Source organism: Anomaloglossus baeobatrachus, chromosome 1, assembly GCF_048569485.1.
Source record: "Anomaloglossus baeobatrachus isolate aAnoBae1 chromosome 1, aAnoBae1.hap1, whole genome shotgun sequence".
Taxonomy (NCBI): domain Eukaryota; kingdom Metazoa; phylum Chordata; class Amphibia; order Anura; family Aromobatidae; genus Anomaloglossus; species Anomaloglossus baeobatrachus.
The window spans coordinates 759,379,099-759,523,277 of NC_134353.1; the positions used below are offsets into that span (position 1 = coordinate 759,379,099).

Sequence of the window (144,179 nt, forward strand, 5' to 3'; positions counted from 1 at the left end):
AATGTTGTTTTCATTACTTATCGTCCCCTTCATCAGGACAAATACAGGGAATCCCTGTATTTGTCCTGATGAAGGGGACGATAATGTCCCTGAAACGCGTAGACTCATGTGAATAAAGGGATCCTTTAATATCCTCGTGTGGACCTGTGGTTTTGGCGCGGTATTTAAACCTGTTCTTCTTTCTACTCTGCAAACCAGTAGAGAAAAATCAGCACCCACAAATACAGAGCTATCGAAGGTTAAGTACGCACCATGAATTTTCCAGTTCTAGCAAAGTGGATGGGATTTATTGAAATCTTATGTCCACTGTGCTTATTTTATTTCATACATAAACTGACCTGTCATGTGTATTGTATCTCAAATTCACAACTTGTCCTATATGTAAGAGGATGGACTGGACCATGTCTTCCATGTGGAGCGTCACTGTGTCCGGAGTAAATCCCTTGCTCATTACTACGCCCCATTCCCTCTAAGGCGGGATTTACACACTGCGACATCGATAGCATCGGCTAGCGATGTCTCGTGCGATGGCACTCGCCCCCGTCGGTGGCGCGATATGTGATGATCGCTGCCGTAGCGAACATTATCTCTACGGCAGCATCACACACACATACCTGTGCAGCGACGTCGCTGTGACCGGCGAACCGCCTCCTTTCTAAGGGGATGGTTCGTTCAGCGTCACTGCGACGTCACAGCAGCATCACTGAACCGCCGCCCAATAGAAAAGGAGCGGAGGAGATGACCGGACGGAACATGCCGCCCACTTCCTTCCTTCCTCCTTTTCCGGTGGACGGAGGTAAAGAGATGTTTGTCGTTCCAGCGGCGTCACACACAGCGATGTGTTCTGCCGCATGAACGACAAACAACATCGTACCTGCCGCAGCACCGATATTATGGAAATGAACGACCTGTCAACGAGCAACGATTTTGCACGTTTTTGCGCTGGTTGATTGTCGCTCATTTGTGCTACACGCTGCAATGTCGCTACCGGCGCCGGATGTGCGTCACTAATGACGTGACCCCGACGATATATCGGCAGCGATGTTGCAGCGTGTAAAGTACCTCTTAGGCCTCCATCACACATCCGTGTCTCAGGTACGTGTGACGTTCATTTTCACACGTACAGGAGATGCTTGCACACATAAGGGCACTTTACATGGTGCGATATCGCTAACGATTTATCGTGGGGGTCACGGTGTTTGTGACTCACATCCGGCATCGTTAGCGACATTGCAGCGTGTAACACGTACGAGCGACTTTAAACTATCGCAAAAGAGACAAAAATCGTTGGTTTTGGAGAGGTCGTCCAAAAATCGTCTCGTACGTAGCAATGTTGTTCATCGGTCCTGCGGCATCACACATTGCTATGTGTGACACCGCAGAAGTGACGAACATTTTACCTGCGTCCACCGGCAATGCGGAAGGGAGGAGGTGGGTGTGATGTTACGTCCCGCTCATCTCCGCCCCTTTAGCTTCTATTGGCCGGCCGCTTAGTGACGCCGCAGTGACGTCGCTATGACGCCGAACGCACCTCCCCCTTGAGGGAGGGATTGTTCGGCGGTCACAGCGACGTTGCTGACAAGGTATGTGCGTGTGACGCTGCCGTAACGATAATGTTCGCTGCCGTGTGACCTATGGGTCTTTAAAGTGAACGCATCACTATGAAAATGCGTTGCAATCTGTAGGTATAATGTTATAGAGAAGGGGAGGCTGAGTAGATATAGTTTTGTGGGAAAAGATTCAGCATAATTTCCATTTTTATTTGTCAAAATCTGTCATTACACAGATGTCCTGATTAATTTCAAACTGTTTCTCAAAGTTTTTTGCGAAACGTGACCTCTTTTGGTATTTTTATTCAACCCTGTTAGCTCTGCTATCTTTTCGAACAGTATATGAAGCTTAGAGAGACGTTCTATAGACATTGCAAAACAACATTCTGCATGTTTAATATCGTGTTTATGTGTAAAGACAGTTCTAACATGGAATATTAATGTTATCAATAACCATCAATCAGATCGCAAGTGTCCTTTAATTAGAGCAAGTTTGAAAATGATAGTGTTAATCTGAATAACTGCTATGGAAAATTCTTAGACTTTTCACTATACCAGACTGTATACACAAGGTTCTTTGTCTTCCCGATAATACTGCCACTGACAGAAATCAGAAGAAAAAAATGAGCGCAGAATGTCTCATAACTGCAGCATTTGGCTTTGGGTCTGAATATTCCAGCGGTCACATTTCAGCATAAACCATAGATATTTTGAAAATAGTTTTTACTTAAAGCGAATCTGTCAGCAGGATTTTGCTATGTAATCGAAAAGCAGCGTGATGTAGGACTGAGACCCTTCCATCGATGTATCACTCGGCTGCATGTTGTCATCTTGATACGATCAGTTTTATCTGCTGCAAAAATAGCAGTTCTTTGAATGCCTAGCTCTGTATATGTCCACCCGCACCCCGGATTGGCAGCTTTATGCATAGACTGTCCATAGACAGAAAGCTGCTAATCTATGGTGAGGGCAGGGTTAGTTAGAAAAGGATGACTATATTGAACAAAACTAGAGATTCGCGAACGCAAACAGTAAAGTTCAGTGTTCATACGGAAGAAAGACTTTACAAAAGAATCAGTGTTCCAGTTTGGAGTTCGGGTACTTTAAGTATGCAAACCACTCCAGCGAGCATCGCTGTGCTTGGGTACACTCGGTGCTCGGGTACACTCAGTGCTCAGCCTAGTGTGAGCCGCTTGTAGTGTTTAAATGGCTCACACTGGGGGTAAAAACAGCGTTATCGGATGTAGTGCGGACAAAAAAAGAAAAAATCCTGCCCTCCCTCCTCAGCAGTGCTCTGTTTATGGTTGGCAGTATATGGGCGGAGAGCCGAACTGCCCAATTAGTGAGATCCACTGTGGTTCAGGTCCTGAATTGAATCTATACTCTATCTAAAGTCCGGCTGAAGCTGCCAAACCGAACTTCAATGGGTCCACTCATCTCTACACAAAACACCTAGACCGGCAATGATAATCTCCTGCTGATAAAACACTGAATTTACTGAAACAGAAACACACAGACCAATAAATGACTCGTCTCTGGAATCTGTGTCTGACAAGACAAGAGACAAGTGCACATAGGGTAGTCTTGTATTTTAAAAGTGAAATCAGGGGGTGAGGGGTTTGCTCACCTGATGGGGCTGTGTACATCACAACTCCAATAAACACCCATAGATTATTCATCTGCTGCAGTCACGTCTGCAGATAGAAGATCTTCTGCACATAGATTAGACGTAGGAGATAGACATTCTGGTAGACCGCGCTGCTATGACAGAGGAGTAGTTCCACTGAATTTAATGAAACAGCAACACACAGTTCAATAAGTGACTCGTCTCTGGAATCTGTGTCTCTGCCCCTATATTATGCTGCTCTCATATTACATTATATGAGGAATATTCTCAATGAATGAGCCATAGAGTGGACATGCGGCCAGCATATGTATACTGGTAGCATGTATGCACTACTCATAATCATTGCAAGAGGGAGATGAATAAATGAGTATCTGTGCAAATAATAGAAATTTTTATTGGTGAAAAAACACACATATTACAGTAAGATATCACAAGTTAAAAACAACTACCAATAGATCAAGGGGGGCATAGAGTGTTTAAAATTAATTTGCATCAGTAGCCAATAGCCGTGGGAGAGGTGGAGATTATGCACTAGTAAGTTTAAGAATAACATGGTTGACATAATAAGGCAGTAGAACTCCATATTCATAATCCTAAGTAGCCGTGGGAGAGGTGGAAGATACACACTATGGTCAATAGAGTGGCACCTGGGCATAAAAGGGCAGTATCGGCCACAAGTAGCTGTGGGAGAGGTGTAAGGTGTCCAATATGTTAAAATATTGTGAAGTAAATGGGACACTGAAACACCATCATCTCAATTCCAAATAGCCGTGGGAGAGGTAGACAAAGTACACAATAATATGTTAAATACCGCAGAAGGCACCCTGGGGTGGTCACACACCCTCAGCCCCCTGCTCCCAATGATAATAAATAAGTATATCAAAGGGGGACAACAACCGAGCTGAGTGTACATAAAGATCTCTCTCACTCACTTGGAGGCAGTGTCCCTGTAATATGTAAAATACATTTCAAGGCAAAGCAGGGGGGCACAGATGCCGAGGGGGTCCAACCACAGCCAGAGTGTATAGGGTAAGAATAGTATAACACGAGGAGCACCAACAATGGGGTGAAACACAGTGCAATTACAAAGATTGACCTAAAGTGTGTATCATGATGGCAAGGGGTACCTGAGTTACAGTTATATCATAACAATAAAGTGCAAGTGCATTAAACCAAAAACAGGGTCCCAATGACATAAAAAAATGGAAGAAAAAGTCATACCCACAGATGAAAACTGCTAGATAGTACAGGCTAGTAAGGCTGAAGGATAATTAACACATAATGCACATACCCAAAGGAGGAAGGATCACCACCAACGTGCGTTTCGCGGAGGTATTGTTGCTTTCTCAAGGAGGAAACCCTGAGGGGTTGCACTTGCACTTTATTGTTATGATATAACTGTATCTGTGCCCCCCTGATTTGCCTTGTAATGTGTGTGTTTTTTCACCAATAAAAATTTCTATTATTTGCACAGATACTCGTTTGTTCTCCTCCCTCTCTCATATCACATTGTAAAATTCAGATGAGTTGCAATTCCCACTTCATGAAAGGGCTGGAGTAAAAATTGGTTGAACGGCTCTCAACAGTAGGGTGATACCAAACGATGCCCCACATACGGTATATCAAACAATGTGCGACGCTTTCACTCTAGTAACTCCAGAAAAAATACTGTCCTTACAAATTTAACCATGATAAAGTCCCCCCAAAGTGTGTCCCACTGAGAATAGTAAAATGTTACAAATTCCAAATTGTGGATATACAACCGGCCGCTTCCTTTATTTACAAGGAACAGTAATGTATGGGGAAAGTTCTTTTCAGATGCCCTGTGTACCGGACGAATTGCACTGATTAATTTCATGGTATTTGGCTGCAAGTCTGAATAGTGTCACATTTGGATCACATTTTTCTTCAGTTTCTTGTTACTGATTGACATTATAATGGAAATATTTGCGAGCAAAGAAACAACTTGCCACAGGAATCATATTGTGACGTCTGGAATATTTTCCAATTACCATGTCCTATTCTAGTTTCTTCTCTTTCCAAGTTCTTTCCATAAGTACATAAGATGCCACAATGTTGCCAAGTGCTGACAAGTAAAAGCAAAGGCACGTAGGGACAGATGACATTCAGACTGTCTGCAGAAAGATAGGAAGCCATCCAATTATTCCATGCCGGATCACTTGGGTAACGTGATTAGTCTTATGTTTTGTGTTTTGATCTGAAGCTGAATATTTTTCATCAAATATCAAACACAGAATAGAAGATTCTGCACTCATTATATACCAGGTACCTTTATATCACTGCATTCTGTAATCTTCACTGAAGTTTAGTAATGACTAGTGAGCGGTGACAGCAAAAACTTACTTGCCCTCTGCAGTCGGCTTCTATCCAGGCCGCTGTTGCTGATACTCATTCTGCGACGCTCATCAGGGATTTCAGGTTATAAAATAAAGATATCCTCAATCTTTTCCCACAAACCTTAATGTGAATTTGTTCAGCTCCTACTGCTCTAACATGCCGCTGGCAGATAGCGTAGTATGTCCACCATTACCTCCCAACCTTTACAGAAGAGAGGGATAAATTATGTGTGGCGCAAATCTTAGCCACACCCTCAAATCGTGATAGTCCTGTTGGATGCCGCAACTTGCCACAGGAATCATATTGTGACGTCTGGAATATTTTCCAATTACCATGTCCTATTCTAGTTTCTTCTCTTTCCAAGTTCTTTCCATAAGTACATAAGATTCTGTAATCCCCTCAAATCGTGATAGTCCTGTTGGATGCGGGGCGGTTGGGAGGTGTGTGTTCACTGTGACAGTGTGTTCATACACCAATATACAGATGTTTGTCTGATAAGCACTGACCACCTTAGTTATGCTTAATACATTGCGGCATATAACATGATATTTTGCAACATAAATCCCCATGAGTAGCGTTATCAAGCTAAAAGCATCAAAAAATTGTCTTTGGTGACTTACACCATATTTATTTTTTTAGTGAATTTGAGCTAAAAAACCTGTGCTGGAAAAGGAGCCTTTGTGTAAAGTGCAACACTGATCTTATAATAAAAAAAAATAAAAAAAGAAACCAAAATTAAAGACCAAGTAAGTCAACTAAAAGGTGATATCAACTCAAATCTGGGGCCTGTTTAGACTGTCTAATCTATCAAACAGCATGAACCACTAGAATGTATCTGGAGCATTTGAAAGTTGAAAGTCTAAGAATTAGGCTGTGTGCACACATTGCGTTTTTTACCGCGGAAACGCTGCGTTTAGAACCGCAGCGTTTCAGTGGCAAATTGCATGCGTTCAGCTTTCCCAGCAAAGTGTATGAGAAAGCCGAAAAATCAGTGCACACGCTGCGTTTCTAAACGCAGCATTTTGGATGCCAAAAATCGGTGCGGAAAGAAAAGCAGCATGTCACTTCTTTTGTGCGTTCTGGCTGCGTTCTCTCCCCCATTGAAATCAATGATGCGGGTCAGAACGCAGCTACACCGCAGTTCGCTGCATTTTTGTTGCGGTCCGCGGGCTTTGTCGGCATGCCAGAACACAGGCATTTACCTGGAAGTGAGGTCAAGAGGTTTCCTTTTGACCTCACTTCCTGGCAAAGTTCAGGAAAGCCCCCGGTGTCGCCAAAGTGCCCGCCCCGACCCCCCTCCCGAAAATCCAAGACGGCCACGCGCACAGCAGCGCACTGGCCGCCCTACTCCTCTGTTTCTGTCGCATGTGCAATAAGACATGCGACAGAAAACTGCTCCCCATGCCCTGCCAGGTCACCCCCTATTCCCCCCGGTGTCCTCCGGTAACCCCCGTACCTGTCACAGCGCTGATCCCCCGCGGCCCTCTCCTCCTTCACAGTGCACGCCGGTTACATGTGCCGAGCAGCTGACAGCTTCCTGTGTTCAGTGTGAGCTGCGCTGGCTGCTGCTTGGCACTGTGCAGCTGTGACCCGGGGAGAGTGGGTGCAGATTCTTTGCACCCACTCTCCTCAAATGGAGGGTCTGCACTACTAGAAAATGGGGGACACATTCCCTGAGCGTGCCCCCCATATTCTAGAAGGTCCAGAGGCGACGTGGAACGTCAAAAATGGATACTGCGGACCCAATTTTTTTTCTTTTCAATAAATTGGTGAAAAAGGATATGTGTTTGGGGAGTGTTTTTTCAAATAAATTTTTTTTTGGTTGTCAATTTTTTTTGCTATTACTGTCAATTAGTTATGTCTGGTATCAAATAGACGCCGTGACATCACTAATTGCTGGGCTTGATGCCAGGTGACATTACACATCTGGTATCAACCCCATTTATTACCCCGTTTGCCACCGCACCAGGGAGCGGGATGAGTTTGGGCGAAGCGCCAGGATTGGCGCATCTAATGGATGCGCCACTTCTGGGGCGGCTGTGGCCTGCTATTTTTAGGCTGGGAAGAGTCCAATAACCATGGCTCTTCCCATCCTGAGAATACCAGACCCCAGCTGTCAGCTTCACCTTGGCTGGTGATCTAATTTGGGGGGGACCCCACGTTTTTTTTTTTTTTTAATTATTTATAAATAAAAAAACAGCTTGGGGAGCCCTCCAAATTGATCACCAGACAAGATGAAGCTGTCAGCTGTGGTTTGCAGGCTACAGCTGTCTGCTTTACCCTGACTGGCTATCAAAAATAGGGGGGACCCCACGTCATTTATTTTAATTATTATTTTTTGGGGCTAAATACAAGGCTAGGCACCCTTTAGTGCCACATGAATGGCACTAAAGGGCGCCAGCTTAGAATATGCAGGGGGGTAGGACGTTATATATATGTTTGACATCCATTGACACATTTTAGGCTGTGTGCCCACAATCAGGGTTTGCAGCGTTATGGGCGCAGAGTGTTTTCCCTGCGTCCATAACGCTGGGTTGTGCAGTAGAAGCACAGTGGAAGGATTTTTAGAAATCCCGTGCCCACTGTGCTTCTCTTCTCCGCATCATAAACTGACCTGTGGCGCAGCTTCTCGAGCCTCAGCATGTCAATTTATGCTGCGGAGACAAGAGTGTTCTCTGCAGGTAGCATAGAGCTCCACAGCAGCCTGAACCCAAATCGTGGTCATGGGCAGCTGCATTCTCCCGTGCACAACACTCACATCTCTGCAGGAAGGCTGGCACTGTGTACCGGATGTACTGTGGCACTGTCACTGGATCATGTGGTCAAAAACGCACCTGAAGAAAATGCATGGAAAACGCATGAAAAACGCACGAAAAACGCATGCGTTTTTTATGCGTTGTTTCCCAAAACGCATTGTTTACAATTCTCCCCTCTGCCAGAGGGTGCGTTTTTTCCGCGCTGAAAAAAACACAACTTGTGCACATAGCCTAAAAGGCGTCCACTACTCGGACAACCTCTTATCAATCTGTATTGTAACCCCTTTTAAAGCAGCAACATTTCTATTCACATCCGGTGCCGTTGCCGTTGCAGCAGTATCAGCACTGTCTCCCCATGGCCTATCAGCTCCCCCCTTCACTCTCCCCATCTTTGGATGTATCCGGAAAAAGTGAGAACAGCAGCCCTTACTTACTCCAAATGTAAGTGATTTGTCCGAAAGTGGGGCGAGTGAAATGGGCACTGATTGGCGGCAGGAAGACAGTGCCGATACCGCTGGAATGGTGTCAGTACTGGAGGTGAGTATAAGTGTTATTATTTTAAAAGGGGCAAACATAGGGATTGAGAAGAGGTAGTCCGATTAGACGACAACCCCTTTAACCACTTCCTGAAAGGGGGCAATTTCCATTTTTGAGTTTTCATGTTTCCGCCCCCTTTTTCCCAGAGCCATAACTGTTTTATTTTTCTGTCCACATAGACAGTTGAGCTCTTGTTTTTTGCTGGACGAATTGTACTTTTGAATGACACCATTAATTTTACCATGTAGTGTACTGGAAAACGGGGAAAATATTACAAATTGGGAGAAGTTATAAAAAAATTTAAAAAAAAAACACAATTCTGACATTTTTGGGGGGAATTATTTTACTGTTCTTAATAGTCCCTTAGAGGACTTGAAACTGCAATTGTTGACTTCCACTAACATCACATCAACAGAGCAGCAGCTTCTCTTCCGCTCTGCTCTGTTGACTGGGCTTGACTGCCGACATCATACTGATAACAGTGGCTCCCCACTGCCTAACTGCAGGGAGCTGGCTTTCAATTAGAGCTGCTGAATAGTAGAACAGGAAGGTAGTTAGAAACTAATTGCCTGTTAGTTCTTAAGCTTAAAAAATAAAATTGTCTCGAACAACCTCTTTAAGGGGTACTTCACACACAGCGAGATCGCTACTGAGATCGCTGCTGAGTCACGGTTTTTGTGACCTCATTAGCGATCTCGCTGTGTGTGACACTGAGCAGCGATCTGGCCCCTGCTGTGAGATCGCTGCTCGTTACACACAGCCCTGGTTCGTTTTTTTATTGTTGCTCTCCCGCTGATAAGCACACATCGCTGTGTGTGACAGCGAGAGAGCAACAATCCTGAATGTGCAGGGAGCAGGAGCCGGCATCTGACAGCCTGCGGTAAGCTGTAACCAAGGTAAACATCGGGTAACCAAGGTGGTTACCCGATATTTACCTTCGTTACCAGCCTCCGCAGCTCTCACGCTGCCAGTGCCGGCTCTTGCTCCCTGCACACGCTAAGCTAAGCGGTGTGCGCTGGTAACTAAGGTAAACATCGGGTAACCATACCCGATGTTTACCTTAGTTACCAGTGTCCGCAGCTTCCAGGCGCCGGCTCCGTGCAAGGGGGCTGGTCACTGGTCGCTGGTGAGATCTGCCTGTTTGACAGCTCACCAGCGACCATGTAGCGATGCAGCAGCGATCCTGACCAGGTCAGATCGCTGGTGGGATCGCTGCTGCGTCGCTAAAGTGTGACGGTACCCTAACTTTGTATATTTTTTTATCTTGTAGCGTTAAAATATGTACCTGACACTTTCAATAAAGTCAATGGCAGTCATGTGCAAATGTATATGACGGGGTCACATGTACTCGGTGGTGTTTTTTTTTGCTGTGAAGTCTATAGATACTAAATAATTCTGGACACATTATTGGTTACACCAAAGAATTTATTAGCGATTGTGCATTTGAGAATTTTGGGCTGATTCTGATTCTGATTCTGGTTCTGTGGTTTCATGTAGATCTTTTACATTCCATTCTTTTACATTTACTGCATACATCAGACCACTACTTCTATATTATTATGATATCAATTAATAGACTTTCAGCTAATATAGCTTTAGTGAATGCTTAACATACAATATTCCTTAGAATCATTTTAAGCAAAGACTTGCATAGAAAAACATCATCAAACTTCAAGAAAGAACCCCTACCGTCATACCAAACCGCTCCCCGATACCTGGCTAATCTACATTTAGCCTGACAAAACGAAAATAAATGAAGTGCAAGAGTTCAGATATTGTGTGGAGTATTTTAACGTCTATGTATTTTTGTAGCTATAGGTATATGTGGGAAAAATGCCTGGATTTGGTTATTTGGGTGTTCTTAGTCTGTTATGGCTCATAGAGAAGGACCTGAATTACGGACCCACCCACACATAATTTATGGGGTCCATGTGACATAATAAGGCATAAGGATGGAGGTTTTATCTTCACACGACCAATTAAAATTACTTCACACAAAAACTCATAACTCATGAACTAGTTACAAGTACAGTATATCAAGGGGAAATGCTCCTGAACTTTACAGATAAGTCTTCAATATAAATTTCTGAATTTCTTCTACGATATACAGTATCTATTACATTAAAGTCTAAGACCCCATTATCACCATTAAATAAACTTTTCCATCATGATTTACTCCCTTCCATCACAACGTGGCTACTGTACATCAGCGGCAGGCGATTCAATGGCAGGAAGGTATAGTGTCCATGTTCAGGAATCTGACGTGCATTTTGGTTTCAATATCAATTCCTTCCCAGATCTAGAAGACGAGGAAAGGAGAAATGTAAATCTAGTTATTAATGTCAATACATACAAGGACCAAGTGCTGCATATTAGAGAGGTCTTACAGTTATCCACAGAAAATTCAATGGTACAAGGAGACACTATAAAGAAGAAATACTTGTTTTCCCTATAATATAGCAATTCTGGATCTTCTTAAACATCTGCATTGTGTCATTCATGTTCTTCCTCCCAAAATATACACTACTCAACAATGAAATTGCAACATCAAGAAAGAAAAGCACAGAAATCGATCGAAAGGATTGATAGATATATTAATGATATGCAAATTATTATTATTGGATGGTTTGACCAAACTTAATCAAATGTGAATGGGCGCCTTAAGAGGAAGGAACCCTGGTGGTGGCCACTGATCGCAAAAGACCCATTGCCTATTACAGCATCCACACTAATGTCTCTCTAAAGACCCCAATATATATTATGTTAACTTCCTCCAAACTCGCCAATATTATCAAGATCAGCCGACAATCTAATGTGTATGAAGGCCACCCAACTCTTCCCCAACAGATGATATCGGGGAAGAGAAGAATCAGGCAGTATGTTCGTTGGGAAATAACTTGGTGCCTGAGCCATCAGAGCCAGTTTTCTCCACTGAGCCTAATGTTCATGTGTATGGAGAGGCTGGGAGAGAAGGATGGCCAACAGCTATTGTATTTGTATGGCCAGCTTAACACTCACGCAGTAATTATAATCTAAGAAATTAATTAATTACTTCAGCCTGTTATATGCAAAGTAATGCGCTGTAAAAAAATTGTGTTCAAAGAAGTAGCGGCCTTCATTGTCTACTGTGCCCATTTGCAGTTGCAAGACTGCACACACTATATGTACTGTATACTCCTGGGGTGACTACTTGACTGAAGAAGCAGCTAAGAGTTAAAATAACCATAGGTAAGAAGTTGAAGGAAGGATCCGGCACAAAAAAACTCCTTATAGTAAAAACATCGTAGCCTTTATTTTAAACGTTAAAAACTAACATGTAGTGGAGACCCAAGATTGTATCTATAACGGGGGAGCTTTACTCGTTTCGGACTTGAATAAAAACAAAAAAGTCCTTAGTCATAAGGTCATTTTAAAATAACCATAGCAGCTCTCAGCTATTTTTGGGATACAAATGGCTTACTTACCATGAAAAAGGTACTGCACTTGTGAATTTAGGATCACGGTCAAATTGTAATCTTTGGGAACAACGTCTCTGATCTAGATCAAATTTGTGTGATGTATTATATTTTTTTTTTTTATCAAGGTCCTCTTCTTTAAGACGATTACTTCTCTGCCACTGGGTGTGACAGGATCACTAAGAACAAAGGGGAGCCTAAGCTGGCTCTCAGGCTGGGGAAACCCTAGCTGAGCTTGATTCCAAAGATACGTCTGAAAGTGACGATATTTGTTGGGGCGTCTTCCTTACCCTAGCTCCAGAACAAACCTGGTCAAGTGGTCCCCTTCCCTCCACCCAAGAGAGGGGCGGGACAGGAGTGATCAATCCCACATAAATAAATGACAGGGGAAAATCAAATCTCAAACTCACAGCAATCACCCACAGAGGTATAGACAATATGTGATGAGGAGGAAACTAAAGGAAGGGAGGAAATAATCAGACAAGACACCAAACAGCATACAGACGTTCACCAGTAACTGGATATCAAAGCACAAGGACTGGGATCGCATGAAGCTATCATCGGCATGGGAGACCAGGCTCCACCATCTTAAAAAGAACGGAGGCGAGTGTGATAGGTGTCCTGCATTATGTGACTCAAGCAGTAATCCACAGGCTGGCAGAAATTAATCCTGCAAGCCTGATTACTAATAAGAGCACAGCTAGTCAACACTCGAGCATGTCTGTGCAACTGAGAAGCAGTATCGTGTGGAGTGTCTGACTCTGATGTGTAAACAGTGTCAGAAGAAGTCCTGACTCTCAGTGAGCTTTGAGCCAGACCCCGTGTGACATCCTCTAGATTAGCATTTTGTGTTGCAATATTGTGTGGTTGTTGCAGAGTTGTTTAAGTTGAACCTGACAGCTGAAAATGCTGCCAGATCCACGTGCAGCATGTATCAGACACTGGCTGTATGATCTCAGCCAGGTATTTTTGGCTCTGAATCACTGTGTTTCAAAGAAAAAAAATGATAATGGCATCAGGGACCAAGCTGCATGGGAAACTAGTCAGACAGGCGGGTCGCTGGCAGCTTCTCACCTGCAGCCCTAGCGTGACAGGTCTTCCTCTGTATATGCAATTTAGTGCATGTAGTGGGCCGCTGTATCTGCAATCACCGCCGCGCTCCTAAGCAGTGTGTGCATGCCAGGCACACTAGCTGCAGCAGGAGCAGGAGGCAGCGCTGTGTTGTGCGGCCCTGCTGTGTGCCTGGCATGCACACAGCACACAGACGTAAATTCATTTGAACAGCGTGTCAGGACAGGACGTGAAGCATCGTGATGAGATCAGCACCTTGCTGACGTCATCACAATGCTGCGGGCGCCACACTGGATGCATCAGGAAGCGGTAAGCGCTCCATGCAGGAGCCAAAAATGGCAGGTTTAATTAATGGGGATGAGTGGGGAGGGGCTGAGGACACATAACGGGGGAACATTTGTGAGGGAACACAGCTTTGTGACAGGCAGAGGGGGGCTACTGTATTTGAGGGGGGAAGGCAGGAGTGTGTAGTGATGGGGTAGTGTAATGTGTGTGTGTAGGGGGTGATGGGGGGTGCATTGTATTATGTCTGGGGAAGGGGGTAATGGAGGTTGCATTGTATTGTGTGTGGGGGAGGGATAATGGGGGGTGCATTGTATTGTGTGTGTGGGGAGGGGGTAATGGAGGGGTGCATTGTATTGTGTGTGTATGTGTGTAGAGGGTGATGGGGGGTGTATTGTTTTGTGTGTGTGGGGGAGGGGTAATGGAGCGTGCATTGTATTGTATGTATGTGTGAGTGAGGGTAAAGGGGGTGCATTGTATTGTATGTGGGGAGTGATAATGGGGGTGCATTGTATTGTGTGTGTGTGTGTGTGTGTGTGTGTGTGTGTGTGTGTGAGGGTAATGGGGCTGCATTGTATGTGTGTGTGTGACGTGAGTGGTAATGGGGATGCATTGTATTGTGTGTGTGTGTGTGTGTGTGTGTGTGAGTGTGTGTGAGAGAGACGGTAATGGGGGTGCATTGTATAGTGTGTGTGTGTGTTTGTGTGTGTGCGCGCGGAGGGGTAATGCAGGTGCATTGTATTGTGTGTGTGTGGAGAGGGGTGCGGAGTCATTAATCGAGGACTAATTACTGTGATATTAGTGATATTAGTCCTGGACCTGACCGCACAGGTACAATCCCCTGTAGTGACTGCAGCACTTGTAGAGTGATTAGGACACAGGTATGTGGCAGAACAATCCACAAATCAGGGAAGCAAAGAGCAGAAAATACATCAAGGTCTGCTACACACTGCAAAAATGTGTCACATAGTGCCATATAGTACTCACATAGTGCCATACAGTACTCACATAATGCCATACAGTACTCATAGTGCCATACAGTGTCACATAATACCATACAGTACTCACATAATGCCATACAGTACTCACATAATGCCATACAGTACTCACATAATACCATACAGTACTCACATAATGCCATACAGTGCTCACTTAGTGCCATACAGTACTCACATAATACCATACAGTACTCACATAATGCCATACAGTACTCACATAATGCCATACAGTACTCACATAATGCCATACAGTGCTCACTTAGTGCCATACAGTACTCACATAATGCCATACAGTGTCACATAATACCATACAGTACTCACATAATGCCATACAGTGCTCACTTAGTGCCATACAGTACTCACATAATGCCATACAGTACTCACATAGTGCCATACAGTGTCACATAATGCCATACAATACTCACATAATGCCATACAGTATTCACATGCCATACAGTACTCACATAATGCCATACAGTGTCACATAGTGCTATACAGTGCTCACTTAGTGCCATACAGTGCTCACATAGTGCCATGCAGTACTCACATAGTGCCATGCAGTACTCACATAATGCCATACAGTGCTCACATAATGCCATACAGTGCTCACATAGTGCCATACAGTGTGACAGAGTGATACAGTGTCACATAGCGCCATACAGTGTGACAGAGTGATACAGTGTCACATAGTGCCATACAGTGTCACATAATGCCATACAGTACTCACATATACAAGTGCAGAAATATATTACACATTCACCACGCAAAAAGTGGGCCTGTGTACCCCCAAAAGCCAGGGCTGAATTTTAGTCCCAGTCCGGCCCTGGTCACTGGCATCGGGTGGGAATAAGCTGCCAGGGACCCGCCTATCCAACTAATCTCCCAAGTGGATCGGTTACTGGTGTCTTTTCAGGTATGTTCTTCTCTGAAACGTTGCAGTGCTTCAGAGTGAAACATACATGACTGAGATCACCGAGATCAGACAGTGAGTATCTCATAGATGCTAGCAGTAGATTCAGCCAGCATGTATCAGCTGTCATGTTCAACCCCTGAAAAACAACCCCATAACATTATACCTTATCCATCAAACCTTAAAGTTGAAAATAGCAACAAAAAGAGGAATAAATATCCTCCAAAAATTAAGCATTACTTACAGCAAAGATGGGCTGCAGTTGTACACCGCCCAGGCCAAAAACTAGTACTCTAGCGAGATACAGCTAAACCCCCACTAAAGTGGAAGCATCACAGGTGCAGGAAGAGCAAATCACACACACACTTCCAAAAAATGGAGGGGGGCGATTGCTGGATGATAAAACTGCACACTGATGGCTTGAATAGAGCACTGTTCAAATATGCAGATGCACAGTCACAAGCCCGTAGCCTATTATTAGGTGATGCCCACCATACTATTAGATCAGGCGGGCTGTGATGCCTCCACTTAGTGGGGGTAGGCTGCATCCTGGTAGAGTACTAGATTTTGGCCTGGGCGATGTACAACTGCAGCCCATCTTTGCTGTAAGTAATACTTAATTTTTGGAGGATATTTATTCCTCTTTTTGTTGCTATTTTTATATTTAGTGTAGGGACCTACAAGCATGAGGATCTCATGACGAGGGTTGTATGCTTCCGTATTCTGGCCATAATACCAACTAAAACCTCATTTTTTTTGTATGTTTGTGACTGTGTATCTGCATGTGTGAACAGTGTTCTATGCAAGCCATTAGTGTGCAGTTTTATCATCCAGCAATAGCCCTCTCAATTTTTTGGAAGTGTGTGTGTGTCACGCTCCCCGGGTCCTTGGCTCCCCTCCCCGGGTCCTCTGCTCCGCTCCCCGGGTCCTCAGCCCCGCTCCCCGGCTCACCTGCCACGCTCCCCGCTCTCCAGCCTCCGGTCCTCGTCCTTCCCAGGCCCCCTGGTCCCCGATCGCGGCGCCCGACGGCTTCCCAGGCCCTGGCCGGCTCCCCTGCGTCCTCTTCTCAGCCTCCTTCCCTGGCTTCTGGCACCCGGGCGGCGCGCATGCGCATTAGGGCGCGCGCGCGGTCACTGACCCTTTCTTAAAGGGCCAGCGTCCATTAACAGGTAATGAGGCTAATCAGGTACAGGGTATAAAGGGGTGTATTGTCCAAGGGGGCGGGGCCTGATCTTCGTGTTCCCTAAGCTAGGAGTCAGGTCTCCTGGTGTTTCAGTGCATGTACTCACCTATCTCTCTTTGTAGAGCCGTGCTTGCCTCGCCATCCAGTCTGCCGTATCCTGCAACCCCGAACGCTGTCCATCTGCCATCCTGACAGTCCGCACCATCTCGGATCCCTGCGGTGACCAGTCATCTTGCTCCCAAGGTTCCGGACCCCGCCTGACATCATCTCGGCTTCCGAACCTGAGCTGCGTCACCCGGACTACCACCCGTAACTCCGTGGTCCCAGGGACTTCTCCGCTATTCCCGTGTGCAAGGACTGTTCTGTTGTTTCTAGTGTTCCAGCTGCCGGACTCTTTCCTACCATCTAGGAGTTCGGTCCAGTGGATCCACCTCCTGGGCCTGCCCGTACACCTGGCCGTGACAGTGTGTGATTTGCTTCTCCTGCACCTGTGATGCTTCCACTTAGTGGGGGCTTAGTTGCATCCTGCTAGAGGACTAGTTTTTGGCCTGGGCGATGTACAACTGCAGCCCATTTTTGCTGTAAGTAAACCTTAAAGTTGGCCCAATGCGGTCAAGCAGGTAACATTTTTCTAGAAATGGCCAAACTCATCCATCAGACTGTAAGATATAAAGGCATGATTCACCACTCCAAAGCATAGATTTCCACTGCTCCAGAGCCCAATGGTGATGCGCTTTACACCACTCCATCCAACGCTTGGCATTGAGCTTAGTGATGTAAAGCTGCATGCTGCTGCTCTGCCATGCAAACCCATGACATGAAGCTTCACTCACTATTACTATTTACTCTATTCTTTCACAAATGACTGTAAAGGCAGACTGTATGACTGGGATACACGTGGTAATGAAACTACATGAAGAAAACCTGAACACAATAACTGAGTTGTGTCTCAATACTTTTGCCCATAGAATAAATAATTATATCTATTCCAGTGTAAATACTATGCTGAACCTTTGGTGAGGTGTAATGTCTGAATTAGTATAGGTAGGAGCCCAGCCCTTAATACTAATACCCACACTGTTCCTGAATAGACAGTGGCAACAGCAATCACAGGAGCTTGATAGCAGTATCACAAAGATAAGATAACATTCCATGGTGTGTCATTCCTAAAGGCCCCTTTACACACTGAGACTTTCTAGCGATCCCACCAGCGATCCCAACCTGGCCGGGATCGCTACAAAGTCTCTGGTGAGTCGCTGGTGAGCTGTCAAACAGGCAAACCTGGCCAACGACGCAACAGCGATCCGGACCTGCAAAGCGACCTAGCTAGTCATTGGGGACGTTGTAAAGCAGCTTTTTGAAAGGGAAGTCGCTGTAAAGTCCCCTTTATACACTGAGACGTTCTAGCGATCATGCTGCACAGCGGGAAACAAAGGACCAAAGAATGGTCCTGAACGATTTGTAGCGATCACAACTTCACAGCAGGGGCCAGGTCGCTGATGTGTTTCACACACTGCAATGTCGCTGGGGAGGTCGCTATAACGTCACAAAACCGGTGACGTTACAGTGATGTCGTTTGCGATGTTGCAGTGTGTAAAGCCACCTTTACAGTCCTTGAGTGAAGACTCATAGATTGCAAGCTCTTGGGAGCAGCGCCCTTAATCCTCTTGTTTTAATATTTGATTAGTTTCTTTCTTTGCAATTTGTGATTTTGTTAGTGCATGCCCCATGTGAATGGTCAAGTGCTGCACAATATCTTGGTGTAATTATTATTATTAGTATCATTATTATTACTGTTAAAATTATCTTAGCTCTCAATAATAGTGGATGTTTCATACTTTCAATCCATAATTTCCTATGCTGCAGCCAATTACAACCTGCGGCAAAAAACCAACTATATCTACAGTATATTTACACCTTTGCAAATAGAGTTATCCCAGAGAAAGTAAAGCTGGCCACACACCTTCAATACTTCTCGGCCGAATACTTTTTCAGCCAACCATAATACCCCTTGATGTCTACTATACATGACTACTCACGTTGGTTGAGAATGTATGTATTCTTAATTGGAAAAGGGAACAGACCCCTGGTAGACACATCTAGTGGTGGCTCTTCCCCAAAAATAAAAAAGCAGGTGTGTTGAAATTTACTATGAGTGACGCTTCTATCCCAATAATCTTCTATCTTGGAAGTTGGGAAGTCCCAATAGACACTCATAGTTGGCCAGTTGTGCAAAAATGAATGGACAAATTTGCTGGTATGTGAATGTTTATGGGCACCTCAAAAAAGTCAATGATTCCTACATATGCCAAATACTGGGGGCTGTCATACAGATTTCCTTCCGCTCAGGGGGAATTAGAATTGACATGTTTGATTTTCACAGCTCTTAATGTGTAGACTGATGATTTTATAAGTATAGTATCTACCTGATTATACATACAGTGTGTCCACCCATATCCTGTCCACTGCCATTAACTTGATAACGGCAGCAGCTATAGGAATAGAAGTGGTGGATAGGTATAGTAAAGTAGCCATGCGCTACACAATGAAACCACCTATAGTGCCACCTGGTGGAAAACAACGGAGTTAGCATTTTTATCTCGAAAACGAAACGAGATAGAGAAATAAAGTGAATTAAAAAATTGTAGGGCATCATCAATTCAATACGAATCGACAACTTATCTCCCCACCTTTGCTTACTCACTAGGTTCACAGAACAATGATATCATGAGGCCTGAGAACTTCACTGTATTACGGCCCCTTTACTCACTGAGACTTTCTAGCGATCCCACCAGCGATCCCGAACTGGCCGGGATCGCTGGAAAGTCTCTAAATAGTCGCTGGTGAGCTGTCAAACAGGCAGATCTGGCCAACGACGCAGCAGCGATACGGACCTGCAGACCTCGCTGGTCATTGGGAACGTGTCACGCAGCAGCTATTTGACGACTCACACCTATGTTAGGGGCATGGTGTTTGGCGCTGAAGCCACCTAGGTGTCCTTTTTACATGCCCCCCTCAGCTCCGATTGGTGATTGCTAGTGGGTTCTTATTTGCGGCCCCGAGCTTGGAAAGATTGGCAAAAGTCGTGCTTGTATATCCTTTGTTCCTGAGCTTCTGTTGCTTAGCAGATCTTTGTAGAGTTCTCTGTGCGGCGACTCCACACTGGAGTATCTATACAGCATCAATACCGCTTCAATCAAATGATGCATACCGTATAGGCTTTATAGCATTGCAGACTGGAGAACTCTCTAATGATCCGCAAACCAGCACGCTCAGGAACAAGATAGTTTTGAAACAAAGGACGGAAGCGCTAAAGTTGCCTTCTTTTCAGTGAAAGCCGCCCAATCATAACGCAACAGCGACTACCAATTGGACGTAAGGGGGCAGGAAAGGGAACGCTATAGCACGCCTACGGGCTGGGTTCTAAGTCGCTAACGATGTCGTTGTAATGATGTCAAACACACCGATGCATGCTGCGCAGCGGGAAAAAAAGGACCAAAAAAATGGTCCTGAACGATTTGTAGCAATCAGCGACCTCACAGCGGGGGCCAGGTCGCTGATGCGTATCACACACTGCAAGGTCGCTATTACGTCACAAAACCGGTGACGTTACAGTGATATCGCTAGCGATGTTGCAGTGTGTAAAGAGGCCTTTACTCCATAAAGATCGCCAGTCCTTTATTTTCATATAGACTCCTTAGGTTTTTTTTCCCAAGGCTTGCCTGTTTATTGGTCCTTATCAGTGTAGACAGGTTTTAAACAGCAACAAAACATAACCACTGGGTTTCATGTCTTTTTCCCACTACTGCCACTAATATCAGGTAAAAGACTCTATTTTCTATTAATTTTACCTTCAAAAAATCTTCAAAGGTGATTCCTTCATATATCTGGTCTGGTTCCTGTTGAATGGAGAAAAAAAACATGTCTTAAACCACTGAATAGAAAACCATAGAAGACTGATCTCACAACTCGTCAACTCTGCCCTTACACAGAAGCATCTACACTTGCCTTTCTGTGAATAAAGACTTATTTCTCAAGATACAAGCATAATACATTATTGCAACATGCTAGCAATACTCTCAGGATGTTGCAATTCACATCATTACAGCCCAGGGACCACATACAGATAAATACAAAGTCAGCATCTCCCCACAGTGTATCGTACAATTATGTTTTTTAGACACTGAGCACCTTACACCTCATACAGAGGTGTACTTTGTTACCTTTTCTTTTGGCTTGACACATGCTTGGTTAGGGCATAGAGGACACCTCTGTATTTTTTCTTTTTTGGATAGATATATGTTTAAATTCCAATATTGTAGATTTTCTAATCATATTTGCTGAAATTTTTTTCCAAGAATGTACTTCACGTTAGGTAGAATATGTTCTGACATTACCTGTGAGCTGTTCTCAGATTGTGCCTCTTGTTCTTTTGTTAAGTTTCTCATTAAAATTCCCCTTATGAACCTTATTTTAAACTTATTTTAAATTGTTCAATCATGTTTCCATTTCTTTGCCTTCCTCTAGACTTTTCAGTTCTTAAAGTGTCTTCTGCTAGGATTTAGGCTTGCAACCTTCTGCCATTTCTATGGCTGAGCTATGGATCCATTCTATTCTAAGAACATTTGTGTCTAGGGGAGATCTCCACAGCTGAACAAAATATCCAGACGTGGTGTCACTACTACTGCATACAGTTCAGACTTGGATTGGCCATCTACCTGACAATTCAATTACATAGTGGTTTGTCAGCTCTGTTTTCCTGTCCTCTTTTATCTTTTTGTAGACAAGAGCCCCAATGCTCACACATGCTATGTTCAATGCCGTATGCCACCACAACACGCACAAGGATAGATTAAATATGTAACCAATCTTTTCAGACAATGATAGTTGTAATGTTTCGAACAAATGTAGAGTTATACCTTAGTCATTCTCGTACCAAGGATTTGGTGTCCCGAAAAGCTTCAGGAAAGATTAGCCTAAAACTGGGTTCACAAACCTTTTAGCCACATGTCAGCAGCTCAATTCGAGCTTCCATATGAAGCCCTGAAAAACAGGTTTCATTTATATACACACCAACAGGGCCATTGACTTTACTGAAGAAGACGGAGTCACTTTGCAGTGTGTCTGATCCATCTTTTTGAGGAGGGCACCAAAACGTGGTTTATTGCGTTTTTTTGCTTGCTTAAAAAAGGTGAACACTGACGAAAATTAGATCTAACAGGGCACCAAGTGACCCTGTTGGTGGATATGCCAAAATCGTTTTTCCAGGGCTTTAGATGGAGCCACTGATGTGTGGCCTAAATGTGATGAGAACCCGGACTTATTGGTGTGGTGTATATTTGAAAACCAATTATTTACAGCTGACATAAACAGAACATGGTCTTTTCTTCTCTGCATTAAAATATAGAACACTGGTCAAAACCAAAAAATTGGACTCAATTATAGATACATAATGACATTTATAGGCTAAGTTCACACAACCACACTTCTTGAGCTGCCCATGAAAAACATGCCATCACACGGACAGCACTAGGACCATTGTTATTCGACTCAGCTGTTCAGAGATCCACCCGCGCCTGTTAACTCCTTAGATTGCACTGTCAAATACTGAAAGCGCAATTTAAGGGGTCACAGCAGGGAGTGCGCCGTTTCCCACCGCCATTGGCGACCCCGTGACACGATTATGGAACAGCATGGTGTTGCCACGGTAGCATGGGGTCAGCAAATAACCTCTGACACTTCATGTGAGAGCCAACAGAGCGCCGGCAATCACAGGAACCCAGCAGTTTTCCTGATCCGAGCAATGCTGCAGTCATAAACTCCCCTAGGGGGACCAGTAAAATCAATTAAAAAAAAAAAGTTTGAAAAAATTAAAAAAAAACTGAAAGCTTAAATCACCTCCCTTTTGCCCCATTGAAAATAAAACAATTTAAAAAGTATACACATATTTAGTATCACCACTTTCAGAAATGCCCATCTATCAAAATATAAGATCAATTAATCTGATTGGTACACGGTGTGGTGAGAAAAAAATTCCAAATGCCAAAATTAACTTTTTGGGTAGCCACAACATTTCATTAGAATTCAACAACAGACGATAAAAACAGCGCATCTCTTCTGAGCGCATAACTGAGCCCCAGATCCCGAAAAATGAGAACGCTACGGGTCTGGGAAAATGGTGACAAAAGCGCAGTTCTTTTTTTGGACAAATTTCTGAATTTCATCACTTAGATAAAAGTAAAAGTATACATGAAGGCAATTAGAGGAGGAGTGAGGAGTGTAGCACAAACCATTCGGTATACAGTATTAAAAATCCAATTTATTGGTCTACATTAAAAAGCAGAAGTGAGCATTCGCTGACGCGTTTCTGGCACAGGTGGATCCTGTCTTCTACTATACGACTATTAAACATAACAGTATGCACCGTTCTATTGCGTTTGTTATACAAATTCATGTGGACTATAATTTCTAGCTTTCGGCTCTGGAGAATCGTACCTGGCACACACAGAATCTCTATGATTGTTCACTGGCAATGGCAAGAATAATTGCAAACACAAAATACTGTTTTAATTTACATTATTTCCATAGAATATGCAATTTTTAGGAGTTATTTATATTTTTGTGATGCTGCATTTCTCTGAAAAGTTAGATTTTATTCAAGGGGAAATGTTACGAGGGGGACCCGGGGAAGCGTGCCAAGATGGGAAATGGACTGCTTCCGCCGGTCAAGGTCCACTGTGCGGTGTAAGGGACCGCCGCTATGGTGGGTGAAGAGTGAGCGGGTTGCTGCTAGCGATCGTCTGGAATGTCACAGACGATCTATGTACACCGATCTGCCCTAACCCCTGAGGGTTGTATGGCACAGATCTCACGGCTCGGTGTACCTGTTGCACGGGGAAGCACAGAGGTGCCCACGCACGTGTGCCAGTGGAAGTCACGAGAATATGGCACGAGGGTAGCACAGAGGTGCCCACGCACGTGTGCTTTCAATAACCAGGTGAGTCCAATGGAGACTTGAGGAGCTCACCTGGGACAGGAACACGGCCTGTTGACGGGGGTACTGCCGGAGCAGCAAGGCAGGAACACGGCCTGCAAACGAGGTACTGCCGGAGCAGCAAGGGCCAAGCCCACAAGAGACAGTAATGCCTAAGCAGTGGCGTGGCAGCACGCTGCCAGACATCCAAACATAGAAGGACGGTCGCGCGCCGCCATGATGGCAGGGGGAGCTTTTAAGGAGGTGCAGCTCCACCCGAGGGCGGGCGCGAGGCGGAGATGACGGACTTGACCCAATCAGGGTCCACGACGTCCCAGCCTGGCCAGTCAGGATTCACCACGTCACCAGCCTTGTCATCAAGCCGTGTGACGTCAGTGAGCGAATCAGACCCACCACGCATTGCACATGCTCACCCTCCTGCCTCTGGGAAATAGAGGCGGGATCCTCGGTCTCACAATGTGCAGAGATAACGGGAATCTCACTGCTTCCCTGAGCAGTAAACCTCTGCACATTGCGCAGCCTCGCAGACCTTCGGGGCCGCTGAGCAGGAGAGTCTGCGGCAGGCCAGGAATGGGAGACCGCTTCACTCCTTGTAACAGGAGAACCCCTAGGTGTCACCCTTCTGCTGCCTCTCTGAGAAGGTATCTCCTGCACACTGCGCAGTCTGGCAGACCTTCGGCGCTGCTGAGCAGGAGTGCTCGTGGCAGGCAAGGAATGAGAGACTGCCTCAGTCCTTGCCTCAGGAGAGCCACGAGATGTAACATTACCCCCCTGTCTAGGCCCCCCCCTGTCCGTGCTCGAAGGCCGCTATCAAACCCGGGGCGCGGATATGGTCCTCCAACTCCCAGGATCTATGCTCCGGACCACGGCCGGCCCACTCCACGATGTAGTACCTCTTGCCCTGTATGACTTTTGTCTCCACAAGTTTTGCCACCTCAGGGTCGTCGGACGGGGAGTCGGTTTGAGCCGGCAGGGACCCCGAGAATTTATTAAGTCGTACGGGTTTCAGGAGGGACACGTGAAAGGTGTTGGCTATAGCCCAGCGTGGAGGGAGCTGGAGTCGATATGCCACTGGGTTTACCTGCTGTAGTACTTTAAACGGACCCAGATACCTAGGGGCGAATTTGGCTGCCTGTACCCGTAGGTTAACATTCTTAGAGGACAGCCATACTAGGTCACCAGGGGCGAAGGATGGTGCAGGGCGGCGGCGAACATCAGCCGTTGTCACCATCCGGTCTTTGGCCCTTTTAAGAGCCTCTTGGGTGTCATCCCAGATCTCCCGGGCCTTGGTCGCCCAATCCTCCACTCTAGTATCGGGTGACGTAATGGGCATCGGAACCGGGATTCTGGGATGTTGTCCGTTATTGAGTAGGAACGGAGTCTGGCCAGAGGATTCATGGACCGAATTGTTAATGGCAAATTCGGCCCAAGGAAGGAGGTTAGCCCAGTTGTCGTGGTGCGCGGATATAAAATGGCGGAGGTAAGTTACCAAGGTCTGATTAGTCCTCTCCACTAGTCCATTGGTCTCGGGATGGTATGCGGAGGAGATGTTCAGCTCTATCTGCAGGAGCTTACAGAGCTCTCTCCAGAAGCGAGACGCGAACTGGGGACCCCGGTCGCTCACCACCTTGTCAGGCATGCCATGCAACCTAAATACATGCCGAATGAACAAGGTGGCGAGAGCACGTGACGTCGGGAGTCGTGGGAGAGGCACCAAGTGGACCATTTTAGAGAAGTGGTCCGTGATGACCCATACGACCCTGTGCCCTGCTGACTTGGGCAGATCTCCCAGGAAGTCCATCCCTACCACTTCCCAGGGACGATCCGGCACTGGCAGTGGGTGAAGAAGACCTGCCGGTCTCTGCCGGGACGGCTTATTCCGAGCACACGACATACAGGCTCCCACATATTCCTGTATGTCCTGGGGTAGTCTCGGCCACCAATAATGCCTGGTCACCAGGTCTCTGGTCCTTTTGACCCCGAAGTGACCCCCGACCTTGGAGGCATGGGCCCACGATAGCACCTCGTTCCGTAGTTCAGGGGGAACGAGGGTTTTGCCAGGTGGCACCTGGTCCAAAGAAGTGGGAGTGACCATCCTCAAGCTGTCCGGGGGTAGTATAAGACGAGGGTCCTCCTCGTCCTCCTCCAACACAACCATACAACGTGACAAGGCATCGGCCCGTGCATTCTTCTCACCGGCCAGGTGGCGGATAATAAAGCGGAACCGGGAGAAGAATAAAGACCAACGGGCCTGCCTTGGGTTCAGGCGTTGTGCTGTCTGGAGGTATGTGAGGTTTTTGTGGTCAGAAAAAAACTCAAATGGATGCTTCGCACCCTCCAGGAGATGCCGCCATTGCTGGAATGCTAGTTTCATCGCCAGTAACTCCCTATCCCCTATGGAGTAGTTCCTCTCGGCCGGAGAAAAGGTCTTGGAGAAAAAGAAACACGGATGTTTCCTTCCTCGTTCGTTTTTCTGGTACAGGACTGCACCTGCACCGACCGAAGAGGCGTCTACCTCCAGTAGGAAGGGTTTGGAGATGTCTGGATGATGAAGGATGGGAGCTCTGGAGAAGTGAGTTTTGAGAGTGTGAAATGCCTCTACCGTTTCCTGTGTCCATGCTTTGGGATTAGCGCCCTTGCGGGTAAGGGCAATGATGGGTGCTGCCACCGTCGAGAAGTTGGGAATGAACTGGCGATAATAATTGATAAACCCCAAGAATCTCTGGATCGCCTTCAGCGAGCGGGGCTCAGGCCAGTTCATCACTGTCTCCAACTTCCCCGGATCCATTGCTAACCCCTGACTGGACACTATGTACCCCAGGAACGGCAAGGATTCCTGTTCAAAAACGCACTTTTCCAGCTTAGCATATAACGAATGGGTGCGGAGCCTCTTAAGTACTTGGATGACATCCCTCCGATGGGTGGTAAGATCGGGGGAGAAGATAAGAATGTCATCCAGGTATGCAACCACGGAAAGATACAAATCCCGGAAAATGTCATTCACAAAGTCTTGAAATACGGCGGGGGCATTGCAGAGTCCGAAGGGCATTACTAGATACTCGTAGTGACCGTCCCTGGTGTTAAAGGCGGTCTTCCACTCATCGCCCTTTCGGACTCGCACTAGATTATACGCCCCGCGTAGATCCAGCTTTGTGAAGACCTTTGCCCCGCGGAATCGATCAAATAGCTCAGTAATGAGGGGCAAAGGGTATTTGTTCTTGATTGTGATTGCATTTAATCCCCTGTAATCGATACAGGGGCGCAGATCCCCTTCCTTCTTCTGCACAAAAAAGAACCCTGCACCAGCCGGTGAAATAGACTTGCGAATGAACCCCTTCGCCAGGCTGTCCTGAATATATTTGGACATAGCCTCCGTCTCTGGAGCAGAGAGTGGATACACTCTGCCCCTAGGGGGCTCGGAGCCTGGCTTCAGGTCTATTCGGCAATCATATGGCCGGTGGGGAGGAAGAGTATCTGCGGCCCTTTTGGAAAAGACATCCCTGTAGGCCTCATAAGGTGTCGGTAAACCCGGCCCCTCAGTATTCCCTGAGGACCCAACCGACCTAATGGTAGCGGGTGGTTCGGTAGTCACGAGGTGCTCTCTACAGGATCCTGCCCAGGATGAGATCTCCCCTGTTGCCCAGTTGAGTATAGGAGCATGCTGTCTCAACCAGGGAAGACCCAGTAGGATCTCATCCGTCCCCCCTGGAAGCACCAGGAAGGACACCTGCTCATGGTGTCCCGGTGGTACATCCATCCTGAGAGGGATGGTGATCTGGGTGATAGGATCGAGTAGTATGGACCCGTCGACTACCCGGACCCTGAGTGGCTTGGGCAACAGAACCAGGGGAACTGAGTATCGGGTTGCCAGGGAGGTCGAGATGAAATTGCCTTCAGCGCCTGAGTCCAAGCAAGCCAGGGCAGAGAAGAGAGTAGTGCCGAACTGCAACTGGGCGCTGATAGTCAACCTAGAGGGAGAAGTAGCGTCTAGAGTCCCCCCTCTGATAGAAACTAGACGCTGTCTTTTCCCGACGGTTTGGGACATAGGGTAGCTATGTGTCCCCTCTGCCCACAGGAAAAGCAGATGACACAAGACCGAGAACCTGGGGCAGAGGAGAACACCTTGGACACTTCCATTGACTCCACGGAGTCGCCTACAGGACTGGCTGGGGGACCTGTTTGATGGAAGACGGGAGTCAGACGCTTTTTAGGCCGAGAAGACGTGGGTGCTGAAGAGACCTCGAGCCTTCGCTCCGCCTGGCGGATGTCTATGCGAGAGGCAACCTGAATCAAGGACTCTAAAGTGGCAGGCACCTCACGTGTGGCCAGTGCGTCTTTGACAAACCCTGCCAGGCCCTCCCAAAACACAGGGACAAGGACCTTATCCGGCCAGTCCAGCTCTGCGGCCAGTGTCCTAAAGTGTACAGCAAAGTCCCCGACTGAAGCAGACCCTTGCCGAAGTCGTAGGAGGCGCAGCGCGGAATCGTGGGTGACTTGAGGCCCGAGGAACACCATTCTCATGGCCCCAAGATAAGCTGCTAAGTTATTCACCACACGATCTCCGCGCTCCCACAACGGCGTGGACCACTTCAGCGCTCTCCCTGTGAGCAGGGACTGGACGAAGGCTACCTTCGCCTTCTCGGTAGCGTAAAGAGTCGCGGACAGCTCTAAGTAGGTGGTAACCTGGTTTATAAACCCACGGCACTCAGAGCTGTTGCCGCTAAAGCGCTCTGGAAGCGCAAGGCGAGGAGACCTTCCGCCCAATAGCACAGCCTGGGTAGCCGCCTGGGTGGCGACTGTCGTCAGAGTAGTCTTATCGGAGGAAGACTGCTCCACTGCTGCCAATCGTGACTCCAACTGCTGCACATAACGCAGCAACTGCTGCTGCTCTTCAGCCATAGCCAGACCTTTGGCGCGACTGTAATGTTACGAGGGGGACCCGGGGAAGCGTGCCAAGATGGGAAATGGACTGCTTCCGCCGGTCAAGGTCCACTGTGCGGTGTAAGGGACCGCCGCTATGGTGGGTGAAGAGTGAGCGGGTTGCTGCTAGCGATCGTCTGGAATGTCACAGACGATCTATGTACACCGATCTGCCCTAACCCCTGAGGGTTGTATGGCACAGATCTCACGGCTCGGTGTACCTGTTGCACGGGGAAGCACAGAGGTGCCCACGCACGTGTGCCAGTGGAAGTCACGAGAATATGGCACGAGGGTAGCACAGAGGTGCCCACGCACGTGTGCTTTCAATAACCAGGTGAGTCCAATGGAGACTTGAGGAGCTCACCTGGGACAGGAACACGGCCTGTTGACGGGGGTACTGCCGGAGCAGCAAGGCAGGAACACGGCCTGCAAACGAGGTACTGCCGGAGCAGCAAGGGCCAAGCCCACAGGAGACAGTAATGCCTAAGCAGTGGCGTGGCAGCACGCTGCCAGACATCCAAACATAGAAGGACGGTGGCGCGCCGCCATGATGGCAGGGGGAGCTTTTAAAGAGGTGCAGCTCCACCCGAGGGCGGGCGCGAGGCGGAGATGACAGACTTGACCCAATCAGGCTCCACGACGTCCCAGCCTGGCCAGTCAGGATTCACCACGTCACCAGCCTTGTCATCAAGCCGTGTGACGTCAGTGAGCGAATCAGGACCCACCACGCATTGCACATGCTCACCCTCCTGCCTCTGGGAAATAGAGGCGGGATCCTCGGTCTCACAATGTGCAGAGATAACGGGAATCTCACTGCTTCCCTGAGCAGTAAACCTCTGCACATTGCGCAGCCTCGCAGACCTTCGGGGCCGCTGAGCAGGAGAGTCTGCGGCAGGCCAGGAATGGGAGACCGCTTCACTCCTTGTAACAGGAGAACCCCTAGGTGTCACCCTTCTGCTGCCTCTCTGAGAAGGTATCTCCTGCACACTGCGCAGTCTGGCAGACCTTCGGCGCTGCTGAGCAGGAGTGCTCGTGGCAGGCAAGGAATGGGAGACTGCCTCAGTCCTTGCCTCAGGAGAGCCACGAGATGTAACAGGGAAGGTTCCTCTGAAATCCTGCTTTTCTTTAGATGCAAATTAGGTTGGCACTTGAGGTCTGTGGCTCCTGTTCGCTGCTCTGCTTTATAATGTCACCTCTGTTCTCCACTGTCAATCAAGAATGGCACCATAGTAGGTGTCCTTGACAATGTTTTACACTGCCCTGTCCTGCGCTACCTCTGCCCAAGCAGGGCTAATGTTAAGGCCCTGTCACACACACAGATAAATCTGCGGCAGATCTGTGGTTACAGTGAAATTGTGGACAATCAGTGCCAGGTTTGTGGCAGTGTACAAATGGAACAATATGTCCATGATTTCACTGCAACCACCGATCTGCCAAAGATTTATCTCTGTGTGTGACGGGGCCTTTATTGTCAGGTTCCCTTTAAGTATTCTCGGAAGCTAATAACCTGATATACGTCCAAAGTTGATGGATTGCACAGTGTTTGAATCATTGTATCATTCTTCTGAGATTGTGTTTTCACTATACACATTTATCACACACTAATAAGTAGAGTTGAGCGCGGTTCGAGGTTCGAGGTTCTCCAGTTCTAGGCTCGAGTGATTTTGGGGCCTGTTCTAGATCGAACTAGAACTCGAGCTTTTTGCAAAAGTTCGATAGTTCTAGATACGTTCGAGAACGGTTCTAGCAGCAAAAAAAACAGCTAATTCCTAGCTGGCTTTCCGCTGTAATAGTGTAAGTCACTCTGTGACTCACACTATTATGAAATTTCAGTGTATAGTGTGCGGGAACAGCGCCTTCAGATCACTGCTGTTTGTATAATGGCGATCGCCATTTTTTTTTTTTTTTCCTTGTCTTCCTTCCCTAAGCGCGCGCGTGTAGTGGGGAGGGCCAGCATGTCAGCCAATCCCAGACACACACACAGCTAAGTGGACTTTTAGCCAGAGAAGCAACGGCATGTGTGATAGGATGTCCATGTCACATGTCCCTGCATTATAAAACCGGACATTTTCCTCCAGCACGCCATTATCTGCCTTCTGCGTCCTTGGTGTCAGACATCACTGGCGCAGCTCCGTCCTAAATCCTATCGCCGATACAGCTGTATGCGCTCCATCCACAGTGCTGGACAGCTTAGGGAGAGCACTTTCTATCAGTCCTTTTAAGGGCTCGTACCGGCAGGGTCAGAGCCATAGGTGACAGGTCCTGAAAACAGAGACAGCGTCTGTGTAGCTAAGGTCAGGGATTTCGTCGCTGCATTTCCCCATTAGGAGGGAATAGAAAGGCAGGCTTCCTTTCCTCTACCCAGAGCCCCACAATCCTGGCACTGTACCCTCCTGTCCTCTGCACACTGCAACTCATTATAACTAAGCCATTATACTAGAAAACACTCAGTGTACCTAGTGGCATCCTAAACGTGGCTATTGGACTTTGCTATAGTCCCACTAGTGCAAAGATATTTGCAGCACGTCTGCCTGCATTGCACACTCCAACTCATTATAACTAAGCCATTATACTAGCAAACAGTCAGTGTACCTAGTGGCATCCTAAACGTGGCTATTGGACTTTGCTATAGTCCCACTAGTGCAAAGATATTTGCAGCACCTCTGCCTGCATTGCACACTCCAACTCATTATAACTAAGCCATTATACTAGCAAACACTCAGTGTACCTAGTGGCATCCTAAACGTGGCTATTGGACTTTGCTATAGTCCCACTAGTGCAAAGATATTTGCAGCACGTCTGCCTGCATTGCACACTCAAACTCATTATAACTAAGCCATTATACTAGCAAACACTCAGTGTACCTAGTGGCATCCTAAACGTGGCTATTGGACTTTTGTCTAGTCCCACTAGTGCAAAGATATTTGCAGCACCTCTGCCTGCATTGCACACTCCAACTCATTATAACTAAGCCATTATACTAGCAAACACTCAGTGTACCTAGTGGCATTCTAAACGTGGCTATTGGACTTTTGTCTAGTCCCACTAGTGCAAAGATATTTGCAGCACGTCTGCCTGCATTGCACACTCAAACTCATTATAACTAAGCCATTATACTAGCAAACACTCAGTGTACCTAGTGGCATCCTAAACGTGGCTATTGGACTTTGCTATAGTCCCACTAGTGCAAAGATATTTGCAGCACCTCTGCCTGCATTGCACACTCCAACTCATTATAACTAAGCCATTATACTAGCAAACACTCAGTGTACCTAGTGGCATCCTAAACGTGGCTATTGGACTTTGCTATAGTCCCACTAGTGCAAAGATATTTGCAGCACGTCTGCCTGCATTGCACACTCAAACTCATTGTTACTAAGCCATTATACTAGCAAACACTCAGTGTACCTAGTGGCATTCTAAACGTGGCTATTGGACTTTTGTCTAGTCCCACTAGTGCAAAGATATTTGCAGTACGTCTGCCTGCATTGCACACTCCAACTCATTATAACTAAGCCATTATACTAGCAAACACTCAGTGTACCTAGTGGCATACAAGAAGTGGCTGTTGTACTCCATTAGTGCCCCACTGGTGACAAGCTATTTCTAGCACCTGTGCATGACACCCTCCTGCTCTGTTTTTAATAAGCTATAATGATAGCAAAAAATACTGCCATAAAGTGGCATCATAGAACTGGCTGTTGTATTCCATTAGTGCCCCACCGGTGCCAAGCTATTTCTAGCACCTCTGCATGACACCCTCCTGCTCTGTTTTTAATAAGCTATAATGATAGCAAAAAATACTGCCATTTAGTGGCATCATAGAACTGGCTGTTGTACTCCATTAGTGCCCCACTGGTGCAAATCTATGTGCAGCACCTCTGCATGACACCCTCCTGCTCTGTTTTTAATAAGCTATAATGATAGCAAAAAATACTGCCATTTAGTGGCATCATAGAACTGGCTGTTGTATTCCATTAGTGCCCCACTGGTGCCAAGCTATTTCTAGCACCTCTGCATGACACCCTCCTGCTCTGTTTTTAATAAGCTATAATGATAGCAAAAAATACTGCCATTTAGTGGCATCATAGAACTGGCTGTTGTACTCCATTAGTGCCCCACTGGTGCCAAGCTATTTCTAGCACCTCTGCATGACACCCTCCTGCTCTGTTTTTAATAAGCTATAATGATAGCAAAAAATACTGCCATTTAGTGGCATCATAGAACTGGCTGTTGTATTCCATTAGTGCCCCACTGGTGCCAATCTATGTGCAGCACCTCTGCATGACACCCTCCTGCTCTGTTTTTAATAAGCTATAATGATAGCAAAAAATACTGCCATTTAGTAGCATCATAGAACTGGCTGTTGGACTCATTTATTGTGCCACTTGTGCCAAGCAATCTCAAGCACCTCTGCATTCTACCCTCATGCACATTTAGCTATGCTAATTTTATAGCAAACTCAGGGAATTCCTTGCTGCATTTGATCATTAGGAGGGATAGAAAGTGAGGCTTCTTTTACTGTCCTGGTACCCACAGAACACGGCCACTGTACCCATCTGTCCACTTTTGCCACGCTATTTAATTTGCACAAAGAGCTGACTCTTTTTCTGCCTTCCTAAAATTGTCTGGAATACTAAGTTAGTGTTCCTTTGCTGCCAAGCAAGGTACAACACATGTGCATTCTACACTCCTTTCCATTTCTGGAATGCAATTATTAACTGCAGGTAGTCCAGGCAATCTGTGACGAAGGTGCAGGCGTGGATATAATGTAGCCTGCATCCAATGATGGTTCTCTCGATGTCTGACAGCTCAACAATACGTTCTGTTTCCACTTCCAACACAAGTGATGACCTGCCAATCACACTCCCTGTTGCGGGTTAAGGAGTGGAAGTTCAGTGTGAAAAACCATGTGTGACTGCTGTCCCCACAGTCACAGAGGATGAAGAGCACGCAGATGCACTTGATGGGGCAGGCGGTGGTTGCACAGGCATGCTAGGCCGCATTGTAGCACAGTGAAATTCACATTGCGACTTATGCTTCATTTTAAGTCGTGTACAGGGTGGGCTCCCCAGTATGTAGCAAAACCAGGCAACAGGAAAAGGACTCTAGGCAGTTGGGTTGATAAATGATTGTTTAACTTTACCAAAACAAACAATAAGAACCATGCATACAATTTAAATAATGGAACAATCTATTCTGTTGCCTACTACCTGCTAATCCCTCTGTGTAGCAGTAATTGTGTGTTTGTGCGTGTGTGTGTGTGTGTGTGTGCGAACACGACTTACCAGTGGCGCATCACAAGAGCTTACAAGTTATCTACCTAAACATAGACAAAACACATGACCCCCCCTGAATACCCTTGTTAGCTGAAGCCTCACAGATAATGCAGATGATAACAGTGTGAATGCAAACCACACAGCTCTGCAACACAGTCATGGAAATCTTGAAAAGCAACAGTCAATGCAAACATGTGTTGCTGTCCCTCTATGATTTAAACTGTATGTGACAATTTGACAGTGCAGAGGCAGCAAGTCTTATTGTCTATAAATAGTCGGCCTACCCAGAACAGATATGTGTTTTGCTAATAAAACAAAGTGTTGCATGCCCGCATTATTGTCTGGGCACAGCCTACCGTACCCGGGTACTGTGATGTCCAGTTGCCAGAAATACAGACTTTACGCTCCTCTCACGGTAAACAGTATAGACAGCACCGTAAGAATGTTGGTCTGTGGCACAGGATGCTGCTCACTGACGTTACAGTGCTCATCATCAAAGTACAACACAACTCCCCTCACAATTGAACGAACTGTTTCCGCGGTGGCTCCTTGCTGTAACACACACCTTTAGCTTTTCCTTCTGTTCATAGACAGCATCTCCAAGTCCACACCCGAAGAGCAATTTTATATTGCTATAGTGACCAAAGGCAGATCCAAAAAAACAGCAGCCCCTTGTGTGTAGTCTGCAACAATGCATGCAATGAACGGCAAATAAGCATATTGCGTTGACAGTTGCTAAAGCTGAGCAATACACCTTCACGCTGTCAATTCATATCCATGTGATACTTCATGGAGGAAGTACTCAAAAGTGTGAGTTTTTGCCTTCTACTTACAGATTGTTGACAAATCTTACAGATTACATGACTTTGGTGATCCTTTGCGATGTCCAAAAATTCACAGGCTAGGAAAGGCTTACAGCCCATGCGACCTGCATAGCCAACACGACATCTGCTCAGAGTCAAAGTTGTGGTCCAGGATTCAGTTGTTGACGTGCTTCCAGTACTTCAACGTACGGGGCAAGGGGGCTCAAATCATTGATCAATCATTTGCAAAAAATCTCATTGAATTTTTACAGTAGGAACGAATTTGTGAATATTACACTTTTTATTTCTTCATTGTTGCAAGCCATTCATAAGCAGTGCTGGCTCCCCTCCTTTTTCCAGTACTTTGTCTCTGGCCAGGAAGACGCAACCTAACCTCGTTGTCAGTAGCATCCTCCGCCTCCTCTGCTGACCTCATCGACTGGCTGACTTTGGTTTGACAGTAAGTGTGGTCTCCAACCTCATCAATAACCCTGTGTGTTTTCATTCCCCTCGTCCTGAGTCCTCCGAGACAACCTCTTCCTGCCCTGACCGAATAGTAAAGTTGTCCTTCCAATCAGGTATCTGTGCTCCTCATCATGTTCCCCATTGTCTCCACCAGGAGGATTTAATTTTTGGAAATGAGGGTGTAGATTAGGCACAGCACCGTCTTCATCGGGGCCTGGATCCCAGTCACAAAGCTTCAGGCTATCTGCGCAGATCATTTCCCCTGTCTCATGGAACTCGCTACCTCAACACGTTAGATTATATGCTACACACGCAAGCTTCAAACTGAATCTGAAAACTCATCTGTTCAGAAATGACTATAACCTTCAATGACACCACCACCATACGTACTTGACGCTCAACCTAAACAACTCCTACTGTCTCCTCCCAAAAATCCTTTAGAATGTAATCCCGCAAGGGCAGGGCCCTCTTCCCTCTGTACCAGTCTGTCTATAGTTATTTGTATATGTATTCTGTATGTAACCCCCTTCTCATGTACAACACCATGGAATCAATGGTGCTCTATAAATCAATAATAATAAAAATAATAATAACTTCCTTGTCTGTACTCATTGCAGCTTTGGAGCAGACCTCTGATTCCCAGGCTATAGTGCGACTGAACAGCTATGCAAACTCAACCATCTCTGTCACCCCATACTCAGCAGGGCTGGTGGAAACTTGAGAGCTGTTAGGAAGCAAGTGCGATTGGATTGACACCACAGAGGAATGGAGTATTTGGGATCTTGAAATTGGGGTGGAGGAGAGGCCACTTTATGGAGCAATTCAGATCCATTGAAGCAGCTGCTGATTTGGCCTCATCTACATTTGTTAGCGATGGTCGTGTCCATGAAAAAAGGGATCATATCAGAATATCCATGGGAAGAAGTACACCTGTTCTTTTTGATGTTATTTGTTGTTACAAAACGGTGACGCCTTAAACGCAAGCAGCCTGCTGCGGTTTCAGTTGCGCCCAGGCATCAGCTGCCATTTAGGCCTGTGCCTCGGGTTGTCCAGCTGGCTGCTTTCTCCTCCACGTCTAAGTGTGGAGAGGCAGCTAGTGCGCATGCGTGTGCCGATTTACCCCAGCCGCAGCCTAACTCCAGTGTTTCGCCTAGTGAGTATGCTCAGCCTGACTGTGCCATTCCTGAGGCTAAGTCTTCATTTCGGGCTACAGCGCATGCTCCCACACTTAGTGCGAAAAGCCTCTTTGCACAGGTACTTGCACTCCGTGCCGGGTCTAAGTCCTATGTTGTGCCTAGACACCATGCTAAAGCTGATAGTCTTTTTTCAGAGACTGTATTTCATGCAACTGACCATGGTCAGGCACTTACTGCATCAGAAACTAGGTCCGGTAATGAACTCTTTGGCCCTGCCCCTGATGTGGGGGGCCCATTTAGACCACAGGGCATCAGGTGTCCTGACGATGTGGCCAGGCCACTCCCAAATGGCTTGCAGAGGCCTGCCCCTATGACTTGTCACCGCATTATTGATGGTCAGACGATGACTGGTGAGGTGTTTGGGTCATGACAGCCCTGAGGTCATCATTGAAGTTGCGGTTCCAAATAGGACGCTAGTTATGCCACTCATGACGTATCACTCTGCTTTTGTCTCCAGGAGGTGCATTGTGGTCCACCCTGGTTTGTGGCGGACCCAGGTTATAAAAGGGGCTGGAGACAACAAGGAGGTGCGCAGTCTTCTATTATGCTCCGAAAGAGCACACCTCCATGTGTTGAACCCATTGCGGCTTTAGGCCAGAGGTAGGCAGGGATAGGGCGTCGATGCAGGCCGCCACCACAGTTGGTAAAAAAGAACGGTTAAGACCAGCTCCTGTCCTACAAGTCCTGCTTGTGCAGCCCAGTGGCATTAACAGGCCTGCTGCTGCTGATGCGCCTGCTGTTCACAGGTGTGGCCCCAATGCACACGGTCAGCGTCCTGAATGGCCCCTGTGATGTTAACAGGGAGTTCCTGGGCTGGGTGGGCGTGTGGACCCTGTTACGCTAACAGGGCTCCCAGTCTCAAGATCCGAGTGGCGTCTAACTTGGTTCAGGCTACTATTAGTTTCATAGCCACACAGATCTGTATCCTCCACCAAACCTTCCAGTTGCCAACCTCTCCTTTTCCATCTGGGAGCACGGTGGACACTGCCTGCTGATGGGGATATATACCTTTCTCTTTCTTTTCTTATTAATTTTCGTTATATAGCGGTAACATAGTATATACCACCTTATCCAAATCTGCCAGTCCCACCGTAACAGATGGTGTTTCTTCATCAAATGTTACTTTTGCTTAACCACCAAACCCACGGACCAAAACTTTTTTCCCCTTTCCAACACACCTGTTCCCCTTTTCACCCGCATCTGTCCTTTTTCAACTCATTTTGTATATGACCAAAAGTGCAACTCTGCAGGGACACCGTACTCAATGGCATCTCAGCACAACAGCCAGCCCTCGGTCCCTCAGATGTGGACAAGTAAAAGACCATTTCCTCCTATCCATGACAAACCGTTGAGATTCACTCTGTGCAGCACTGGTGTTTAGTGGAAAAGCAGATCGAAGATTGCGTAACACCTTCTGAAGATACTCCTGTACACGTGCGTCCCTTTATATGGCAGGAATTATTTCGCCAAATTTTGTCTTGTACCGGGGATCTAACAGTGTGGCAACCCAGTAGTTAGCATTACTTTGAATTCCTACAATCCGAGGGTCATGTTGTAGGTAGTGCAGCAAGAAGATGCTCATGTGTCTTGTGCATCCAGGAGGAACAAGTCCTTGGTGTGTTGGTGGCAGAGAGGTGAGAATCGTGCCTCCTTCCTCTGCCCTCTCCCCCCAACCTCGCACAACCGAAATGTGAGCAAGCTCTCACTCATCTGCTTAGTCTTCCATGCCCATCGCAAGTTCGTCCTCCATTTCTTCATGGCTCCTGCACCTTCCTCAACAATTTTTGCTGATACTATGCGCCCTTGTTAATCCCTATCCCCCACCATAACTGCTGCCTAGGTGCCGCTTACCGTATGGACCTTGTAGATCTTATTATCCCTTCTGCATATGACTCCTCCTGTACTTCCTCACCTTCCTCTTGGACCAATACCTGACTCCGAATAATGCTTACAGTGTGCTCCATCATGTAGATGACCAGAATTGTCACGCTGAGAATGGCATTGCCAGTGCTAAACATCTTCGTCGACATTTGTAAACTGTGTAGAAGGGTGCATAGGTCCTTGATCTGACACCACTCCAGCAGCGTGATCTGCACCACCTCTGGATCAAGTTAGCCCAGGGTATACGTCATACCATATTTCAGCAGGGCTCTGCGGTGCTGCCACACACGCTGCAACATGTGCACATTCCAATTCCTGCGTGTCGGAACATCGCATTTCCGGCGTTTAACCGCCAGACCCTAAGACTTCCGGAGCGATGACAGTTGTTGAGCTGCTGGGTGCGAAGGATGAAAGTGAGCACACAGCAGCGTGCCCGCTGCACAAGGCCATGTAGGCCAGGATGGTATTTTAAAAATTGCTGGACAACCAGGTTCAACACGTGAGCCATACAAGGCACGTGTGTCACATTGCCCTGAAGAAGGGTCGCAGACTGGTTTGCATCATTGTCGCACCCGACCTTCCCTGACTGCTGGTTGACTGTAGACAACCATTGATGAAACTCGGTCTCACTCTCCAGAGCTAACCGTCCACAATTCCTCAGCGGTGTCTCACATTTCCCCTACATTTCAAAGTAAACATTTGACCGCCTGATGGCTTTGAGCTCTGCTGCCAGCATAGTAAGGAGGTGTGTGGGATTCCTTGGGCGCAGTTACAAGGAAGGGTGGCCTGACCACACAGGGTTTGGGCCGAGGTGGAGGACCCACACGAGGTTGAGGAGGCAGAAGCAGTGGAGGAACTTGTACATACAGAGGAAGGATTGACACACAAGTCGTGGGGACGGCAAGACTTGTACAGCAAACCCTTCTCCATCTCTCACCATAGTTACCCAGTGCCCAGTCAGCAACATGTAACTCCCCTGTCCATGCTTACTGGTCCAAGTATCTGTGTTGAAATGCACCCTGTCACACACAGAGTTTCTCAAGGAATTGGTGAGGTTGTGTGCGACCTACTGTGGTAGCGCGGGCACGCCTTTCTTGGAGAAGGAGTGACGACTGGCCATCGGCTCTTGGGGCACTGCAATGGGCATAAGGTCTCGAAAATCCTCGGTCTCAAAAGGGTGTAAAGGCAGCCTTTCTGTTGCCAACAAGTTGCAGATGATGAAACTCAACCTCGTAGGCATGTCATGCCCTTCGAAAATCATGTAAAACATAGCGAGGGGACTCCAACCACAGTCTCTCTCGTTGCCACTAATTGGGCCACACACACCCCACTTGACTGGCATCAGTTGACCCCCCTTTTGAAAAAGAAAAAGATGCTTTGCATGAAGCACTCTCAAAAATACGCGTGCCTTTCCCGTCCCCTGGCTGACCCAGGGGAAGAAAAGTCCTCTGAGAGCCATGTCCACATTGTCAGTGGACAGACACGTGTGCTTATCTGCCAGCAGACCCCCAGCAGCACTGAAGACAGGTTCCGAGAGAACGCTGGCTGCAGGACACGACAAGATCCCCAAGGCGTACGTGGCGAGCTCAGGCAATTTATCAAGATTGGAAGCCTAAAATGAGCAGGGCTCAAGTTGCACAATAATGGAATCGATGTTTCCTTGCATATACTCATATATCTGTGTGTCCTCCTCTTTTTCCTTGTCCAGCTGTTTTGTTTTCGCATGAGTATATGTCCTTGTCACTTTCCCATGTGTTTGTGTTGTGTTGTGAGTTGTTTGTCACCTTTTGGACACCTTTGAGGGTGTTTTCTAGGTGTTTTTATGTGTTTGTGAATGCCTGCCATTGTTTCCTATGTGGTTCGAGTTCGGTTCGTCAAACGTTCGACGAACCGAACTCGAACGGGACCTCCGGGACCGGTTCGCTCATCTCTACTAATAAGAAGGATGTTGCAATTGTTAATATCCTGGCTCATGCCTATTACATTAATTATATGTATAAAATTACATATGTACATAATGTACAGACATGTATTTATATGCCAGCACTTATCTTTACACAATATTAGTATAATTACAAATGGTGACTTTGAATTATGGCTTATTCAGATTGGTTCCCACCACTTTGCTGGTGCTGTAATAATTTAGCAGATTTTTTGCATGCAAATCTGTAGCAAAGAATAATAAATCTGTAGTTTTTCTGTCCCATGGGAACATATCGCAACAGGAGCTATTTTACAGTGAATATCTGTAGGTGGGACCGCAGAATTCGTAGTTATTTTTGATTTCTGCAACTCGTACTATGAAATGGTTGCACACAACTGATACCCTGCCATTTAAAAAAATAAATTAATTAAAAAATGCACAACTTGTATGTGGGCTGCTGGGGTTTGTGTGCTAGGGTTGCTTTAATTACCAGTCCGCCCTAATACAATGCAATCACAATCTCTATTTTTTCTGCTATTGGATGCAAGCAAACAAACTACTTTCTTTATCGGTTGTGTGGTCACACTCCTATTGAAGAAAATAGGAGCTGATCTACAGAACCCAATAGCAGGAGGGTCGCCAGTGTGGTCATCAATGTAAAAGTAGTGGACACTTTTATACTATACGGGACGGGCTCAAGGATAAGACAAAGGATCATGCATAGTTTCAGGGGCATCCAGTAGATGGGTGTTGTTGGGCCACCTGATGCGGTGGTCCTAGGTTTCTCCCCAGTGGCTGCATTTTGCCGCTCCTTGGAGTGTGAATTGGCCATTCTCAAACTAACAGCCGGCTCAGAGAAGATGTAGCAATGAGTAAGGGCGATGTCAGCAGTGATCAGCTCATCTGATCACCCTGCTGATGTTGCTCACCAGCGTCGCAGAGATGCAAACAATGTTGGTGGAGCTGAAGACAACAAAGATTTATTGTAATGGGGGGATTTGAGTACTATATGAGGAGCAAGGTGGCTGTATGATAATGGACACAGAATGGGGAGCAAGGCATGGAGGAATTTGAGGATGCCGTATGGGGAAAGAAGGTGGTTGTGGGTACTGACATAGAATGAGGAGTGAGGAAGGGGCAATTTTAGGACACAGTTAAGGCCCCTTTCACACGTCAGTGATTCTGGTACGTAGGTGCTTTTTTTAAAAAGTATCAGAATCACTGACATACGCAGACCCATTATAATCAATGGGTCTGCTCACACATCAGTGATTTTTCACTGAACGTGTCTCCGTGCAGCGTGCACCCTTGGCCGTGATTCTACACGGAGACAAGTCAGTTTTTTTCTGGCATCACTGATGACCCACGGACTACACTATGGTGTGATCCGTGTGTGATCAGTGAAACACGTACAAGAAAATCACGGACATATTAAATATTAAAAATTATCAACTTACCTTGCCTGCGATTCGCTCTGAAGCCTCTGCTTTTGGCAGCTCCTGCCTGGCTCATGAATATTCATGAAAGCAGGAACTGCCGACCAGGAAGTAAGTGCTGATAGCGGTGGGCGGACGCTGCAGAGCTGGAGACTTCAGCACCATGGACAGCAGCAGTGAAGGCAGTTGAGTAATATCCATATGCAATCACTAATCACGGATCACGGATTGCACATGGATGACCCACGTGTGCCGTGAATCACGGAGGGACATGTGCGTGTTTTACACGTCAGTGAAGAACATCAGTGTTTTTCACTGACGTGTGAAACGGGCCTAAGAGAGTGAGGAAGAGATGGGTGTAGACACAGGAGCAAATACAAGGAACAGTCCAGCTCACCTGTTGTAATTCATTGGAGACCAGCAATTTTTGACCATGCACGGACCAGAAGGAGAAAGCCAACTCCAAGCAGATAAGGAGATAAATTTGTAGGATTGTCCAGCAAACAGGTCCAAAGATTAAAAGTAAAAAAGTTTTTTCTTTATTTTATCGTAGATAAAATTCCATCATGTCAAGTACAAAAAATATAGAGCAGGTGGACGCGTTTCGGATATCACATCCTTATTCTGTCTCCATGTACTTGACATGATGGAATTTTATCTAAGATGAAATAAAGAAAAAACTTTTTTACTTTTAATCTCTGGACCTGTTTGCTGGACAATCCTACAATAATGGGTGTAAAACAGTATGGGGAGCAGGGGGGATGTATGAGGAAACAATAGAAGGGGGGTATGAGCGCATTCGTCGAATCGTGAGCGACAGGCGAGAAACTTGAAGACAAAGTATGAGGAATGGGGTGGAATAAGTGCAGACAGTATGGGGAGAGCGCGGATGTGTGAGTAAACAGAATGAAGAGTGGGATGGGGTGGACACAGTATGGGGAGAGAGGGGGGCATATAGGAGGAAACAGTATGGGAATGGGTGTGGAACAGTATCGGGAGCGAGGATGGAATGTATGAGGAAACCGTATGAGAGGGGAGGATGGGTACAGTATGAGGAGCAAGGGGATGGGATGGGTGTGTACACAATATGGTGAGCAGATGGAATGTGTGAGGAGACAGTATGTAGAGCAAGGGAGTGAATATATGTGGCGAAAACAGGGGGAATGTGAAAGAAGACAGTATGATGAAAGGGGGAAATGTGTGAGCAGACTATTGAGTGGAATAGTGTGTAAGGAGGGAGGAAATGGTGAGAGGTCACAGAATAGAGACTGGGTAGTGTGTGTGGGGGAAGCAGGACCAGTATAGAGGAGAGGCTGTAAAAGGAACAGTGTAAGGGCACAGTAAGGAAAGAAAAGGATGCCAGGGAGGGGGAGTGTGATGAGGGGGCTCAGTATAGAGACTGACCCAGTGTAAGAAGATGGTGTGAAGAGGGGCCCCAGTATGGAAAGGACAAGGCAGTGTAGATGGCATGTACCATAAGAGGGCCAGTGTGTGAGACATATTTCGTGCAGGGAATATAGTGAGGCAATTATTTAGGCTGGACACGTCTAGTCGAAATGTGACCATCCACTCTTGTCATCGACAGGAGAGACTCCGAAAAGTGTGAGAGCGTTGTGCGAATTTAAAAGTCTGCAGTCACCTAGAGTGACTGAAGCGTTTCATTACAATTTGGATTAGCACTTTAAATAGAAAATTAAGCACTGTAGCATGCCCGATCCTAACAACATGTAATACACTCACTGTCAGGATTCAGCTCTGCTTGTTGGTTCCAGCAGTCATCATATGGCAACTCCACATTTTCATACTTCTGGTGACATGACAAATAACTTTTCTTCCTGCTTCTGTCCATGAAGCAGGGGCTGTAATTTTCCACTGAACATTGAGAGTGTTAAGAAGAGCAGCTCGTCGGCAAGTAACTGTAAGTGTGCAAATTGCATATGAATGGGCGGTCACATGACTACTCAAACTGCATGAGAGGGCAGGGGTGTGGAGACGCCAAAATAAATTCTTCCACTAGGTGCTGAAAAACCTAGATTTGCCTCTGCACAGATTGATAGCACACTGAGTAATATGGATTCATAGTACTGGCTTGGGCATACTGAATTCTTAAAAAGAGGGATATATATACCTTTGAAATAAAGTGCATGCTACTATTTTCTTTTCTCAACATACGAATCTGACAATGACGGCTGCTTCTTTTACAGCTCACTTGTTATAAAGGTCTCAGCGATATGGTTTTATACTTAGAACATATCATAAGTCTGGTTACTAAGCACAAGAATGGACAGCTGCTTTTCATAAATCCAAAATTTAAGGTTTTCATAAATCCAGAGTCTTTTGGGTTAAACAGTAGGACTGCTCTGAAAACACATGATGGTGTAGACTTAGACATTAAGCTCCATCTGCCCATCTATTCACAAGTATAATTGGCAATAACTGTCATTGCTAATTTGTGTGAGCACTGGTGCTATTCAGTGGGATATGATGGAAGCTGCACATCCATCTCTTTTCAAAATAACCTCAAAATCCCTTTGGCAGTGAACACATTTTACAGAATGTTCCCATATTAAGCACAGTCAGTTCCTCCATGTACTTTGTATATATATATATATATATATATATATATATATATATATATATATATATATATATATATATATATATATATATATATATATATATATATATAATGGTTTAGGAATGTGGAATATGTTATATATTGTGCAAATATAGCTATATACAGTTAAGTCCAGAAATATTTGGACAGTGACACAATTTTCGCGAGTTGGGCTCTGCATGCCACCACATTGGATTTGAAATGAAACCTCTACAACAGAATTCAAGTGCAGATTGTAACGTTTAATTTGAAGGTTTGAACAAAAATATCTGATAGAAATTGTAGGAATTGTACACATTTCTTTACAAACACTCCACATTTTAGGAGGTCAAAAGTAATTAGACAAATAAAGCAAACCCAAACAAAATATTTTTATTTTCAATATTTTGTTGCGAATCCTTTGGAGGCAATCACTGCCTTAAGTCTGGAACCCATGGACATCACCAAACGCTGGGTTTCCTCCTTCTTAATGCTTTGCCAGGCCTTTACAGCCGCAGCCTTCAGGTCTTGCTTGTTTGTGGGTCTTTCCGTCTTAAGTCTGGATTTGAGCAAGTGAAATGCATACTCAATTGGGTTAAGATCTGGTGATTGACTTGGCCATTGCACAATGTTCCACTTTTTTGCACTCATGAACTCCTGGGTAGCTTTGGCTGTATGCTTGGGGTCATTGTCCATCTGTACTATGAAGCGCCGTCCGATCAACTTTGCGGCATTTGGCTGAATCTGGGCTGAAAGTATATCCCGGTACACTTCAGAATTCATCTGGCTACTCTTGTCTGCTGTTATGTCATCAATAAACACAAGTGACCCAGTGCCATTGAAAGCCATGCATGCCCATGCCATCACAATGCCTCCACCATGTTTTACAGAGGATGTGGTGTGCCTTGGATCATGTGCCGTTCCCTTTCTTCTCCAAACTTTTTTCTTCCCATCATTCTGGTACAGGTTGATCTTTGTCTCATCTGTCCATAGAATACTTTTCCAGAACAGAGCTGGCTTCATGAGGTGTTTTTCAGCAAATTTAACTCTGGCCTGTCTATTTTTGGAATTAATGAATGGTTTGCATCTAGATGTGAACCCTTTGTATTTACTTTTATGGAGTCTTCTCTTTACTGTTGACTTAGAGACAGATACACCTACTTCACTGAGAGTGTTCTGGACTTCAGTTGATGTTGTGAACGGGTTCTTCTTCACCAAAGAAAGTATGCGGCGATCATCCACCACTGTTGTCATCCGTGGACGCCCAGGCCTTTTTGAGTTCCCAAGCTCACCAGTCAATTCCTTTTTTCTCAGAATGTACCCGACTGTTGATTTTGCTACTCCAAGCATGTCTGCTATCTCTCTGATGGATTTTTTCTTTTTTTTCAGCCTCAGGATGTTCTGCTTCACCTCAATTGAGAGTTCCTTAGACCGCATGTTGTCTGGTCACAGCAACAGCTTCCAAATGCAAAACCACACACCTGTAATCAACCCCAGACCTTTTAACTACTTCATTGATTACAGGTTAACGAGGGAGACGCCTTCAGAGTTAATTGCAGCCCTTAGAGTCCCTTGTCCAATTACTTTTGGTCCCTTGAAAAAGAGGAGGCTATGCATTACAGAGCTATGATTCCTAAACCCTTTCTCCGATTTGGATGTGAAAACTCTCATATTGCAGCTGGGAGTGTGCACTTTCAGCCCATATTATATATATATAATTGTATTTCTGAACATGTTTTTGTAAACAGCTAAAATAACAAAACTTGTGTCACTGTCCAAATATTTCTGGACCTAACTGTATGTTACAGTTTCAATAAAGAAAGGGACAATATCAGCAATAGACTAACAAATAGATGTTACAGTGCGTTTTCTATTAAATCAGACATTAAAAGGGTCAATAAATGAATAGTATCTAGATAGCTACTGATAGTCAATCAAGATGAGACTTTGAGGCGGGTTTTGAATGATGGTTATCACTACACTGCAAGACAAGGTTGCTCGCTGGGCAGTATGCTCTCTCCTAGTCTGTACATTAAGCACAAGGATAATCAAAGGGAGGATAGGTGCAGACACAGTATGGCGAGCGAGGGGGGAATATATTCAGACACAGGATGGGGAGCAAGGGGAATGGGATGGGTGCGGACACAATTTGGTGAACAGGTGAAATGTGTGAGGAGGTGGTATGGAGAGCAAGGGAGCACAGTACTTTACTGTATAGAATGTAGTGAGTGTCAGCTGCGCTATATTGGGTGTACCATCAGAAAGTTAAAGAGGTGGATAGAGGCGCACCTTAGTAACATTCATAATAAAAATAGTTCATACTCTGGTGCAGTGAAACATTTTATGACACACCATGATGGGAATATCAGTAGGTTCCCATTTTATGAAATTGAAAAGGTTAAATGTCCACCTAGGGGTGATAATTTGCAAAAGCATATGCGCAAGAGCGAAGGATATGTAATACTAACCTTGAATTCTAAAGCTCCACAAGGCATGACCTTTAAAAATGATTTATTTAATATGCATATTAATTTTTACATATGGAAAGGAGGAAAGAAATTCTTTTTTGGATAATAAGTGTAATTTAATGTAAAACTTTTACTAAATTTCCTTTTTTGATATATATAATCTAATCTGTTATGCTCTTCAATTTGATAGGTGACGGTGTTTCATTGGCTGACTGTTTTATCAGTTACAATTGGTTCTTGTGTATTTAAATAGGATTCATTATTTTCAGTTTCTTATGCTATGAAAAGCCAGAAAGCATCAGAAATGGTCATATGTTTTTCTATTGATCCTTTTACCACATGTTTTTTAATGAATTTTGAATAAAGATTCTTTAGATATCTGGATTGACGTGCTGGATGTTTCTTTTCCTCTTCACACTTCTGCATATGTCACATTTACATTGCTGATTTTTGTAAAACTTTATATGTTCCAGCATGTTGTGAACACATGGGCCCAAATTCATCCAATAGGACTTAGGGATATAACACAAGGAGGGTTAGGGATATAAAAAAGGGTTAGGGTGTAAGTAGAGAAAGATAGAATAGTAGGTATTGATACCTATGAGAATCTGAGTCTACTTGTGGTCCAGGACGTGGTTCTGATGGATTCTCTGGGTGTCTGTCCTTGAGCTCCTTAAGTGTTTTGACTTATCTGGGTGACTTGGGCTCCTCTGGTGATCTGAGCTCCCTAGGTATCGTGCCCTGAGTGCTGTCCATCTCCTGAGCTCCCGCCTATCTCTTGAGTATTTTTTAATCTTCGTTTCAGCCATTGACTATAATGTGGCCTGTCTTGATTGGTCTCATCACCTTTTTCTGATATAATGTCTTTGTGTATTTCCAATGAAAGTTGTAATATCCCATCGTGGTTTTCTGGCATTTATGGCTGTCCCCAGGCTGCTACCACATAGGTGATATGGGTACAGAAAAGATCTGATTTTGTGAATGATAATGATCTCCCGGAGTATTCCATCACAACTGCCTGACAGTTTTACCACAGCCCTGGGATGGAAAGATACCTATCTAGCTGTGGATGTAATTATTTGATGGTTGTTTTGTGAGTTGTTGGCATGCTGTCCCTACATATAAACATTTCATTCCATTATTATCTGACCAAACTTCCTCCTGGGGCAAATGTAATTTAATGAGGTGTGGTGGATAAGCAAGAACCAAACTGCCATCTTCCAGGTGGGGTGAAAAGTTGACAGCAAGGATACGAGGACAAACGTATATATCAATATAGATACTGTACATATAAAATCTACAATATATATATATATATATATATATATATATATATATATATATATATATATATATATATATACACACACACACATATTCACACATACATAGAAATATTGTAGATTTTTATACTTCCTTAAGCAGATACATTAATACATAATGTCCCTGGGGTTCTCAATAGAATTCAGGTCTGGTGAGCATAAGGAGGGTCAGTCAGTGGCATCAAACTGTCTACAAACGAGGCCACCTTAAAAGTCGGCTACTGGGAGGAAATGAACATTATTACTCCTGGCAGACAAAGTGGTACAGCTTCAGTACACAGTAAGCAGCGGCTGTAACCATTCACTGGCACTAACTGACAGCCGGCTCAGGAGTGCATCAGTGCACCGCCAACTCTCAGTTAGAGCCAGTGCTCACTATGTACTGAGCGGTGACTGAACCTGCTGCTGTTGCCGCACCTTCATGACTGAAAGCCGGAGAAAAACGTTAATTTCCTCCTGGTAGCTAGGCTTTGCTATTGCTAAAACTGTATTAATCAAAAAAATCCATAATGTTTCTACAGTACAATAAATCTGTAACAACAATACCCCTAAAACAACTGCATAATTGCGTTATGCCTTGTTTGATTTTTTTCTTCCAATTTCAATAAACTTGGAATCTTTTTGCTGTTTTTCAGTACATTGAATAGTTAAATGAATGGTGGCATTTAAAACTACAACTTGTTTCTCAAAAAACAAGTCATATATTACTATGTCGATGGAAAAATAAAAAAAGTTATGGCTTAAGGGTAAGAAAGAACGAAAGAGGAAAAACAGAAATTCCCCTGATTGGAATGAGATGGTTGAATATTTTATTCAAGAAAAGTACAGGCAGCCACATAGAGGACTTTTCAAAATAAATTTCTAATTAAATATAATAAAACAGTCCCTCTACTGTAAACCTATAAAAATTAATGTGACTTCCTGCCCCAAACCATTTATAAGACAGTGTAACTCTTTGGAAGATAAGCCAGTTGAACCCTAGCTCACAATAGAGCAAACGACCTGTAAATCACCAAAGGAGGGTCTCACTAGGGGAATGCAGCGTGAGCTTGAGGAACTGGAAGTGCATCGTCAACCCCAGTGCACTTCCAGACATATACACTGTGTGCAGAATTATTAGGCAAATGAGTATTTTGATCACATGATACTTTTTATACATGTTGTCCTACTCCAAGCGGTATAGGCTTGAGAGCCAACTATCAATTAAGTGAATCAGGTGATGTGCATCTCTGTAATGAGGAGGGGTGTGGTCTAATGGCATCAACACCCTATATAAGGTGTGCTTAATTATTAGGCAACTTCCTTTCTTTTGGCAAAATGGGTCAGAAGAGAGATTTGACGAGCTCTGAAAAGTCCAAAATTTTGAGATGTCTTGCAGAGGGATGCAGCAGTCTTGAAATTGCCAAACTTTTGAAGCGTGATCACCAAACAATCAAGTGTTTCATGGCAAATAGCCAACAGAGTCGCAAGAAGCGTGTAGGGCAAAAAAGGCGCAAAAATACTGCCCATGAATTGAGGAAAATCAAGCATGAAGCTGCCAAGATGCCATTTGCCACCAGTTTGGCCATATTTCAGAGCTTCAACGATACTAGAGTATCAAAAAGCACAAGGTGTGCCATACTCAGGGACATGGCCAAGGTAAGGAAGGCTGAAAAACGACCACCTTTGAACAAGAAACATAAGATAAAACGTCAAGACTGGGCCAAGAAATATCTTAAGACTGATTTTTCAAAGGTTTTATGGACTGATGAAATGAGAGTGACTCTTGATGGGCAAGATGGATGGGCCAGAGGCTGGATCAGTAAAGGGCAGAGAGCTCCTCTCCGACTCAGACACCAGCAAGGTGGAGGTGAGGTACTGGTATGGGCTGGTATCATCAAAGATGAACTTGTGGGACCTTTTCGGGTTGAGGATAGAGTGAAGCTCAACTCCGAGACCTCCTGCCAGTTTCTGGAAGACAACTTCATGAAGCAGTGGTACAGGAAGAAGTCAGTATCGTTCAAGAAAAACAAGATTTTCATGCAGGACAATGCTCCATCACATGCATCTAACTACTTCACTACTTCACAGCGTGGCTGGCCAGTAAAGGTCTAAAAGATGAAAAAATAATGACATGGCCCCCTTGTTCACCTGATCTGAACCCCATTGAGAACCTGTGGTCCCTCATAAAATGGTAGATCTACAGGGAGGGAAAACAGTACACCTCTCGAAACAGTGTCTGGGAGGCTGTGGTGGCTGCTGCACGCAATGTTGATCGTAAACAGATCAAGCAACTGACAGAATCTATGGATGGTTGGCTGTTGAGTGTCATCATAAAGAAAGGTGGCTATATTGGTCACTAATTTTTGGGGGTTTTATTTTTGCATGTCAGAAATGTTTATTTCTAAATTTTGTGCAGTTATATTGGTTTACCTGGTGAAAATAAACAAGTGAGATGTGAATATATTTGTTTTTTATTAAGTTGCCTAATAATTCTGCACAGTAATGTTACTTGCACTAACAGATATCCTCCTAGGATAGCCAAATCTAAAAAAAAAAAAGCACTCCAACTTCCAAAAATATTAAGCTTTGATATTTATGAGTCTTTTGGGTTGATTGAGAACATAGTTGTTGATCAATAATAAAAAAATCCTCTAAAATACAACTTGCCTAATAATTCTGCACATGGTGTATATACTGAACTTCAAAATGCAGTTTTCTGCTGGAGCCTAGATTTGGGGTCATAAAGGGACTAATGTCTTATCTCTCAATGGGCTAAATAGCCATGTAAATAGTTTGAGGGAGTAGATGTTTCTGACTTCTTCCAATTGAAGCTGATGCAGTCAGAATAGCGATAGCTCACAGTAACCTGCAAGATCTACTTCTCTGTCTGTGAATAAGAGTGGATTTTTGTGGAAAGTCTTAAGGCCGCTTTACACGCTGCGATCTCTCTAGCGAGATTGCTAGCGAGGTTACCCGCCCCCGTCGGTTGTGCGTCACGGGCAAATCGCTGCCTGTGGCGCACAACATCGCTCGGACCCGTCACACTTACCTGCCTAGCGACGTCGCTGTGACCGGCGAACCGCCTCCTTTCTAAGGGGGTGGTTCATTCGGCGTCACAGCGACGTCACTAAGCGGCCGCCCAATCGAAGCGAAGGGGCGGAGATGAGCGGGACATAACATCCCGCCTACCTCCTTCCTTCCTCATTGCGGGCGGCCGCAGGTAAGGTGAGGTTCCTCGTTCCTGCGGTGTCACACATAGTGATGTGTGCTGCCGCAGGAACGACGAACAACCTGCGTCCTGCAACAGCAAAGATATTTGGGAATGGAGGACCGTGTCAACGAGCAACGATAAGGTGAGTATTTTTGCTAGTTAGCGGTCGCTCGTACGTTTCACATGCAACGACGTCGCTAACGAGGCCAGATGTGCGTCACGAATTCCGTGACCCCCAGCGACATCGCGTTAGCGATGTCGCTGCATGTAAAGCGGCCTTTAGTTTCTGCTGGATATCAACAGCCCAGAATTTAGGACCCAACTTTCTTTTTGCAGCCAAGGTCTGTTTGAGGCAATTTAGGAAAAGTATTCTTTAGAAATATTTAAGTCTTTAATGTGTGAATGACTATTTTTAAATAAAATAGCCTGCCACATATCGGTGATAATGTGCTCTTTAAAGGGGTGATCCAGTATTAAATTAACAGATAATCCTTTTAAGTGTTCCCTTAATTTAAGAAATGTATTATAAATAACGATGAGCAGACCCAAACAGTAAAGTTCGGTGTTCATACCAAACACAGGCTTTTAAAAAAAATTAGTGTTCGACATTCGAGTGCTTTACGAATGCTAACCATTCGATCGAGCATTGGTGTGCTTGGGTACGCTCGGTGCTCGGCTCAGTGCCAGCCACTTTCGGTGTCTGAATGGCTCATACTGGGGGTAAAAACAGCATTATCAGTTGTACTGTCTATAAAAAAAAAACATAAAAAACCCACTCTCCTCCTGGAAGTGATCTGTTTATGACTGGCTGTATGTGGTGAAGAGCTGAACTGCCCAATCAGTGACTTCTAATGGGGTTCAGGTCAAGTCCGGGTCCTGAACAGAACGTTATCTAAAGTCCAGCTGAACCCGCCGAACCCGAACTTCTGAGGGTCCATTCATTTGTACTTATAAACTATTCAAATACTTAAAAGCGAGTGTGTGGCTGGTTATCTAACTGTTGTACCCCATAAACCCCTGACCTAGGGTTGGATATGGTTTTTAGAAAAAAAAATATTTTTTACTATATTGTGTCTACAGATCCTATGAAGACCAAGCTGTCTCTATAGTTTAGAGTAGACTATCTGCCCCACTCCAACTCTTTTTAGATAACCAGGAAGAGGAGCCAGGATGGTTGAAGGGATTATTAAATAAATACATTACAACAAATTAGTTTAATACCATGCACATAACTATTGTTAACTGATACATTACCATTTGCCCCACACATATGCTGGCTGCTTCCAACATAGCTCCATCTGCAATAGACCGTGCTGTCTCTTTCTCAATGTGCAGATTCCCTGATAGTAACTCTTCAACCACCTGCACAGGATAAAAAAAGTGAGGATAAATATTAACTAAGGCCGGGGTCACACGAGCATTGGTTCTCTCATGCGAGAGAATCAGATCGATCATGCTAAGGACACTCCGATCAAACTTTGATCCGAGTATCAGGTTATTGTGATCCGATTCTTTCGATGAGACAATCAGAGCTCACTGTGAGGAGAAGATGGAGAACAAAACTTATCCATCTCCTCCATTCTGTGAGTCTTCAAAAATTGGACTGCACTTGGATGTATAGTGCAGTTTGATGATTTACACGCACCCGTAGCCCACCATCTGATTTGTGTGACTAATCACAGCATGTTGAGCTTTGTTTCCTCATGCCAAATTGGGATAAGAAAAAAAACGCTGATCGACACTGCTTCATAGTATAACATTGGACAAGTGCTATGCGATAAAACATCAGATAGCACTGGTCCGACTTATAGGGTGGTGTGAGCGTGCCCTAAAGGCCCAGTCACACTAAACAACTTACCAGCGATCCCAACAACGATCCAACCTGATAGGGATCGCTGGTAAGTTGCCAGGAGGTTGCTGGTGAGATGTCACACTGCGACGCTCCAGCGATCCCACCAGCAACCTGACCTGGCAGGGATCGCTGGAGCGTCGCTGCACGAGTTGCTGGTGAGCTCACCAGCAACCAGTGACCAGCCCCCAGCCAGCAGCGCCGCGTGGAAGAGGCTGCGCTTGGTAACTAAGGTAAATATCGGGTAACTAACCCGATATTTACCTTGGTTACCAGCGCACGCAGCTACACGTGCAGAGAGCAGGGAGCAGCGCACACCGCTTAGCGCTGGCTCCCTGCTCTCCTAGTTACAGCACACATTGGGTTAATTACCCGATGTGTGCTGTAGCTACATGTGCAGAGAGCAGAGAGCCGCGCACACTGCTTAGTGCTGGCTCCTTGCTCTCCTAGCTACAGCACACATCGGGTTAATTACCTGATGTGTCCTGCAGCTACATGTGCACAGAGCAGGAGCCGGCACTGACAGTGAGAGCGGCGGAGGCTGGTAACGAAGGTAAATATCGGGTAACCAAGGACAGGGCTTCTTGGTTACCCGATGTTTACTGTGGTTACCAGCCTCCGCAGAAGCCGGCTCCTGCTGCCTGCACATTTAGTTGTTGCTGTCTCGCTGTCACACACAGCGATCTGTGCTTCACAGCGGGAGAGCAACAACTAAAAAATGGCCCAGGACATTCAGCAACAACCAACGACCTCACAGCAGGGGCCAGGTTGTTGCTGGATGTCACACACAGCAACATCGCTAGCAACGTCACAAAAGTTGTTCGTTAGCAGCGATGTTGCTAGCGATGTTGCTTAGTGTGACGGGGCCTTAAGTGCATATATTAAACTGCTACGTCAACACATCATCATGTTTAATACGATGTATACATACATTTCTATATTCATCCAGGGTGATCTTGCTGTCATTGTCGGTGTCATACATGTTGAACAGAACTGAAAGACAGAAATCCGTGGTTTACAACTCACTATAGTATGATTGTTAAAAGATCCAAAAATGTGATTCACTAGAGTCAAAATTCCCAATAATATTGCCATAGAAGAACACTGGAAAATGTTATAGCTCCTGATGAACCTTACTTTTATTTGCACTGGAATTGAAGTCTTTTTGTAGACTAAATTTGAAAAATGCCCTAGAATATGTTTTCTGTGCTAACCAGTCATTAATACCCACATTGGTTAACCCAGTGCTGCATTTTAAGGCCCATTGCCCATCCATCAGATGAGTAAACACTGAATGGCACCAATGTCTCCACTCACAGGATTCAAGATGGCAACAGTCTTGTGATTTACCCACATTACCAGCCCCACGTCCCTCTGTGCTTACACAGACAGAAACTGCTGCAGCGTGTTTGGCGCAGAAGGGCCGGTAGTATTCTTGTTCACAGATCCATTTGATATTGCTACTCGGCCCAATTTACTTTAATAACAGTGAGCTGAAACACCATATACAACCCCTGAAAAAAGGGAGAGCAGAACACATTACTTACTTTTTTATCACCTCTTTCATTAATAATATTTGTTGTAAACTTCAGCACAGCCAATTTTTGTTTTTTTTTCTCCTCTACTAAGCCATATATTTTTTTTATTTTTCTGTCCACCTAAACAATATTGTTGTTTGTGAGACAAATCATTCATTTTACCATATAATGTACTGTAAAATGGGATAAAAGTCCCAATGTGGTGAAAATGCAGCAAAAAACGAAAAAACACCATTCTCGTGGGAGCAAGGACAAGTAAGAAGAATTGTTTCTTTTTGGAGAAAAGTAGTAGAACTAAAGACATTAGGAAGGGTCCAGGATGGGGGACATTATTACTGTAAGGGCTCCAGGATGAGGGATATTACTACAGGACGGGGCCCAGGATGGGGGTCATTATTCTAGGAAGAGACTCAGGATAGAGGACATTATTACAGGAAAAGTCTGAGAATGGAAGATATTATTATAGGGAAGGGTCCAGGAAAGATGACCTTATCATAGGGGGAGTGCCTAGGATGGAGGACATTACTACAGGAAGTAGCCAGGATGGGGGGCATTATTACAGGACTGGACTCAGAATGGGGGACATTATTACAGGAAGGGGCTCAGGATGGGGAACACTAGTACAGGATGGGGACATTATTATAGGAATGGGCCCAGAATGGAGGATATTATTACAAAAATGGGCCCAGGACAGACAACTTTATATGAAGGGGCTAAGCATGGAGGACATTCCTTCAAGAAGGGGCCCAGGATGGGGACATTTTTAAAGGATGGGTACTAGAATGAGGAACATTAGTTCATGGTAGCAAGTGGGGGACATTATTACTGTATGGAGCCAATTGGGTGATAATATTACAATATAGGGGTTTAGTAGAATTACTACTGAATAGAGGTACAAGGAGGAATTTTATTGCTGCATGGTGGCAACAAGGGAACATATGAATTAATATTCTATGGGAACTATAGAGGGAACTACATTGAGGGGTTCTAGATATCACTATTGTTATATATTTTATTTTTGGGCCCCAGGGTAGAACTATAGCACTTGTCTTCTTCATCTGACACTTTTGTAGATGTGGGGGGTGGGGTGGAATGCGGAGGGCGTTGTAGAAGGGATCAGTCATAGATGTTTGTGTGTTACTGTCTGTAGAAACAAGTCCTGGCTGGAAGAAGTTATAGCAGTCTGTGATGGATAAAGAATAGTAATAATGAATTGCTTCATTTGGTTGTGTTACCCGTAACTCACAGGATTTACCTGAACTGTATAGACTTATACTACTTACATAGCACCTTTGTATAATGTCACTGATATTAATGGTTTGGTTAGTTTTGATAGTGATCAGTATGGTGGTATTTTTTGGTCATTACGTGGTGGTCATATATGTTTTGATCATGGATAGTGTGGTGATATTTGTCCCTTCTATATATTATTGGTATATTGGTGTTGGTATAGAGCAGTGTTTCACAAACTCCAATCCTCAAGACCCCCAACAAATCATGTTTTCATGATTTCTTTATTCCTGGGGCAACTTCTGATATCTTGATAATAATTCCATCACCTGTGCAATATACGATCGTGACACGTGCGGCAGGGGGGAGGGGTGACTCATAAAATATGCACCCCCTAGACCACAGGTTTTAAAGAGGTTGTCCACTACTTTAACATTAATGGGTTATCCTTAGGATAATGTCTAATCGTCCGGGGTCCGACACCCTGCACTCTCGCCAATCAGGGCTCATGGTGCTGGCAGTAGCAGCAGGAGGCCAAAAACTCTCAGTAGCGGAGCTGTTCCGTCTTCTGATAGTGGCCCTGCTGGGTACTGCACATCCACCTCCTATTGATTTGAATAGGAGGCGGTTGTGCAGTACCTAGCCACAGCAGCTATCACTTGACAGTGCACTTCCAGATGCCTGCTGCCGTCACCAGCACCAGCAACAGCTGATCGTCGGGGTGCCAAGTATCACATCCCGACTGATAAAACATTGATTACCTATAAAGTTTACAGAAAATATATAAATACACCGTAAGAATATAATTCCAATCCACTAATCAGTTTGGATGCAGCCCGTCGTCTGTGTAACATAGAACTCTAAGAATAAAAACTGTACGGCTGAAATCCTTTTTGATAAAAATTTCTTTATTTGTCCATTTTAAAATGACGTATCAGGGAGAAGGTATGTCCTGCTCCATGATATGTAATTTTAAAATGGACAAATAAAGAACAGGTTTTTTTTTTCTTGGAATTCATTGATTACCTATCCTAAGGATAAGCCAACAATGTAAAAGTAGTGGACAACCTCTTTAAACACCACTATAAGAGATTGACAGCAGCACTGAAAGAGTTAACACATGCAATTAGAGATCAGCTCCAATTGGTTCGGTTACGGGCAGAAGCTGGCAGTATAAAACAGCCAGCGGTTGCTGGGTATAGTGTGGCTCAGCTCTTGTGCACACTCCATACATGGGGACATAGTGCAGATGTCGGGAAGGGGATAAGGTCTACCTGCACTTTCAGGCGACTTTTCAGAACAGGCTGTAATATGAGTTTTTATGAGGAATGATATGTTTGGCCATTATATGACTAGCATCCTGCATTACTTAGTAATATTTCCCTCTGCAGGCTCTGGTCACTAGAAGCTACAGCATGAGCTTCTTAACCTTCCCTTTCCATAGACAGCAGCCATAATCTGATCCTTCAGTGAAGACAGAAATGAAGTCAGATTTGAGAAGTTTTTGAGAGTCAACGTTCAGTTTAAGAAATGGGTTTGAAGTAAAATTGAGGAAAAATGATTGCTGTTACCATGCACGAGGCTCGGTGCACCCATGGTATGGCCAAGCATTTCAGTGCACCTTCCCAACTACTTGTTTTCCATTTATCTATGCGCGCCTGTTCCGTTCCTTGATTGAAAGCTCTGGCCTTGCACGAGCCAGGGGAGTGGGGAGGAGAATTATGTAGGATAGGTAGATGGACAGGTGCATTGTACTGCTCAGCCACGCCAAGGGTTCATCGAGTGCTTGTAATTGGCGTGAGCAATCATTCTGTAATGACAGACTCCATTTAAATTTAAGCAAACTAGTATCATGTGTTCAATAACTAGTTATTATAGACCCACACAGCATTAAAAACAGGTTGAACTTGAAGAACTTGTGCCAGTAATCTGCTCTTCTAAATCACAAATGACTGTACTCTTCATTGTCCTGGAAAGCAAAGATGCCATAGCTTGCAACATACATAATGAATGATTACTCTGTATTGTGAAATCAGTGCCAATTCCACCTCATTCATGCTGAACATGTACATTACTGACTGCATCTCACATTTAGTTTTTTTAGTTATTTAGAATATCCTACAACTGAAAAACTTTTATTGTATTTGCACAAGTTGTCTTTTACACGTCTGTGTTTAACCAATCAAAATATGCCCATTTTTCCTTTTTCACGTGCAGACATTTAGGGTTTTTTTGGAGGGGGTTACTACATGTACATGTGGCTTAATAGCTATTTTGCGGTGCTACTAAAATATATTTTAATTTCTATGTTATTCTTTTCAATTATAGTCATTTTTATATAGAGATTATATGGTTTTGTGTGATCATGGGTGGGGTAATAAATTGGTCTAGCGATGGCTTTCCTTCTTTTTATATTTGTCGTTATATATTTCTTTGACTTCTTTCAGACATTGTGCCCATATTAGATTATAGAAAACCTTTGTTGTACATTTTAAAATAACATTTTTTTTTATTTAACCTGTAACTTTGACTGACATATTAACCCTAGTTACAGGGTAACATATTGCTTCTCACTGCACTCCAGAGCTGACTTGGATCTGCTGACACCCAGTACCTCCTGCAGCTTCTCGGATCCCATTAATCATTTGATCGCCATGATTGATGGAGAAAGTGCCTTTACTGCTTTCAGTGCTGTATGCTTGGTGCTTAGCGGGCACTGTGTACCCAGCGTTTAGGAAAGAAGAGGTGGTAAAAAACTCTCTGCTTTCTTTATTGGGAGTCTGGCTGTGTCTGATATCTTTATAGCTGCGGACTCAACAGGGACTTTTAGATATAACCTTGCAAATGTATATATGGACCAAAACCATAAATTTTATATACATTTACAGTCCGTAAGAATATAAAATATAAGACTGTGCACGTGTAATTGATTATAGCAGTACACCTATCAGACTTATTTTATTCTATGTTAATCCTAAAGAAAAATATTTCCTATAGACTAACTGAAAACAAATAAATTATAACAGATGAAGCTTAAAGAGAATCTGTCACCAAGTTTATGCTTCCTTCCCAGTTTGAGGACAGCATAAAAATGCCAAATCACTGTTTTATCTGCTGCAGCTCTGTTAGTCCTCTCAATGATCAACTAGGTAGAACCGCACTCCACCACTGAATTACAGCTCTCTGTATACACTGTGAATAGGATGAAATCTGCAAATAAATGTACAGTCATGGGCAAAAGTTTTGAGAATGCTACAAATATTAATTTTTACAAAGTCTACTGCTTAAGTTTTTCTAATGGCAATTTGCATATACTCCAGAATGTCATAAAGAGTGATCAGCTTAGCCAATATTGACTTTGCAAGTAATTGCTGTTAAGAAAATGAACTTTAACCCCCAAAACACATTTCAACATCATTGCATTCCTGCTTTAAAAGGAGCAGATAACATTGTTTTACTGATTGTTCCATTAACACAGGTGTGGGTGTTGATGAGGACAGGGCTGGCGATCAATCAGTCATGATTAAGAAAGAATGACACCACTGGACACTTTAAAAGGAGGCTGGTGCTTGGAATCATTGTTTCTCTTCAGTTAACCATGGTTATTTCTAAAGAAACACGTGCAGCCATCATTGCTCTGCACAAAAATGGCCTAACAGGGAAGAGTATCGCAGCTACAAAGATTGCACCTCAGTCAACAATCTATCGCATCATCAAGAACTTCAAGGAGAGAGCTTCCATTGTTGCCAAAAAGGCTCCTGGGCGCCCAAGAAGGACCAGCAAACGCCAGGACCGTATCTTAAAACTGTTTCAGCTGCGGGATCGGACTACCAGCAGTGCCGAGCTAGCTCAGCAATGGCAGCAGGCTGGTGTGAGTGCTTCTGCACGCACTGTGAGGCGGAGACTCTTTGAGCAAGGCCTGGTTTCAAGGAGGGCAGCAAAGAAGCCACTTCTCTCCAGAAAAAACATCAGGGACCGACTGATATTCTGCAAAAGGTACAGGGAGTGGACTGCTGAGGACTGGGGTAAAGTCATTTTCTCAGATGAATCCCCTTTTCGATTGTTTGGGACATCTGGAAAAAAGCTTATTCGGAGAAGAAGAGGTGAGCGCTACCACCAGTCTTGTCTCATGCCAACTGTTAAGCATCCTGAAACGATTCATGTGTGGGGTTGCTTCTCAGCCAAGGGAATCGGCTCACTCACAGTCTTGCCTAAAAACATAGCCATGAATAAAGAATGGTACCAGAATGTCCTCCAAGAGCAACTTCTCCCAACTGTCCAAGAGCAGTTTGGCGCCCAACAATGCCTTTTCCAGCATGATGGAGCACCTTGCCATAAAGCAAAGGTGATCACTAAATGGCTCATGGACCAAAACATAGAGATTTTGGTTCCATGGCCTGGAAACTCCCCAGATCTTAATCCCATTGAGAACTTGTGGGCAATCATCAAGAGACGGGTGGACAAACAAAAACCAACAAATTCTGGCAAAATGCAAGCATTGCTTATGCAAGAATGGACAGCTATCAGTCAGGATTTGGTCCAGAAGTTGATGGAGAGCATGCCAGGGAGAATTGCAGAGGTCCTGAAGAAGAAGGGTCAACACTGCAAATATTGACTTGCTGCATTAACTCATTCTAACTGGCAATATAACCTTTTGGTACTCATAATATGATTGCAATTATATTTCTGTATGTGATGTAAACATCAGACAAACACAATTAAAAACCAGAGGGCAACAGATCATGTGAAAATATAATTTTGGTGTCATTCTCAAAACTTTTGTCCATGACTGTATAAGGGTATGGATAGATGAAATGTATGAATATCTAGGACTACATACATAGGCTATCACTGTGAGAACTATCACAACTGCAGCAGATAAAACAGTGATTTATCAAAACTACAGCAAAAAGTCCAGTAAGTGACCCAGTGTCAGAATATGGGATTTTACTTTTTGTGACCCTTAAAGGGGTGGTTCACATCTCATCGCTTTAAAACTCATAGGGAAGCTTTTGTCAAATAACTTGTGTAGTACATTCCGCCTCTGAGCGGCACTATTGCGGTCTGCTTATCCCCAACAAGTGACCCCCAAGCTCCGTGACCTCTGAGATCCGGTGATGACACACCAACTTCCAGTTGACCTGACGCCATCGAGGCGGCCCCAGTCTCCCTGAGTGACTGGGCTGTGGACGGAGTTTCACCCCTCATCACAGCCCAGCGTCACAGTACAGCATCTCATGCGCTCTCTCCTTCACTGCAGAGCACTGCAAGCAGGAACAATTCCGTATATATGATATTCAGCTCACCGTGTATGAACCCACTCCTTTTAGCGTCTTCCCTGGAGCACGGACAGGCACTGCCAGAACCCAAAATAATCCAAAAAAGCAAAGAGAATACAGCTCTTCAGGTGAGAAAGACTTCAAGTTTATTTCAACATGCAGGCCAAACAGATAGTATGAACAGCGCCTGAGCTAGCCAGGCACAAGCAGGAACAATGCTGGGCTGTGACAAGCGGTGAAACTCCACCAACAGCCCAGTCACTCAGGGAGACTGGGTCCTGCCTCGGTTATGTCTCGTTAACTGGAAGTTGACATGACATCACCGGATCTCAGAGGTCACAGAGCCCAGGGGGTCACTTGATGGGGATGAGCGGATCGCAATAGTGCTGCTCAGAGGCTGAATGTACTAGACAAGGTATTTGACAAAACCCTTCACTATGAGTTTTACAGCAATGTGGCCACTAATGGTGAGTAGTGAACCACCCCTTTAAATAGAGCCACAGAAACCTGGAGCCATACTTTTTAGTTGGTAACTGTGCACACCTCTCCCTTTCCCTTAATGTAGTTTTTACATGTGGCTAGCTTTTCACATGGAATATACATAATATTTCAAGTTGGTATCTTATTGTAGTATAATTTATTTTACATTGGAATGCTAATGATGCTCAGTTCAATTATTGAAGGTCATGACTTCGAATAATTGATGACAAATCAGTCTTCAAATGTATTGACTATAATCGGGTCCTTTTGGGTTTTTGGCATTTTGACAGTAATAGTGATCCAGATTGTATGATTCTTTCCATGAAGAATACTGGATTGGTCAATGGAAACCTGATGGAAGAACCTAGTGCAGAATATTCTCTATAGCAGTGCACACAATATAGAAAAAAGGGGCACGTACCAAAGCCAAACAGTTTAAAAATACCAGTAACAATATAAAAATAATAACAGTAACTACATAACAAGTTTCCGAGGTAATCATATACCGTAAAGAGGATACACTCAGAAATCCGAGCATTATTTAGTTACTGTGCTGTACTTACATCTCAGCTTGTCTTTACGACATGAGCTAATGTTCTCCTCATCCATATGCCCACCCATGGGGCGGAAATAGGACATAATTATGAGAAATTGCTCAAAGTTTATTTCGCTTTCATACCCATGAGTTCCTGTCCGTAGATTCCTGTAAACAAACAAACAATGATAGGACATGATTAGTAGGGTACAGCAACGAAACACAATGAGGGCACAGTATGACCAGAGAGAATCCGCCTTAATTGGAGCAGCAAATACATTTAGAACATATTTTTATTAGTTGCGGCCTCTGGAACTAGGCCTGATTTAGCTAAACTGGAACATGGAAAATGTGGTTAATTATTAATTTGGGTCAAAGCCACAGATCGGCTCTAAGTGAAGCAAAATGTAATGAAAAGGACTCTAAATGGTTCAGTTTTGTTGAACTCGGCACAGAAACGTGACAACGTTGGGTGATTTATATATTTTATTGACATCCATAACATCTATGAAGTACATGAGAGGCACAATGACATAAATCAGTGTCTATACAACATATGAGTTATCAGATGTCTCAGCAGCTTGTTAGAGGCAAGTAATCAGCTGAGGAATATTTACTTCACTATCATGGATTAATATTACTTTACTATCGAATGGATATAATGTGCATGACTAAATCCAATCTCTCATATTCTCCGACTTCTGCACATTTCCAAACTATCAGAGATTATTGCCTACGGCAATGCAGTCTATGGCGAATGGATTTGAATAGGTTGACAGCAGGTAAAGATTTTAAGTATTTCTTAAAGAAAAACTGTCAGCAAGATTTTATTCCCTAAACTCTTTATATGAGAAGTTATTTCTTTTAGGCTGGGGCCACACGGGGATTACTGTGATCCCCTCGCTTGACACTCGGCTCACGCTGGCAGTACCGCAGAGTCGAGTGTCATGCGAGTGTCCCTGCAACTGAGGTCCGACCGTGCGAGCAGACCTCAGTTGCGGGTGGTGGGCCGGCACTGAGGAGGGGAGGGCCGGTGCTGCGGAGGGGAGCGCCGGTGCTGTGGAGGGGAGGGAGGGATTTATCTCCCTCTCTCCTCCGTAGCCGGTTATTGCCATTTTTGCACTGCACTCGCGGTACACCGGTGTACCACGAGTGCAGTGCGATTTTTCTCTCACCCCATACACTTGAATGGGTGCGAGAGAAAGAGGCTCGCATTACACCCACAGCACGCTGCGATTGTTTTCTCGGTCCGATTAGGGCTGAGAAAATAATCACTCATGTGTGCTGACACACAGGCTAATACTGATCCGAGTGGAATGCGATTTTTTATCGCACTCCACTCGCACCGATTTTCATGCCGTGTGGCTTAGGCCTTAAAGACAAGTCCAGCAATAACTTTACATGGCCAGTATATTGCTCAGTTACTGAATTGATATGCAAATGAAGCTAAAGAGTGCTTTGAAGATCTGAAGCCTCTGTCACTCCAGCTCTATTTACTACCCAGTGCTGCCTCATTCTACTGACAGCCACTAAGCCATTAGTCAAGTAGGAGAAGGCGGCACTGAAAGGGGAATAGAGCTGGAGTGACAGAGTCTTCAGATCTACAAATAACTCTTCAGCTTCATTTGCATATTATTTCAAATGGTGATTTCTCAGTAATGGAGGAAAGGACTGGCCATGTAAAAGTATTGCTGAACTCGTCTCTGAAAGTATTAAATGCACAAGTTAATAATTTGGGGGTGAAATCCTGCTGACAGATTCCCTTTAACGTAATTTTGTAGATCATGAAAAATATATTTATAGGAGTGAAATTAATTATGTACTTAAACAGAAATTCAATGATATTTGGATTTGTACTTATTTGCATAAAACCAATAAAAGACACATGAAAAAAAACACAGCAAAAACGCACTGTGTGAACATAGTCTAAACGTATTGCTGGACTTGTCTTTAAGAGATCTACATGCACATATAAATAGTTAGGGGTGTGAAATCCTGCTGACAGATTTCCTTTAGGGTTCTATGCTCAGGATCAGGGGGTCCCAGCAGTTGGACCCCAGCAATAAATAAATTAGGGGATAACATAACAATTTAGTGGAAGGCTTAAGACGTCTAATCACTAGCATGTATTATAAATAAAGAACATTCAGGACTTGCATATGACACATGTGAGAAGAACATGGCAGCGAATGACTCAACCATTCAAGTCTTGTTAAACTTACCTTCTGTCAAAAAAAGCATTCTTTATTTTGTCTCTAATAGGATTCAGTTTCAAGTCTAAAACCTTTTCAAAATCTCTGTAACTAGAAAAGATACAAAACGAAATGATTGTTTTATCCAAGATATAATAATATTAGTAAAATGAACATTAGCGGAAATCAGTCCCCAGGGAATAGTGGGCCAGATTGAGTAATAGGACCCAAATCTTTGCTTAAAATAATGAAGGTGGTATATAAGGGACAGAGGCGCGCTCATTTTACTGATATACCAGACTCAAACTATGGTCCCAATCATTGATATACCAGACTTAAACTATGGCCCTGGTCATTGATATACCACACTCATAAACTATGGACCCAGTCAGTATTGCATTATGTCTAGTTTTTAATGTTTTTTGCTTGTTTATCATTTGCACCTAAAACTTCTTTTAATTTGTACATTTTTTTAAAGTCTATGTTATGTGTTCATATGTTGTGTTCTTTTAATGTTTGCCATTGTGGCCAGAGATTAGGCTTTCCAGATATCTTACACTGAATCGTCATTTGCAACATTTTGAAAAGTGACAAAATTTGTCAAAAATTTACTGTAGGCACTACGTGTAGTGATTTTTTTTATCTATGCCAGTATTTTGGCCTCGCTCTATAGAAGTGTATTGCGTGGGTGTGTCTGACTAGTGGGTGTGGTCATCCAGTAGGCGTGGCTTTGCTCAATACATTTGTATGGAGTGAGGCCGCACCCACTGGTCAGGTTCTGACAATTGCACAATTGTGGTCACGTGGCATCCTTCCCGTGTCAAACAACGCAAATCCTCTCAGAGCATAGTGAGTGCGCAGGGAGGATTCATAAGTCTGCAGTCATATAGATCACTTTATCACTTTATCACTTTATCACTTTAGACTGGACAACCCCTTTAAGCTGACGGATTCACTTTAAAGGCTTTGTTAATCGGGGCTGTCAAATATTTTTGCCTCTAAAATGAAGCAACTTTGAAATACAGCCTTACTCAACCATATACTATCATGTTATGTCTACACCTCCTATAAAGACTTATAGGGTGCTTTACATGCTGCGACATCGCTAGCGATCTTGTTAGCGATGTAACACGCCAGATCACACATACGATTTGCCGAGATCGCACATGTGACCGGCAATAAAAATATGACCTATGTGTGATCTCGGCAAATCTTACAGTTAGGTCCAGAAATATTTGGACAGTGACACAAGTTTTGTTATTTTAGCTGTTTGCAAAAACATGTTCAGAAATACAATTATATATATAATATGGGCTGAAAGTGCACACTCCCAGCTGCAATATGAGAGTTTTCACATCCAAATCGGAGAAAGGGTTTAGGAATCATAGCTCTGTAATGCATAGCCTTCTCTTTTTCAAGGGATCAAAAGTAATTGGACAAGGGACTCTAAGGGCTGCAATTAACTCTGAAGGCGTCTCCCTCGTTAACCTGTAATCAATGAAGTAGTTAAAAGGTCTGGGGTTGATTACAGGTGTGTGGTTTTGCATTTGGAAGCTGTTGCTGTGACCAGACAACATGCGGTCTAAGGAACTCTCAATTGAGGTGAAGCAGAACATCCCGAGGCTGAAAAAAAAGAAAAAATCCATCAGAGAGATAGCAGACATGCTTGGAGTAACAAAATCAACAGTCGGGTACATTCTGAGAAAAAAGGAATTGACTGGTGAGCTTGGGAACTCAAAAAGGCCTGGGCGTCCACGGATGACAACAGTGGTGGATGATTGCCGTATACTTTCTTTGGTGAAGAAGAACCCGTTCACAACATCAACTGAAGTCCAGAACACTCTCAGTGAAGTAGGTGTATCTGTCTCTAAGTCAACAGTAAAGAGAAGACTCCATGAAAGTAAATACAAAGGGTTCACATCTAGATGCAAACCATTCATCAATTCCAAAAATAGACAGGCCAGAGTTAAATTTGCTGAAAAACACCTCATGAAGCCAGCTCAGTTCTGGAAAAGTATTCTATGGACAGATGAGACCAAGATCAACCTGTACCAGAATGATGAGAAGAAAAAAGTTTGGAGAAGAAAGGGAACGGCACATGATCCAAGGCACACCACATCCTCTGTAAAACATGGTGGAGGCAACGTGATGGCATGGGCATGCATGGCTTTCAATGGCACTGGTCACTTGTGTTTATTGATGACATAACAGCAGACAAGAGTAGCCGGATGAATTCTGAAGTGTACCGGGATATACTTTCAGCCCAGATTCAGCCAAATGCCGCAAAGTTGATCGGACGGCGCTTCATAGTACAGATGGACAATGACCCCAAGCATACAGCCAAAGCTACCCAGGAGTTCATGAGTGCAAAAAAGTGGAACATTCTGCAATGGACAAGTCAATCACCAGATCTTAACCCAATTGAGCATGCATTTCACTTGCTCAAATCCAGACTTAAGACGGAAAGACCCACAAACAAGCAAGACCTGAAGGCTGCGGCTGTAAAGGCCTGACAAAGCATTAAGAAGTAGGAAACCCAGCGTTTGGTGATGTCCATGGGTTCCAGACTTAAGGCAGTGATTGCCTCCAAAGGATTTGCAACAAAATATTGAAAATAAAAATATTTTGTTTGGGTTTGGTTTATTTGTCCAATTACTTTTGACCTCCTAAAATGTAGAGTGTTTGTAAAGAAATGTGTACAATTCCTACAATTTCTATCAGATATTTTTGTTCAAACCTTCAAATTAAACGTTACAATCTGCACTTGAATTCTGTTGTAGAGGTTTCATTTCAAATCCAATGTGGTGGCATGCAGAGCCCAACTCGCGAAAATTGTGTCACTGTCCAAATATTTCTGGACCTAACTGTATGTGCGATCTGGCGTGTCACATCGCTAACAAGATCGCTAGCGATGTCACAGCGTTTAAAGCACCCTTATGTGTCTCCATGGTTACAAAATAAAAACCTGTTGTTCTGAAGTACAAGTGTAAGTAGTTGGAGATGACATATGGGATGATGGCAGCATCAAACTACTTTGTCTGCAGTCTGTTATAATAAAGATACATTCTCTGCACTGTAACAGTAAACGCAAAATGGTGGGACATTTGTGTTACAGACTATTTTCAAGGTTGCTTGAAATGCTAGTGAAGGCTGATGTAACTTTTAGGCTAGGGCTCCATGACAAATTTAGCTGCAACAGCTGTCATTGTCATGCGATGTTCGGTTCTGCACACACCTGCTTGCATGGTGTCATCAGACTCTATTCACACCACAGGTGGCTAATTGCCTCATGCAACTATCTCCTCCCTATTTAAAGCATGGCTTTCTTCCAGTATGTGCCGATGATAGCTTCAGCATAAGCTCCAGGAATCCCGGTCTTGGTGGTTATTGTATTATTGGTGACCCGCGTTGCACTTTTGAGTGGTTCTCCCTTGTCCGTATCATTTTGTGGAGTTTTGCCATTGTGTTTTACAGCTTGCTCCAAAGGGTGTGAAAGAGGGGGTGTAAGATCAGGGCTTGGACAGGAGTTAGGGTCATGCTGGGGGTTCGGACCTGGATACCATCAAGCCTAACTCCGAGATAAGGGACAGCACAGGGTCTCAAGTCTAAGGGCCAACCTAGGGGCCCTTGTCCTGTCATTACATTCTCTGTGACAGTCATGTAGACATGATTCGCGATATGTCAGTGCTACATTGTAGGGCACTACAAGTGAATACCGTGACAAGCAGGTCAGAAAAAATCTGATGAGATTCAACTTTTTGCTACTTGCTCGTGATTGCAGTACCTTTGGGGTAACAATAGAATCCCATTCATGTGTATTGTCCTATGACAAATAGCAATCTCTGGTCACAAGGCAGGTGCGGTGACCAAAGTCGTTGTGTAAACCTAGCCCTAAAGGTGTAGTCCAGTCTAAATCCATAAATTTGCATTCACTCTATTTCAACAAATACAGTGGAACCTTGGTTTAAGAGTAACTTGGTTTGAGAGCATTTTGCAAGACAAGCAAAGCTTTCTAAAAATTGGTAACTTGGTTTAAGAGCAATGCTTTGCAAGAAGAGCAAAAACTCACTGCTTACTCTTCCGGTTCTGTCCTTTCACTGCGCTCTGACCCACTCTGGAGGTAACTTTCTGTACATATATACTGTTTACTGTATACAATATACCATTGTACAGTACAGTATATACTATATAGCATGTCTATCAATTTGCATTTGTGTATATAGTATTGTACTTTCTTTCTGCTAACCAGTACAGCACATTGATTTACTGTACCTCCCGCACACCAACAAATCTATTGTAAGCTAAAGTTTAATTTGCTTTATATGTTTTTTACTGTACAGTATTTTAGTGTACTGTAATATTTTATATGAATACAGTACATTATTTTGTATTACTGTAATAAGGTTGTATAAATACAGGTAATATTTTTGGGTTGTGTGTTTCAATTATTTCCTATGGGAAAATTTGCTTTGACATAATAGTAACTTGGTTTAAGAGCTCACTCCCGGGACCAATTATGCTTGTAATCCAAGGTTCCACTGTATTTCAAGAATTATAACTATACAACTCAATAACTAAATACACCCAGGAGTTGTAAATCAATCAAATACCATGTCCTTGACCTTCAGAGACATATGTGTTAATTCACAATCCCACTACTCCAAACAATTTTACTTATTTACACAATGCCAAAGTATGGGGATTTTCTGAGTACAGCCGAAAAAAAAAAAAGTAAAGCTATGTGTAAAAATTTTTTGGCTAAAATTACTTTAAACACTTAATTTAAAGTGCTAGTAAATAAATGATGCATAATTTACGAGATAGTAGCATTTACCCTGCCACAAGGTTCTGTATGGGAGTGAATGGGTTACTGCATGCAGTGTGAAATCAGTATTACTTTGATCTCAGAACACTCTGCTAATTAGTGTACTAAGGGAACAGGAACATGATTGAAATAATTAACAATCTAATGAAGATCAGTCCAATTTTTCTTAATGAGTTGTAACTTGTTAAACATATAAGCAGGAGCAAAATGTCCGAGATGAAATTTCAAGTCCCGGTATTACAGTATAATCCCTGTGTGGTGGTCAATCCCATGATGGCAACAATGGAATACATGGTAATATATTGCAAAGGCACTTTCTATAGAAAATAACATTTTGTTGCAATTATCTGGGTTAGTAACTTATATCAAAAGTCACAATTGCAAAAAATGGAATTGGTTTGCACTAATGTAATCTGGCCACTAGAAAAGTGTTGTACTACCAGTAATTACTTAAAAAGGATATCCACTACTTTACAGTGATGGCCTATCCTTAAGATAGGTCATCAATGTCTAATCGGTCACGGTCCGATACCTCGCACCCCTGACGATAAACTGCTCTCGGAGCCAGCGGCGGCAGCCAGAAATTCTCAGTTCCGGGGCTGCCCCATCTTCAATTAGTGGCCGCGGTTGGGTACTGCACATCCGACTCTCATTCAAATCAATTGGTAGCACATGTGAAGTACCCGTAAGAGCCGCTATCAGAAGACAGGGCAGCTCCGGAACTGAGAAATTATATCCGTCTGGTGCTGCAGCCGGCCCTGTAAACAGCTGATTGGCGGGAGTGCAGGTTGTCAGACCCAGGTTGATCAGACATTGATAACCTATCCTAAGGGTAGGCCATCAATATAAAAGTAGGGGACAACCTCTATAAGTATCCCTTCTGTAGCCTGAAGAAAAGCCATAAGATTCCTTCTTTCTTTTCTTCGTCACACAGGACAATGATTAGAAGATTATACATGCTGAGGAACTCAAGGCACGTGGTATTGGTATGATGTGTGGAAACCAACCACAGAAGAACTAGGCAAGAACTTTTCATGGGGCGGTTGGCACCAAGTGATAAACATTCTCATTTTGGGCTGTCCATAGAATCACTCACTGGGGAGATGAATTCATCAGTAATTGTGAGACATGGATAACATAGCTTCTTACTATTTGTATTATCACAGCATGATAATTAAAGCTGAATTTACACTGAAAGATTGTCGTGAACGACCGTTCATAATAACACCCATTTCACAATAATCTTTACTAATTGGCAATCGTTTAGTCCATGTAAATTGACCCTAACAGCCAGTAATGTTACATGTGTTTACCTCACTTTATCAGGTAGCTAATGTGATTTCACTGCAGTTACCTGATGAAAACACAGACGTAATGTCACAGCAATTTTCCTCATTGAACACACTGGTAATGTCACAGATACTGTAATTTTCTGACAAATAGAGATGTCACAGTAACTTTCCTGACTTAAGGCGACTGATAATGTCTGAGTAACTTACCTAAATGAAACGCACTTGTGATCTCAGCAGCGTACCTGACAGAAAGACAATCACCAGTCCCTCATCTCAACACTATAGTTTTGTGTTGGTAACTCACTAAGGGATGGACGACAACAGCACAGGTACGCTATCACTCACTGCTCTACAGAATGTTTCTCAGCTTTAACAAATCAACTAGTTAAAGGGGCTGTCCGGCCTAAGATGGCTGTAAGGATTCTCCGGTGTCAGAGCCGGGAATGACAGTTACATTAGCGCAAGTACGTGATATTGTAACGCCCTTACCGCTCAGTGGTGGCTGCTCTGTTCCTAGTCCCTGCTGCCGACTCCCAGGTCCTAGCACGCTGCACAGGCCTCCTGGGAGCACTCTTATGGTGTGTCCACCTTTTCTTAAAGGGCCAGCGCACTCTTACTTGGAAGTGTTTTTTATCTATGGCAGAGAGGCATCAGATATTTAAGACAGCCTCCCCTTATGGGAGGTTCTTGGTGGTCTAATCCTAGAGATGCATTGCTAGTTGTTCAGGTCACTTACTTATGTGCTGCTGCTGTGTTACTTACTCCTGCCTGTTTCCCAGTCCCAGCTGCTGCTGCATCGTTCCAAATTGGTCAAATCTGCTATCCAGGCCGTCGCTGCTGCATCGTACCCTATTGGTCCAAGCCTGCTGTACTTGTTGCTGCTGCATTGCACCATATCGGAAAAGTCTGATATCCTGGCAATTGCTGCATCATACGATTTTCAGCAAAGCCTGCTGTACTGGCTGCTGGTACATCGTGCACTATCAACCGAGCCTGCTGTAGCGGGTGCTGCTACATCGTACCCTATTGGCTGTGCCTCCTGGACCAACCGTTATGGTCACATCTGCCTCATTAGAGACTGTTCGTGTCCATACCCCCTGGTGTCAGCTGTTGCAGCACCGAGTCTCCCTGAGTGGCATCTGGTTTTTACCTACAGCACAAATCCAACCTCACTATCAGGGGCTCTGGTGCAAATCTGGTGTGAGCCATAGTCACTCCTCTGAGGTATTTTGTGTACTGTAGCCCAGTGGGTCCACTCCTCACTCACACCCACCAACATTACAGATATACAGACTCCCGTATAGAATCTGACTAAGTGGGCACGGACTCACTCAATGCAAGTATATTGAGCAAGGCAGCGCCAATCTAATCGGATTCGGGCTGGAAGTATGGTGCAGTATTATTTGTTTTTAGGATAATCAGTATGTTGCACCTATGAAAGGCATGGCGCATGCACAGTCCTTATAGCTCTCTATTGTAGAAAAGTAGACATTTTGTGTGCGGCTGTAAGATACACTGCTTCTCGGGAAGAATTCATCTATAATACTGCATGTTATTGAGTGATTGAGCTTGCCACAATCTTTCTCTCTCAAGGATTTCAAATGAATCACAGAGAAAAAAAAAACTCTTCAAGCCTCTTCATGAAATTGGATGTATAGTTTGAGCTCATAGTTCTGTGAGTATCATATCATGAGTTTGTATTTGTAAAGCTACTCAACTTTTGAAAATTATGAAATTATATTACAGTGAATTTATGTTTTAAGGAGCTTTTTTGTCTGTTTAAATGCCTTTTATAGAGGAGTTTATATATGGGCACATTTATTACATATAAAGGTTAAAGAAGTTATTCACTACCCTAACTCATTTCATTTTTTATTTATCAATCGTGCTATTATGTGCCGCTAAATGCATCCATACTCTTTTTATAGTAATATAAACATTTTATCATGCACATAGCATCACTTGGTGTTGTCAGCTGCAGCTCTGATGTTTAGATCTATCACTTCCTCTCCCCAGGTTTACTGTGCTCTGTTACTATAAGTTCCATCATGCATTGCAGTAGTCTCTGAGCCAGCACTTAGCAAGACCCCTTTATTCTCAACTCTGTACTGCTGAGGATATTGGGAGATACCAAGTGTCAGAGCGGCCTAGGTAAAAATCCATCTGGTAATTGTCAGATGGCCAGTACGGCCCTGCCACTGTGTTTGTTATGCAAATTTCATCTGTCCATGTCAGTGATTGGATTACTGAAACCCTTTGTTTTTGAAATGCAGATTGCAGCACTTTACTAGCAAAGGTGTCGGGCCCTGCTGTTACAGCTGAATGAATCTGTCAGCTCAGTTTGTATTAGGCAGATTAATTGTATCTTCAGGACACATGCTCAAGCAGCTGTCATTCACTCCAAAATGCCCACACCCACCATCAAGAGCCCAGTGCTGACTAACATTAATTTTGTCTGATATCTGTGCTGGAAAAGGAAGTATCGGACATAACAGAGGAGGAAGAAGAATCTCCATAACAATCCAGTGCTATGTGATCCCTGCTAAAATGCACTCATAGAAGCTATACATTTAATAAAAGTATATTACAAAAGGTATGTATTTTGAAGAGCTATGATATATAGCAATGGGGTGAAAAAGTAGTGAAAACCCCTTTAAAAGGAACCTGTCAGGTCCAATATGCACCCAGAACCATGAGCTGTTTTATGTGCATATTGCTAATCCCTGCCTAACAGTCCCTGTATACACTAGCATAGATAAAGAGATCTTTAGAAAAAGTATTTCTAAAGATTTTATATCGTATGCTAATGAACGCAGGGACTAGTCCCCTGGGCGTTAGTTCCCCTGGCTAGTCGGCTCCATTAGCATGTTAGTATACCCCTGTGGGTGTGGGCGTGCTAACATGCTAATGAATGCACAGCGTCACAGGATGATCTCACTCATCTCTCCGCTGCCATCGCGTCTGACTCCTGGACTTCAGCTCAGTGCACATGACCCCGGACTTCCAGTTATGCGCACTACATAAGTTTGAAGCCATGACACGTACACCCGGCTTCATAGTGCGCATGGCCGAAACTCCGAGGTCATGTGCACTGAGCCGCAGCGGAGAGGTGAGTGATATCATCCTCTGACGCTGCACATTCATTAGTATGTTAGCACGCCCACAGGGGCTAATTTAAAGATTCCTTTAGCTATGCTAGTGTATACAGGGACGGTTAGGCAGGGATTAGCAATATGGACTCAGAACTGCTCGTGGTTCTAGGTGCATATTGGTCCTGACAGGTTCACTTTAAGCTGCAGCTTCTCTGTTGTTTTTTTTTCCTATTTACATAGATTTTATAATATATTACAAATCTTCACATACTTGGCAAACTCTATATAACTAAATGGAGAAATTTCATACAAACAACTACATTATTTCCCACAGACAGAATATACAGAAAAGTAAACCTCAATTAGCATTTGAGACAACCCTCGGCTGTGTACCTGAGGACAGGCTTGTCACCTGTTAGGTAGATGAAGCGCTTGTGTAGATGTTCAATTTGCTCAGCAGAGACTGAAAAGACAAAATCAGAAGAATAATGGTTTCATTCACCAGTGGTAGTCAGGCTTTCACATTGTATTGTGTGAGTTTCCTTGACATCGGCAGAACCGGTATGTCACAATTTTACAATTTCCCATATCTGCTGTAGGAGATGCTCAGCAGGGATTTACATCAGTAATGACAATGCTGGCACATTGCCCGAATTTAATAGAACTGCCTTACACTACTTGGCAAGTGGCCAAAAGAAGTCCCGAGAATAGAAAGCATCCAAATCATATTATTTAACTACAGAGAGAAGAAAAATGTTAATCAATTTAACTACAGTATACCAGTAAAGAATATACATGATCTGAAAACACCATAGCATAATATAGAGAGATTTCCCCCCTTTGAAAACCCATATTTGTTAGAGGGGTCTTTAGTGGGACCTCTAACGATCATTCATAAAACCTAGCAGTAACTACTAAACTTTCCGGCAGTGCCACCACAAGAGAAATGGTGTAGTTAGCGCGTATGGAGGATGCATTCATAGGATAGGTCATCAATATGAGATCAGTGTGGGACCAATACACACGGCACCCCCATGATCCATGGATATCTGTGCCGGACAGGGGCAGAATAAGAGTAGCCAGGACCCTGGTCAGTTTAGAAGGTGAGACCCCCAGCCCCAATGTATCATATGAGATGCCACATGATTCTATTTTTGACAGATCATATGATAAGTCACATGATTAACACACAGGTTCACATTACCAGATGCAAAATGAAAAAGACAGAGCCATGAACAGCGCGGCTTGCAATTTTTCCCGCTTTTAATTTAATAATTTTTAATTTAATTTAATTGTACTCAATATTAATATTAACATATTAATCATAATTATTGTTTTATGTTAATATTTATTGTATTACTTAATAATGAGCAGAATTAACTATGCTGAAATCTCCTATATACAGTATGAGGCCCCTAAATACAGTATGAGCCACAATATAGCTTTTATATACAGTAAGAGCCCCCACATAGCCCCCTATATACAGCATGAGCCCCCACATAGCCCCTATATACAGTATGAGCCCCAGATATCCCCATATATACAGCATAAGCCCATACATAACCTCCTATATACAGTATGAGCCCCCGCATAGCCTCTATATACAGCATGAGCCCCCACATAGCCCCTATACAGAGCATGAGCCCTGCATAACCCCTATATACAGTATGACACCCAAGATATCCCTTTATGTACAGCATAAGCCCCCACTTAGCTCCTATATACAGTATGAGCCCCCACTGGCATACAGGAACACATTCCCCTGGGACTCTGCCCTGGTCTTCTTGATGCCTGCATATACATGCTGGAGTTGGCGCCAGCGCTGGCTGATGACATCATCATTCTGGCAACGGGAACATCCCTGAAACTGCGCTGCCATTCTGTATTGCCGGCAGCGCAGTTTCAGGAAAGCTACCTGCCGGAGATCTGCGCTGAGCAAACGAGAGTGAGTAGAGTAAGTGTTGTTGTACGAAACATTATAATAAGGGCAATCTGGCCTGGAGCCTCCCTGAAACTTGGGGGCCCCAGGTGACAGCCCAGAATGTCCTTATTATAATCCACCTATGGTGTCGGGGGTGCTACATGTCAACACCTAGCGAGGCCCAAGTACATACAATGTGTAGCTGTCGCTGCCAGGTACAACACAACTGCTTCTGTTCGAAAGAATAGGAGCTGACCTACAGTATTTACCAGGAGCCGCTACACAATGAATGGAGCAGCATTTTACTGCTCAATTTAAAGTTTATGCATCTGGTGGCCACAAGCACAAGTCAAAGCTGATGGTTGCGGATGCCAGGTGTTGGACCCTCATGGGTCTCATATTCAATATGCTGCGACATGACAACCCCTTTAAGGATTACTCAATACCTACTGAAAGCAATAGCGTTTCTGAATAATGCATGTCAAGATAGGCCCTCCAAGGCAGGCATTTTTGGAAGGCAACTGATTAAGGTACAGTCTCTTCCCCACGGTAATGATTTTGCTGCAGTTCTACTATATGATGTCCTAATCGGACTGAGAAAACAATGTCAGCATGCTGTGGGAGGAATCCGATTAATTTTCACTCACACCCATACAAGTCTATGGGTGCGAGAGAAACATCACATTGCACTCACATTACACTGGAGTGCAGTGCGATATACGCATCAGCTGACAATGGAGAAGATGGGGAGATTAGTCCCTTCCTCTCCTCCGCAGCGCCCGCCTTCTCCTCCGCAGCTGTGTTCCTATTGCAGGATCGCATCACAGTGACATGAACTTGGCTTAAGCCCAGTGCCCACGCTGTGTAGTTTTGACGCGTATTTTCAGAAATCTGCAGCAAAATCTGCATGTCCATTGTGAAGCCAGCAGAGTCTATGAGAATTCAGAAGAGCTGTGCCCACGTTGCTTATTTTTCCCTTGCGTGTTTGGTGCAGATATGGTGCAGAACAAAATTAATCTGCACCAAATACGCAAGGGAAAAATAATCAACGTGGGCACAGCACTTCTAAATTCTCATAGACTTTGCTGGTTTCAGAATGGACATGCAGATTTTGCTGCAGATTTCTGAAAATCTGCCTCAAAATCCGTGTCAAAATACGCAGCGTGGGCACAGGGCCTTACACTCGCAGCAGAGCGGGAGCTGGGTATCATGCGATGCACTTGCAGTAATGCTCGTGTGGCTCCAGTCTAATGAGACTACTTCTTCCAGGGCATACGCAGTCCGCTGGTGAAGCCTGGGACAGTACCTCCGGCTTCATTGCACAAATTCTAGCATCTAAGACACCAGGCACATGCGTGGGAGTTCAAGAGCCAACGAGAGGATACGGGCTTTGTACTAAATTTGAATCACATCCACAGTGGAGTGGAGCTCCTGGGGGAAGAGTAGTCCAAGGGCTTTACCGCCCCATCAGATTATTCCGTATTAATTTGAATATTGTCTGAGTTAGTATATAGGTTGATTTTATACGGGTTGTCCGGTCTAAAACAACAAGTCTACAGTCACTCTATGTGACTGTAGACTTGTGAGTCCTGATATTCATGCTCAGCAGTCTGTGGGGATTCTACAATGTCAGTGCCGGGGACAGCAGTTACATGACAGCAAGTATGCGATACGCATACTCCCAGCCAGAATCCGAATAGACTGAACCCGGAAACAGTCTGGTCGGATTCTGGCCAGGAGAACTCATATCGCATACTAATGGTCACGTGACTGCTGTTCCCGACGTTGACATTGGAGAATCCCCACAGCCCGCTGAGCAAGCGATATCGGGACACCGGAGAATCCTCACAGCGCACAGTCCCATAGAGTGACTGCAGACTTGTTGATTTAGACCAGACAACCCCTTTAATGCAGGAGTAGAGTTGTACAACAAAATGTTGTTGATTTAAGTGTTTGTGGGCCTGACCGGTTTCCTTTAAGAACCTGAATATACAGGACAACTAAGAAACTTATGGGCAATTTTTTATCAGGGGCATTGAAACAAGTTATCTAGGTCACTTATGCTGTAGAAAAGTCTGCTATTTATGTTTTGTATTCTATTCACATTCTGCCGCTCATTCTACTTCATATGAAATGGGATCTCAATAAAAGCAGGAACAATAGTGACTGGAAACTGCTGGCATATTGAGGTCACCATTTTCTGATGCTCACACCATGTAAAGCGTAGTTATCCAGCGCAGTAAGGCTCCTGGTAAGAACAGATGATGTTAAATTAAATGTAAAAGTTCTATAGCTACAGGAAAATGTCATTCAGGGTTGTGCAGGACAGATATGGGATATCGCTCAGTGGTTGGGAGGAAATGGTGAGCAATATTACAGAGAGTAAAAACAGAAGTCGCCAATATCATACTTTAAGTTTGTAGATTTGAACTTCTTCAGACCCATGCCCTGAGGCTGTGTACTCATATAACACAACAACAATGCATTTATATATTGTGAGACCAGGAAGAAACTCACTTGTCATTCATCTAGAACACGGTGAAGCGTCCATTCACCACACTAGCACTGCTCCATTAGGAGAAAATGGAGTACATACATAAGCTTTTGTAGCTGCCTAAAGCCTGCATTACACGTTGCAATTTCGCATACGATATCGTATGCAATTTGCAACGCCCCCATCGTATGTGTGGCATGTTCAATTTGTTGAACGTGCCGCACAAACGATTAACCCCCGTCACACGTACTTACCTTCCATACGACCTCGATGTGGGTGGTGAACGTCTACTTCCTGGAGTGGGAGGGACGTTCGGCGTCACATCGACGTCACGCGGCAGCTGGCCAATAGAAGCAGAGGGGCGGAGCTGAGCGGGACGTAAACATCCCGCCTACCTCCTTCCTTCCGCATTGTGGGCCGGGAGCCACAGGACGTAGGTAAGATCTGTTCATCGTTCCCGGGGTGTCACACACTGCAATGTGTGCTACCCCGGGTACGATGAACAATCTGACGTGCAATTCTAGAGAAAAGTACGATGTGTATGCGATGAACATTTTAACGTTCAATCACAATCGCACGTACCTGTCACACACTGCAATGTAACTTACGATGCCGGATGTGTGTCACTTACGACGTGACCCCACCGACACATTGTAAGATACATTGCAGCGTGTAAAGCAGGCTTAAGAAAGAATTATTGGCAGTATAAGGCTATTGTGGCCACGTTGCTTTTTTCTGTGCTTCTTTTCTGCACATAAAAAGCATGTTTTGGCAGGAAAAACACAGGAGAAAAAAAGTGCATTTTTTATTGCATTTGCATGTTTTTCCCTGTTTCTTTTTGTACTGTTTTTTAGTCACGGCAATCACAAGGGTTCCTGCGCTATACCCAACGATGATACAGCCGGGACCCGGCTCTCACTGCCAGGAGCGGTGCAGCATTCTGGAGGCAGGGAGAGGAATTGCTTAACTCTCCCTGGCGATCAGGTCCCTGCAATGCGATCACAGGGACTTGATAGCTGCCATGGTAACCCTGGGTCGTTACAATGACAACCCCGGGTTACTGAGCTACGGAGAGCCTCACACACCATGCTGTATGCATGGTGTGTGAGGCAAACTGCTGCGATATAATCCCCTGTAGTGATAAAGCATTGCAGGGGATTTAGAAACGCAGAAAAAAAACAGAAACAATTGACATGCTGCTTCTTTTTCTACAACAAAATCTGCAAGGAACCAAAAAGCACCATGTGCACCGCAAGTCACGATTCTCATAGACTTTGCTCGGATTCTTTTTCCTTGCTTTTATTGATTAAAAGAAGCAAGGAAAAACACATGAAAAAACACAAAACAAATAATGCCACGTGTACACATAGCCTAAAAACAAAGGATGGAAAAATCTGCTTTTTGGGTTTTTTTTTCAGCCTTTCACCACAGTTTTTGGAAAGATTCCATGGGTGGAGTTATCTGGAAAGACTCAAGGCATCAGAGGTAAAATGTGCTAATCCCTCAAGACATAAGAAAAGGGTCATAGCGTTGCAAGGCCGTGAAATTTCTATTTTAAGTCTGAGGATTGAAATTAATTTACCAATGGTTTTTGAAGTGAACATCTGGTTTTACATAAATCTCTAACACATCATGGAGTCAAGGCAGAATCTGATGAGGTTAATGAACAAGTTTTCCTCAAATCTTCTACAGTGAAGAGGCCCTTATGATATGCCAAAAGGCTTTTTTTATAGGGTAGCTTTCAGTAGACTTTTTTTACTTGGGCATCATAAAATTTATCAAGTAAAAGTTGATTCCATTCCATTGATTGACACATTTTGAATAAATATTAGGTTCTTTTCACAACCTCAGATTTGTAAAATGTGATGGGAAAATTATCATCCCAGTTTGTACAGTAGCACCAATTACCAGTCAGAACTATGAACACCTTGCCAGAACCCAATGGACCGCATTGTAAATTAAGCAGACATCCATGCCAGAGGAATAAATAGAAAATACCAGGTAACTCCAATATTCAACAACTCCAACGAAGAATGGAGTCAGATACCACTTTAATATCAGTAATACAATATAAAATGATATTTAAGATAAACATAAACAATAAAAACACAAAATGATGATGTAGCATAGGAAAAGGAAACCTGAAAATGATACACATTGAGTAATACAACTCTCATCAGAGCTCAGTATCATACATTTGGTGAGAGCACGATGCTATCAGAAACTTCTGGAAAGATGTGGAGTAGAAACTCAAACATACTGAGGAATTGAACTACCAGCTAACAGCTATAATTAATCTATTGCTCAGGAATTGAACTATCAGCTAACGCCTATGGTTGTTCTATCGCTCAGGTATTGAACTATCAGCTAACGGGTATGGTTATTCTATCCCTCAGGTAGGTATTGAACTACCAGCTAACTTTATGGTTATTATATCCCTCAGGTATTGAACTACCAGCTAACGGTTATGGTTATTCTATTCCTCAGGTTTTGAACTACCAGCTAACAGCTATGGTTATTCTATCACTCAGGTATTGAACTACCAGCTAATGGCTATGATTATTCTATTCCTCAGGTATTGAACTACCAGCTAATGGCTATGATTATTCTATTCCTCAGGTACTGAACTACCAGCTAACGGGTATGATTATTCTATCCCTCAGGTATTGAACTACCAGCTAACTTTATGGCTATTATATCCCTCAGGTATTGAACTACCAGCTAACGGCTATGGTTATTCTATTCCTCAGGTTTTGAACTATCAGCTAATGGCTATGGTTATTCTATCACTCAGGTATTGAACTACCAGCTAATGGCTATGGTTATTCTATCAGTCAGGTATTGAACTACCAGCTAATGGCTATGGTTATTCTATCACTCAGGTATTGAACTACCAGCTAATGGCTATGGTTATTCTATCACTCAGGTATTGAACTACCAGCTAATGGCTATGGTTATTCTATCCCTCAGGTATTGAACTACCAGCTAATGGCTATGGTTATTCTATCACTCAGGTTTTGAACTATCAGCTAATGGCTATGGTTATTCTATCACTCAGGTATTGAACTACCAGCTAATGGCTATGGTTATTCTATCCCTCAGGTATTGAACTACCAGCTAATGGCTATGGTTATTCTATTCCTCAGGTTTTGAACTATCAGCTAATGGCTATGGTTATTCTATCCCTCAGGTATTGAACTACCAGCTAATGGCTATGGTTATTCTATTCCTCAGGTTTTGAACTATCAGCTAATGGCTATGGTTATTCTATCACTCAGGTATTGAACTACCAGCTAATGGCTATGGTTATTCTATCACTCAGGTTTTGAACTATCAGCTAATGGCTATGGTTATTCTATCACTCAGGTATTGAACTATCAGCTAATGGCTATGGTTATTCTATCACTCAGGTTTTGAACTATCAGCTAATGGCTATGGTTATTCTATCACTCAGGTATTGAACTACCAGCTAACAGCTATGGTTATTCTATCACTCAGGTATTGAACTACCAGCTAATGGCTATGGTTATTCTATCCCTCAGGTATTGAACTACCAGCTAACAGCTATGGTTATTCTATCACTCAGGTATTGAACTACCAGCTAATGGCTATGATTATTCTATTCCTCAGGTATTGAACTACCAGCTAATGGCTATGATTATTCTATTCCTCAGGTACTGAACTACCAGCTAACGGGTATGATTATTCTATCCCTCAGGTATTGAACTACCAGCTAACTTTATGGCTATTATATCCCTCAGGTATTGAACTACCACCTAACGGCTATGGTTATTCTATTCCTCAGGTTTTGAACTATCAGCTAATGGCTATGGTTATTCTATCCCTCAGGTATTGAACTACCAGCTAATGGCTATGGTTATTCTATCACTCAGGTATTGAACTACCAGCTAATGGCTATGGTTATTCTATCCCTCAGGTATTGAACTACCAGCTAACAGCTATGGTTATTCTATCCCTCAGGTATTGAACTACCAGCTAATGGCTATGGTTATTCTATCCCTCAGGTATTGAACTACCAGCTAACAGCTATGGTTATTCTATCACTCAGGTATTGAACTACCAGCTAATGGCTATGGTTATTCTATTCCTCAGGTATTGAACTACCAGCTAACGGGTATGATTATTCTATCCCTCAGGTAGGTATTGAACTACCAGCTAACTTTATGGTTATTTTATCCCTCAGGTATTGAACTACCAGCTAACGGCTATGGTTATTCTATTCCTCAGGTTTTGAACTACCAGCTAATGGCTATGGTTATTCTATTCCTCAGGTATTGAACTACCAGCTAATGGCTATGGTTATTCTATTCCTCAGGTATTGAACTACCAGCTAATGGCTATGGTTATTCTATTCCTCAGGTATTGAACTACCAGCTAATGGCTATGGTTATTCTATCTCTCAGGTATTGAACTACCAGCTAATGGCTATGGTTATTCTATCCCTCAGGTATTGAACTACCAGCTAATGGCTATGGTTATTCTATCCCTCAGGTATTGAATTACCAGCTAATGGCTATGGTTATTCTATCCCTCAGGTATTGAACTACCAGCTAATGGCTATGGTTATTCTATTTCTCAGGTATTGAACTACCAGCTAACAGCTATGGTTATTCTATCCCTCAGGTATTGAACTACCAGCTAATGGCTATGGTTATTCTATCCCTCAGGTATTGAATTACCAGCTAACAGCTATGGTTATTCTATCACTCAGGTATTGAACTACCAGCTAATGGCTATGGTTATTCTATTTCTCAGGTATTGAACTACCAGCTAACGGCTATGGTTATTTTATTGCTCACTTATGAGACATATAAACCTTCTAATCACAATCTCTTGACACAGCTGTTTGCTACAGCCAACTTTCTGATACCACTCTATTGGTTACAACCAGACCACCCAACCATTAATGAACTAACAAATAAAACTCAACAACTATTCAGACTGGAAAAGACTCCAAATTGGGAAACATTCTCACATTTGTAAAACTATGGCAGCCCTGGATCACAAAGTTCATTTCAACAAGGCACTGCCTCTTATTATGGTAATGTATTTAGATTTCTCGATTCTTTGTCCTTTAAAGCACAATGTCAGCATTCTTTTGTGACGTACCAGCGGCTCCAGTGTTTCACAACTCAATACAAGTCTATGAGAGCATTGTTCTTGATCTCACAGATTTGCATTGAAAGCTTGTGACAAAACTTCTGACTTCCAGCCAGTCAGAAGTTACAGTCATAAGATGGCGCCACGGGATGGAAGCGACACTGAAATAAAGGTGAAGATGCCGGAGATTGAGTATAAGACTATATGCCCCTGCTATGTACTATGTAATGGCTGTTTCTGACCATGCAGGGATATTGTCTAAACATACCCCAGCTACTGGGCAGGGGATGAAGTAAAAAAGTATACAGACATTACAGCAAAGGGTTGCAAATAATTTTTTCTTTGACATAAAATATTTTTTTAAAACAGGCAGGGAAATATTTTACCTCCCAAAAAGAATCAGCTATGATTACATGCTAAAATGTGTTTATACTCTATTGCGTTTTTCCCTGCTCAGAAGATGTGGTATTATCAGACCATGTCCCTGTATGGTCAGGCACGGCCATTACACAGTACACAGCAGGGGCACATGTATAAGATTATCTCCGCACAGGAACATTTTTATTTTTTTTTAAACACACACAATTGAGGATACTGGATGAAATAGTGTAAAAAAAACCAACCCACTAATGGACCCTTGCCATTGGATTCAATTCTTAATAAATTCCATTCCGTTTGTTTTATATGACGTGATATATTATGATTATTATTATATAATGCCTTAGTGTATATTGGATAAAGTATAAAATTTCTTGTGTCAAATGCAAAAACCTGAGTGACTCGAGAGAGAGTCTTTAGAACGAGAGAGAACAGATACCTAAGAGGCGATATGGAACATTGACTTTTATGATGTGTAGATGATTATAAAGTTATAAAGATGGTATTAAAAAACTGATGAATAAAGATGACCAGCTATCAGGTGCATATTACCATAAAACAGCAACAAGACGTCAAGACATTCATACCTGGAGGCTACAAATCCACCTGAGTCGACCGCAGTCAATGACTCTTTGCTGTGACATTACTATATTATACTAGGCTGCATCTAAAACTCTTATTTTCAGCTATACTAATATATATATATACACAGTCATATGAAAAAGTTTGGGCACCCCTATTAATGGTAATCTTTTTTCTTTATAACAATTTGGGTTTTTGCAACAGCTATTTCAGTTTCATATATCTAATAAATGATGGACTGAGTAATATTTCTGGATTGAAATGGAGACCACGGGGGAACACTATTCTCCTTAAGGAGACTTTGCAAGCCAGTCTGGCTGCCAAGTAAGGGGACTTATAGCTGCCACGCCCCTCTAAGAAATATTCAAATTGTCTCTCCAGTAAAGGAGACAAACTCTAGCACAGCGCCACCTATTGGAAGTAGCGATCCTAAAAGTCACAAGTGGATTTTCAACAATATATTGCAATCATATTGCAAAGGATTGTTGAAAATCCACTTGTGACTTTTAGGATCACTACTTCCAATAGGTGGCGCTGTGCTAGAGTTTGTCTCCTTTACTGGAGAGACAATTTGGATTGAAATGAGGTTTATTGTACTAACAGAAAATGTGCAATCCGCATTTAAACAAAATTTGACCGGTGCAAAAGTATGGGCACCTCAACATAAAAGTGACATTAATATTTTGTAGATCTTCCTTTTGCAAAATAACAGCCTCTAGTTGCTTCCTGTAGCTTTTAATGAGTTCCTGGATCCTGGATGACGGTATATTTGACCATTCCTGTTTACAAAACAATTCCAGTTCAGTTAAGTTTGATGGTCGCCGAGCATGGACAGCACGCTTCAAATCATCCCACAGATGTTCAATGATATTCAGGTCTGGGGACTGGGATGGCCATTCCAGAACATTGTAATTGTTCCTCTGCATGAATGCCTGAGTAGATTTGGAGCGGTGTTTTGGATCATTGTCTTGCTGAAATATCCATCCCTTGCGTAACTTCAACTTCGTCACTGATTCTTGCACATTATTGTCAAGAATCTGCTGATACTGAGTTGAATCCATGCGACCCTCAACTTTAACAAGATTCCCGGTGCCGGCATTGGCCACACAGCCCCAAAGCATGATGGAACCTCCACCAAATTTTACTGTGGGTAGCAAGTGCTTTTCTTGGAATGCCATGTTTTTTTGCATCCATGCATAACGCCTTTTTGTATGACCAAACAACTCAATCTTTGTTTCATCAGTCCACAGGACCTTCTTCCAAAATGTAACTGCCTTGTCCAAATGTGCTTTTGCATACCTCAGGCGACTCTGTTTGTGGCGTGTTTGCAGGAACGGCTTCTTTCGCATCACTCTCCCATACAGCTTCTCCTTGTACAAAGTGCACTGTATTGTTGACCAATGCACATTGACACCATCTGCAGCAAGATGATGCTGCAGGTCTTTGGAGGTGGTCTGTGGATTGTCCTTGACTGTTCTCACCATTCTTCTTCTCTGCCTTTCTGATATTTTTCTTGGCCTGCCACTTCTGGGCTTAACAAGAACTGTACCTGTGTTCTTCCATTTCCTTACTATGTTCCTCACAGTGGAAACTGACAGTTTAAATCTCGGAGATAACTTTTTGTATCCTTCCCCTGAACAACTATGTTGAATAATCTTTGTTTTCAGATCATTTGAGAGTTGTTTTGAGGAGCCCATGATGCCACTCTTCATAGGAGATTCAAATAGAACAACTTGCAAGTGGCCACCTTAAATACCTTTTCTCATGATTGGATACACCTGCCTATGAAGTTCAAAGATCACTGAGGTTACGAAACCAATTAAGCGCTTTAGCAAGTCAGTAAAAAGTAGTTAGGAGTGTTCAAATCAAGAAATTGATAAGGGTGCCCATACTTTTGCACTGGTCAAATTTTGTTTAAATGCGGATTGCACATTTTCTGTTAGTACAATAAACCTCATTTCAATCCAGAAATATTACTCAGTCCATCAGTTATTAGATATATGAAACGGAAATACGGTAGCTGTTGCAAAAACCCAAATTGTTATAAAAAAAAAAAGGTTAACATTAATAGGGGTGCCGAAACTTTTTCATATGACTGTATATATATATATATATTATATATATATATATATATATATATATATATATATACACACACACACATATACACACACACAAATATGTATATATATATATATATACTATATATATGTGTATATATATGTATATATATATTAGTATAGCTGTATACTAGTATACACTGTATATAATAATGACTGTCATATAATATAATAATATCTAGTAGTAACATTTCCTATGGTCCATAAATATAGAAATAGATAGGCTTATTCCCATCTCAGAAATAGATAGCATATGTTGTTCCATTCTGATTGGTGGGAATCTCCACCAGTAAAGTGGAAGTAAGACAGAAGTCCATTTCAATGAATCAGGCTGTGTTATAGTTTTTCCACAAAAGCATTTAATCTTGAAATTAGATGAAAAATTTTAAAGAGATTGATTATTCTTTTACTTTCAGGCTAATTTTTAGTTCCAATATACCTACATTATATTACTTTATTATATTACATTACATTATATTTACATGTGCTACCATCTACAGTGCTAGCCAAAAGTATTGGCACCCCTGCAATTCTGTCAGATAATACTCAGTTTCTTCTTGAAAATGATTGCAATCACAAATTCTTTGGTATTATTATCTTCATTTAATTTGTCTTCAATGAAAAAAAAAAATGTCATAAAACCAAATTGGATATAATTCCACACCAAACATAAAAAAGGGGGTGGACAAAAGTATTGGCACTGTTTGAAAAATTATGTGATGCTTCTCTAATTTGTGTAATTAACAGCATCTGTAACTTACCTGTGGCACCTAACAGGTGTTGGCAATAACTAAATCACACTTGCAGCCAGTTGACAGGGATTAAAGTTGACTCAACCTCTGTCCTGCGTCCTTGTGTGTACCACATTGAGCATGGAGAAAAGAAAGCAGACCAAAGAACTGTCTGAGGACTTGAGAATCCAAATTGTGAGGAAGCATGAGCAATCTCAAGGCTACAAGTCCATCTCCAAAGACCTGAAAGTTCCTGTGTCTACGGTGTGCATTGTCATCAAGAAGTTTAAAGCCCATGGCACTGTGGCTAACCTCCCTAGATGTGGAAGGAAAAGAAAAATTGACGAGAGATTTCAACGCAAGATTGTGCGGATGGTGGATAAAGAACCTCGACTAACATCCAAACAAGTTCAAGCTGCCCTGCAGTCCGAGGGTACAACAGTGTCAACCCGTACTATCTGTCGGCGTCTGAATGAAAAGGGACTGTATGGTAGGATACCCAGGAAGACCCCACTTCTTACCCCGAGACATAAAAAAGTCAGGCTGGAGTTTGCCAAAACTTACTTGAGAAAGCTAAAATGTTTTGGAAGAATGTTCTCTGGTCAGATGAGACAAAAGTAGAGCTTTTTGGGAAAAGCCATCAACATAGAGTTTACAGGAAAAAAAAGAGGCATTCAAAGAAAAGAACACGGTCCCTACAGTCAAACATGGCGGAGGTTCCCTGATGTTTTGGGGTTGCTTTGCTGCCTCTGGCACTGGACTGCTTGACCATGTGCATGGCATTATGAAGTCTGAAGACTACCAACAAATTTTGCAGCATAATGTAGGGCCCAGTGTGAGAAAGCTGGGTCTTTCTCAGAGGTCATGGGTCTTCCAGCAGGACAATGACCCAAAACACACTTCAAAAAGCACTAGAAAATGGTTTGAGAGAAAGCACTGGAGACTACTAAAGTGGCCAGCAATGAGTCCAGACCTGAATCACATAGAACACCTGTGGAGAGATCTCAAAATGGCATTTTGGAGAAGGCACCCTTCAAATCTCAGGGACCTGGAGCAGGTTGCCAAAGAAGAATGGTCTAAAATTCCAGCAGAGCATTGTAAGAAACTCATTGATGGTTACCGGAAGCGGTTGTTCGCAGTTATTTTGGCTAAAGGTTGTGCAACCAAGTATTAGGCTAAGGGTGCAAATACTTTTGTCTGGCCCATTTTTGGAGTTTTGTGTGAAATGATCAATGATTTGATTTTTGTTTCATTCTCTTTTGTGTTTTTTCATTGCAAGCAAATTAAATGAAGATAATAATACCAAAGAATTTATGATTGCAATCATTTTTAAGAAGAAACTGAGTATTATCCGACAGAATTGTAGGGGTGCCAATACTTTTGGCCAGCACTGTACTACAGTTTCTGGAAAAGGTTACGTGATCCCAGATATGTGGGGCAAGGTAGATTGTATTGAAAGGTGCCAAACAAAACAAGAATACGTAGTAATTAAATACAGGAAGAAAAAGATTTTTCAACCACCAGGAGCAAAACAGTAACAATGAAGTGTCCTGACATGAATCTGCATAACTAACCATATCATAATTAGTTACAAGTCAAGTTTATGTATGTGATAGCCAAGATGATTGTCTATAAAATGATGGTAGTCTCACACTCAAAGCTGTAGTGGACGGTGAGATATGGAGCTTAAAAGTCAAAAGTTCAAAACATTGTTATCCTTTTGCTTCTCAGTGTATTCATACCCCATGAACTTTTCCACATTTAAAAATAAAAAAATTACATTTTTTTAAACTGGGATTTGATGTACTATATCAACATAAACTAGCAAATGTTTGTGAAATGTAAAGGAACTTATACATGGTTTTCTGCATATTTAAAAAATATAAATCCAAAAATTGTGACGTGCATTTGTATTTAGCCCCACGGAGTCAATACTTTGCAGGACCACCTTTTGCTACAATTTTTGCTGTAAGTCTTTTGGGGTTATGTCTTTATCAGCTTTGCACATCTAGGGACTGAATTTTTTCTCTATTCTATCTTGCAGGATAGCTGTAACTCAGTGAGATTGGATGAGGAGCATCTGTGAACAGCACTTTTCTCATGTTTTGCCACAGATTCTCAATGGGATTTAGGTCTGGACTGTGACTGGGTCACTCACCCACATGAATAAGCTTTGCTATAAACCATCTATTGTAGCTCTGGCTGTAGGTCATTGTCCTGCTGGAACTTGAACCTACACTCAAGTTTCCAGTCTTTTGCAGTCTCTAACAGGTTTTACATTGCCCTGTATTTAGCTTTTGCCATCTTAACAGAGCAACTCATTCCGCATTCTCGCTGTGTCGAATACATGGCTTTTTCCAAACTACAAACAGAACTTCTTATGGCTTGCTTTCAAAAATGGCTTTATTCTTGTCACTCTGCCATGTAGACCAGATTTGAGGAGTATACGACTAACAGTTTTCCTGTGGACACATTCTCCCACCTGAGCTGTGGATCTTTGCAGCTTCTCCAGAGTGACCGCAAGGCTCTTGGCTGCTTCTCCTTGCTTGAGATGTCAGTTTCGGTGACAGCCATGTCTTGGTAGGTTTTTAGTTGTACCATACTCCTTCCATTTTGTATGATGGATTCAACAGTGGTAACCTAACCCTGCTTTACTGTTTACTTTATTATGAAAACCAAGGAAGGGATCAGGGATAAAAGGTGTGGAACCTTTATCCCTGATCCCTTCCTTGGTTTTCATAATCTTATTTGATCTCAAACAAACCTTTGCGGTTTTAAAAGAACAGCTGTATGTACTGAGAATAATCTACACACAGGTGGAATCAATTTACTAATTAGGTGACTTTCGGAGGCAATTGATCTATTAAGAGGAGACTTTGTGCAGCAGGCCTTCATGGTAAAATAGGCCAGTGGAAATCTGTGCTTTGGTCTGATGAGTGCAAATTTGAGATCTTTGGATCCAACCACCGTGTCTTTGTAGAAAAGGTGAACGGATGGACTCTACATGGCTGGTTCCCACCGTGAAGCATGGAGGAGGAGGTGTGATGGTGTGGGGGTGCTTTGCTGCTGATACTGTTGGGGATTTATTCAAAATTGAACGCATACAGAACCAGCATGCCTACTACAACATCTTGCAGCGGTGTGCTATTCCATCTGGTTTGCATTTAGTTGGACCATTATTTATTTTTCAACAGGACATTGACCCCAAACACACCTCCAGGCTGTGTAAGGGCTATTTGACTAAGAAGGAGAGTGATGGGGTGCTACGCCAGATGACCTAGTCTCCACAGTCACCAGACCTGAACCCAATCGAGATGGTTTGGGGTGAGCTGGACCGCAGAGTGAAGGCAAAAGGGCCAACAAGTGCTAAGCATCTCTGGGAACTCCTTCAAGACTGTTGGAAAACCATTTCTGGTGACTACCTCTTGAAGCTCATCAAGAGAATGCCAAGAGTGTGAAAAGTAGTAATCAAAGCAAAAGGTGGCTACTTTGAAGAACCTAGAATATAAGACATATTTTCAGTTGTTTCATACTTTAAGTATTTCATTCCACATGTTTTAATTCATAGTTTTGATGCCTTCAATGTGAATCTACAATTTTTAGAGTCATGAAAATAAAGAAAACTCTTTGAATGAGGAGGTGTGTCCAAACTTGAACTTGTAATTCTGCCTATTGGAGATGGCAAACCTAAAACTTACTCAAATCTGTAAAACCCCTTGTAAGAAGACACATCAGACATGTGTTTCAGGGTATTTGCAACTAAACCACTAAACAGTGCAATGGTGAAGATCTGACTTGGCTTAGTGAGTGGCCTTTACCTGGAGGTATAAGTGGGAACGCTTCCCCTTGTGGAGAGTACCAAATCGGTGTAAGGAGACTCATAGGCCATGCAATGCTCCCTTAGAAATTTACATTTACATATAGACTTTTCAGAAAGGAAGAGGACGGGAACTCTATTACCATCAATTGCAAGTAGCAATTCTAAGAATCAATATATATCTAAAGTCAATAAAAATCTATGTAAGTTCACAATGACAGCATTACCCCTGTCTGAAGATTTGTGGATTTCTTCATGCAACGCCAGGTCGGTGCTCCCTACGTTTGTACAGGAGCTGTGTGCATTTACTGAGCTACCAGGTTCCCCGGCACAGCGTTTGATTTACTGGCCTAGCATGACATCATGTATGTGGTGTACAACACACAGGTGACATCTCCACAGCCCAGCTAATATAAGCAGAGCCTGGGATCCGGAGGGTAGATAAATTCATCCCCGTCCTGTCCATGGCCAAAGAGCACCGACCAGAGTCATGGACCAGTTGTGTGTAGTGATTTGCTGAGAGAACAGGACAGAATTAAACATGATCTCGCCGAGATATTATAAATGATTATCACAGCTTTCATACACAATGACTATAGAGGCTTTTATATTCTTCTCTACACCCATAATAAGATAGTGATCACATGTACGGATGCAGACTGACCAATAAGACAAGCTGTAGTTTTATATCATGTCAGTGGTAATCTCATGTGTACTAACAGCTCACAGTGTAACATTTTAGAGGCTTTCAGGGCATTGTATCATTGCCCCTTTGTTAAGTGCAGATTTATCTCTGGACAATATACTTTCTATAAACCTTCAGGACTCACCTACGGTGCTGACAGTACTGAGGATCTGTCACTCTTACGCTCAGTTAAGAGCCTCTTTTACTGAACAATGCAGCCATTTAGGATGTGCAGAATGTCAGGATTGCCATTCTTCCTTTATAAATTTAGAGACCACATGCTATGAGGATTCAGACATAACAATGGGATGCTGATGGTAAATGCAAATAATTACACTACTTCTATAGAAATATATTAAAAGGAAACGCATGGATTAGAACTGAAGAAAATGTATTATATGTGTAATGGCACAGTCACACACCACGAGTAGCGTTAAATGTTACTCATGTGCTATGTAGATCAGTAACCCCTTTTACCACCAGGAATACTCAATAAATTGTATCAATTCCATGACATTCTGATGGTTTCTAACATAGACCTTATTGTTATGTCCGATTCACTGTTATTCTGCTGTGTGTTTGTGAATCCCTTTTTTGGGGTTTTTTTTATTTTTTTTTTAGGTTTTAAATAAGTTTATGGTTTACGCATTCATATTTATGCTTTTTAACACGAACCAAATTTTGGCATTTCAGTCTTTCTGTGACTAGAACAGGGTGACCTTGTGGGAGCTAATATGGGATTGTGTTATGTTATGTTAGGATATGTTATGAAATATGTTTTTCTTGTGTCAGAAACGGGAAGCAGGAGATCTCTACAGAACAAGGGAAAGACAATCAAAGAGTTAAAGGGGTTGTCCGGTCTAAAATGATAAGTCTATGTGACTGCAGACTTATGACTCCTCGCAGAGCACAGACTGTACGCTGTAAGGAAACACCGGTTTTTGAGGTGGGAATGGCGGTCATGTGACCGCAATTGTGCGCTATGCATGTTCCCGGCCAGAACCCGACTAGTGGGTGCAGACTTGCTCTATACAAGTGTATGGAGTAGGTGCGCTAGACTAGTAGGCGAAGCCATCCAGTGGGCGCAAACTTGTTCCATACACTTGTATTGAGCGAGGCCGGGCCCATTAGTCAGGTTCTGGCCGGGAACATGCATAGCGCACAATTACAGTCATGTGACTGCCGTTCATAGCTCAGAAACATATCGCTAAATTCATTATTACCAATTTCACATTACATTTACCCTGTAGAGAAAAGTGCCATTTCCGCAGGTTAGATCAAATTGTTACACTGCTCTGGACATTATACATTATAGCTCTAGACATACTATTTGGAGAACGTTCTATTCTGAATGCCAGATCAATAAAGCCACAGATTGCTCAATATCTCTTCCAGATATGTTACATCTATTTGCTCTGAACATAAAATGAGGTTTTGAATCAGCAGAACCACAGAAGTCAAAGGCAGACACTTTACCAAAAACAGAAAGCAATATCCGATTAGATCAGGGGGAATTCATTTTCCCATGGGATTAAATAAGTGAGTGTGAGTGTTGTGGAGGCCAAACCAATAGCCCAAATGTAATTCTGCTCAATATTTATTATTATTATTATTATTATTATTATTTTATTTTGTTCATTTTTAACACTTAAGATTGAGTAAAACTAATTATGTTGACTAGCTTCTACTGCTGATACATGTTATTATTGGGCTTATTGTAACATGTATTCTTATCAGTAACAGCTAATCAAAACCACATAATTTACTGCTTTTTAGAGAATGTATAAGTCATACTTCTGTTACTCAGCTCTCATGCCTTGACCATCAGCTCCCCCCATTCAGTATGATACCTACACAGCTCTCCCACATATAGTATGATGTAACCACACACAATATGACCCCACAGTTCCCAACTCACAATATGATGACCCCACAGCTCCCGACACACAATGTGATGACCCCACAGGTCCCGACACACAATGTGATGACCCCACAGCTCCCGACACACAATGTGATGACCCCACAGCTCCCGACACACAATGTGATGACCCCACAGCTCCCGACACACAATGTGATGACCCCACAGCTCCCGACACACAATGTGATGACCCCACAGCTCCCGACACACAATGTGATGACCCCACAGGTCCCGACACACAATGTGATGACCCCACAGCTCCCGACACTCAATGTGATACCCCACAGCTCCCGACACACAATGTGATACCCCACAGCTCCCGACACACAGTGTTATGAAACCACAGCTCCCGACACACAATGTGATGAAACCACAGCTCCCGACACACAATGTGATGAAACCACAGCTCCCGACACACAATGTGATGAAACCACAGCTCCCGACACACAATGTGATGACCCACCAGCTCCCGACACATAATATGATGACTCCACAGTTCGAGCACAAAGTATGATGGCTCCCACAGTTTCCTCACGTACTGACTAACAGAAAAAAAACCCCAAAACCTAATCTTGCCCCGTTCCCCCAATGTGCTCCGTAGGTCTGTGCTGTGTGTGAATTGAAACTCTGCACAGCAGGCAAGATGTAGTGACATCATCGGGGCCTGTTCTGAGATTCAGACTCTCATAAATAGTGGAAAAGTGAGCCATCGGCTCCCTCCTCTACCATGGTATTTAACAGTATTTGTACCCTGCAGATGCAGATATTGTTGAAATTGAGATGCTGGGTGGGGGCTGGAGTTTATGGCTGCAAGGTGTGGAGTACAGTCGGACAAGAACAGCCAAAGGGCTGGATGTGGCATGCGAGCCACCATTTGCCCCATCTGTATTAGAGAAACATGCTATATCTAATATCTTTCTGCTTTTATTACAAGATTGGAGAAGTCAGTACTGCCTATGGTATATGACAAGTTTAAATCCATGTACTACATTTGTCTGCTTGTCTAATTCACTAAAGCAACATCTGTGAACAATAAGTAGAGATTCTCGCGTCTTAAATGGATTGTCCAATTTGGAAAAATATAAAAAAAATAGTGAGATATACATCTCATTTATGTCAAATCGTAAGGATGCCTGATTTTCCTATATTAGAGCTGGTACTGGATACAAGCAGCTCCAGTACTGACAAGATAACATATTGGGTGCCGATATGTGACCAGAAGGAGAAAGCAGTACCAGTAATAGAGGGGGCTGGCTGGCTCCTTACAATAGTGAAGCCAGTCTCTCTTCTCTATGCATTTGCCACATAAGGGGAAGGAGAGTGTTCGGCTGCTGCACTAAAACTATCTTTTGTATAATAATAAATCAAATCTATAGACGTGACCTTCTTTACCTTTACGGCAGCTTTCTGGCACTGGGTGCTACAGTCGTAAATATTATTGACTATACCCCCAAGTACATTTTTATCAGGTTTGTCCAATTTGAGCTCACTTAAAATATAATGGGGAATTCTTTTCATAACTTTGAGTTTATTAAAAATGAATTTATTACAAAAGTATGTCTGGGAAACTGGATTATTTTTAATCACTTAATATTTATTTTTCCTTTCAAACCCCAAAAGAAACTCATACAAAGTTTATACATTCCAGAGTCTGTTCTTTTTTTTCTTCTTCATCTTTTTATGGATATCTCCAGGGAAAGATGATTTCCCACAATCATTTTCCAGAGCCATTACCCAACTGTTGACCTTCTCATGTCTAACAGGACTAATCCTTTCCTACAAAGTACAGTATCAACGTTATAGGAACACTTAAATTTACACTGAAACTTATAAGGGTCTCCTGTACATTATTTTCTCTTGCACATAGCCATATTGTCTACCTTCTTAAGAGGAACATATTTTAATAAATTGAATAATTCAAAAGAGATTACTATTAAACTAATTTCCCATCACATAGAGGAATTTATTTTGTTTGGCATAAAAAAAACAAGAAACTAAGCAATCACACGCTGTTAATGGTCACTGTCACTTCAACAAACTTTGCATAAATTAAAAGTATACATAAGGAAAAATTAAGAAACAATGCAATATTTGTTATGAAAGAAACATGCTCCTTTCTCCACTTATGAGCCAACTCTTCTTTCTGGGGGAGGAGTAAGTGAATAGTGGGAAAGTGAGGGTGGCAGAGGGATACATAGTGACAGTGATGCAGCTTAATAAGTGCTTTTTTTTACCCCAGTGCGGGATTCACAGCTACACTATTTAGTACTGCTGTATGATGCCCTCCATGCTGCTGCTTCTGAAGATGTTTTGCAAACAGGAGAGCAAGGATCCCTTATATCTCAGTGTAGTAGATATTGGAGATGTCATAGCTGTTAGTCCCCTACAGCAGCTCATTGAAAACTGAGAATTAGATATAAAACTTGCAAAGGAAAAACTGGTAAAAATGCAGAATACAAGTTATTTGATTGCCAGAAAGTGTTATTCCACAAGCATACACAAGCAGTTTATTCTGACTAGTCACCTGACATGTCAGATTCTCTAATGTTTTTACCCCAGTGCTGGATTCACAGCTACACTATTCAGTACCGCTGTATGACGCCCTCCATGCTGCTGCTTCTTCCGAACAAGTGCTGTTGGGCATTTTGGCTGGTGTCAATTTGGGATTATATGGTTGTCATAGTTTTGTGCCACTGTGGACGTCATTGTTATGGGGAACTGTGAGATTCACAATGTGTATTTGACTAAATAGTGACTATTTTTCAAAAGAGTATCTTGGTACATGTTTGGATTGTTTATGCCCTGTTAAATTGTATTGCAAAGTATCGCTGCCTACATTTTCTGGTAAAATAAACTATTTTACATTAGTTGCCTCCTTGGTCACTAGAGTTGAGCAAAAAGATCCGTGGTACCCTGGTCCACATCACTAGTTTGCAGCCACCAGAGCCATGTGAACCTCCTTGTATCTGTGGCTCTTTTCTTATTAGTAGGGATGAAATGCCTCATGTGAAGTCTTTGAGCAATACTAATCCAAATAGCTGCTGGGGATACCAACAAGTAAGATCATTATACCATTATCATATTATTGGATGTGCAGCCTTCATCTTTATTGATTATGTATTTTTTGGCTTGCACTCTATATACATATATACATATTGGTACTCACTTCAGTTATCCTTTAGTATTATGAAGTTTTTTTCTGAATGTGAACACAGCTCCGCCCCTTTCGTCCAGGTTTTTTTCCATCTCTTATATAAGCAAGTCCTTGGTTACCCCCTATCCACACACAGCAGTTTTTAATTGCAATGAGATGACACAGAGTTAGGGTCTCAGAGCTAGCGACCCCAATATAGAGATATACCTTGACGAGGTTTTGGGGCTCGGTTACATTGATCAACGCGATTGCTAAATATCCCTTTTTTCCTAATAGTCTTGGCAGGTATGCATTTCATGATTCACGTTCACTTTCCAGTTAGCAAATTGCATTTTTCATTATAATTGTCAGCATGCTTGTAGCATTATACCATTATCATATTATTGGATGTGCCTTCATCATTATTAACAAGTAAGATTGGGCTTGCAGGGCTCTTGCCCAGCGGACATGGACTACTTGTTTGACTGCTGGACCACGGTCGTGCTAATCTTTCTGCTCAACATCACCACTTCAATCCAAAGTTACTTTATGTTTCCATGTGCATTTTTTAGGACTTTTTTCAAGATGTTCATATGTGAAATTGTTATTGAATATGTACAGAATATACTGTATATTCCTGATGATTATATTGGATAGTTTCTGTTTCATGACAAGGTTTTAGGTTTTTGTAATTCCTACACAGATCTTTGAATAAAGAATATAATATTCGGAGTTACTACAACTTTATGTTGTTCTTGTTATATGTAATAAGCCCAATGTAGCAAATACAGTGCTGTAAATGTAAAGTTGTCTAGTCATACGTCTCCTTTAAGAGAAATATTATGAAAAGGAAGTAAAGTGTTTCTAAGAAAGATCAGAACAATAGCCAAGGTCTGATAACAAATGTGTTCTACTGAGCTGTGGAAACACGTTTTTTATACAGATGATTTAATTCTGGAACATTTCTGTCTAGGGTTATGCAGGATCTTGTCTACATGTTATTATTTGTCATCTAATGTATTTGATAGAGACCCCAGTGGCAAAAAGAGTAAAATGTTGCCTACAGCTACACAATACACACTGATGTAATGGAGGAAGTCACTGTTCTTCTTTAATTAAAGGCCTTAAAAATGGCTAAAAAAAACAAAGACCAGGGGTAGCAGGATAGGAGTGGAAGGGAATAATTAAGGCTGATCTTATATTATTATTTATTTATTTTTTTTGACACAGCATGCGTATGGACTAAAAAGAAGTGAAAGTGGAGAACTGCTTAATTCTTATGCCGCTTTCCAAAATATTATTTGGCCCAGGGCCAAGAAGATGTGTGGGTAGGATAGGAACCAGGGCACATGTCTGCCCCCACAGAATAATGAAGGGGATACATGTGAATGCCCTCCATGCCTATCAACAATACCAAGAAGAAGTGTGGATATGATAGGAACCAGGGCACATGTCTGCCCCACAGAATAATGAAGGGGATACATGTGAATGCCCTCCATGCCTATCAACAATACCAAGAAGAAGTGTGGGTATTATAGGAACCAGGGCACATGTCTGCCCCACAGAATAATGAAGGGGATACATGTGAATGCCTTCCATGCCTATCAACAATACTAAGAAGAAGTGTGGGTAGGTTAGGAACCAGGGCACATGTCTGCCCCCACAGAATAATGAAGGGGATACATGTGAATGCCCTCCATGCCTATCAACAATACCAAGAAGTGTGGGCATGATAGGAACCAGGGCACATATCTGCCCCCACAGAATAATGAAGGGGATACATGTGAATGCCTTCCATGCCTATCAACAATACCAAAAAGTGTGGGTAGGATAGGAACCAGGGCACATGTCTGCCCCATAGAATAATGAAGGGGATACATGTGAATGCCCTCCATGCCTATCAACAATACCAAGAAGTGTGGGCATGATAGGAACCAGGGCACATGTCTGCCCCCACAGAATAATGAAGGGGATACATGTGAATGCTCTCCATGCCTATCAACAATACCAAGAAGTGTTGGTAGAATAGGAACCAGGGCACATGTCTGCCCACACAGAATAATGAAGGGGATACATTTGAATGCCCTCCCCTGCTTATCAGCAATACCAAGAAAAATGTGTGGGTAGGACTGAAACACAGGCACATGTCTACCCTCAGTCACATTATAATGCCCTCCATGCTTATTAGCAATGTCCCTTACATAGAATTAACACAGACAATCATTCGGAAAGATATCGTTGTCACAAGAAAGCAGAATTGTCTGGATTCAGAAAAATTACTAACACTCAATAGAAGTGTGTTCCTTTTTCTGCACTTATAGGGATCAGTGTAGGGTCGGTATGTCAATGTCAGTGTCCTTTGGTGGATGTTAATTATTAAATTTTTTCCTTTTTTTTAATATTTTTGGAGCCAGATACGGGTAAAAAAATATAGAAGTACTGCCTCAGTAATAGCATTGACTGATGGAGGATGTGGTTGGTACTGAAGTGCTCTAACTGCTGTTGAGCACTTTGGCTGCTGTAAATTTGGGGTTATATGGTTATCATGGTTTAGTGTCACTGTGGATGTCACTGTTATGGGGAACTGTGAGATTCACTGGACAATGGTGACCCTGGAAGTGAGGGCTTATATTGGGGATCATGTTTGCCTTAGACACCAATAGAGATTGTCCTACTCTTGATTTTGATTAGTCGAGAAAGGTTGAACTTGATGGACCTGCGTCTTTTTTTAAACTATGTAACATTAAGTTTAGAATAAAGTTGGGTCCAGCTTTAAAAGCAAAAAACTTAGAAGAATGTAATATTACATGCTAACTAAAATGATTGACGCTACCGAGATTCTAATTTTTCAGGGATATTATAGGGATATTCCTTCTGCATCAAAGTTATTTGCCATTAATTGAATGTTCCTTGTTATGTAGTATGATCTATCCAGACTTCATAGCATAAAAAACAAAGGATGTAACATAGGATGTAACAAAAAAAAGACACAAATGAATACTCAGCTCACAGCTCACCTGCACTGCCTGTCATCCACTCCTCCTCAACTTTTCTTCTTACTTTTCCCGGTCAAACATATCTTCTTCGAGCCATTCACACTGGGCAAGGACGTCCGGCTCAACCAGACCTCTGATATCACTGCGCGCCCATGCAGTCCCAGAGTAAGTGGTGATGTCTTAAAATCTGTCAGCTGAGGCCTAATCAGCTCCTCTGGGGCGCATGTCGTGCACCGCAATGGTCCGGTGTGCTGTGACATCAAACGCCTGGTGGAGCTGGAAGCCTTGGCCCAGGGTGAAGAAGGCTGAAGAAGATGTGTCGACTGGAGAAGGTGAAAAGAAATAGCATGACTGGGTGGCAGACTGTGGTGGCAACTGGACAAGTGAGTGGTGAGGTAAGTATTCTTTTTTTATTTTTATACTTTTATCTGCTGACTACGGTTCAGCAAAATGGCGGTCGCACCTACTCACCATATTGATAAATTCGCAATGAGAAAATTACCAATAATTCGTATTCTGGAGAATATACATTTTTGTAAATTCAAGGAGGCTTCAATTTCACTTATGTAATAATAATTGGTCATGCTTGTCAAACATGGCCTGGCTGGCTCCACGAGGCATTCTACCAGAAGCTTAAAGCTCTGGCCCTCAGAGGGAGGTTCATGTCAGGAGAACACATGTCCAAAAACCCTAATAGGAAATATGGAAATGGATTATTGTGGTTAAACTACATTTTTATTATTTTATCAGCAAAACTAGTTTCTCCATCTTCCTTTTTAGCCTTGTTATTTTGAATCCGTAGCAATGAAAGACTATATAGAAAGCTTTCTGTTTATCTAACACATGGTTATTTATCCTTTAAGCATTGGATGGTTTCTAAAAATATGAGAAACATATATTGGAATCCTTGAAAAATATGTTTTCTTCTGGTAAAAAAAAGAAATTATAAATAGACATTACTGTTAAAAGCTGATGCCGATGTCTATGACAGGCACCAAACAAAAACAGCTACTGAATATAGACACTAAATAGAACTGCTCTGTGTTCTGTCAATGCGCCTTCAATACTGTGTTTCCTCAAAAATAAGACACTAATATTATGTTTGTCCCAGAAAAATACGCCAGGATTCATTTTGTGGGTAGGGCTTATTCTCATGGAAACATGGTAATGAGGGATGGTTGAGGTCACCTTTCTCTTTAGCTGGGTTTGGCGCAACACATGATGTTAAATTTTTGTCAAGAACTATTTTTGCCTTTTTTACCCCCCATCTGCTAAAGGATTGCAACTTTTTGTGTGACATTTAAAAAATGTTGCAAATAAATATGGCATATAAAGGGAAAAATGCAAGAGACTTGCTTCTTCTGAGAAACTCAAAATAATTATAACAGACTAGGCACAAAATGCATTAAAACTAATGTATGACATTTATAAATGTGTCAACACAAGTAAACATGGCACAAAATACTCGAAAAAACCCCAGTGTCAAAACAAATGATAAATTAACCACTTAGCTATTTTTTGTGCTGCAAAGAAAGAAATCAAGATAAAAAAGAAAAGACATTTCAATCTGTAGTCAAGACTCATCTAACCTTCTTATTGCTAAACTCATTAAACCTCATTCAGGATCCATTCAGCTGGAAATTTAGGAGTCTCCAGTTCTGAACAACAAAAAATGTCAATAAAAGTTTTCGAGAAGAAAGAATCTGTACATATAGCTCAGCAGATTTCAGCTCTGTTCTGATGAGATCCACAAATCTGAATCTTGGCAGACACAGGTTTTCATCCTTATGAAAGGGAATAATTAACATTGAACTCTACAAACTTTACATCCTCGTTTCCATTCTCTCTGTCCCAGAAATGCCAAAGAGCCAAACCCTATCAGGAAATTCACATTAAGAACCCCTTAAAATGGGATTTTTGTTTAGCACCAGGACTAAAGTCCAAGACGATTTTCTGAGAATAAGTCTCTAGATCAGGGGTCCCAAACACACCTGCAGGCACGTGCTACCCTTGATGATCGGGGCTGGTGCAGGAGCCGCAGTCATCAGCACTTTATTTCAGATGAATGTTTTGCCAGCGCTGAACAGAGTCAAGCTCTCTGCACAATTTTCCCAATGGCAACCACCGGCCAATCAGAGGCAAGCAGCCAACGTCATGCCTCTCATTGGCCAGCGGTTGCCATTGGAGTAGTTGTGCAGAGAGCTTGAAGCGGCAAAAGATTCATATGAATTTCAGATGAAGCGTGGTGGCAGCGGCCCCTGCACCGGCCGCAATCATCAAGGGGAGCATGTGCCTGCGGGCCGCAAGAAGCAGAGAAGATGATGCTGAGGGAACAGAGAACTGGTGAGAAGAAAGTTTTTGGTCGTTTTGTGTGTGTGTGTGTCTGTGTGTGTGTGTTTGTGTGAAGAATGCACAATAATGGACATTACTACAGGATGGGACACAGCTACAAGAAGAGGACCAGTTAAGGGGACATTACTATAACAATAGGATCTGCATGGGCACATTAGTAAAAGGGACAATGATGGGCACATTACTACAGGGTGGATACAAGCATAGGCACAATACTACAAGGTGTGCACATTACTGCAACAAGGTGACAAAGATGGGGACATTACTAGAGCATGGGGACTAAGATGGACACATTACTACAGGATGGTTACAAAGATAGGCATAATAAAGAGAAAAGTACTTATTCACCACTTTACTTGAAATACAGATCCTTTATTTCAATATCTTGATGAAATGCTATTGGCCAGAAAAGTTAAAAGCGGACCAAATGACGCGCTTCGGATCGCACAGGATCCTTACTCATATCATATGATTTCCAGATATGACTAGAATTGCCGTGTGATATAACGATAGCAAAGATTTTTAGTACATAGATTAATTTTTTAAGTTTCATAGATAAAAACAATAACACTATATGCTGGTAATATCTTTATGATCTACTCTTCATTTACTTATGTCTAAAAGAGATCTACTGTATATGTACATTACACATTAATTCTATGTGCTCACACTGAGTATTTGGTTGCAAAAAGTTCTTCACCATTTCTGCATCTCTTGGCAGGAATAACACTGTTTTTTTACAGTTGTTTTTGCCGCATTTTTATGCCTTTTTGCCTTTATGTTTTTCATGCATTCTGAGGTGGAAAACTCCGCAAAAACACAGAAATAATTTAATTCTGCACCAAATGTGCAAGGAAAAAAAAGCAACATGTGCACAAAACTTCAGAATTCTCACTGACTCTGCTGGCATCAGGATTTGTATGTAGTTTAGTGGCAAAACTGCACTCAAAAATGCATAAAAAAGTGATAAAAATGCACTGTGTGCACACAGCCTTAATGATAACATAATGCTTATGAACTTCTGACATCATTCCGTGAAAATTAAGAACTAGCCAACCCCATATTTTCCCATCTGGAATATCTGGAATTAATTCAGACCTCTCAGGTCTATAGTCTATATACTAGCCATAATTGCCTGACTGCGTAGGAAAGAAACATTAAAAATATATTGTGTGGGATAGCAATATACCTAATCGTGTAATGGTGTCGGCCAAAGTTTTCATATTGATTGTAAACTGCAAGGAAATGACTGTTCCCCCATGATCAGAGTTAAGTGACAGAATAGTCAGGTTGTAACTTCTATATAGTCGGAACATCTCAGTGGTGTGTAATAATTAATTTCTTCATGCTTGTAATAAATGTAAAAGGAGTTTAGGGGCTTATTTTTCTTTATACTAGGCTAAGCCTTCTTTGGCAGGTAGTTGCTGCCTATTTTTCTGAGAGACAATTCTCCCAGATCAGAGAGGTCACGGACCAGTCCTGCCTACATTTCTCCTACTTCCTGTGATATCACATTGGCAGAGCAACTCCTTCCCTTCTGCTCTGTTGACAGGGGTCTTACCCTTCTGCTCTGTTGATGGGGCTCTTTCCCTTCTGCTCTGTTGATGGGGCTCCTTCCATGCTGCTCTGTCGATGAAGATCCTTCCCTGCTACTCTGTCAATGGGGCTCTTTCCATTCTGCTCTGTTGATGGGGCTTCTTCCCTGCTGCTCTGTCGATTGGGCTCTTTCCCTTCTGCTCTGTTGATGGGGTTCCTTCACTGTGCTCTGTCGACAAAGTACTTCCCTGCTATTGTATCGATGAAACTCCTTCTCTGTGCTCTGTTAATGGGGCTCCTTCCCTGCTGCTCTGTCGACAGGGCATCACTATTGACGTGATGTTGATTGACAGCCAACTCCCCTGTAACATCCCAGGAAATTGTAGGAAAATCCATGCCTGGAGCTGTGACCGGTCAAAGCCAGGAAAGGAATGTAGTTATCAACTAAATGCTAAGTGCTGTTAGCACCATGGAGAAAAAAAAATGTCTTGGTTAATTCCTTAAAATTCACAGGGATACTGAAACAGGAATTTAAAAAAAAATCAACAACTACTTCTAGCTTGGATATGAATCACAGATACGTGAGATTTAATACTAATCTTTGAGAGTTTTTCACATCACCAGTGTTTTTCTAGAGTGGTGATGCCCAACTGGCAGCTAATGGGCCACAAGAACCTGGTTGACTCTGCAGAAGGTGTTGCTTCCTCACCTGGGTTTAATATTGGGCAGGAGAGCTCAGCTACTGGGAGTGGGAAATTATTGGTTGCCTTTTGTAACTTAAAGAAAATTGGATGGTGATGAAAGCCCTGTCAGTATGACAATGCCTTCTTATTGAGTCTATAAGCGCTAGTAATTGAACTCTGACCCTGGTGCCTTAGGGGATGTGAGGGCCACATAAAAAGACATCAACGCTATAAATGGCACTTGATCAGTGAGGGTCTTTTTACACATTTTGCAGTCAACTAACATGTCTGTATCTGCCATAACAACTGAAGGCCATCACCTACTACAGATGTACAGTGGCTAGCGAAAGTATTCATAGCCTTGGCTCTTTACCTATTTTGCTACATTACAACCTGTGTTTAAATATTTTTGTAATCCAATTTGTGTAATCCACTAAATAGTCTAAGTTGGCGAAGTGAATTGAGAAAAATATAGGCAAAAATGTAATTTATGGGATAAAATAAATATAAATTTCCATGTGCATATGTATTCAGCACTTTTGCTAGGAAGCCCCTAAAATTTAATGAAAGAAAGTCCACCTGTGTGCAATCTACGTGTCCCGTGGCCTGTCACTATATACACACCTTTTCTGAAAAGTCACAGAGGCTGCAACATCATTAAGCAAAAGGCACCACTAATCGTGATGGGCGAACACCCCCGATGGTCGGGAGCGGGGAGACTCGTCCGATCATTTTGTAAAGATCGAGATCGGCATCGAGATAACATGGAGTTTACAGTTATGGTGTGGGGGGGGGTGCTGTAAAATAAAGAATACAGTTAATAATAAACACTGTCATTGTACTTACAGGTCCCACAATGCGCCCTGCACTCTGTCCCCCGCCGCTTCTGAGTCCGATTATCGCTGTGCCCTCCCAGTAACCACCGCTGACAATAGGACCTTCCGTGACATCATAGCCAGTCACGTGGGAATGTTGTATTATCTCATTAGCTACAGACTAGGTCACATGACTATGACGTCATGCAACGTCCTGTAGTGTCAGTGCATCTCGCCCGTACAAGGTGCTCACCCGAGCATCTCAGTACTCAGTATACTTGGCGTGCGCCGTGTTCCGGCGAGATGCTCGGGCACATGCTCGGCTCCCCCTCCCTGCATATTGGCGCTCTTTACAGAGTCAGCCCACATTCAGGGATTGGCTGCCACACACTGCAATGCCACAGCCAGTGTGAATAGCAGCGTCGGGAATCAGGTGATCGGAGATCATTGTTGCTATAGTAACCCACTCGCTAGGTTACTATGGCAATGGTGACAGCGGTGACTTCACCGCTTACCAACCCGCAGCCTCTGCTCACTCAATTAGACAGTACGGGGAGGAGCAGCGTTCTTCCCTCCATCCCTTGCTGTCTGATATAGGAGAGCTAGATTGGTTGAAGAAGACAGAAGACCAGGATCATGGAGGGGTGAGAGGGAGTAATAAAGATGGAGTCCCTAAGTGTGTCTGTTTATCTTTTCTCATAATGTATTTTTTCTCTGTGTGGTGTCTTTTTTTTTAACCCTTTATATTGGAGATTCTTAATGGCCGGGTCAAACTTGACCTGACATTAAGAATCTCGGGTTTAATACCAGCTGGTAAAACAAAGCTGGTATTAACCCCTTATTACCCAGCGTGCCATCCGGCACCAGGGCCGCTGGAGGAGTTGGATACAGCACCAGAAGATGTCACCTCTATGAAAGCGCCATATTCTGGGGCAGCTGTGGGCTGCAATTCACAGCGGGGAGGGGGGGGGGGGGCAGAAAACTTGGGCCACCCTACGTTGTGGATTCCAATCCCCAGCTGCCTAGTTGTACCTGGCTGGACACAAAAATTGGGCAAAACCCACGTCGTTTTTTTTTAAAAATTATTTCATGAAATTCATGAAATATTAAAAAAAGGGCTTCCCTATATTTTTGGTTCCCAGTCGGGTACAAATAGGCAGCTAGAGGTTGGGGGCAGCCCGTACCTGCCTGATGTACCTGGCTAGCATACAAAAATATGGCAAAAATTTTAAATAAAAAAAAAAAACGGCTTCCCTGGATTTTCCATTGCCAGTGAAGGTAACATCAAGCAGTGGGGGTTAGCAGCCAGTAGCTGCTTGGATTACCCTTAGCTAGCAATAGAAAATGCAGCAGGAGCCCACACATTTTTTTTTAATAATTTTTTTAAATAACTGAAAAAAAAATTGGGCTTCCCTGTATTTTGATTGCCAGCCAAGGTAAAGCCAGGCAGATGGGGGTGGCATCCCGTAGCCTTCTGCTTTACGTGCGCTGAGAATCAAAAATACAGCGGAGCGCTACGTCATTTTTTTTAAATCATGTATTTATTTTTATACAACTATATATTGTGTACAATATATATATATATATATATATATATATATATATATATATATATATATATATATATACACACACACACAGTATATATATGTGTGTGCAAATATATATATATATATATATATATATATATATATATATATATATATACACATACGCACACCGTATTTTTCGCTTTATAAGACGCACCTGATTATAAGACGCACCCCCAAATTTGGTGAAGGAATAGAGATTTTTTTAATAAATGGGGTCCGTCTTATAATGCCAGTGTCTGTCTAACAAATAATATAGGGTATATGTCCCTCATAGCCCCCTCATCCTAAAATTAGCCTCCTTAATCTGGATATGGCCACCTTATATTGAACACGTCCCCCAGTGATGCCACATTTCCCCTATGGCTGGCACACGGCCCCTGTGGCTGGCACACAGGCCCCTCTGGCTGGCACACAGGCCCCCTATTGCTGCACATGGCCCCCTGTGGATGGCACACGGCCCAGTTTGGCTGACACACGGCCCACTGTGGCTGGCACACACCCCTCCCATATATTCGGATTATAAGACGCACCCCCTACTTTCCCCCAAAATTTGGGGGAACAAAAGTGCGTCTTATAAAACGAATAATACGGTATATATATATATTTACATTTCTGGCAAAAATTAAGAGCATTGCAAAATTTTCTGAGTTTTCTCTTTATATTTTTGAGTACAATGTAAATTGTTCTTTTATTCTAATAACTACTGACATCATGTCTCCGAATTTCCAAGCAAAAAAAAAATATACCTATAAAAGGAAAAAACAGAAAAACTGAAAATTTGGAGTGATCTCTTAATTTTTGCCAGAGCTTTATATACACAGTGAGAAGCACAGAGAGCCAAGTCAGCTCTGCTACATCACTCTGTAGAGAGCAAGAAACAGGCTGACAGTGAGGAGTTGATTGCACTTGCATGGGCATCACCCCGCACGGACTGATCTCAGGGCAGGAGCGCTTCAGCTCCATGGAAACACATGCAGCCGACTGCTGCTGTGGGGAGATTGTGCGCTGTGATGCGACACTCGCACAGTGACAGTCAAAGTTCAATCGAGTCCATGAGCCATGGACTCGGGTGAACCCTGACGTCACCGCGAGCACGGCCGAAAACAGCCGATGACTTCCGAGTGACGAGCAGTGCAGTAAATACCCCCGGAAGTTAAGAGGACCAGTCTGTAAGCCAATGTCTGTACAACATTCACACCAGCTGGTCACATGGGTATGACATCATTGAAAGTCCTGTAAGTCCCGTGTTGGTTACCAGATGGCCCAGCAATGATCGATCGCGGAGGCAGATGTGGCTGGGAGACAATCTGCAGGACGCGTCGCAGGACCGGAAAGTATGATCACAATGTTTTTTTAATAATGTGCTTTCTTTTTACAGCCCCTGGACCCGATTTGGACCCGATCTGGACCCGATCTGTAACACGAGCTTCCCAGGAAAGCTCGTGATTGGGATCGTGCACACGATCACTATGTGATCGGTACGATCCCTGATCTTTACAGATCGGATCGCCCATCACTAACCACTAACCAAAAACCATGAAGACCAAGGAGATCTCCAAACAAGTCAGAGACAAAGTGGTGAGAAATACAAGTTAGGGATGGTATCTAAAAAAATATTCCAATCTCTGATGATCTCCCGGAGCACCATCAAATCCATCATCATCTAATAGAAAGAACATGATACCACAACAATCCTGCCAACACAGGGCCTCCAACTAAAATTCTCAGCCTGGGCAAGGAGGGCATTAATCAGAGAGGCAGCACAGACACCAATGGTGACCCTGAAGGAGCTGCAGTGTCCTCAAACAGAGACTGGAGTATCTGTCCATATAACCACAATAAACCGTACACTCCATAGAGCTGGCCTTTATGGAAGAGTGGCCAGAAAAAAAGCCTTTACTCAAAGCTAAAATTTGGAAGGCTCATTTTGCGTTTTCCAAAAGATATGTAGGCGACTCCCTATAATTTAGTTTTATGGCCACCAAGGTAAACACTATTTCTGGTGCCAAACCAACACAGCTCATCACCTCAGGAACACCATTCCCACTGTAAAACGTGGTGGCAGCATCATCCTGTGGGGATGTTTTTCGGCACCAGGAACAGGGAAAATGTGCCGAGTTGAGGGGAAGATGGATGGTGCAAAATACATGTATATTCTTGACTAAAACCTGTTTCAGTCTGTCACTGATTTAAAACTGGAACGGCGGTTCACCTTCTAACAAGAAGTTAACCCAAAGCATACTGCTAAACAAACACTTGAATGGTTTAAGGAGAAACTTGCAAATATATTGGAGTGCACTAAGCAAAGCACAGACCTTAATCTAATTAGGAATCTGTGGTCAGACTTGAGGATTGCTGTTCCCTAGAAGAACCCATCTAACTTTAAGGAGCTGGAGTAGTTTTGCCTTGTGGAATGGGCAAAATTCCCAGTGGCAAGATGTAGAAAGCTCATAAAGACTTATTCAAAACAAATTGTAGCTGTAATTGCCACAAAACGAGGCTTTACAAAGTGACTTTAGGGGGGTGAATAGTTATGCACACTGAAGTTTTCAGTTATTTTGTCCTTTTTGTTGTTTGCTTCACAATAAAAAGAAAATCAAATGTTCACAGTGGTAGGCATGGTCTTTACAGGCACTGATGCAAACCCTAAAAAGAACAGTGAGATTAGTTTGTGAGGTAGCAAAACACGAAAAATGCTAAGGGGGGTGAATACTTTCACAATGCACTGTTCAATCCCTCCCTACCCAGAGGGGAGCTAAATGTAAAAAAAAGATACTAGATGCTGAAAACTGGTTCCCCTGCATTCTTTTCCCCATGCCTCTCACCCTCCATACCTGTCAGTGTGGTTCGCCTCCGCATGCACCGATTCTGTCTACTCCATTACAACTCTCTAAATTATTGATACACACAATTGTTTGTATGTTAACTTGGATTACCCTAGGCAAATATCATCTAAAACAGTACACCTGACACCTTCCAATTCTCACATAAGCTCTCATCGCTTCTACATCAGAAGTGAAAACATTATCATATCCCTAAAGGGCATCACCACCAGCATCTCACCTGGTATTTAGTCCACACAATATTGTATCAACCCAGAAATTAGGTGCAGATAATGAAAACTATATCCAAAATGCTAACACTCGAGTCTGTGTAAGTCCAGGTCTACACCACGTGTGCCCTATATCAGGCTATTCAGATGTTATACAGTACAATGTGTGAAGAATTATTAGGCAAATGAGTATTTTGATCACATGATAATTTTTATACATGTTATCCTACTCCAAGCTGTATAGGCTTAGGAGCCAACTACCTATTAAGTAAATCAGGTGATGTGCATCTCTGTAATGAGGAGGGATGTGGTGTAATGACATCAACACCCTATATAAGGTGTGCTTAATTATTAGGCAACTTCCTTTCCTTTGGTAAAATGGGTCAGAAGAGAGATTTGACAGGCTCTGGAAAGTCCAAAATTGTGAGATGTCTTGCAGAGGGATGCAGCAGTCTTGAAATTGCCAAACATTTGAAGCATGATCACCGAACAACCAAGTATTTCATGGCAAATAGCCAACAGAGTCGCAAGAAGTGTATTGGGCAAAAAAAAAGGTGCAAAATAACTGTCCATGAATTGAGGAAAATCAAATGTGAAGCTGCCAAGATGCCATTTGCCACCAGTTTGGCCATATATCAGAGCTGCAACGTTACTGGAGTATCAAAAAGCACAAGGTGTGCCATACTCAGGGACATAGCCAAGGTAAGGAAGGCTGAAAAACGACCACCTTTCAACAAGAAACATAAGATAAAACGTCAAGACTGGGCCAAGAAATATCTTAAGACTGATTTTTCAAAGGTTTTATGGACTGATGAAATGAGAGTGACTCTTGATGAGCCAGATGGATGGGCCAGAGGCTGGATCAGTAAAGGGCAGAGAGCTCCACTCCGACTCAGGCGCCAGCAAGGTGGAGGTGGGGTACTGGTATGGGCTGGTATCATCAAAGATGAACTTGTGGGACCTTTTCAAGTTGAGGATGGAGTGAAGCTCAACTCCCAGACCTACTGCTAGTTTCTGGAAGACAACTTCTTCAGGCAGTGGTACAGGAAGAAGTCGGTATTGTTCAAGAAAAACACGATTTTCATGCAGGACAGTGCTCCATCACATGCATCCAACTACTCCACAGCGTGACTGGCCAGTAAAGGTCTAAAAGATGACAAAAATAATGACATGGCCCCCTTGTTCACCTGGTCTGAACCCCATAGAGATCCTGTGGTCCCTCATAAAATGTAAGATCTATAGGGAGGGAAAACAGTACACCTCTCGGAACAGTGTCTGGGAGGCTGTGGTGGCTGCTGCACGCAATGTTGATCGTAAACCGATCAAGCAACTAACAGAATCTATGGATGGTAGGCTGTTGAGTGTCATCATAAAGTAAGGTGGCTATATTGATCACACATTTTTTGTTTTTGCATGTCAGAAATGTTTATTTCTAAATTTTGTGCAGTTATATTGGTTTACCTGGTGAAAATAATCAAGTGAGATGGGAATATATTTGTTTTTTATTAAGTTGCCTAATAATTCTGCACAGTAATGTTACTTGCACTAACAGATATCCTCCTAGGATAGCCAAATCTAAAAAAAAACCACTCCAACTTCCAAAAATATTAAGCTTTGATATTTATGAGTCTTTTGGGTTGATTGAGAACATAGTTGTTGATCAATAATAAAAAAAAACTCCTCTAAAATACAACTTGCCTAATAATTCTGCACACAGTGTATATAAATGGTATTTGATTGAATTACCTTTTTAACGGGGTAGTGACTTTTTGGGATATTTTCTTTAAATGGATTCAAATGTATTTTATGGAAAATTATGCAAAATATACCCATTATATTCGGTCAATAAAATGTAGTCTTAAAAGCAAATCACCAGAGCAACCTTGGAGGTGATTTCTGCTCTGCAGAAATATAAATGCAGCTCTGATCTTTAATATAGATAATTACAGAATGGGAACTCCCCTGAAAAGCCAACCATGATGTGAATAATGACATTGAAATTAGACTCCATTGACATCAGTCGTACACATGTAATGTATACATACAGGTTAGTGGAATAAGTTGTCTTACATATTTCTTGCCTTTGCAAAGTCAGTCATACTTTTCTATACTGTTAAATAAAAAAAAAGATGTACCAATTTATATCAGCTCAGTGGAGGCCATAAAGACACTCTTTAGGCTTGAATAGATGGATATAACCCATTATTTTTACAGACTGAATTGAAAACCTATTGCTTTGAGTCCAGTTAGTGTAGTCCTGCAGTTATACCGTTTTATTCATCCGGTTACACAGTCTTTCAGCCTTTTGTCTGTTACTTTGTACCACACACTTTTGATGCATTAGGTCAGTCAGCAGGAGACTGAAAAAAAGAGTATGTTTTATGATTCCTCTGTGCAGAGCATCTTGCCTTTGGAGATGCTCTGCTGCACTTTCCTGTGTTACTAGCTAGCAGTGTGTTTGATAGCACAGGATTCCATGTTGGTGCTGATTAATCCGTTGTCCCACCTTCCTGGTAATTGCTCAGGCTTCTTTACTGAGCATGCTCGCCCAGGAGATCACCAGTTCTATTTTCTAGTTCTGCAGTTGTGCTGTTGGTTTGTGTCACTGTTCTGATCTTTGATCTCTGACCCCGGAATGTTATTTGGCTACGTCTCTGCCCGCTCCCTGTTCCTGTCATGACTTCCTGCCTGTTTGACCTTGGAGCGTTACCTGACTACATCTCTATGTTCTCCCTGAACTTATTACATGCTCTCCTAGACTTCTGACCCACGGCTATTGCCCTGACTACTCCTCTGTTTACTCCTTGTGCTCGTATGTGTCCTCCTGTTCCCAGACCCTGACTTTCCTGACTGCGCTCCTGTATGACTGCAGAATCTGACTATACAGATTTTGTTTGTTGTCTGTTACCATGGAGACACACCATCTGCATATGATCTGTAAAAACAAATGGTATAAAATATCTGGAGCAGTTGATTCATTTTTTTTTAATTTATAAACCTTCATAGAATTAAAAAAATGTTTGGAAAGGTGGACATACCCTTAAAGTTATTTTATTTATTCCCAGTTATATTAATTTGACTTATTTTCCTTTAGTTTTTAAAATCTAAAGAAAAATGAGTTAACCATTATATACAGCTCCTAACATTGCTATGTAGACGTCAGTTCTTCATGACACCTATGGGTTTAAAGGTACAACTTTTATCCTCAAAATTAGTCACATGACTAATCTTTGATAATTAAAGGGGTTTCCTACCAAAGTAAGTAATGTTTGTTTACTAGTATATTCAATAACTACTAATTAGTTGGAGGTCTTATTACTGGAACCCACTTCCCCGGGTTGTCAGAAGGAACTGTAATGCAGGCTTTACACGAAACGATATATCGTGCGATATGTCGTCGGGGACACGGTTTTCGTGACGCACATCCGGCATAGCGCACGACATCGTCTCGTATGACACCTCCGAGCGACGCAGTATCGCTCACAAATTGTGAGTCGTGTACTCGTCGTTAACTTTCATAATATCGTTTATTTTCAAGGTTGTTCATCGTTTCCGTAGCATCACACGTTGCTCCGTGTAACACCATGGGAACGATGAACACAGCGTACCTGCGTCCCACGGCACCCGCCGGCTTAATGGAAGGAAGGAGGTGGGCGGGATGTTTACATCCCGCTCATCTCCGCCCCTCCGCTTCTATTGGCCGGCTGCCGTGTGACGTCGCTGTGACGCCGAACGTCCCTCCCACTTCAGGAAGTGGACGTTCGTCGCCCACAGCGAGGTCGTCCGGAAGGTAAGTGTGTGCGACGGGGGTTAAACGAGTTTGTGCGCCACGGGCAGCGATTTGCTGTGACACAAAAACGACGGGGGCGGGTACGATCAGTCGTGCTATCGCCCGATAGATCGACTCGTGTAAAGCAGGCTTAAGGTTAAGTTCACATGATTATTTTTTCACGTTATGTATTTTCACTATACGAAAAGCGCAATGTCTTACAGTTCCGGTAGTGCGGATAGGATTCATGGAAATCTCATGCCAACTGTGCAATTTTTTAACTTAGCGTAAATCGAGCTGTGGTGGTTCAAATCTACAACTTGTTAATTTCTCTTTCTATCCTGTCTTATACTCACCTTGCGGCGTGTTCACCTTTTACTGATGCCGATCCGGTGCCACAGCACTATCTTGTGCCTGTAGCTTCTCACTGGCCGGAAGACAGAGGTTACATCACAAGGTCTCAATGTGACTCTATGGAAGCCAGAATGAGGCCAGAACAAGACTCTTATAGAGTTGTATTGAGTTGTTGTGACCTCTGCTGTGCTCCATGAAACACTGGAGCTTCTGACAGATCACAAATCACTGGAGACCGACAAGAGTGGTCAGGGGTAGAAAATTAAGCGGCTGAAAGGTGATAATAATACAGGGGCAGGGGACTTACATTTAAAGAACCACTCCAGTGGTGAAATAAAATAAAAACACTGGAGTGGTGCTTTAAAGGGAATCTGTCACCAGATTTGGGGCTATAAGTTGCGGCCACCACCAATGAGCTCATATATACAGTATTCTAACATGCTGTATATAAGAGCCCAGGCCACTTTGTAGAACAGAAAAAACACTTTATAATACTCACCTAAGGGGCGGTGCGATGCAAACTGGTCAGATGGGTGGCACCGTTCTCTGAGACTGGTGCCTCCTCTTTCAACCATCTTTGCCCTCCTTCTTCTGAAGCTGGCGTGCATAACGCGTCCTACGTCATACACCCTCACCGGCATTGAAGTCCCGCGCAATATTGTAGTGCGCCTGCGCAGGACCTCAATAACCGCCTGAGTGCATAACGTAGGAAGCGTCATGTACGCCGGCTTCAGAAGAAGGAGGACTATGATGGCTGAAATAGGAGGCGCCGGTCCCGGAGAACAGCGCAACCCATCTGACTAGTCTACACCGAACCGACCCCCAAGGTGAGTATTATAAAGTCATTTTTACGTTATACACAGTGGTCTGGGCTCTTATACACAGCATGTTATAGCTTATAGGGCCCAAATCTCGTGACAGGTTCCCTTTAACATTTTCTGCAGTGTTTTCTCAGCATTTTTCCATTAAGCAAGGAAGAAAGCATTAGCGTTTTATGAAGTTAAAACACTTATAAAATGCTCAAAGTGACAACCTAGTGACTTCTAGGCAATTTTATTTAACCTTCCCATTGACTTCTATTACAAAATATGTTTAAGACTATGTCCGCACGTCTGCGTTCTGGCTTGACAACTAAACTGTAGCGTTTTGACAAATATTACACTGCATTATACAAAAAAATGCGGTAAAAATGCATGCATTTTCGATGCATTTTTGCTGCGTTTTAAACAGTGCGTTTTGAGATTGAGAAGTCAATGGGTGGAAAATGCAACCAAAACGCAATCAAGAAGTGACATGCTGCTTTTTTTTAAGCAACGATTTTGACAAATATGGGCTCATGCGCGCATTGCGTACTTACATGCATTTACGCTGCGTATTGCACTGCAGCGTAAATACATGCGTCTTGCATCCCCTGCACAATCTATGTAGATTGTGCATGAGACGTGCGCACGTTGCTTTTTTGAACGCAGCAATTTGGGGGCTAAAATTTTGACCCAAATCCGTGCGTTCATAAAATGAGTATGTCAATTATTTGTGCGTTCTGGATGCAGCTCCCACTCTGTCTATGGTGGGGGCAGCAGACATAGCGCATGAAATCGGCTTTTTTTAACAAAAATACTGCATTCATTATGCAGTGTTTCTGCAGCGATTTGAAGCGCACATGTGCTGTCAAATCGCTGCAGAATATTCTGCAGTTACGTGTGCATGAGCCCTAAAATGCAACCAAACAGCAAGAAAAAAGCACACATGCGTACATAGCCTAAAGCATCACTCTAGCGGGGGGGTTTTCAGTGCTGGAGTGGTGTTTTAAATCTAAGTCCCCTGACCCCTGTCTTCTACTCACCTTTTGGCACCTTCACTTCTTACTCATGCCGCTCCGGTCTCGTGCTGCCATCTTGTGACCCCCAACTTCTCTCTGACCGGAAGTCAGAAGTTGCATCACAAGCTCTCAAAACAAGTCTACGAAAGCCAGAACGAGGCTCTCATAGACTTGCATTGAGTTGAAAAACATTAGACATGGGAGCGAGCCGACAGGTCATAAACTCCCAGATACCAACGGGGGTGGCGGTTATAGAAGATGAAGATGCCGGTGGGTGAGTATAAGAGTAGGGTCAGGGAACTTGTATTAGAAGCACCACTCCAGCGGGAAAATAAAAAAACGCTGGAGTGATACTTTAAGTATGGAGCGACTTCATAACAGAAAACGCCTGAAGAATGGTCAGTTCATTTCTTTGAATCACTTGTGTTCTGGAAACCTAAAGTGGTTAAAAGACTCTCAAAAGTCTGAATGTATGACCAACAAGTCGTATTAAATAGGAAAAATGTTTCAAGCATTTTATGAATGCTCCTTTGGAGTGGAGCAGTTCAAAAAAGAGCTGAACAAAACTCATTGTGTGGATATACCCTAAGGGGTACTTTGCACGCTGCGACATAGCTAGCCGATGATAGCGATGCCGAGCGCGTTAGTACCCACCCCCGTCGTACATGCGATATCTTGTGATAGCTGCCGTAGCGAACATTATCGCTACGGCAGCTTCACACGCACTTACCTGGTCGGCGACGTCGCTGTGACTGCCGAAGAATCCCTCCTTCAAGGAGGCGGTACGTTCGGCGTCACAGCGACGTCACCGTGATGTCACTAATCGGCCGGCCAATAGAAGCGGAGGGCGGAGATGAGCGGAATGTAAACATCCCACCCACCTTCTCCCTTCCGCATTGCCGGTGGACGGCGGGCGCAGGTAAGGAGATGTTTGTTGCTCCTCGGGCTTCATACACAGCGATATGTGGAGCTGCAGGAATGACAAACAACATTGTACCTGCGGACGCACCGACATTATGAAAATGAACGACGTGACACAGATCACCAATTTTTGACTGTTTCACGCTCGTTCATCTTCTCTCCTAGGCTTTACACGTTGCGACGTCGTTACCGGTGCCGGATGTGCGTCACTTTCGATTTGACCCCGACGATATCGCAGTAGCGATGTCGCAACGTGCAAAGTGCCCCTAACAGTATAAGACAATGAAATAGTTCTGTGTAGTAGTTATCTAGGTGGGATCTGGTCAGCAGCTCCACTCGGCAGAGGAAAGGTCAAAGCTGTAGGAACCTCTGCTTTCTAGAGCCCAGTTATGTTCCCTATATAGACCAACCGCGAGGGGCGAACAAATCAATGGTGCAACAAAGAGTTAAGGGGGCCCATTTCTACCTCCAAAGTAGGTTTAATTGTGTGTTATGATGAGCTACTAGACTGCAAAGGGCCCCTATATGGTTTTTGCACCGGGGCCCTCTTCTGTCTGTGTCTGCCAGTGTCAGCCTCCTTATGCCATCACTTACTAGGGTGGAAAAACCCGTGTTACAATATTATGACAAACAATCCGCTAATGTTCTACTTCCCCATAGACCATAGTAATTCTCTAAGGGTATGTGGAAACACTATGACATATGCGGACAGACTCCTGTCCACTCCTGTCTGTAATAATGGAGATGTTATATCCCTGCAGCTATCTATTCCCATACTGTCCATGTGTTTCATTAACTCTTTCATCTAGGCAGCATAAACAAAGGCCTGTATATAAAATATAGGAATGTGAAGAACAAAACGATAACATTGCTCTATAAAGAATCTCTTGAGTATGAGCTGATAACCCAGCAGACCCCTGAATGCTGAATCACACTAAGGATTTTATTCATCTTTTCAATAGATACACTATTTTCACTTAAAACATTACCATTGATTTATTGATTTCTCCTTTCTTTTCAATGTAAATGCACAGTAAAGTCCATCCCCCGTCCCAGCAGCACTGCCTAACATGGCAGATTTGTAGATGAATGACTAGCATTTTATAATAATGCAATAAGGATTAAGGATTTCTATAGCATCAATTCTGTCATTTCTGCAGGACTATAGGGCACGTTACACGCTGCGATATCGCTATCGAGATCTCTAGCGAGTGTACCCGCCCCCGCCGGCGCCTGTGGCGCACAACATCACTTACACCCGTCACACGGACTTACCTTCCCTGCGATGTCGCTGTAGCTGGTGAACCGCCTCCTTTCTAAGGAAGTGGTGCGTTCGGCGTCACAGCGACATCACACGGCAGCCGTCCAATAGAAGCGGAGGGGGCGGAGATGAGCGGCTGGAATATCCCGCCCACCTCTTTCCTTCCTCATTGCCGGTGGACGCAGGTAAGGAGATGTTCGTCGTTCCTGCGGTGTCACACATAGCGTATATGTGTGATGCCGCAGGAACGACGAACAACCAGCGGCATGCACCACCAACGATATTATGAAAAGGAGTGATGTGTCAATGATCAACGATTTTTGACGCTTTTGCGATCGTTAATCGTCGCTCCTAGGTGTCACACGCTGCGATGTCACTAACGACGTGCCCCCGACGATATATCGTTAGCGATATCACAGCGTGTAAAGCACCCTTTAATATCACTATGGACCCAATGTCACTGAGGCCACCAACGCATGCGACCCGAGACGAGGGGCTGCAGTGTCTTAGGTGAAAAACAACTATGTTTTACTTTACAAGTATAGTAAATATATGAAAATTCCTTTGTCTTGACTTCAAGGTGGAAACATTGCAGCAAATGTACATATTATTGTTTAGGCCCATGGGCTAAAAACTTTGCTAAACACCAATATCTTTCACCTTTATATAGTTTGATACAATGTATTCATCCCTCCGAGCAAAATATTAGTCTAAAATTCAGATTGTTTTGCTCATAGAGAATTTTCATAATTGGACAAATATTGGAGAGATATTTGTCCCCCTCCACCCATATTATATAGTAACATAGCAGAGATCTTGAAAATGAGAAGGAATTGAAATACAGGAACAGGCTGTGATAATATCTATGGAACTTATCAAGGTATATGATTATGTAATGCCATGTGTTATCTAACCACCTCCATACATAATATATTGTTATTAAAATAATAAACTTACACATGCTACTTCTTCAGTTTCCCTACAATCACCTATTGGCTATTAGATCATATATTCTGTGCCTGTGCCCACTGCAATGAAAGGTCTAAGCCTTGGGCTTTTCTGGAGATCCCCAGTGACATACTATAGTAAAGAATTTTCTTTTAAGGAAATATAATGGAATCTAAAACTTGTAAACTTTTCCATGAGCTCAGGGTCATCTGCTCAGCTGCACCTCTATATACTCTATAATGTTATATACCTATTATAACAAGGATCAAACAAGCAGTAGAAACATAGAGCCTTGCCCACACAGTGATGCCAGTGCTGTAGAGCTGTGCATCAGTATGTGTGCTGATAGGGATATGGTAGCCATTTAACTATCTCATCTACAGGACCATGTGTGCTACTTACAGCCAGTCTTGTCCATAAGTTCCTGAGTCACCTGGGATCGAGAATGTGACAGCCCCATGATATATTCCAATCAGGAGACTCCTGGACTCTGGTTTTCTTCACTAATTGCCAAAGACAAGAAGACTTCAAAGCTAAATGCCAGGGGGTGCAGCTCAGTGGAGATGCCCAACTTTCCAGCAATCAAGGCAGGCGGTCATCTGTCTTATTACTGTAGTTTGGCAATGGATCTTCAGTCTGTTACTAAAGTTCTTTGTGACACTACTGTCCAATGAAGAGTAAATGCCTGATGCAGCCTGTGTCCAGTCTATGCAGTAATTGTGGGTTGTAGTCCTGGTGCAGTCAGAGTCTACTGGAGTCCAGAAAGTTCTGAGATGATCTCAGTGCAGCTTCTGTCTTGCTATGTCCTCTAGTAGACAGGCACCTGTGTTCTCCAGCACAGCAGATGCCCCACATACAGTCCTTGCTTCACTGCCACAGGTGGCAGCCTGTTACCAGGATCACTACAGCTGATGTCCAAGTCCACCTCTCGTGTCACTGTTCAGGAGAGTTGCTGCCCCAGGTAAAACGTTTGTGTTTCTACGTCCAGCAGAGAAGATGCTCCAAGTGAAGGCACTATATTACAATTTCCATAAGGCAAAAGAGACCCCTGTGTAACTCCTAATACTGTATCCTGTAGAGTTGATGTCCCCGCTTCAGTCCTTTCTTTATGAGAAGCAAAAGCCCCCTGGGCAGTTTACGTTACTATATCCAGTGGAGATGAAGCCCCTAGTGCAGCTCCTAAGTTATTATATCCAGTAGAGATGAAGCCTCTGGTGCAGCTCCTAAGTTATTATATCCAGTAGAGATGAAGCCCCTGGTGCAGCTCCTAAGTTATTATATCCAGTAGAGATGAAGCCCCTAGTGCAGCTCCTAAGTTATTATATCCAGTAGAGATGAAGCCCCTAGTGCAGCTCCTAAGTTATTATATCCAGTAGAGATGAAGCCCCTGGTGCACCTCCTAAGTTATTATATCCAGTGGAGATGAAGCCCCTAGTGCAGCTCCTAAGTTATTATATCCAGTAGAGATGAAGCCTCTGGTGCAGCTCCTAAGTTATTATATCCAGTAGGGCAGAAGTCCCTAGTGCAGCTCCTAAGTTATTATATCCAGTAGAGATGAAGCCCCTAGTGCAGCTCCTAAGTTATTATATCCAGTAGAGATGAAGCCCCTAGTGCAGCTCCTAAGTTATTATATCCAGTAGAGATGAAGCCCCTGGTGCACCTCCTAAGTTACTGTATCCAGTAGAGCAGGAGCCCCTGGTGCACCCCCTAGGTTACTATACCCAGTATAGCAGGAGCCCCTGGTGCACCTCCTAAGTTACTGTATCCAGTATAGCAGGATCCCCTGGTGCACCTCCTAAGTTACTGTATCCAGTAGAGCAGGATCCCCTGGTGCACCCCCTAGGTTACTACATCCAGTATAGCAGGATCCCCTGGTGCAGCTCCTAAGTTACTACATCCAGTATAGCAAAATCCCCTGGTGCAGCTCCTAAGTTACTGTGTCCAGTAGAGCAGGATCCCCTGGTGCAGCTCCTAAGTTACTACATCCAGTATAGCAGGATCCCCTGGTGCAGCTCCTAAGTTACTACATCCAGTATAGCAGGATCCCCTGGTGCAGCTCCTAAGTTACTGTATCCAGTATAGCAGGATCCCCTGGTGCAGCTCCTAAGTTACTGTATCCAGTAGAGCAGGAGCCCCTGGTGCACCCCCTAGGTTACTATACCCAGTATAGCAGGAGCCCCTGGTGCACCTCCTAAGTTACTGTATCCAGTATAGCAGGATCCCCTGGTGCACCTCCTAAGTTACTGTATCCAGTAGAGCAGGATCCCCTGGTGCACCCCCTAGGTTACTATATCCAGTAGAGCAGGATCCCCTGGTGCAGCTCCTAAGTTACTACATCCAGTATAGCAAAATCCCCTGGTGCAGCTCCTAAGTTACTGTATCCAGTATAGCAGGATCCCCTGGTGCAGCTCCTAAGTTACTGTATCCAGTAGAGCAGGATCCCCCGCTGCCCCTCCTAAGTTACTGTATCCAGTAGAGCAGGAGCCCCCGCTGCCCCTCCTAAGTTACTGTATCCAGTAGAGCAGGAGCCCCCGCTGCCCCTCCTAAGTTACTGTATCCAGTAGAGCAGGAGCCCCCGCTGCCCCTCCGGTGTTACTTTGTCCCTGACGATGCTGAAGTTGGCTTCGTAGTCATCGCTTGTCCCTGGGTGTCACTATGCAGCAGGTCGGAGCAGTCCCTGGGTGTCACTATGCAGCAGGTCGGAGCAGTCCCTGGGTGTCACTATGCAGCAGGTCGGAGCAGTCCCCGGTGCAGCTCCTCTCTCATAGGTTTTCTGTCCAGGAAGCTCGCTGTACTAATTAGAACAGACAGATAGCACATCCCCTGGGTCCCAGCGCCTGCCGGGTTATAGCGTCTTCTCCAGACACTGCCTAAATTCTCAGGAGGAGAGGTGTGATCCACGTCTGTATACGGAGGGGGCCGGCAGATACACACACAGCCTGCCTGCACATGGCAGCACTACCTGGACCGTCACATCCTGATCATAGGTCAGATACAGCCCTTACAGGGGCTGAACAAGCTGTCATTCTGTATGGCAGGATCCTTTCCTGTATGTACATGGCACACAATATCATTCCCCTAATGGCAGAGTGTGGAGCCATAGAAATCAGGCTATTGTCACCATGTACATCTGTGTGTAAGAGTATATGTGCCTAGGGGGATATATATCCCTATATAAGAAACACAATCATACTGTGTGAGAGGGAGGATTATAAAACATCCAGAATGAATGAATGAATCAAAGAAAGCTGCTCAGAACAAAGTGTGAGACCTGACTACACAAAAACAAACAAGTTATATTCTGTATTTCCAAATTGACAGGTTTGTTTCATTTTTTTTTAGCGTGATACAAATAAATCCTACAAACACTATCTATATATATAATTGCCTTATTCTGTCTGTCTGTCTGTCTTGCTCCAAAATTGTGTCACCGTGACAGTGCCATTTCAGTGACAACTGTCGGATTGGCCGCTGGGCTCGGCCTGGCCCCGCCCCCCCACTGATTGGCCGCTCGCCTTGGCCTGGCCCCGCCCCCCGCATGGATTAGCCGCTCGCCCCGGCCCTCCGCACGCATCGCCCGCTCCAGCGTACACCGGCTCCCGGTACACATGTGCAGGTAGCCGGCATACGCTGACGCCTCGCTCGCCCCCGCCACACGTTGACACACTCGGCCCCGCCCCCGGCGGACATAACCTTGCGATGCTGGGATCGTGACGGAGCCGGTGTACGCTGGTAACCATGATACACATCACGTAACTATAGGAACTGCTTCCCTTAGTTACCCGATGTGTATCATGGTTACCAGCGTACACCGGCTCCCGGTACACATGTGCAGGGAGCCGGCATACGCTGACGCCTCGCCCGCTCAGCCCCGCCCCCGGCACACATTGCCACGCTTGGACCCGCCCCCGGCGGCCCCAGCATGGGGGATGGAGCACGATGGGGAGTGTGCAGCATGGAGGATGGAGCACGATGGGGGGTGTGCAGCATGGAGGATGGAGCACGATGGGGGGTGCGCAGCATGGGAGATGTAGCACGATGGGGGGTGCGCAGCATGGGGGATGGAGCACAATGGGGGGTGCACAGCATGGGGGATGGAGCACGATGGGGGGTGCGCAGCATGGGGGATGGAGCACGATGGGGGGTGCACAGCATGTCGGATGGAGCACGATGGGGGTGCGCAGCATGTCGGATGGAGCACGATGGGGGTGTGCAGCATGGGGAATGGAGCACGATAGGGGGTGCTGTTATGATCCGGAACCATGGAAGACCACCACAAATCATTGGCAAAAAGGTGACAAGAGCATTGGCAACTAATCTGGCCGCCATCCCCTTACTAACCAACACAACTAGAAGTAACCGAGGGGTGAACTAACATCCTGTGCACCGCGAACCCAGCCGGAGAACTAACTATCCTAAAGGTGGGAAAGATGAATAACTCTCTGCCTCAGAAAATAGACAAGAATAGCAAGCCCCCCACATTCAAAGGCTGCGGTGATATAGGAAAAACACAATACACAGGTAGATGACAGGATTAGCAAAAGGTGAGGCCCCCGCTGACTAAAATAGGAAAGGACAGGAAAGGGACTGATGGTGGCCAGAGAAAAACCCTGCAAAATACCAACTTCCTGATAGTACAAAAAGGTCCTCAGATCGCTCGATCTGAACTCCGTCCTATACCAGGTGCCCTTGTCATACCAATGAACAGAAAACAAGAATCATAACAAAGTCAACAAGCCACAAACACATGGACCCAAAGGAGCTATACTCCACACAGAACTGCAGGGAGTTCCTCAACAATCCACTAAGGGGGAAAATCCCTGCAAGCAAATAAACTGAAAATAACCACAGCAAAATGACAAACCCAGATAAACAAAAGAACCAGACAATAAATAAAGAACAAGCACTTATCTGGGGAAGATGTGGTGTAAAGCAGGATCAAGCAGGCTAGAGATACAAAGAACAACTGACATCCGGCAACAGCCTGCAATCAGACCAGGACTTAAATAAGCAGAGAGTTAGGAAAGGAAACACCCACTGCACAACCCACCTGGTCTCTGTCCAAACCCTTCCTGGCCACCAGAGGGAGCCTCCCAGCAGCCAAGACATAACTAACATTCACAACAGGGTGCGCAGCATGGGGGTTGGAGTACAATAGGGGGTGCGCAGCATGGGGGATGGAGCACGATGTGGGGTGCGCAGCATGGGGGATGAAGCACGATGGGGGGTGCGCAGCATGGGGGATGGAGCACGATGGGGGGTGCGCAGCATGGGGATGGAGCACGATGGGGGGTGTGCAGCATGGGGGATGGAGCACGATGAGGGGTGAGCAGCATGGGGGATGGAGCACGATGAGGGGTGCGCAGCATGGGGGATGGAGCACAATGGGGGGTGCGCAGCATGGGGGATGGAGCACAATGGGGGGCGCGCAGCATGGGGGATGGAGCACGATGGGGGTTCGAAGCATGGGGGATGGAGCACGATGGGGGGTGCGCAGCATGGGGGATGGAGCACGATGGGGGTGCGCAGCATGGGGGATGGAGCACGATGGGGATGCGCAGCATGGGGGATGGAGCACGATGGGGATGCGCAGCATGGGGGAAGGAGCACGATGGGGGGTGCGCAGCATGGGGGATGGAGCACGATGGGGGTGCACACCTCCCCCCAAAACACACACACACACCGCCACACACAACACACCACACACACACTGGGAACCACAAACACCGCTCTACACAGACAACCACACACACACAGACAACGCCGCACACACACAACACCCAACACACAAACACCGCGGCATACATAAATATACGCACATACCGCGCAACACACACTGCAGAAAACATACCTCCCCCCAAAACACACACACGCACTCCACACCCACACAAACCGCGCAACACACACAGCACCACACACACAGAACACTGCAGACACACAGCGCTCCACAAACAATGCAACACACACAACGCAACACACATAGAACACCGCTCTCACACTCCCCCACACCCAGACAACACCCAGAACATTTACAGCGCCCTACACAAACACTTGGTAACTACACACAACAACATCTCTCTCTCTCTCTCTCATATATATATATATATATATATAAAACAAAAATCATACATTAACTACACAATACGTAAATTCTAGAATACCCGATGCGTTAGAATCGGGCCACCTTCTAGTACCACATATAATCCTCCTGCCCTTCCTTTCATGCCTACAGTAAATGCCCCAGCTCTGAAGAACTGGGAAGAGGTAAGTTATGAAGTGGTAACTGTTCCATTTACTGGAGTTTGGTCTGTACACACTATATGAGAAGTGCTGTATGGGTACTGAATTAGGCCCCCTTCACACATGTGCATAAAAAAAATGTGGCATATTCTGTATTGACCATCCATGGGACACATACCGGAATAAATGTACGATTTTTCTGTGTTAAAGATGTGCAAAAGTAATAATAGATAGATAGATAGCTACCGGTAGATAGATAGATAGATATCTAACTTCACGACAACAGAAGACATTAAATTGCACTCATTAGTGCCTGACACATGGAGGTTATTGTCCGACTTTATATTAACCAAACAAATACATAATTAAAAAAAATGTCATGGGCTCCCCCTTATTTTTAGCAGACAGCTGTGAGCTGATATTATCAGGCTGGGAAGGTCCATAGTTATTGGGCCCTTCCCAGCCTAAAATATCCAGGATGCAGTTGCCCCTGAAGTGGTGCATCCCTTAGACTATGTGCGCACACTGCTGTTTTGTACCTTCACCAAAAAATGCACCCTCTGGCAGAAAAAACGCAACTTGTGTCAGAAAACGCATATGTTTGTTGTATGTTTTTGTGCTTTTTTTGTCCCATGCTTTTTTTTGTAGTAAATAGTGATGGGTGGACTCACAGATACCCGGGCTCAGCGGGTCTACCCGGGTTGTAAAAAAAAAAACTGGCCCAGAATTGATCCTGGGTATCTGGCTGGACTCCAGTACCCATGTAAGTCTATGGGGATCAGAATTTGGCCCTTAAAATTGGTGGTAGCAGGGATAGGAGGGTAGGAGCAAGCGCGCTGTACTTACCGAGTCACCAGAGCAGCTGTAACTGCTCCCGCAGCCGCTCATTTTACTTCCGGGGCTCCTCATTACGGTAATATATATATTCACTGCTTTCCCCGCCCACCATCATCTGTGATTGGTTGCAGTCAGACAGCACCCCCCCGAGTGACAGCATCTGACTGCAACCAATATTATGATACCCAGCACAGATAAAGCAGATGGCTGCAGCCCTCAGCTGTGCGCTTATCTTGGCTGTGTATCAAAATAAGAGGAACCGCATGCGGCTTTTTAAAAAATTAAAAAAATAATTAAATAATTTTAAAAAACAACGTGTGGTCCCCCTCAATTTTGATATCCAGCCATGCTATAGCCCAATAGCTGGTGGCTGGTATTCTCAGCCTAAAAATAACAGCCTGCAGGCACCCAGAATTGCCGCATCCGTTAGATGCGACAATCCTAGCTGCCGCAAAGGCTGCTTTCACACTATGTTTTTTTAACATGCGTCATGAACGTTTTTTTTGCTGCAAAAGCGGATCCTGCTTTTACAGCAAAAAAACGCATGCAAACGCATGTGTTATTTTGCAGGATCCTGTCACTTTAAGTTTATGGGCGGGTATTGGAGTCATGTGATCGGGAGTCAGTGGAACTGAACGTGATAGACTGTGAGCCGGCTCGTAACCAAGGTAAACATCGGGTAACTTGCTTGGATACCAGATATTTATCTTTGTTACGAGCGTCTGCAGATGCTAGGAGCCGGCTACCTGCTCCCTGCACAAGTAACCAACGTAAACATCGGGTAACTAAGAGAAGCGCTTTCCTTGGTTACCCAATATTTATCTTGGTTACGAGTGTCTGCAGCTCTCAGGCGGGGGAGAGGGAGAGGGAGGGGGCAAGAGGGAGGGAGAGGGGGAGAGACACAGAGAGGGAGGGGGGAGAGAGACTGATCACCTGAGACTGGTTTCTGTGCATGCTCAGTAGAGCAAGCAGGATCCTGTCTATCAGCATGCCAGCGTTCACTTGCGTTTGCGTACAGTATAGTCAGGATCCAGCAATTTGCAGTATTTGGACGCAGCTCAAAAACGCTACAAGTAGCGTTTTTGAAAAATGTTAAAAAACGGCAACTCGCTGGATCCTCACTATAACGCACGCAAACGCAGGTGAACGCATGTTGACGCGAGTCCATTGCAAATGCATTGAAATGAAAACGCATTTGCACTGGATCGGCTTTTGCGATAAAAAAAACGTTCATGACGGATGTTAATAAAATGTAGTGTGAAAGCAGCCAAAGCCCTAGATTAGTAATGGGAGGCGTCTATGAGACCCCCATTACTAATCTGTAAGTGAAATGAAATGAAGACTAACACCGAAAAAATCTTTGATTTGCAATAAAAGACAAAAGAGCTCTTTCACCCTTTTATTAACCCCAAAAATACCCCTGAAGGTCCAACGGTATTCACACGAGGTCAAATGACGATTCCTGGTCTGCTACATCTGAAGGCACAGCTCGTGGTCATGCAACAATGAGTGCCTACTGTGAGCTTCAAGGACAGAATTAATGAGCCACGCAATCAGTTGTGACATCACTCAGGTTAGTTGCAGTCTCAACTGGAGGTTCTCATGGTCCTCCACCTGTGACCACAGGTAACTTGAAGTCAACTGAGGTCAAGTTACCTGCGGTCACAGAAGGAAGACTATGGGAACCTCCAGCTGTGACCGCAACTAACCTGAGTGTCATCAGCGCTGATCCCGTAGCTTATTCATTGTCTAACTGAAGCTCACAGCACGCTGTGCCTTCAGATGAAGCACCGCTGGGATCGTCGTGGGACCTCGTGTGGATTACGTCAGACCTTCAGGTGTATTTTGGGGGTTAAAAATGGCGTAAAAGAGGGTCCTCTTTTGTCTTTTATTGCAAATAAAGTATATTTTCAGTGTTTGTGTTTATTTCCTTTCACTTACAGATTAGTAATTGGGGGGGTGTCAGAGACAAAATTGTATAAAACCAGCATCTGCAAAAAATCTTGAAGATATTTTGCGGATGTTGGTTTTATACAATCTTAGACTACTTGCCCAGGAGCCAGTCTGTTTTTCGATTGAGACATCCTGAAATACCATATGGTGAGCTGATACCTTGTTCCTATTGGGGTCTCATAGATGCCTCCCATTACTAATCTAGGGCTTAGTGGCAACTGCGAGCTGCGATTAACCACTTATTACCCCTATTGCCACTGCACCAGGGCAATCGGGAAGAGCTGGGTAAAGTGCCAGGCCTATTGCATCTTATGGATGCAGCAATCCTGGGTGGCTGCAGGCTGCTATTTTTAGGCTGGGGGGGCCAAATAAATATGGGTCTCCCCTGCCCGAGAATACTAGCTCCCAACTCTTGGGCCTTATCATTGCTGGGTATCAAAATTGGAGGGACCGCACACCGTTTTTTTTTTTAATCATATATTTAATTAATTTAAAAAAAAAAAAAGCCACATGTGGTTCCACATTTTCATACACAGCCAAGATAAGCACACGGCTGGGGGCTGCAGTCTGTAGCCCTATGCTTTATCTGTGCTGTGTATCATAATAGAGGGGTACCCTATGGCAATTTGTTTTTTAATATTTATTTATATACCACAATAGACTCGCAGACAGGGAGACAGGGTCTGTGATTGGAAGCAGTCAAATGCTGCCACTCAGGGTGGGGGCACAGTCTGACTTCAACCAATCACAAACGCCAGTGGGTGGGAGAAGCAGTGAATATGCATGAGGCTAATGAGCGGCCACGGAAGAAATAGGAGTTAAATCTGCTCTGGTGACTCGGTAGGTATAATGCCCTTGATCCAATCTCCCAATCCCTTCTATCACCATATTAAGAACCGGATTCAGACACCTATAGACTTATATGAGGACTGGCATCCGGGCAGATATCTGGGATCATTTCTGGGCCAAAACCGTTTTTTTTTTAGCCTAGTCAGACCTGCTGACCCCTGGTATCTGCGAGTCCACCCATCACTAAAACGCTGATCAAAAACGCTCAAAGAATTCACATGCAGATTTTTTTTTATGCACCCAAAACTGCAAGGAAAAACGAAGCAATGTGTGGACAGAAATTCTGAATTATCATAGACTTTGCTGGGGAAGGAAAGACATGTAGTTTTGGGCAACAAACGACATAAAAAACACAGCAAAAAACGCAGTGTGCAAACAAGGCCTCAGATGCACTAGTTATGGTGCTTCGCCTCGGCTCTTCTCGATTGCCGTGGTGCTTGGGCAATTGGGGGTAGTGTTTTTTCAGGTTGTCAACAGTGTAGTGTCCAAAAACACAGCTGGCATTAAGCCCTGGTATTAGTAATGGAGGGGTGTCTCTCAGACACCGCCATTACTAATTGAAAAAAACACCTTCTGACACTTTCCCTTGATGATCACTTTGTTTAAAAAACAAACCCCACACAAGTCCGACTAAGTCCAGCGAATTCATCGTAGTCCACAAATGTAAGCCTGAAAAAAACTGAAAGAGAAAAACAAAACAAAGACACTATCCCTTGTTCACCACTTTATTAAAAACAAAAAGAAAGATCCCACACAGGTCCGATGTAGTCCAGTGAATATGATAAAGCAAAGTTTATAGAAAGCTGTTCGACACTCCATAGGCTTTTCTAACAGCCACTTCCGGGTCACACTGCGCGAGACCCAGCAACTCTGAAGAGCGATGACATAAGTAATGTCCAATTTCTAAATACTGACACAATGGAGAAGATGGAGAAATTTAGTTCTTCATCTTCTCCTCACAGTGTGCTCCAATTCTCTCATATGAGAGAATCGGATCACACTATGCTGACTGATCAAATTATGATCAGAGATCGATCAGAGTGTCATTTGTATAATCAGACCAATTCTCTCAGATGAGAGAATCTACGGCTGTCTGCACCTGCCCTAAGTCTAAGTTGTTGCTCTTCCTTTTGGAGTCCAATGCTGCTGCTCCGATGACTGTATTCAACTTACAGCGGTGACTTAAGTTGGCAGCGCTGCAATCAATTAAATAGCTCAGTAGCTCTGATAAAGTAGACAGCAAGAGTCACTAAGTTCAGTGATGGTTGCAGTACTGTTGATATGATGTCACTGCTGCAACCTTCGTGACTAGTCTGGGAATTGTTGTCGTGCAACATGTTGCCGTATAACTCCAGTTATCAGTGAAGGCTTATTTTTGGAAGGAGTGTGACATGACTAATTGGGTCTGGTTTACATAGGATTTATGGGATAGACAGATGGAAGTTGGTTTATCCAAACTTAACTTTCCCAACCATAATAGTGAAGGAAGTTTTGCAAAGCCACTCACTGTGTCCTGGGGATCCTGCTAGGCTCTGTTCAGGTGTCACCTTTCAGGGTGATTGCCTGGCTATTTAGCTGTCTGGCACTGGTCAGACCATTGTCAGTCGTAGCTTTTCTCTGTGGAGTGAGTGCCTCATGTTCAGCTGTTCTGATCTTTTGCAGCATGACCTTGGACTTTGCCTTTTGATTACTTGATTGCCTAGCCCCGTTATCGCTATACTTACTTTTTGGATCTGACCTGTTTAATTTTTCTCTTGCCCCTGTGCCTTTGATGTACACTCTTGGTATTTGCTCTCAGACTTCTTGACTCCTCTGTCTCTGTCTTGACCCAACTCACTGAGGCACAGATCATGAACCTGACACAGGGAAACCGCACCTTTGAGGTCTATAGTACCTAGTTCAAGCAATGGTCCACGTATTGTTTGGATCTGACCATGGACTGTGACCTTATTACTTTTTTGTCTTGCCCCTCTACCTTTGACGTACACCCTTGGTATTTAACCCTGGACTGCCTGACTCCTCTATCTCATGGCCTGCCATGAGAATTGATGATTTCCAGGATCACATTAAGTTAAGTGAAAATGAACAATATAATATTAATGTACTTTCCCCTCTTTTCTACTCTTATCAGTTGCTGGGCGATTTTAGAATTCTCAGCCCAGAACTAAAGGTATCCAATTTGACAGATACAATAATTTGTAGTTTCACATTTCAGATCTGATGTTGTGCATTCATTATCTTTTACCTTTAAGGAAACCTTTACCTTTTTTATGAATTTGCTTAATTTGTTGTTATTTTTTTGTTTATTTCTCCCTTTTATGTTTATAACAATTTTTCTTGCCTGTGTAATATATGCCATCTCATTTGTCGACTCAGTTAACTAGCAAGCCTGGAATATAGTAACCATGGAGGACCTATACAAGATGATTTATATGGCATGCAAAGCACACTTGGAATTGATGCCGATCTGAGAGTATCATGAAAAAATGCTTGTTTTCTTCCGTTTACAAAGTAGTATCATTTCCATGTCCTTATGATCATGGATGGAAATACAATCTATCCACACTTTAATGGCGTGTGATACCTTCTAGGACCTTATTTCATGGTATCTGGATGCATGTATTGTTTCCAAATGTGTTTCATTTGCTGTCGCTGGTCGTAAGCATAACATAATTGGCAAGGACTACAATGAAAGTCTCAGGTGAGTGCGACTTGTCTATGATTTGCTCTAATTACAAGTTGCATTAATGGTTTTGGCTGCCTTATTTGTCTGGGCATTGCTATTGTGCGGCATATGTCGCCGTATAACTCCAGTCTAATAAAACTTATCAGTGGAGAGACTTATTTTTGTAGAGCGTGTGACTTCCATGACTCATTGAGTCTGGTTTATTCAGCCTTTAAGGGATAGACAGATGGAAGACGGATGAACATCCCAATCCAAAATACTGAGGAGAAATAAGAGGAGATAAATAATTTAATATTCATGTAACATGCTATTTCCACCTCTTGTCACTTAATATCGTTGTTGGGCACCTTTAGAAATCTGAGCACAGGATTAAAGGTGTCAGATTTGACAGAGACAAGGATTTTGGGGATCACATTTCTCGGGATCAGATCTAGATCTGATGGTGTGCATTCATTGTTCTTCTTCCCCCAAGCAAACATTTTTATTTATTTTTTATTTTGATATTATTTTTGTTGTGTGTTATTTCTCGTTTTTATTTTTATGATAGTTTTGCTTGATAGTGTAAGAAACAGCTCCATTTGTTTAATTTTTTCCCCTCAGGCTTTGCACACTACGACATCGCAGGTGCGATGTCGGTGGGGTCAAATTGAAAATGACGTACTTCCGGCATCGCATGCGACATCGTAGTGTGTAAAGGCTCGATGATACGATTAACGAGCGCAAAAGCTTCGTAATCGTATCATCGGTGCCGCGTCGGCGTAATCCATAATTACGCCTCGCCCGACGGTCCGATGTGTGTGAAGCCGCAGGAGCGAGGAACATCTCCTACCCGCGTCACCGCGGCTTCCGTAGAATATGTGGAAGGAAGGAGGTGGGCGGGATGTTTACATCCCACTCATCTCCGCCCCTCCGCTCTGATTGGCCGCCTGCTGTGTGACGTCGCAGTGACGCCGCAGGACCCGCCCCCTTAATAAGGAGGCGGGTCGCCGGCCAGAGCGACGGTCGCAGGGCAGGTGAGTGCATGTGAAGCCGGCGTAGCGATAATTTTCGCTACGCCAGCTTTCATAAGATATTGTACCTACGACGGGGGCGGGGACTATCGCGTGCGACATCGCAGCATCGGCTTGCGATGTCGCAACGTGCAAAGCCCGCCTTAGTCTCTAATCTTTGAAACAGGACAACCCCTTGAAAACTTTAATATGTTTGATCCTCGTATTCTCCAAAATAATCCATAACCTTTCATAGTCTTTAACCCCTTTACTGCTAGAGACCTGCTCGTGATGGTGTCTCCGCAGTGGTGGATGTTGATCTCCCTAAGGTCAACCATCCTTGCTCACATAGTCTTTTACTAGGCAATGTCCCACTAGCCAGATTCCTACTCCACACTGATGAGGGGCAAATACCCCGAAACGGCTGTCTGTGGATGGATACCATGTTTGGCATAGGTGGTCTCCTTGACTGGAGACTGCCCTTCCCGTGGTTGTTCCTTCCCGGTGAAAGACCTGGCTAGTTTCCTGCCAGCGTTGAGAAACATGTGATGGTGTCTCCACAGGCCTTCTTGCTTTGAATATTTCCCAGGGGGCATTGCTCTAGAATCACTGCATTGAGAAACACGTGATGGTGTCTCCGCAGTGGTGGATGTTGATCTCCCTAAGGTCAACCATCCTTGCTCACAGGATAGAATTAGATACACAGCTCAGCAGACAGTATCACACAGGATAGGATTAGATACACAGCTCAGCAGACAGTATCCCACAGGATAGGATTAGATACACAGCTCAGCAGACAGTATCCCACAGGATAGGATTAGATACACGGCTCTGCAGACAGTATCCCACAGGATAGGATTAGATACACAGCTCAGCAGACAGTATCCCACAGGATAGGATTAGATACACAGCTCATCAGACAGTATCCCACAGGATAGGATTAGATACACGGCTCTGCAGACAGTATTACACAGGATAGGATTAGATACACAGCTCAGCAGACAGTATCACACAGGATAGGATTAGATACACAGCTCAGCAGACAGTATCACACAGGATAGGATTAGATACACAGCTCAGCAGACAGTAACACAGGATAGGATTAGATACACAGCTCAGCAGACAGTATCACACAGGATAGGATTAGATACACAGCTCAGCAGACAGTATCACACAGGATAGGATTAGATACACAGCTCAGGAGACAGTATCCCACAGGATAGGATTAGATACACAGCTCAGCAGACAGTATCCACCAGGAGAGGATTAGATACACAGCTCAGCAGACAGTATCCCACAGGATAGGATTAGATACACAGCTCAGCAGACAGTATCACACAGGATAGGATTAGATACACAGCTCAGCAGACAGTATCACACAGGAGAGGATTAGATACACAGCTCAGCAGACAGTAGCCCACAGGATAGGATTAGATACACAGCTCAGCAGACAGGATCCCACAGGATAGGATTATATACACGGCTCAGCAGACAGTATCACACAGGATAGGATTAGATACACAGCTCAGCAGACAGTATCACACAGGATAGGATTAGATACACAGCTCAGCAGACAGTATCCCACAGGATAGGATTAGATACACAGCTCACCAGACAGAATCCCACAGGAGAGGATTAGATACACAGCTCAGCAGACAGTATCACACAGGATAGGATTAGATACACGGCTCAGCAGACAGGATAGGATTAGATACACGGCTCAGCAGACAGCTTTTTCTCTGCTTTTCACTTGTCCCTACTGACAGTCTTGGAAAAAAGACAGATTCTGTCGAAACGTTGATACCATTATTACTGATGGACATAAAAAGAAAAAATTGTAGCAATAATCAAAAGAATAAAAAATAATACAGAGCAAAAAACATCTGGATTCTACTTTTTCTTGTTGTCCCGTTTTGAGTGCCGGACTTATTTTTCTTGTATATATTAAAATAAATACAGTCGTAGCAAACAAACGTTTTGTTGGTTGAAGAATAAAAAGGCATCAATCCGATTGTAAAACAATTTCTTTTTTATTTACAACTGTTGTACACAGAAAAGAAAACATTTTTATTTTTTGCCAAAACGAGAAATGTGTTCTTGATCAGGAGCACAGAGAATGTCAGGGGAGGTGAGCGCTGATCTGATAGGAGCTCACAGACAGACACAGAGGAAGGAGCAGGTCCACAGCAGCACAGAGGATGTCAGGGGAGGTGAGCGCTGATCTGACAGGAGCTCACAGACAGACACAGAGGAAGGAGCAGGTCCACAGCAGCACAGAGGATGTCAGGGGAGGTGAGCGCTGATCTGACAGGAGCTCACAGACAGACACAGAGGAAGGAGCAGGTCCACAGCAGCACATAGGATGTCAGGGGAGGTGAGCGCTGATCTGACAGGAGCTCACAGACAGACACAGAGGAAGGAGCAGGTCCACAGCAGCACAGAGGATGTCAGGGGAGGTGAGCGCTGATCTGACAGGAGCTCACAGACATAGAGGAAGGAGCAGGTCCACAGCAGCACAGAGGATGTCAGGGGAGATGAGCGCTGATCTGACAGGAGCTCACAGACAGACAGAGGAAGGAGCAGGTCCACAGCAGCACAGAGGATGTCAGGGGAGGTGAGCGCTGATCTGACAGGAGCTCACAGACAGACACAGAGGAAGGAGCAGGTCCACAGCAGCACAGAGGATGTCAGGAGAGATGAGCGCTGATCTTACAGGAGCTCACGGAGACACAGAGGAAGGAGCAGGTCCACAGCAGCACAGAGGATGTTAGGAGAGGAGACAGGAGGCTCACAGACAGACACAGAGGAAGGAGCAGGTCCACAGCAGCACAGAGGATGTCAGGGGAGGTGAGCGCTGATCTTACAGGAGCTCACGGAGACACAGAGGAAGGAGCAGGTCCACAGCAGCACAGAGGATGTCAGGAGAGATGAGCGCTGATCTTACAGGAGCTCACGGAGACACAGAGGAAGGAGCAGGTCCACAGCAGCACAGAGGAAGTCAGGAGAGGAGAGCGCTGATCTTACAGTCTAGGTGTATATGTGTTGTGGCTCTGTGAACAGTGTATATACATATGGGGGGGCTCTAAGCATAGTCATATATATATAGGGGGAAGGGGCTCTAACCACAGTCACATATATATATACACTAGAAGGTGGCCCGATTCTACGCATCGGGTATTCTAGAATTTACGTATTGTGTAGTTCATGTATGATTTTTCATACATATACATATATATATACATATATATATATATATATATATATATTAGATGTTGTTGTGTGTAGTTACCAAGTGTTTGTGTAGGGCGCTGTACATGTTCTGGATGTTGTCTGGGTGTGATGGGGGGTGAGAGCGGTGTTATTTGTGTGTTGCGTTGTTTGTGGAGCGCTGTGTGTCTGTAGCGTTGTGTGTGTGTTGCGCAGTTTATGTGTGTGTGGTGTGTTTTGGGGGGAGGTATGTTTTGTGCAATGTGCGTGTTGTGCGGTATGTGCGTATATTTGTGTGTGCAGCGTTGTCTGTGTGTGTGGGTGTCTGTGTAGGGCAGTTGTTTGTGGTTCCCAGTGTGTGTGTGTGGTGTGGTGTGTTGTGCAGTGCGCGCGTGTGTGTGTGTGTGTGTGTTGGGGGGGAGGTGTGCACTTCCCATCGTGCTCCATCCGCCATGCTGCGCACTCCCAAACGTGCTCCATCCCCCATGCTGCGCATTCCCAAACGTGCTCCATCCGCCATGCTGCGCACTCCCAAACGTGCTCCATCCCCTATGCTGCGCACCCCCCATCGTGCTCCATCTCCCATCCTGCGCACTCCCAAACGTGCTCCATTCGCCATGCTGCGCACTCCCAAACGTGCTCCATCCGCCATGCTGCGCACTCCCAAACGTGCTCCATCCGCCATGCTGCGCACTCCCCATCGTGCTCCATCCCCCATGCTGCGCACTCCCAAACGTGCTCCATCCGCCATGCTGCGCACTCCCAAACGTGCTCCATCCGCCATGCTGCGCACTCCCCATCGTGCTCCATCTCCCATGCTGCGCACTCCCAAACGTGCTCCATCCGCCATGCTGCGCACTCCCAAATGTGGTCCATCCGCCATGCTGCGCACTCCCAAACGTGCTCCATCCGCCATACTCCACACTCCCCATCGTGCTGCATCCTCCATGCTGCGCACTCCCAAACGTGCTCCATCCGCCATACTCCGCACTCCCCATCGTGCTGCATCCCCCATGCTGCGCACTCCCCATCGTGCTCCATCCCCCATGCTGCGCACTCCCAAACGTGCTCCATCCGCCATGCTGCGCACTCCCCATCGTGCTCCATCTCCCATGCTGCGCACTCCCAAACGTGGTCCATCCGCCATGCTGCGCACTCCCAAACGTGGTCCATCCGCCATACTCCGCACTCCCCATCGTGCTGCATCCTCCATGCTGCGCACTCCCAAACGTGCTCCATCCGCCATGCTGCGCATTTCCAAACGTGCTCCATCCGCCATGCTGTGCACTCCCAAACGTGCTCCATCCGCCATGCTGCGCACTCCCAAACGTGCTCCATCCGCCATGCTGCGCACTCCCAAACGTGCTCCATCCGCCATGCTGCGCACTCCCAAACGTGCTCCATCCGCCATGCTGCGCCAGCATCAGCCTCTCCGTCTCCAGCATCAGCCTCCCCATCCCAGCCTTCCCCAGGTTCAGCCTCTCTCCTCTCAGCCTCCTCCAGCACGCCGTGCTCCTCTGCCGACACTCACAGATCCGATCGCATACACTCACACACACCCACCCGATCGCATACACTCACACACACCCGATCGCATACACTCACACACACCCGATCGCATACACTCACACACACCCGATCGCATACACTCACACCCACCCGATCGCATACACTCACACACAAAGACACACACACTGACGATATTGCACATACGCGCTGATACTCACAACATCCGGGGATATCACATGCTTCTGGCCATGTGATCCCCCGGCAGGTCCTGGAAGCTCACAACAGCACAGTATCGCCGCCGAGAAGCAAGCGATATCCCAGGATGTTGTGAGTATTTGGATGCGATGTGATGTGTGAGGTGTGTGTGAGTGTGATCTGATTTGTGTGTGTATGTGTGTGTGTGTGTATGTTCCGCAGCTGCAGGACCTTGATGTGTGGATGCGATGTGTGTGTGAGGTGTGTGTGAGAGTGAGTGTGAGCCGGTGTACGCTGGTAACTATGATACACATCGGGTAACTAAGGGACCTTAGTTACCCGATGTGTATAATGGTTACCAGCTTTCACGGCCTCCGTCAAGATCCCAGCATCGCAAGGTTATGTCTGGCGCTGCCGGGATCCTGACGGAGCCGGTGTAGAAGCAAGCGATATCCCAGCATGTTGTGATGTGTGAGGTGTGTGTGAGGTGTGTGTGAGAGTGAGTGTGAGTGTGATCTGATGTGTGTGTGTGTACTCACCTGGGAATCGGAGCTCCGTGTCAGTTGGGCCAGAGCGAGCGTGCATTGCGTGAGGGGGGCGGGGCCTGCAGAGAGCCGGGGCGAGAGGCCAATCCGTGTGGGGGGGCGGGGCCATGGCGAGCCCAGCGGCCAATCAGCTTTGTGTCACCGTAAGGACACAATTTCGGAGCATGACAGACAGACAGATAGAATAAGGCAAATATATTATATATATATATATATATATATATATATATATATATATATATATATATATATATATATATATATATATATATATATACACACACACACATATACATACATACATACATACACAGACAGACTGATCGGTGGAGGAGCGGCGGTGAAGGAGCGGCGCTAATCGGTGGAGCGGCGGCGCTGATCGGTGGAGCGGCGGCGTCCAGCGGTATAGGAGCGGCGCTGATCGGTGGAGCGGTGGCATGCACCTGAAGATAATAAACCACAGGAGAGTGACGGTGACAGATAACACACATATACATACTGTTACACATGTACACAGACAGATCAGAGCCCCCACATATATACAGACTTAGCAGGCTCTAACCCCAGTCTGTATATATGTGGGGGCTCTGATCTGTCTGTGTACATGTGTAACAGTATGTATATGTGTGTTATCTGTCACCGTCACTCTCCTGTGGTTTATTATCTTCAGATGCACGCCACCGATCAGCGCCGCTCCTTCACCGCTGCTCCTCCACCGATCAGTGTGTGTGTGTGTGTGTGTATGTATGTATGTATGTATGTATGTATGTATGTATGTATGTATGTATGTATGTATGTATGTATGTATGTATGTATGTATATATATATATATATATATATATATATATATATATATATATATATATATATATATATATTTATATATATATATACTGACTGTGGTTAGAGCCCCTTCCCCATATATATAAATACAATATAATATGTAGGGAAGGGGCTCTAACCACTAACATATATGTATACATACACACAGAGACTGTGGTTAGAGCCCCTTCCCCATATATATATATATAAATAGAATAAATTTTATATATAGGGAAGGGGCTCTAACCACTATATATATATATATATATATATACACACACACACACACTGGCTGTGGTTAGAGCCCCTTCCCCATATATATATAAATACAATATAATATGTAGGGAAGGGGCTCTAACCACTAATATATATATATATATATATATATATATATAGACATACATACACACACACAGACAGACTGATCGGTGAAGGAGCGGCGCTAAATCGGTGGAGGAGCGGCGCTGGATCGGTGGCGTGCATCTGAAGATAATAAACCACAGGAGAGTGACGGTGACAGATAACACACATATACATACTGTTACACATGTACACAGACAGATCAGAGCCCCCACATATATACAGACTGGGGTTAGAGCCTGCTAAGTCTGTATATATGTGGGGGCTCTGATCTATCTGTGTACATGTGTAACAGTATGTATATGTGTGGTGTTATCTGTCACCGTCACTCTCCTGTGGTTTATTATCTTCAGATGCACGCCACCGATCCACCGATTAGCGCCGCTCCTCCACCGATCAGCGCCGTTTCTCCACCGCTGCACGCCGCCGTTCCTCCACCGATCAGCGCTGCTCCTCCACAGATGAACGCTACTCCTCCACCGCTGCACGCTGCTCCACAGGTCAGCTCCGGTCCTCCACCGCTGCACGCCGCCGTTCCTCCACCGATCAGCGCTGCTCCTCCACAGATGAACGCTGCTCCTCCACCGCTGCACGCTGCTCCACAGGTCAGCTCCGGTCCTCCACCGCTGCACGCCGCCGTTCCTCCACCGATCAGCGCTGCTCCTCCACAGATGAACGCTGCTCCTCCACCGCTGCACGCTGCTCCACAGGTCAGCTCCGGTCCTCCACCGCTGCACGCCGCCGTTCCTCCACCGATCAGCGCTGCTCCTCCACAGATGAACGCTGCTCCTCCACCGCTGCACGCTGCTCCACAGGTCAGCTCCGGTCCTCCACCGCTGCACGCCGCCGTTCCTCCACCGATCAGCGCTGCTCCTCCACAGATGAACGCTGCTCCACAGGTCAGCTCCGGTCCTCCACCGCTGCACGCCGCCGTTCCTCCACCGATCAGCGCTGCTCCTCCACAGATGAATGCTGCTCCTCCACCGCTGCACGCTGCTCCACAGGTCAGCTCCGGTCCTCCACCGCTGCACGCCGCCGTTCCTCCACCGATCAGCGCTGCTCCTCCACAGATGAACGCTGCTCCTCCACCGCTGCACGCTGCTCCACAGGTCAGCTCCGGTCCTCCACCGCTGCACGCCGCCGTTCCTCCACCGATCAGCGCTGCTCCTCCACAGATGAACGCTGCTCCTCCACCGCTGCACGCTGCTCCACAGGTCAGCTCCGGTCCTCCACCGCTGCACGCCGCCGTTCCTCCACCGATCAGCGCTGCTCCTCCACAGATGAACGCTGCTCCTCCACCGCTGCACGCTGCTCCACAGGTCAGCTCCGGTCCTCCACCGCTGCACGCCGCCGTTCCTCCACCGATCAGCGCTGCTCCTCCACAGATGAACGCTGCTCCTCCACCGCTGCACGCTGCTCCACAGGTCAGCTCCGGTCCTCCACCGCTGCACGCCGCCCCTCAACGGATCAACGCTGATCTTCAGCTGTCGGTAAGGCTGGTTCTGTTCTAGGAGGCGGAGCTGTTAGGACAGAAGCTGGTGCTGCTTGTTCCTTCAGATCCTGGCGGTAGGGGGAAAAAATACAGCCCAGCCAAAATCGTGGGCTATGGAAAAATGGCGGCTGAACCCACCCACGGCTGGGAATTGGGCAGCCCACATAGGCGTTACCATTTGAGTAGTAACAGAACTAAAGGGGTCGGGATCCGACTACTATCCCCTATGTCCATGAGGTGCTGTAAATTGAGGCTGCACTGTCGTGCTAGAACTTGGAATGTGACATGGCAGCCCCCATTGCCAGCTTTCAAAGATTATAAAAACTGAAAGACAGCTTTATTTATTGCAAGATAACATTATAACTTCATGTTATCTTACAAGTAATCATTGTTTGGATTATAAAAATCCGCGACACCTTCCCTTTAAGGAAGGAGTCTGTTAGAAAGTTTGAGGAAAAGCGAGTGAAGGAGAGGAGGAGAGGAGTAGTAGTCAGAAGTGGTAGAAGGTGGAAAGTACTGAAAAGACCTGTAGTGAGAACAGAGGGCTGTAAAAGGAGTGAGAACTGTGGAGTACGGAACGGGACTCCAGGCACCGTGGGCTAACTGTGGAAGCAGCAGACTCCAGGTACCACGGAGGGCCTGTGGAAGTTCAGAACCAAGGCTCACGGGACTCAGCACAAGGCGGGGTGTAAACCCTAGGACAGTGGGACACTTTATGGTCAGCTGTTAACTCTGCCGGGCGAGAAGATCTCCAGGATCCATCGCCAACCCAAAAAGGCTGAAGTACAAGCAGCAAAGAGGGGACCGGGGACTGAACCCCTTAAATAGTCCAGGATGCCTGCAATAGGAATCAGAAAAAGAGTGAAGTTATGGATCGGGCACCAATTCCAGATGAAGTAAAAAAATCCTTTTTTTTAAAAAAAATTTTTAAATCCATGCAGAAACCGCAGGCTAGAACCCTGTGGCATACTTAACCTAACGCGTTTCAGACTTGGGAATAAAAACAGAAAAAGTCCTTAATCATAAGCAATAGCCTGCAATAGGACCAAGACAGAAACAGAGGGGTTCCCAAGTAGCTCTAGGCCATGGGAGCCCATCAACAACTAGTGTGCACAGATGACAGCCAACCCAGGTCACAGCAGGCACGGAGAACAAGGGGAGCGGATACACCTGGGACCGGCACCCACGGGTTCAGGTACCACCACAGCAAAGTAAACAAGCTAAGTTAAACTACAACCCTGGTGTGGACTGTTTCCGTGACGGCGTGCACTCACATAGACTGTTTTCCCCTATAATCCCCATCATCCACTGCTGGAGCCTGTCCCTGCTTGCGGAGGGCTCTAACCATCCAGGCTACATCACTTCATCATCACCAGCAGAAACCCGCAGCGGCAGCCTCCCCTTATAACCTGGCCACATACCGCAAGTGGCGTAGTCACTTTTATTTTTATTTTATTTAAAACCCCATTTATTTATTTCAAAAGACACTGCCAGGGTCAAGGAACCGGACCCCGCCATGGCTGATGTACCCGGACTAGTCCGGCCCGGCTCTGAGTCCCCCTGCCCTGGGGTGGGCGTGTCAGCATTCATACTGTTAAAGGGTGCTGGTCATGTGAAAAAATTCTATTAGAGATATTAACCTGCAGATATGGGGTTTGTCTGCAGGTTAATAGCGTTCCGGACCTGCCTAGTTGTAAGCACTCAAGTGTGGGAGGGCACTAGATACAAATAGCATATAGAAATCAAAGAGGGATCATAAAAAGCCACTAGCAGCTTGTGCTTTTTTAATTGCTTTTAATGTATGTCCATGTTTGTTTTTTTGTGTCTAATAAATGATGTTATTTGTTATATTGGTGATCCCACTTTTTGCACATTTTCTTTTCTTTTTTATTGCTCCGGACCTGCCTAGTGGCTGCACTGAGAGCCCCGTTACCAGGAGGAAATGACTTTTAGGGGTGACAAATTAAAGGGGTATTCCCATCTCCATGCTCCTATCCCAATATGTTGTAGGTGTAATAATAATAATACTAGTAAATACCTCCAATTAGAAATGTATTATAGGTCTCCTGATATTGCCATCTGTCTTACCTCATGTGCAGGGCATTACAGCTTAGGTAACCATGGTTATATCTACTCATATAGAAACAGCTAGGGTATGCTCACACGAGCATATGAATCGGACGAGTGCAATGCGAGAAAATCTCACATTGCATTCGGACCAAATTAGTCAATGAGGGAGAGCAGATGGTCAGCTTTTTTCTGGATGAGCGAAAAGCCACAGCATGCAGCAATTGTCAGCGAGAGCTGTGTCACTCGCACACATACAAGACTATGGATGCGAAAGAAACATCTGACTGCACTCACATGACATCCGAGTGCAGTGTGATAATCACATCAGCTGACAATGGAGGAGATGGGGAGATTAATCCCTCCCTCTCCTCTGCAGCTGTGATCTGATTGTAGCAGCGGATCACAGTTACATGACACTCGGCTCTCGCAGCCGAGTGTCATTAGCATATCGCATCCGATGGCATACCATCGTGTGATTCCAGCCTTAGTCAGTTAGTTGTTCTGGTTGTAACCATGGATACCTAAGCTAAAATGCCCCGCACATGAGGTAAGAGGCATGGCTATATCAGGAGAACTGTACTACATTTCTTATTGGAGGAATTTTCTAATGTTATTATTACACCTACTACATATTGGGATAGGATCTTGTAGATAGAAATGACCCTTTAAATTTATCAGAATGGTACCTTTTAAGTTACTACATTGAGTGGCGGCTTTAACGGCACCCCAACACTGACTGACCGCTGGCTCTAACGCCATCTGCAGGTTAATAGTGTTTTTTTTTTTAAAAGAAAGGTTCCCTTTAAAGTGTGTATGTGACATTTTTGTAGGAATATATAATGTAAGCAGATATTCACATGCTGCAGATTTATTACAGAAATGTTTGACTAAAATTCAATTTAATTCACCTAAAAAGGTTTTCTGTGGCAATAACATAGATTTCTATAAACTCCATTGAGATAAATGAGAAGGCATCTTTTTTTAGCAGCTGTCCCTTGTGCGGCAGCCTCCTAGCAGTACAGTAGTACTACAACAACCAGAAAGAAACTATCGGGAAAAGTTTCTGCTTTAAGTAGGGATGGTGGTAATCCACTCAGGTGCAAAATCCTAGCACCATTTACTGTGAATCACTTGATAACTCTCTCACTGAACAACATTGACAAACAGATGCGTAGCGTGGTTCAGATGTTTTTACACCAATATCCATAGCAGTAATCGCAGTCTCAGTGCCAAAAAGAAGAAAAAGTGCCAGTCTGAGGGAGGCAGAGGAAGAATCCTCCCCACGGTTGATAGCGTAGCCATGCCACGTTATCTACTTGCTTAATATTGGGAAATACATTCATTGTTGTTCCTTCCCTGCAGAAAAATGTAGATGATAATCTATTACCCAGCAGAAGAAGGAGGAATGCGTTCAATCTTAGACACTACTCAGCGCACTCTGATCTGTACTTTACAGTAGTTTCAGACAATGTGACATTGAAAAATAAGTTAATATTTAAATTGATTGTTTATTGTAAAATGTTTTAAATTATGATTTTTTTTATAGCCCTGATTTTTTTTAAAAAAAATAAAAAATCCTGAAACCTTACAATTTTTCTGGTTTCAATGAGTGTACATGTGTTTTCTGCTGCCAAACACCTTAATTTCAGAGACTTACATCCAGTTCTGTTACAATCAGCACAGCAAGTTAGCCTAGATTACATCTGATGTGTATGTGTAGCACCCACGGGGCAAGGGGTTAACTTTACTTGTCGCCGGGCCGATGATGCCGGGTCTGGAATGTCACGGGTGGCCCTGCCCGGCTCTGTGCCCCGAGGTGTACAATAAAAGGGAGGATGATGGGATGGTAATTTGTCTCGTGACTCCACCTGTGGTAGGCGGCCAGGAATTAGCCACTGCAGTGGGTGATGT

At 44.1% G+C, this 144,179-nt stretch overlaps 1 protein-coding gene across 1 annotated transcript; it reads right to left on the reverse strand.

Moving 5' to 3' along the window:
- Window positions 1–10,242: 10,242 nt before the first annotated feature.
- On the reverse strand, window positions 10,243–121,433 carry TESC (tescalcin). Its single transcript, XM_075324038.1, has 8 exons — window positions 118,917–121,433; window positions 73,910–73,979; window positions 64,338–64,418; window positions 62,144–62,283; window positions 53,985–54,046; window positions 52,459–52,566; window positions 20,579–20,626; window positions 10,243–11,127 (listed from the first exon to the last, which is right to left on the reverse strand). The coding sequence occupies exons 1-8, from the start codon at window positions 118,972–118,974 to the stop codon at window positions 11,050–11,052; spliced, it is 645 nt and encodes a 214-aa protein (XP_075180153.1). The 5' UTR covers window positions 118,975–121,433; the 3' UTR covers window positions 10,243–11,049.
- Window positions 121,434–144,179: the final 22,746 nt, after the last annotated feature.

Bases quoted from the DNA above. Each gene is read 5' to 3' on its own strand.
- TESC (XM_075324038.1), bottom strand. From the start codon at position 118,974: ATGGGGCTGTCACATTCTCGATCCCAGGTGACTCAGGAACTTATGGAC. The intron at 73,980-118,916 runs GTAAGTAGCACA...TTGTCTTTTCAG, and splicing joins ACTTATGGACAAGACTGGCT to TCTCTGCTGAGCAAATTGAA. The intron at 64,419-73,909 runs GTACACAGCCGA...TATCTTTTCTAG, and splicing joins GGTGACAAGCCTGTCCTCAG to TTACAGAGATTTTGAAAAGG.